The sequence below is a fragment of the Gymnogyps californianus genome, chromosome 7 (genome assembly GCF_018139145.2).
Source record: "Gymnogyps californianus isolate 813 chromosome 7, ASM1813914v2, whole genome shotgun sequence".
NCBI lineage: Eukaryota > Metazoa > Chordata > Aves > Accipitriformes > Cathartidae > Gymnogyps > Gymnogyps californianus.
The window spans coordinates 21,355,475-21,474,058 of record NC_059477.1 but is presented as its reverse complement, the minus strand read 5'-3'; the positions used below and the strand labels follow the sequence as shown (position 1 = coordinate 21,474,058).

Here is a 118,584-nt window from a genome sequence, read left to right as displayed (position 1 = left end):
AAGAAAGCAGATACTTACAGGCAGGGACTCGTTTGAGATACCGTAATGCTGAAGGAGAGGCCTGGGTAATATTTCCAACCTCTCAGTGATGTAAGTGCTGATTATGGAATTAAGTTGAAGGGGGCAGGATAAGGATCAGTGATGTTTGATCGTGGCGCCCTGTCTTCCTCAATTATACATAGGCTTTGTCTGTACTAGTCAAATAAATGTGTTCACAATCGCTCCCTACCATGGAGGCCCCACTGGCACCAAGCTTGGATTCTTTGGTTCATCACTTGGGCTTACTTAGACACCTAGAATTTGTCTCATTTTAGATTTGAATCCTGTAATGGTAGGCAAGAATCAGACTGCAAAAGTGTTTCTTCATATAAGCGTTCATAGTTCATAACTAACTCACGCTTTGTAGTCCTGCTCTGTACATTCTTCATGGTAGTGCCAATGGCACGTATTTGCACAGCCCAGCACACAGTGTCTTGCATTGTGCTGTGCCTTCTAGTAGTAACTTTGGCTCAGAAAGCAAAAATCTTCAGGCTGATTTGCCTGTAACATCTGTGGTAGAAACTTTTGTTTTAGCTGTGCTATAATGGGGAGCCAACACCTACCATAGCACAGTTTTAAAGTGAAATACTTACGGTACAAGAACCAATCTCAAAAAAACAAAACCAAACAACCCACCACCCCAATCAAACAGAAAACTTCATTTAGCTCAGGTGAATCTCCCAACAGTTCTCCCTGCAGCCCTGGTGAAAGAGTTAAAGCATAGTAATCTGCCATTTTACAGAATATCTAAGAGACTTGCAGATGGTGGCTAGAGAGCTAGTAAGCTGAGCGAGGAACAAATACATCCTTTTCCAGAGGCCTCAATTCATGTTTATCCTTAGGCCTTGTGAATACATTACGTTGCCAGGGTGCAGCTAGCAAATCAGAATTTCACTTAGGTGGATGACTGGTGTTTCTTAGGAACAGCCTTTGCACATTTTTTCAGTTGCAAGGTAGTACCAAAGTGCTGGGTTTGTGCTATGACATACTTGGCATGCTAAACTGCATCAAGACTTAGAGTTCAAAGGCGACAGACCTGGCATGTGGAGACCTGCTCTGGCTGAAAAGGGTTAGGTGGGGTGCATGGTTTTGTTACCTTACTCACAGCGGGAAAGTGCAGTCCTGTCTCTGTCCATCAGCCACGTGCCTGCCTCTCCACTGCCCTTCCTTGCACCTGGAAAGGCAGAATTTTGCCCTAAGAGGAGGCTGCAAACACTATTGCTCTGCACTGACAAGCAGACTACGGCCCTATCAAATAATCACATTCTCAGCCTTGGAACATTTATCCTATGTGATCAAAAGGATCCTATGTTTCATCCTTAGTTGTGCAATGTAGTATTTTTACTCTCTCTGAACCGTTTCCTGTGTCCAGGTTCACAGTTAATCCATCTTAAAAGCTGCATTCCAGCATTGCTCAGCTCACCCACAAGAGAGAGCTTCAGAGACCACAGCAGTCAGGCTCACCTTGGGCAACCCATAGCAACAGTGAAAGCCACTTCTGCCAACAAAACAACTCATTTTAATAACAGTCCTCTTGTCTGAGAGCTGTTTACTCTGCCAGCAAGTGGTTGCATATTCACATACTTTGTTCATGGCCCTCGCAGCTTAGGTGAGCTATGAAACCCCAACAGAAGCTAAAAAAAGGACACGAGTGCTGAACTCAAGCCACAAAGCCTATAGTCAACATAGGATTGCTAGTTATGTAAGAAAATCCTGCAATGGAAGATTATAATATTAGCAAAAGCAGTGTAGAGCTATGAGCTTTACATTTGACAAGGGGCGCTGGATGTAATGGGGGTCACTGAGGGTCGACTTGTCTGGACCTTCTGATGTGCAGAAAGGACATTATAGCACTGCCTGGATCCTGCTCCCTGAAGACATCTCTTCCCAGCCCTCGCAATTTATTAGCTAACATCCTCTTGCTGGCAGCTTTCATGAACAAACGGCTCATTTCAGCGTTCTTGCTCCTAAATGAACAATAGTCACAAATAACAAATCTTCAGCCGACACCACTACATTCTCACCTGGTATAAGAGAAACAGCTTCCAGTTCTTTGCACTGGAGAGAGAGAGGAAAAGCATACAGACAGTTCAGTAGCTAGGATTTAGCGGTGGCCATCTTGCTACCGTCTCACCCTTATCCTTCAAACTGATTTCCCCTGAAATTCTGGTTTTTGAGTCTTCAAAATAGTCGTCTTTAAAAACAAACTGAAGATTTCAACCCCCACATCCTGGCGTTTCTAAGTACCCATTGTATGGGCTTGGAGCTGTGCACATCCCATGTACTTGGATTGGCACATACCATCAGGCAGAGCTTAAACAATTTAAAGAAAGAATCTGGGAACTGAAGCTAGCTTAGAGAAATAGTACAACTTATTTTAAAAAAACTTAGAACTTGGAAACAAAAGTTGAAATTTGTATAAAGAGCAGCTCAGTATTAACAGTTACTAGGCATCAGTCAAGTTTTATCAACTATGATGCTAAAAACTAGAACTGTAAGAAAAGATATGAGAAGCTATTTCACAACACTGTGCCCTCAGGTGAGTTTGTGTTCCCATGAAACAGGGAACAGAACAAGCGTGGTCCCAGGCACGCTTAGTGGTGACACTACTTTACTAAGGCTCAAAAGTCTGACAATAGGAGATGGTTTTGTACATATAAACAGTACTTGGGTAAAATCCTTTTAGAGAGCAACTGCAACTGCTAAGAAAATAGAAACCAACTGGAAGTCTCTGTATTGCCAAATAACATGCTGGGCACTGGAAATGGCTGAATTTGTAAAACAATTACCTTTTGTTTCAAGGTTACATTTTTATTTGAAACAGATTTCTTACCCATCTTACCAGTAACACCTATTCAGAGAGAAGAATAAACCCCCCAAAACCACACTTGCTCTCTGGACACTAGCTGTTTAATAATGAAAAGGAACTTACTGTTCCTAACTCACTTCTTGACCGTTTTCATTCCTAACTACAAAAAAAGGTAACAAAAATAACGTTCTTCTGGATTGTACTGTGCTTCTGAATATTTTTAGCCTAAAAGTACACATCATAAAGGAGTAGGAAGACTTTGAGGAATTCGGGGTGAACTATCGAGAACTTTGAGGAACTGAACCAAATATTTTTCAAATGCTCCTTGGAAACTGCCATACATCACTCATACGGAGGCATGCTCATCCATCCTTACCTGGCAGATTCACATTGCTGGAGTTCAGTGTAAGCATAGTCGGCTCCAGAGTCTCTCACCAACTTGCAGAAGTACTTGCTTCAGTGTTGAATCCTGTCCTCGCAATGCCTACCTGTCAGCCTACAAACTTCTGCCTCTGACAGCTCAACGGCATTTCTCAATAAGGCCCCTTCTCTAAAGGACTTGCTGCCTCGGTGGCTGCTGCCATATCCCGTACTACAGAGGTAATATTTCAGGATAAGGCCTGAAGGCATCTCAGATTCTTGTCCACTATATCATCTTCCTCCCCTTTTTCTCTCTTCGCCTTACTCCCCATGTCATTTCTAGATGAGGCCTTGTAGTATCATTCAGAAAAGCTAGAAAGGGTTGCTAAAAACACAGGGAGATGCTGAAAGAGAGCTGTTAAAGGACAGAAGCCAGATGGCTTTCTCCTTACTAATCACTGCATTTGGCACTCTGCTTGGCTACTCCACAGAGCAGACAGGTCCTACTGTCACCTCTTGCCTAGGACTCCTCGTTTGCCATCCTCTCACGGGGAGTGCCCGTGCTTTTTGAACTACTTCTTCCTGAACCTTCCAAGAAAGGAGCGGAAGTCGGCACCCACATCCACTGCCTGGTGTGTGCTCTGCACACCCTGGTCACCCCGCCTCAGCCACAGCCTGTGCTCCACCTCAGAGCTCTGTGGCTTCGGTGGAAGACATGGGCTGGCCTGAGGGAGGATCATGAGTTAGCCGGTGGGAGAGAACGCCTGCAGACATTGCCCTGCGCCTGACACCCAAGACACCGCATCCCGTCACTGTGAAGGCACAGCAGCAGTTTTCAAGAGGCAGGTTAGCAACAAGCAGCTCCCTTGCACTCACACCTGTTGCCTGCTGGAGGAGAGGCACCATGCTCTCTTCAAGGAGAACTCTTCAAAAGGATTAAGAGTAATCTAAAGCTGCTGTTATCGCACATGGGGCTGAACTTGAACATACTCTACGACTGATTGTGATGCTGAGAACAGCTCATGAGCACAGTGCAGTTTCAAGTGCAAGGTCTTTGCTTCTAGCCCCGTGTGCCGTGCAAGGGGGATATTGGCTGTTTAAGCAGCAGGTGCACTTCACTAGAGGAGGGTGTTTGATGAGTCCTGTACATATCTTCTTATAAAGACTAGAAATGTGCTTTCTGAAAGAAAGACAGTATTTAAATTGATTAGGCAAATAATAAATAATGCCCTCAGCCTCCCGTCTGCAGCAGTCTCCAAGCGCCAGGCATATGGTGCCTTTCCAGACCACATGGCAGCCAATGAGGCAGAGCTGGTGATTATTGTTTCACCCACCTTTGGCAGGAAACAAAACATCTGTTTAATTCTGACAGTGGGACTCCCCAGCAGTTAAGCTAAGATTCTTAAAAAGGAATATAATTGAAAATTATGTTTAAGGCAGCAAAAGGCAGTGGTAGACTTTTCAAATTTGATAAGACTCAGTCACTGATACTTTGAGAGCCATGGGATTTTTCACGGCCATAGCTAGTCAGGACTTCTGTTTCACAGCTCAGTCAGAGAGAAGTCTTGCTTTTGAAAAAGGGCATCTTTTCAGCTGAGCTCAAGGGACAAGTGGTTGTGGCTCTGGACTACTCACAAGTGGAGCAGCTGTACTTGCTGCTGCTCTCAGTTCTGGTTACCAATGGTATTTCTCATTGCCGTTCAACCACAAGGCAGTGTTAAGTGCTTGAACACTTGGACTATCAATGTGAAAAAGCAGCATGAGCAGACATGCCATTCTGTGAAACAGATAAGCAGATGAAGATATTTTTGGGGGTGCAGAACAACTTCTAAAATGATCTGTTCCCCTGGAAAGTTAAAATCAGTATTATTGACAATGAATGAGTAGCCAGTGGGCTGACTGAATAGCTCAGCTAGGCAGTGATGAAGGGGAAGGACAGCTGCAAGTCTCACCTCCTAGAACAGCAACAGAGCCCTAAGTGGTCAAAAGAGGCAGCCTCAAAAAGAGGGAGGGGTATTTACTGCGGGTGATATAGTCAGAGTGGTCCAGTGAAACTGAGCAAAGGGAACTTTAGACCAAATGCTTGTAATAATTCCTATGTCTCAGATTAATCTGCATAACAGTCTTAGCAGGGAAGTGTTCAAATCCCCTTCCAGAAAAGGACAAAACAAAGTCTTGGGTTCAGCAACCCAAAGAATAAGCCTGTGCTGAATTACTGGAGCAAGATGAAAAACATTTGCTGTTTTGTGGGATTCATCTCGCTCTACCCTCTTCGTATCCAGCAGAGCCTGCTCACAGACACTGTAGTGCTCCTCTTTGAACGGGTTTGGCTCAGTGGGTGGACGGGCATTTAGTTAGCGGTGGTCACTTTGGAGGGAGGAGGGTTTGAAGAATCTTTATTCTACAGGCAATCACTGAGAACAGATTCCAGCTGGCTGCAAGCACTCCCACTAGGATGTGAAGCACAGCGAAGTCTTAAGTGGATGATGCTTCTGAGCACCCTTGTCAGCCTGTAAGCACCCTGGCACGCATGGCAGCACTGAAATGTACAGAGTCATAGTCGTTATTGTGCCACCTCTTAGGAAACAGCTGATTTTGCTGCAGTTTGCAGCAACAAATGTGGACTAAACCCTCCAAAAATTTGTATCCATTTGAGGCAGTAGTACATAATAAAAAGGAGCCTGAGTCCAACCAAATACACAACTGAAAAGCAAAATGAGACTTTGGTAAACTCGACTTTGCCTGTTGTACCCACTTCTCTACTGGCTTTGACTAGGTCAAAAAAAATGTCCAGCCCCTACTGCTGCAGGTAGCTGTTGTCCTTTGCTCAGCAATAAAATCAGCTATTGGAGCAGAGCTGTAACAGAGGCTGATGCTCTGGTTATGGGCTCAGAGCTACTAAGGCTGGGCAAGATCATTACCATCTTCCACCCTGACCTGCCGCAGTATGCCCACCACAAGATGCCACCAAGAGTTCCTGTGCAAGCTTCACATTCCTGGATGAGTTGGAGCACATTTTGAGAAGGAATTCAAACCTCAGTTGATAGTGGTGGATTATATACCTACAACTATTAGAACTCTTACGGTGTTTTGTTTCCCTCAGTGGAAGTAAGGGGCAAGCTTTTCTTCCCCATTATGGTCTTTGTAACACTGTGTGAAATGGCATTTTTTTAAGGATACACTGCAAAAAGAGTGCCTTGCTTGACTGTTGGCTACACATTCACAGGTGTCTTTGCTGTCAGTTATTGATGCTATCAAGAAAGCTGCATCCCTTAAAAGGCTTCCAGCTGAATTTAAGCTCCAGGCCAGATACTTTCGCTCTGCAGGGTAACTTTTACCACCAAATCTCATTGGAACAAGAAGGCTTTAAAACTAGGAAAAAATGAATGAGGAAATCAGTGATACCAATTATACGCCAAATGAAGATAAGTCCCTCTGTCTCATTAGCACTGTTTAATTATGCTTGGATTTAAATTCTAAATATAGTTCATAAGAATTCACAAGGGCAAGTGTTTGCTTCCACCGTTGTAAACCTCTCCATATCTAATACTTCTCTCTCCTATAAGATCAACAGTTTTAAGGACCTGTCTGCCTGAGTCATAAATAAAGAAGATGCTGACACTTCACCCCTTAGAAGTGAAAAATGTTCGTTAAGCAATGGCTTATGTTTGATATTTGCATTGCTGTGAGAGTCCAGAGGTCTCAGCTGACTTCTCAGCTTCCTGTGCTGGATCTGTGTGAACATGTGGAGAGAGTCCCTGCTACAGGGTCCTATACTCTTAACAAGGCAGAGGCAGTATATTTTCAGTATGCATGTGTGTATGTATTAATGTATGTATGTGTCTGTCTGTCTGTCTATCTATTTGTCTATCTCTTTAAATGCAAAGCATCAAGGTTTGCAGGAATTTGAGTCTTATCTCCCCAGTCTTGGTCAAGCACTTGATCCAATCCATCCCTCTTTGGGATTAACTTTAACCTCTTTATGAGTTTATCACTACAAACCTGGTAACAAATGTTATAACTACTTGACTCAGTCCAGTTACTAGTAGATTTCAGCAGGACTCTAGAAAGCCCCCCTAAATCTGGGTCTTCTACCAAGGGGTTCAGCTGAGAAAGAGACCCACTCCCTCACTCCCTGGAGAGAATGCCCCCAGAGCCAGTTCTCTGCTCACTGAGAGGAAGCCTACTGTTAGACCATCATCAATGAGGTCCAAAACATCAATGAGGGAATCTCTCCAGTTTGAGAATGGTGGGGTTTAAACAAGCATTTCTGCACCAGCCACTGCTAAAAGGAGGGAATGGGGCAGTTCAGTGGGGAGGAGAGAAGCAAACACCCTTTTTCCCTTCCAAGTCTGGTTAGAAATTCAGTGTTAAGAAGTCCCATCTAAGAAGACAAAGATTTCCAAAACATCATCAGCATTTCTAAAAGTACAGTGAGTGCAAACATGCTGCCTAGCATGGCACCAGTCTTTGCTAATCCTTTATCAGTGGTTTTGTTTGACTCAGAAATACTGTTAATTAATCTAACCACATAGAAAGACTATTGATTGAGTGAGAACTTTACTGCCTTCAAAACTACGAGTTTACTGCACTTATGAAAACATTTTACATTTCCATCCTGGATTAGTACGTATCTGCCAAGAACAGATGTAATTGCTTGGTCACAGTGCACAAAGGCATCTGATGCTCAGTGTAGGCTCAGCTTTGTGTGTCCAAAGGATAGTGAACATAGATGCAGTATTAGATATGAGCTTCAGATGCTTGAATTCATGCAGGACCTACAGGAATAATCACTTTTGTGCCCATGGGATATGGGATAATTAGAACACCATGTTTTTCCTACATTAGTTTAGTCAGGGAACGCTTAAAAAAGATGGTGGGTTTTTGTAACTCCTACTCTCTAGAGATAATTATGCAGAAATGGCACTGAGTGCTTAAATGCTGGTAGCACCCAGATCACTGTGGCGGCTGCTGTGATTGTTGTTGCTTCTTGGAAATTTTGGTTCTTCGTAATCCCTCAGCAGACAGCACAGCCCATGCTGGGCTGTGTGCTAGGTCTCTCTCATATGCTAAAAAAACATTGTCTTGGTCAAGTATTTGTGTGGTGGCACAACAGAAACACTAAACTAACCAGCTATCTGAGGGCCCCGTGGGAAGTGGTGTTGACTCTCAGGGGGATGTTTCCTACACCTCCTGCTGGTGGCTTTGCCAGCTGCTGCAGAACATCTCTGCTGTTTTCTGTCTGTCGGGTGAGAGAGAATCTGTCCTCACCCCCTTGCCCTCCTCTTAACACGACTGATCTTGGTCAGTGGATGAAGCTAGTATGCTGCCCACAAGGGTAGGATTAATAGCTGTCGTGTGGAGGAACGCTCTTTGTTCCAAGCCCTGGCTGAAAAGTTTCCTCCCTGTCAAACCGAGCAGAGACCCACAGACAACACTGAAAGCAGACTCTAATCTCTGGCAGTTTAGAGGGGTGTAATGCAAACATGAAAGAACATAACTGCTGGATACAACTCGTTGCTTTAATGAGAACATGCCCTTGGGATTTATGACAAACAAATTCCAGTTGCTTTATTGCATTGTGTCTGAATTTCCCCGTTGTTTCAGCTGGATACAGCACACTGTTGGATCATGCCTGGAGAAGGAAGTTATTTGTGCAACTGTGGAGGGATGGAGGAAATCTCTGGCAAGATGTCCACACAATGAAAATTTGAGAATACTGGTAGGGTAGCCAGCCGATTGCCCCCATTAAGGGAGGTGCTCCTCCTGAGGGAAAGCCAGCGCACCAAAGCCCAGCTGTGAGGGTAAGCCTGCCTCTGGGGAAGCCCCTCTTCCTCCAGGGGCTCTAGAAGGAGCACAGCCAGGCAGCGGGGCAGCCTGAGCTGAAAGTAAAGACCTGTCCTGCATCAACCTAAGATGCTGCCATTTCCAGAAGTGTCTCTCCCCCTGCTCTCCATGCCCACTGGTGCTCACATCCGCTTCCCAGCACTGGTGCCTGCACCCATGTGGCTGCTCGGGGCCTTGGGTCAGCTCTCAGTCCTGGCTGAGAAGTAACCCAGCCAAAAAGAGCGCTGAATTTTCCTCCAGGCCAGCCAGCTGATGAGATCTAGCACACAGCTGCGTGGTCGTTGGTCTGGAGGCAAGGGAGGCTGTGGGTGCGAAGGGCTTGGGGGTGAGCCCTGGGCTAGCTTACATTGACGGCAAAACCCACCTCTCCAGCTAGGAGTGTAAAACTGAGTGGTATTAAACCCTGGACCAAGACCAAGAGCATCATAGCTCTCACACCTCTTGTGACTTTAGTCCAGTAGCTATAAAATAGCATTGTTCCCTTCACACACACAAATGAGTGCAAAACAACATTTTTAATTACTAAGATAGAAACTCCTAATGTACAACCACACCCTAATGGAATCAACTTATGTGAAGCACTCAGATAATTTTCATATTAAATATTTGTCTTGGGTCAAAAATACAACAAAATCTTTAATGGTAAAAGGATATTTAATTGCCCTAAAACACAACAGCCATGCTATTGGAATTAGTAACTACTACATTGTATTTTTTTAAGTGAAAAACTCTCTTGCAGATTATATATTGTAGTAGCTATCACTATTTCTTTCACTGTATTAGAAATTCGTTTACAACTACCTCCTATCATTAATTCACCTTTATCAGTACAATGTCCTAGGAATAACATATTAGAAATCGTAAGCAGTGACCATCTCAAGGAAATGTGTGACTTGAAAATGATAAAATGATACTTCAAAAGGCTTCTGAGGTATGACTGTGTCATTTCAAATGACAAGAATGGCAGTAATAAGAGTAAAGTCCAGAGCAGAGAGAAGAGCTGAATTACAGTATTTCCAGCCATTTTCAATTATAAATATATTCTGTGAATCTTGCTTCAAAGTCTTAGGTATCAATCAATGCATTTTATAGATTCATCATTATAGTATTTGAGCACCTAAAAGTCTGAAGTTTCTTAATAACAGGCTAGGGCTTAACATAAAAATTGAGGAGACAAAATTCAGAATTGTTAGAGTTAAGTTCTTTTACAGATCCTTTTCCCAAACACTACAACTCAATACTGCCATGAACTCCAAACAGTCAAGCTTCACTCTGAAGCTTTGATTCTTATTTCAAGACTCTTGCGCCAAGCCAGATGGATTGTATAAACTGGTGTCTTCCTCCACCCTTTGTTACAAGCTATTCCTCCTTGCTTTACATAAGCTATAAAAGAAACAGTTTTCTCTTAGTATTTGTTGAATCGATAGCTAGCCAAGTACAGCCAAATGCTAGCAAATACTGACATTCCATGCCAATTTCTGGGAAAATTAGTGTCATTAGTATTTAAATCCTCTGCCTGCAGGAGACAGAGAAGCCCTGGTCCAAAATCCAAGAGGGATGAGCAGTCCTGACCACTCAGTCACAGCATCCACTGCTCCGATATTGCCATGCCCCAGCTCGGTGTCCCGCCAGTGTGAGGTCCAGACAGGTGAAGTAGATGTTTAGCAGTCTGAATACAGCACCTTGCTTTGCCATCTAGTGGGCGCTGGGAAGCCGTGTGCTTCCTTCTGCCCTGGCCTGCTGGCAAGCATGTCTGACGGAGATCTCCAGTGGCAAGCAGAGTTTTGCCCTACCTCCCTGATTTTGGGCCAAGGCTGGTTTATGAGCAGCAAAGTGCTGCTTATAAAGTTGTGATCGTTCAGGCACCACTACCTTTCCCCTTGTGCTCTGGGCTTGCTTTCCGTTATCTGAATATGAAACACAATGTAAAACTTTGCCACTAGCTATTATAGCAATTCACCTTATATTCACCCAGGCCAGAGTGGCCGAGTCTGAAAGTGTTCTGGACATACAGCAAGTTATCCAAGTGAGCACAGGTGAAGTGTCATTTCAGTCACACCATCCATCTGGACCCTTGCCTAGCCGACTCCTGCTTGCTCTTCCCCAATTTCAGATAGGAATGGCTCACATATTGGCTTTTCTCCATAACCTCTGTGCCCCATCTGTGTTGCTCCTTAGCATCAAACTAGCAAAATCATTGCAACCCAAGTAATCCTTTGCAAAACCTGTAAGGAGAAAAATGTGACCTGTCTCACTGAATAAAAAAAAAAAAGAGGCCTTCACATTGCTCCCTGATGTTAACAGAGCACATCAAAATAGAAAAGCTGTCTCAACGTAATTCAGCTGAATTCCTCTCAGTGGTCTCCGAGTGTTAAGGGAGAAGCTCCTGCCTGAGCATTCACACACCAATCAAGGAGTCACACACACACCACCAGAGACCGTAACTGCTAGGACCGGAGTCCCTTCGCAGCCAGTGACTCTGGTGAGCCGATGGGTGCCCCTTTCGACTCCTCACACACACACACTCACCCTTGGGCACTTCTTCCCTCGGGCTCGACCCTACGTTCCCCAAAGCAGAATCTCTAATCAAGGCCTTCAAAATAAAAGGTGTAATTCTATCTATGGTGCACAAATTTAGACATTTCAAGCTGGGTGCCTCTGGACAGGGACCCCAAACACTCAACTCCCTGGGCAATTATACCCTTACGATCTAAATTCCCACCCCTCACACCGTAGTCTGGTCCAATAGTAATATTCAGGTCTGGGGTCGTGTTCTCTCTCACTGGGTCCTTTTTCTCATCTCCAGGCCGGTTCTTTCTCTTTCCTGTTTTTTAGGCTAGTCATTACTCTGTCTCCTTTTCCTGGCTCAAACTGGCTCTGGGGCTTTCTGAATCTCCTTATTCCTCCAGTCAGAGAATAGGTCAACATTGAGCAAAAGCATTAAGGAAGCTATGAGTTCTGCTTTATCATGAATGACTACTTTTAAGCAGCTAAACAAAATCCTTAAAGCCTCCAAAACATATTAACAGCCTCTATAACTTACATACATTTCTGTGCTATTATAGCCTCACAATCTTATCCCATTATTGCCACGTGCTGTTTACATCTCATTCAGGTGTGGTCCGCATGCTCATGTACCTCAGCTTTGCCACCTTCCACAACACTGAGATAAGGAGAAAAAAACCCAATCTTTACAGTTTTCACCATTAGGACCATGTTTTGTTTAACATTCTACCTATATATTAAGGTTTTCATTTTACCAATGGTATTAATATAAGTGGAAAGGAGGAGATTCATTAAAAACACAGGAATTCTGACAGATGATAAAGGATGAGAGAGGAATAATTCTTCTATTTTATCTGTACGGGTTTTGTTAATTGGGTGATAGGACAATAACCTTTACGATATTTGTTAGATTGGAATGTGTTTGAGCTCAGTAATAAAACTGTTCTGACATCTGACAGCTCTAAGAAGACAATTTATGAGATTAGGCTCAGCATCTGATACATCCTTATGTAACCCTACAAGCAACATGAGGATTTCGTGGTATCATATAAATGTACGTGAATTGACATTTAACCAATGGAATAAGATGCTCCAAATTCACTGTGGGCAAGTGCTCATATGTACTTTGCCAACTAATATGTTACTTACCTGGCTTTGCAATAGAAGGGCATGCAGGGAAGGTATTCCAGTGCTTGAATCAGTGATGAGAGCTCTGCCAGCTGCCAATGAGCCACAGCTGCAAGCCTGAAAAGAACCATTTGTGCACTAGTTAGGGTGATTATTTTTGTCATGAAGAAAGTTTTCCTAATGGAAATGCAAATGTACAAAGCTGTGCAATAACTCTTCATGTGGCTGTTTAGAGGGACAAACCTAGGAGAAAGAAAGAAACTGCACCTTCTTGCTAAGTCAGCCCCATGTATTCAACCATTTGGGAGGTCCTGTTCCTCTGTCATGCTCAGCCCAAGGGCAGATGAGGTAGAAGGTAGAAATCTGGGAGCATGGGGGAACATGTTTTACTTTCAATCCTTTAAGTCCTTGCTAGTCCCATCAGTTTTAGTGGAAACTGCTGTTCTACCAATGAAGGCAAGCGAAGATCTACTGGATCTGCTCACACATGCACAAAGCAGCGCAGTTCTTGGTGCTCTGTCCTGCAAAGCTCTCACCAATGCTAACAGGGAGTCGGTTCCCTTTTCCAGCTTTCCTTCCAGGCCTGCTAAAGTCATGAGCATGTCCCAACAGGTTAAGACACAAGAAACCATCTCTCCTGTCTTGGTCTTGCATTCACACCATTGAGAACTCTTTTCTGGAAGCATTAGTGGGATATGAATACGAAAGAGCTCATGCTACAAAATACATTCCTGTGTATTCAAATAGTATTTCTCAAGGCCCTGCACACATCACCCCACTATTACACTGACACTTACAGGAATCTTTGCTATCCATCCAATTGCTAACCATTGCATGTTTCAGGAATGCATTCTCCACACATCATGGACTATGGCTGCATGGTGACATACTGGAGCACTCGTGGACACAGCCCCAGCCCAGCTGTCCTAGAAGTTGCAAGACCAATGCCTGAGGGCTGGAAGATGCATATTTAAGCATCACAGGGTCTCCTTCTCTACAAGCCCTAGTTCCAGTTATTCCATTGCAGCGAAAGGTGTGCAGATAATACATAAATGTAGGTTAAAAGGCATTTGGGCAATAGGAGACACATATTTCCAGATCCTACCTAGGAGTACTACAATCTGAAATATCATCTTTGCATATATTATGTACAAGCCATGGACTTGTAGATATGTGTGGCACTTTTATCCCTTCAACTAGAATCATCAAAAAAATAAACCCTATGCTTGTACATACAGCCAATGTATTTAACATAATATACTGCCTTTCATAAAGCGGCATAAAATTGATTTTTTAAACTATCATATTTCTCTACTAGTGAACAATATTGAGAAGAAGCTGGTTTGACAGTGCATAAAGACTCCTTTCCTTCTGTCCTGAACTATAAATATTTCAGAATTTCAACATAAAAAATAAACTAGGATATTGATTCAGCAAGGTACTGACAGGAACTTCTAAGTGCTGAAGCACTGGATCATGCTTATGCCTCTTTGAGCTATAGCTGCTCCCAGACCTTACTGAAGTCAAGGACTCTGCTAAGGACCGTCCTTCCAGTCTCGGTAAAGGGAGCAATTACACAACTCCCATGTGCATCGATACTAAAAATAACAGGAAGTCACAACCCCAGGCCACCTGCAAAACTGATTCGAACCCTGCGTATGGGTAAACAGGTTTCCCAAGAGTAACAGCAAACACAAGGGTGATGTCCAGGGACTGCTTATGTTTTTTACACTGAAAGCACAACTGCCAAACTACAGAAACAGTACCGGGCTCGGGGCTCGGGGCTGGAGCCTTGGCATTCTCTTCCTAGGAAACGCTTGTTTCACTGGGCTGCAGAGTTGTGCTCTGCTGAATACCATGGCATAGCTTCCACACAAGAACAAGAAAACACCTTACTTTGCTAGCTGACCTGCTGGTGTGATGGCAGCACTTCCTCTGAGGGTACAGCAAATGTGGTTTTGATCTCTTTTTAAACAGAAAGTCCCTGTGCATGTTTTAATGATGCACAAAATAAGATACCCACAGATTTGCACAAGGGGATTCTGAAATTCAAACATCATGTAATTTCTTAATGATATCTGATTACCTCTAGAGACACTAGATACAAAATGAGATTTCTAGGGAAAGCGTTTTCCTTTGATTTATGCACAGAATTTTACTGGCTTGGGAAACATAGCACAATGAAAAGATCGCAAGATGACTCAGTTACTTAGAGCAAAACAGAAAAAACTGATTTCTTCAATAGCAAGAGTTTCCCTAACATTCTGTTAGGAGTTGAATATCTGAAATAAATAATGCAAGAACCTCACTTGTTCAGAGGATAATAATCTTAGCTCCAAAGGATACTCAAGAAGCATGCATGAAATTCAAAATGAAATACATGGAGGCTGCACAGAAAGAAAGGCTCATGTACTACACATGGCAGGGAACTGTTCTTCATGCCATAGTGCATAGGACTGGAAATAATAGGCTTAATAAGCAGCAAGAAAGACAGGACGCTAGGAAAAACTGGAGTAGATTGCTTGGATAAGAAATGCAGCCTCCATTGATGGGCATCTTTAAGAATGGAGAAATTTGTCAGAATATAAGTAAACTTGAGCCAAACTGGGGTACTGGAAGAGACTAGAAGCTTTTTCAGGTACCCTTGCCTAGTAAGCATTGAGGACCAAGTAAAATCTGCTTTGTTTGTGAAAAGGGCACCTGGAAAAACATCATCCTCAGGTGGCAGGTATGTAACACCGGGCCCCCAGGTTGGTGACTCAGGGGGAGCTCTGTTTATCTTACTAGACTCCTTTAATCAATCTGTGGTCACAGAGACATGAAATTGCTGGATTATTCATTATCTTTGTGAAAACGTTTGCAGTCTTACCTTTCCTACAAACACAACACAGTCCTCAACTCTACAATCCATGGCTGCCTGCAGCTGGGTATGCTCCAGGCCTCAGGAGAGGTATTTACACCCTGAAGCCCATGGCAGGATCATGCTGGAACTGTGGAAATGACAGTGTCCTGGCCCTGGTGACATGGCGGCAGATAGATGTGGTGGGCTGGTGGGCACACAGAGCGTGAGACCACAATGGTGAAACACTGTCAGTCCGTGCTGCCAGGCACCCCTCACCTGTGAAACCAGGGTCCTCCCTCTGACAGCAGTTGATAGGTAGAAAAAATATTTAAAAAAAATACAACAGCAATTCTGAGACTGAAGTGTTTTAGACACCGAAATTGGAACACTCTCTTACCACTCTGCCTCCAAATTTTGAGGTCGTCCCTGCCCCAACACCCTGCCCAGGACTCCCCACCGGGCTGGGCTCCCCAGTCCCCCTTCCCAACACAATGTCCCGCTTCTGGAGAAGACCAGCAAGTCCTGGGGGCTCTTTCAAGAGAAGTCAATGTCCCAGAGACACCTCTCACCCTTCCTGGTGGCCCCCTTCCACCTAGCAGTGTTCCTCACTGTTCCAGCCCTCTGTAGAAAACATGGTGGCAGGTGAGGAGAGGGTGGCTGCCACCACCTGCCCAGCCGGGGCCCCTCAGCTGCTGCAGCTCCTCTGTGCTGTGACAGGAGCAGCTTCAGCCCCAGCAGAGCTGAAACCCAGAGCAAGACTGGAGGAGCAGTGCTGTCGGGGACCTGCATCCGCTCCCCAAACTGGACGTGCTGTGTGCTGCCTGACCGGGAGAGCTGTGGGATGGGGAAGACCGGCCTGGCCGGGCTGGTGGCCCCGCCTCAGACCTGTGGTTTCCTCACGTTTGGGAAGATGTCAAAGCTGGAGCAGGAGCACCCGGGATGCTTCAGATCCCAGGGTATGTTTTCCTTTCCAGGGCTTGCTTGTTTTAAAACACACCTTAGCCAGTCACCTGCTTCGGCCATCATCGGCAGCCCCTGGCTCCTGCACGGGGTCCCACCGGTGCAGAGCACCCCTCAGCACTGGCTCGGCACCTCGCGCACCCGTGACTCGCATACTGAGAGGGCTCACGGCTTTGTGGGCTTTTGAAAGCCTAATTATGCAGCGGTTTGCTCATAGCCATAGTGTGTGCAGTCAATAGCACTTGGGCAGCCGGCCAGCAATGCGATGCCCTTCCAGTCTTCTTGCAAGTGTTAAAAGCACTTTTTAGAAAATTAAAATATTAACTAGCCTCCATGAAAACAGTATCTATCAACTAGTGCAGACCAAGTTAAGGTTGAATAATGTTCCACACTGAAATCTGAACAACTTCAGTGCAAACATAAATAAAATAAAATCGTGCCAAAACATGGCTGTTTTCCAGAAACAAGCCAACCATTGTTAACTCTGGCTGCAATGACCTGTAGCACTACAATCATAGTTAAAAGTGCAGAACTTCTCTTACAGTCACCTGTTTCATTCACAGGTTTTTTTTATTATACAGCAATGTAGTATTTTAGCATCTTCCAGTAAATGCAGAAAATTTAAAGTATTTATGAATTTAAAGGAAGCCTTTTATTTCCAGGGTTCATTAAACACTGCCTGATGAAGTTTAACTTCATTCTTTTTGTCTACCTGCTGCTAAATCAGAAGAGAGCTTAGGAAATCTAGCGACGGATGAAATGTGATGAAATTAGTAAAATATGCATGAAATACAGACTGAACAGCCAATGCATGAATTACCTAGGAGTGGATCAGCATTCCTCCATGAGCAGCAGTAATTCGGGCTTCTAGACTCAGCCTCAACGGCACTTCTGTCCCGAGCACAAATTGCTGACTACTGGCACCAAACACACGAACTCAGATGTCTTCTTGTGACTGCAGAATGATTAACAGTACTGTAAGATGCTAACACAAACACAACTGTGTGTATTGGAGGTAAAAACCTTGCAACTTTGATTCAAAAGATGAGATGGCAACTCCTTTTCTTTCATGTATTTCTACATAAAACTTTGTTTCAAGTGAGTGTTTACATTTCAGAAATATCTATTTGTAAAGCTGGAGTAAGTGCCGTGTATTCAGCCACAACAGCCTATTCCCAGATGCTAACAACAGGAAAAACAAGTCTGTGCATAATTAGTGCAATGCATAAACCTCCTTATTTTTAGGTAGCTGTAAAATTTCCAGTTACTTAAGTAGTTCTCTAATATATTGCCAAACTTCCCTTTACTAGGGGTAACCATAATACGTTCCAGATAAATAAAAATACAGTTAACACAATCCTACATTTTTTCCTTAGGCAAAACATTCCTTGATTTAACTTCTGATATTGACACATGTAGAATAAGAAGGAATGAAATCTAATGGGAGTCTACAGCTATGGCACGTTCTCCTTGAACCCTGCACTCGGTCTCGTGCTGTAGGGGATGAAAAGGATGCAGTCCCAGTACTCTGGTGTAATTAAGGCAGAAAGAATCACTATTTGAGTCTAATTTTAGTCTATGAGGTAATTTTATTCCACTGTTAAAAGAATTCTAGAAGGACCTGTTGAAATACTTAAAGTTGTTTCTGTGAGGTCTATTCAGTTAAATGATGTTTTGGTTACTTCATTATGACAGGTGTTTTAAGTTTCATGGAATCCTCCCCTTTCACCTCCAATGTTACTTAAATTAATTATTCTATTATTGCCCTTTTGTTTGTAATTAAAGAGAGTTTGCTTTAAATAGCTAAGTGTAGCTCAGTGATATGGTTAGCTGATTTGACCTTCCTTGAAATGCAAAAACATGCAATGAAAACCTTGAAATTTCAACTGTCATTGTTTATTACTGTTTTGGCTACATTCTCTACAATTTCAGCAGCATCTTAAAGAGACAGTTAATGTTTCTTTATATACAATGAAAACAAAATGGCTTGCAACATCAGAAACAAGAGCAACAGTTTAACTGTACAATACTAAATGAAAACCTGTGGTAATACAGCCTCCTTTTTCTGCAACATGGACAAAATTACATATAGGTATTCAGCATCAAGAATGGGATAGTAAACAGAATGGTGAACAGGAGAGAGATACACTGTTCTGAAAAGTAAGTTTCTACCATACAAGGCAGTTAGAAAATGTTTCACATTTTAAAATATCTGTACAAGCCACAAGAAACATTTCCTTGTTGATAGGAACTTCCAGAAACAGAGAATAACCATGAGCAACTTCTACATCTAGTATCAATGCGCTCTACAGGTTGAGAACGCAATAAACTGGCTTAAAGAACTGTACTGTATATTGCCAACACAGATCTGGTTTACATGCCTTGATTGTTAATGAATTACCTACTCTTAATCTCTCTATAACGTACAGTTGACTTGCACCTTAAGGAGGTCATTTGATTCTTTTGCAAAAGTAAAAGCAACGTCATTTAGCAGCAATTAAAAGCGCCTTGAGGGAGACTTAAAAAAAATACAATATCCAATTAGAAAAAGCCATACTTTAAACATTTGTACAGGAGTAAGTTGCTGAAATTTAACTGAAAATGTGACATCTGTACAACAATTTACAATAGAGCTAGAAGGGAATTTATCATTATTCCTGCATAGAACATTATACATGACCTGTTTGCATTTGGTTTCATACTGTTGCTTGTTTTTATCAGAAGTCTGGAAAGTTTCACAAGTTTCAATACCACAGCAAGTATAGTATTTTTACAAAATTGAGCAGATTTCAAAATTAGCAATCTATTTAAGTACCAGGAATTCCATATCACCCTTCCAACCTAAACTCAGTGAAACACCGCATTTTGGGAGGTACAAGCCCGAGTTGCCAAATAAAATACAATTTTATCTGAGGAATCTGATACAGAACATATCTTTGACCGTCTCACACTCCTTACTTTGGTTTCAAAAGATCAGTGTCTTGGAAAGATGGCAGTTTGTTTAGTTTATAACCAGGCACGGAATTTTTCCTGTGTTTTCAAATTTGCTCACTACCCTTTTTTATGTAAATAATGAAAAACTACCCTTCATGTTAGAACTTTCCAGTATCAACCAAATGTACTTTAAGTATTAAAAAGATTATTTACAATGTTCCCCAGAAAAAACTAAAAACCTTTTCTTCAGTCTTAAACACAGTATACCTGTTAGTGTGTAACAGGCAGTGTCATCCTTCAATGTTTAAAGGTATTTCTCAGAAGGGTACATTTATTCACAGTCCATGATCCATTCCAATCATACAAATGACACTATGTAGGAGGACTTCAGTCTGAAAACACAGTTATCAAACTTGTCCTGTGTAAAAACACTCAAATGCTTTCAAGCTCAAGTCTGCATCTGGAAACTACACAAAGGTATCATGCCATTCCTCGGCTGGAGAAATTTCAGTACGAAATAATGCTTGAAGTAGGTGGTGTAGGGGATGCTGCTAGCCCAGTCATATGCAAGTTTCCTGAAGAATTTGATCTCCTCATATGAGGGAGAAGGTAAGGATCATTAGCCAGCTGGTGGACATCAAATCTATCCTCTTTTCGGTATGCTAAACAGCGTCTGATAAAGGCCTAGAAAAGAAACGTAAAAAGTTACAATACCATTCCACATAATTACCTCTGCTTACAAGCAAATATGCATGTCCTCCTGCATAAACTAGTTTCTGAACAAATTCTTGTTCTTATGTACAATTCAAATGACAGTGTAACATTTTACTACTGAGTCCAATAAAAAAAAGTAACATCACAGCAGGAAAAAAAAATCAGCAAATTAATTGGCTTCAAATAATCACACTTCAAATATGTATTTCCATGTTTAGGAACTATATTTACAAGTAAAACATTAGCATCTCGCACAATTAGAATTCTGCATGTGTTATCCCTGAACAGTTTAGTAAAAACCAGAAGCAAATGTCAGAGGATTGAAAAAGTAGGAGTTCCACGGAGCTTCTAAAACCATTCAGTTGTGCGGTAGATGAAGAGTAGATGGAAGATGCAGGGACAGAATTTCAGCACTTCAGATGACCTTTGAAAGCAGGCATTACCACATGTGCTATGACAGCACAGAGCAAAATGTGAAATTTGATGATGGTGTTTGCCATGTTCCATAGGCATTCAGTAACTAATAAACTATTTAAGAAACCACTACCTAGCTGGAACTCCTTTCCCAGAAAAAACTCAATTCCATCCACTTAAAAATATCTAATCAATTGAAAAATTCTGTAGCTAGCTTCAGGACTGTTCTTGAGACACTATGTTATCCTACATTTAGGTCCATACAATGTATGCCAATCATTTTGTGCTGAAAGTTTCTGTCAAGTCTTATGTCTAGCATACACAGAACATTTGGTCTCCTGAGAGCTTGGGCTTCAACATTTAATAATAGAAAATCCTTATTATTGCTACAGAACTGATTAGCACATCATTACTTAATTTAGAACTTAATTTAAAAGAATTACATATCTTTTCTTTGATAAATCTGTTCAGCTGTTTGTTCTTTGCTCCAATTAAATACTGGAGAATAAAGGAAAAAATCTGCGATACAAGTTCCAAAGAACCCTGCTAGAATTTACTTCTATCATTTACATATCCAGCATGAACAACGTACAAAATAAAAATCATGCACATGTGTTAATATATATTCACATGTTCTTGAACATTATAGATTTTAACCAAATTTTTCACAATGAATCGTTCATAACGAATTATTAGGAGTTGTTTGCAACATCCTCAGAGTTTGTAAAATGTTTGTAAAATATTTCATGCTTCTGTGGTACTGTAGACACATTACTGCGATGCAAAGGAGAACATTGCACAAAACAGGAAAAAGTGAGGAGGATCAAAGGACAGTTACAGTCTGAAAACTAACTAACAATGTCATTTCAGGTTCCATATTTATTTCATTTCCGTGTTTTTCAAATCAGCATTTCAGTTTACAAGCTGTTCCCTTCCAACTTGCCAGGCCTATAAATCTGAAAGACAATTTGAATTCTACACAGTCATTATAAATGGTCTGAATTTACAAGTTAGTCTGAAATTGTTTCATAGCATTTCCACCAGAGAATAATTTCTCCCTCTCTCTTACAGCTATCGTGACAATGTTAATAAGAGTGGAGAACACTGAAAGTTTATTTTATTCAAACAAACAAACAGAACATGGAATACACAGAGAATGTAAAATAAGTTGCCAGTTCTCCATGCTGAACTCTTTCCTGACATCCTCTATATAAAAAATACTAATGACTAAGAAATGCAAAGTTAAAAGACAGGGATATAAACTATTAACATGTAATGTTATCAGTTATATGATGCGTATTTGTCAACTGCATTCAAGGGACACAATTTTTCCAAATGAGGGTGAAAAAACAAAAACAGCAAACAAAAAACCAAACAAAAAACGCAGGACAAACTACAATTCTTCAACCAAATTTTCATAACCTTAACTGCAACTCGCTCACTAACACTACTTTTAGAAAATATAACCAATGGAAATATACCACAAATTTTAACAGCAGGTTTATGTACCCAAAAGACTTATTTTCTTGGGAAGTGACAGCCTCTAGAAATAGGCATCCTTTCCTTTTCATCTTTAGAAGCTAAATCTTAACATTGCCGAATTTTTTGCAGCTTGTGTCCCAAATCTAAGTATGTTTAATTAGTTGCTGAAACTTGACTAGGCATGCTACTATCTTGGCATTTTTTTCAACGAGCACATCTCTACTGCATCTGGCCATGAATATGTCTTCCAAGAATTGGGACAGTTTTACGAACAAGTTACACATATATAATGTCTTCTTCCATATTCACAGAATTGGATTTGTGTTACGGATGCTCACAGCAGCAATCATTTGGGAAACCACCTTAATCTGTTTCTGAATAGCTACTCTGTGGAGATGAGTTTGATACTACAGATGTTTCAAAATACACGTTGTTTTAAATACAGGAAGCATTGCCATCCACACCTTTGTGGCAGATCAACTACTTTGGCAGTCTTGCTTCCTGAATGAGCATCAACATATCTTATAGATTCTTAATCTTAAGAATTTATGTTTCTAAACTCAGCTTTGAGTTAATACACACATACCACGACCTTTCAAGGGGAAAGAGTGGTAGCAGGCATATCCTCCAGATATGTGGTAGTCAAATAGTTCTTCAAGCCAATAAGGCTACAGAGAATAATATTCACTATTTTCAAAAAGAGCTTGTTACTGTTAGCAGAAGTATTTCACAAGAACTTCTGGTGAGACAGTCTGAGTGAGACACATAAGGTCCTCTGGGAAAAAGCAAAGCAGACAATTTTTGAGGCGGCCTACTTTAAAACCACTTGCATATTTCTGGAATATATATATAGTCTCGCTTTGAAGTACATGATTTTGAGAAGTCCCAGAGTAAGTTTGCTTAAATAAAAACATCAAAATACTAGTTCTCCATTCTGTTTTCCTATACGTTTAGTTACTACATCCCAACAGCATTCTTAAGTTAACAGCAATTTTACAGCTGAATCCTTTATGATGAATGTTTTAACTGTTACTCAGAGATCATACGAAAAGTTACCTTGGCTTCATTGCTTACAACAGGTTTGACAGGGAACTGAACTTCAGTGGCTTTTAATATTGTATTTTCTTGTAAGATATCTTGCTGTGATTGATTGTGGCCAAATGGCTGAAAAATAAGCACATGATTTTCTTCATGAGAGTTATCCAGCTACTTTGATTTCATAAATATTTATGCTGCAGTAAGTCATTGCAGTGTTAATACAAACTGCTAACCATTCTGTAAATACAAAAGTTTCAGTCAAAATTTTCTACATTTCTTGCAGTATCAATGCACACCACCAAAAAGTAACACAAATAATTTTCCACGTAGATTCATGTCTTTATGACTATAATTCACACTCTACTGGAAACAGGCTGTCATGGTTTAAGCCCAGCAGGCAACAAAGCACCACGCAGCCACTTGCTCACTCCTCTCCCCCAGCGGGATGGGGAGGAGAAAATACAACAAAAAGCTCTTGGGTTGAGACAAGGACAGGGAGGGATCGCTCACCACTTATGGTCCCAGGCAAAACAGACTCGATTTTGGGGAAAAATAAACCAATTTAATTTGTTAACAACCAAATGAGAGTAGGATAATGAGAAACAGAACCATATCTTAGAAACACACCTTCCCCCCACCCCTCCTTTATTCCTGGGCTCAGCTTTGCTCCCGATTCCTCTACCTCCTCCCCCCAGCAGCACAGGGGGATGGGAATGGGGGCTGTGGTCAGTTCGTCAGACATTGTCTCTGCCACTCCTTCCTCCTCGGGGGGAGTCCTCCTCACACTCTTCCCCTGCTCCAGCATGGGGTCCCTGTCACGGGGGTCAGCCCTCCATGAGTTTCTCCAACTCGAGTCCCTTCCACGCACTGCAGTCCTCTGCAAACTGCTCCAGTGTGGGCTTTCCCACGGAGTCACGGCCTTTTCCGGGCCCAGCCACCTGCTCCGGCGTGGGGTCCTCCACGGGCTGCAGGGGAATCTCTGCTCTGGCGCACCTCCTCCCTCTTCTTCTTCACTGACCTCGGCATCTGCATGGCTGTTTCTCCCACAACCCACTCCTCTCCTCGCTGGAGGTCCTCTTCTTCTTCTTCCATCTTCTTCCTCTCTTTTTACTGTAGCTCCTCTTCTTCTTGCTCCTCCTCCTCCCCCCTCTTACTCACTCTCTTTTTACTCTCCCCCTCAGCAGTCTTTTCCCCTTCTTAAATACGCTATCACAGAGGTGGCACCGCCATTGCTGATTGGCTCGGCCTTGGCCAGAGGCGGGTCCGAGTTTGGAGCCAGGGAAGCTTCTAGCAGCTTCTCACAGGAGCAACCTCTGTAGCACCTCCCCCGCTACACAAACCCAACACACAGGCATTTACACTAAAACTCTTGAGGTTTTCAAACATTTTCCTTACCTTTCTACCATAAAGGCATTGGAAAAAGATTACTCCAACTGACCATACGTCAACCTTATTAGAAATCTTTGGTGGCTCTTTGCCAACTACAAAACACTCTGGAGGCAAGTACCTGGAAAACAAAACATGCATCTCAGTGTCTGCAAGTAGATGTATGGCATCACTAGAACTTGTTCAAATATCAAATTATACAAACCCTTCACGTACACATCTCTGATCCTTTGACAACTGTACAGCTGCCTTACGATCTGCATTCCAACACCTTGCACACCCATCAAAACTGACATTACAGTTTTTTGTGTAGTCAGTCATGGAAATAGAGGGTCTATTTCATACAAGCAAGCACAAATACTAACATTCTTTACCTAAATCGCTAATTATCACTTTTTTTTAAATTGAGATCCTAGGTTAAATATGAACCTTCTCCATCTATCAGAGCAAGAAAAGATGAAAGTCATACAGGGCATTTTACAGTAAGGCCTGGTTAGGAATCAAAGATAATGTAGATATGGCTTAAAGACCCTTTACCTAGGTTTTTAGTAAGAATGATGACATTAACCAGAGGGGTGTATGAGAGACAAAGGTGATTGCTATTTCCACTCCTATAATCTGCAGGAAGCCATACTTAGAGAGATGAAAGTTGAGGAAGTTCCTGTGCCATTCCTGAATTACAAAAGAACTGGTGAAATGGAACCTCCTTTAAAAAAGCCAAACAAAATCTCCCAAACATATCAATATGAGGGCAGTTAAGTATTATTGACTGTAATATCTAAAATTGAAAAAGGCATAAAACTATTAGAGCAACTACAGACCAGACATTCTTTCATCAACAGCACATAAGGCTTTAAAAGAAATTTTGAAGAAATATTTGTGGAAATGGAAATAAGCAGAAAAATGAGATAAAAATGCAACACAAATATGAATTTCACACAGTATCACAAAATCTCTTCTGGAATACTTGTGTACAATTCTGATTACAACAATCAAGAAAAATGAGCTTAAAGTGATGCAAGTGCAAAGAAAGCCACTAAAATGATCTGAAGAATGGAGAGCCTACAATTCAGGGAAAAAAACTGAAGGCTATAAAACCACGAAGGAGCAAGTACTAAGAAGGGAAACAACCTACTTCAGGGAGGACAGTGTTGGCACAGGAACAAACAAGTATAAACTGGCCACAAATAAACACAGTCTGTAAATTAGAGGATTAGGTTTCTAATGATCAGAGAACTGAGGTTATGGAACACACTTCAAATCAGATTACTGGGGACAAAACACTAACTAAATTTAATACAAAATGTCTGTAAGTTTACAAAAGAGATTATGTGACCTAACTGCCTGGAAAGGCAGGTAACCAGACCCAGTGACTGAGGAAATCCCTTCCAGGACTATGCTGCTGACAGTTTGTGCAATCTGCTCTAAACAGACTCACCCCCCACCTCAAACTCACTCAAAATACTTCCCTTCTTAATGAAGATTCTGGGCTCAGAGAAAGTGTGAATTAGAAATGCAGAGATTCATCATGAAGCTATAATGGTCACAGACCTTTTTTGATCTCTTAGTTTACAGCACCACTACTGCCTGTGGCATTTTAGATGAAATCCAAAGGCCAAAGTTTTTTGACATACATTCCTACAATAAAATATTTAAATTGGTGTTTAAATAGGTAAAGCATTAAAAAAAGCAGCAAAAGCCTAACACTTCTAAAATGCTTCAACTTGAGTAATCGTCTTTTCACAGCACGTGCGCATTGGCATTTGTGCAAGAGTATGTGTGTTTTCTTCTCTAAAAAATCTGAAGGAAAAGGCAAAAAACTTTATTACGTGCAACTTCTGAATATGGTAAAAGTTGCAGAGCAAATGGGCATGACACTGGCTTCTCCATTTAGAGTTACATTTCAGCTCCTGACTCTGATCTTGCTACAGGCAGAATGAGGAGAGAAAGAGCAAATGAATTCACAAGTAATAACTTGGCCAGTATAGGCTATTCCACCCACCCTGACACAGCTACCATGCATCCAGGCTCAAAGAACTACTGTGCCATGAAGAAGCTGCATCTTTAGAGAGCACATTCCAGACTAAACAGCTCTTCTGTAAGCAATGAAATACTTATTGTCATTCCTGTTCTGTAGGCAGCTCTAAAACTTGAGGTTTTTGGACAAGCATGCAAGTGCACACAGAAAAAAAATCACAGCTGCTGAGCTGTCATTAACCTTTAGGATGGAAGAGTAAATACTCTTTTGTCCTAAGGACATTACCTGATGGTAATCCCTGCTCTAAGATTTCCAAGGACTAAGCACCCACACTTAATCATCATAGGTCTGTCAAACGTCTTCAACCACCTGCAGCCGAAGATTAAACACCTGCTTCTTCAGGGAAACCATGTTTCTAAATCATAGTGATCATTTCCACATTTTTTTTTTTATATATATATATATATATATAAAAAAAATAAACAACACACACACACACACTCTCTTATCTTACTTGTTATGTTACCATTCTAACATTTGGGAATATCAACATTCACAGTACTGCACAAAAATCTTTGTTTATATTTTTAATTCTAGCTCTCTCTCCAAATTGGCTTTATAAGAGAACATTTATGAAATCTGAACAATAGCGCAGAGTCTAAACAGCAAAATCAAACAAGGCATTACCAGTAAGTTCCTGCTCCCTGTGAAGTTAAATCCATTCCATCCACACCATAGCTATCATCATCCATTATTTTGGACAGGCCAAAATCAGTGATTTTTATTTCTCCACATGCTGTTCCATCTACAAGAAGGATATTACCTATCCAGGGGAAAAAAGAAATTACCTCAAAAAAGCTAACAGAATGCTTTATTTTCAAAACCAGGTTCAATTTTCAGGAACATCTAACTTTATGAGGGGTGACAACTTTACATCATCTTTATATCCTCAAGTAACTTGACTATGACACATTTCAGTGCAGTCTCAGGAACTCTCTAGGTTATCATCACCATCTGAAATGGCGCTCTCAGCTGGGAGCTGGCTGGACAGCAAGGAAACACCAAAACGTAGCAGTATACCAAAATGTAGCAGTATACCAGTTACAATGAAGTTTCATATTTTTCTGCCCAAAACAAATCCTACACTACAGGATTCAGGGCTTGCATATGCCACAAAATTGTGGGAAGAAATTGCTGCAATACTACAAATCTTACTCCATGTGTTAAAAGTTGTACAATAATTTCTTGATATAAAAGTTATTTGATGAAGTTCCTCTGAGAATAAAAACTACTGAGACTAAGAATACATTCTGTACAATTCCATAATATGAGAGAAATCTGTATGAACAATTTATTACACAGCAGCAAGCAAACAGGCTGGAACTAAGAGTTACATTACAAACCCCACACTTGGAAGTGTAGCAGATTAAAGTACATGAAGAATACAAGCATCATTCATGCAAGGTGGTAAAACAAAGGCCATGGAATCAAGACAGAATACATCGTTTATGACAGTGCTTATTATTCATTGTGAAGAAAACTTCTGTAAAGTCCTGTTTTGAAGTGCTTGTGCTGGCATGCTGAAAGTGATTACCTATTTCAATCCTTTACAGGCTAAGAAATACATAAGGGAAAAATTATTTACACATCAGCATTCCACAATGATCAGGCAGGACTGAGCCAACTAATGATCTTATCTGTTTATATCACTAAATACCAATGTATGTATCTATGTGCTATATGATTTTTCTTCTACAAATTCAAATCAAAATAATACAAAGTAGAAAAGTTATGACAAACATTTTTCCAAAGAAAAGACAGATGATTTGGCCAATAAAACTAGAAAGAAAAGTACACCTTTTTTTCAGTTGTTTACAATAAGCCTGACATACAGAAGATAATTTTGTTATTTTCAGGCATGAATTACAAACAAAATAAAGGATTTAAAAAAAAAAAAAAAAAGAGACATTTTCAATTGTAACATTCCTCATTTACCTGGTTTAAGATCATAGTGTATAATAGGGGGCTTGATCTCATTGAGATACCGTAGTGCATTTACTATTTGCATTACAATGGACCTAGCTTCCTTCTCTGACATCAATTTATGTTGCTTGAGATAGAAATCCAAGTCATTGCCTTCACAGTATTCTAACACCGTGCAAAACCTAGGGTATAATTCAGAGAGACAAAATTAAATAAAGTATCAAACTGCACAATCAGAAATGGAGATATGACAACCTAGTTTGATACTGGCAAGTTTAAGCATGGCTGCCTGAATATTAAACTATATGAATGAAATTGTTAATAGAACACATGGCATAACCATTAGCTTATGAAAACTGACACCAATCAGAACATTAATACTCACCAAAACAGAAAATGCATCCATATTGACGAGAGGTTAAGTTAAAACAACCCCTTATTTATGTAGGCACGTTTCTCAATAGAAAAATATATTCATTATCCCTTAAGATGTGACACAATTTCATGCAAATAGGTGCAGCCCAGTGACCATGGGCTACACTTAGGCTAATAACACTCCTGATGTCATTTAGTGTTGGAAACTTGTCTAAGCTACAGCAGCCTTTTGGAGCTGCCCTGCAGCAGCCCTTGCTCTGCCCAAAAACATTATAGCACTGCATGTCCCTTTCACCCTCAGGACATCCTGTAGGGCTTGCTAGTCAGGTGTTGCAAAATACTGTTTTCATCACTTTATAGAAGGCCTGCAATATTTAGCCGAGACAAAATTCTGCAACTAGTGTGTTTTGGTTTTAAGTCCCCTTAAGGAAACCCTAAATGCTTTGGCTCAAAGCAAGAACATATTATTTTTGTTCAAATACTCTTCATTTCTGCTTATTTAATATACAGCACTAAAATCCTTGCCAAGTTCTAGAACATGTATCATTTTATGTACTTACGTATCTGTATCCAGGGAGAAGTAGTCATATAGCTTAACTATCCGTGGGTGATCCAGTTCTTTGTGTATTCTATACTCTCTGCAGGCATGTCTAAAAGAAGATGGATACATTAACCTTCGACAATCAATAAAATGCTATTTAATTTAACATATGAAGCGTAAGTCATTAATATTTACTTGTGGTAGTTTTCTTTCTTTTCATCCCTCCAGCTTTTGTTAAGCTGGTGAATCTTCACAGCAGCATATCTTTGTTCATAAAGATCAAAAGCCTAAAAAAGAAACCCACAAATATGGGAAAGTTATAACCAAAGATGATAAAAATAACACCCAATAAAGAGAGGAAAAAAATTGGCATGTAATTCACAAGTCTATTGACAAGTCTATTGTAATGCTACCTCCCTCCACAGGTTAATCGAAGTTTGCTCAACCAGTGTTTAAAGAGTATACCACATTACAATCCTTCTGCTTATTTGGATCCCCTTCCTCCCCCCGAAAATTAAATATACAAGTGTACGTGGCTCAAACATGAGATTTCGCAGACCCAACACACTCTACCTTGTATACTTCACTGAAGCCACCACGGCCAAGTAAATGGAGTAACAAATACCGTTCATTCAACGTGGGGTGATCTTTAAATCTCGAAAGAAAAAAAAATTCATTTAATTCTATTTGAGGTATACAAATAGAGTCTAAAATGTAAACCTCTTAGTATTACTTCTCAAATGGAGCTTTCTTTTTACTAGCAATATATAATATGCTGAACAATATTACACCATGTGTAGCCTTATGGCACAACTGTACATCATGGCCAATTTCAGTACCTTTTGACTATTTAGTGTACAAATGCTATCACAACACCATTGTCAAACCAGTAAATTCTGGCAAACTTTTTGTTATTTTTCTCTATTTTTGTGAGGATAAGAAAAGCACTCTTAAATTTAAACGTGCGATACAAGAGCTCTCTCTTCATTGTGCCAAATTTCAGAGAAGTCTCAAACTTCAGTTTTCTGGAACAGACGAGGAGGGTATCTTCCAATTTCACATGAAACATGACCAGAGCCGTTGTACATACCTGCCTCTTTTTAACAAACTGGATTTTACTAAGAAGTTAACAAACAACAAACAGCAATATGGGGAAAACACACCAAAGGACTGAATATCTGCTGGTACTCTAATCAAAAGCAAGAAGAAAACACTCCTTCCAAACACAAAATGATGCTGCAGGACAGAGAAAAGGACCATAGTCTCTCCTGAAATGTGCAGAAGACAAAATACATCCTTCCATCCAACTAGGGGGAAGGGAGGTGAATACTCATCACATTTCTAGTGCAATGATGAGACAACTACGCTCATGAATCTAGGGCCAGCTGCCAATTATACTGCATAGAAAACTTTAAGGAAGGGTTTAGGGCTAGTCTGCCAATAGGTCATCCCATCCTTCCATGTTCTCTACAGTTTTGGAGGTATGGTCATAGATAGTCAAGTATTTGAGGAAAGATGCATATTCTTGCTTACTGTGCCCCTTTTAAACATAAAACTTCCCTTTTCCTCACTATGAAAATACATATTTCAATGCTAAAGACATTTAAAAAAAATCATAAACAATAAGTAATGCACTCAGTGTAGAAGAAGTAACAAATATAGAGGCAGCATCATTAGGCGATTGATGTCATGTGACCAGTAGCCCAATTCTTTAAAACCACACTCAACAAATTTAGATTCGTATTTTCTTGGTCCTTCTATTACATGTATGCTTCTAGTAGGGCCAATCTTGTGAACCTTACCACCTTCCCTCTCCACTGCTGCTTTTGCTATTCTGTGTGGCTCTGTGGCTCAGAACCTGCACCTTGCAGGTAGCCTCAGCATCACGTGGGCTCTAAACCCAGACAGGGAAGCCCTAACCCACACTCTCAACTTGTCCTGTTATACCAGTGCAGTTGTAAAGAACACATGCAGACATACAAGTTTACCCATCTCTAAACTGGGCAATATTTCCTACTCTTCATTGTCAAGGCTGGAACCCTGAACAGGTGAGTTTGCTGCCTACTTTATATTTGGGATGCTTGGAGAGGGCATACATTGGTAAAGGGATATAGAAGGGAATGTTGCTAGAACAAGAAAGAGGGCTCAACTTTGCACCACAGCTGGAAGCTGAAAACCCAACAGGGTTTGAGTCCAGACCCAACAGCTGCTTCACTTCAGAACCCTCTCCCTTATCAAATGGCCAAGTTGCCAAGACGTGTTAGGAAAGACAGCAGGGGCTACAGACCTAAATTACTTCTCCATTGCTTCTGTCTTCTATATTATGAGTCTAAGCTGCAGCTTGGCCACTTGGTAAATACTCAAGTCTAAACTCCCACAAAAACATGAACACACAGTTTAAAGCTTTTCATTCTGTACCATAAAATGTGTCAACATTGACTGCAGAAAATGAGCAGTGAAGCTGCAGTATTCTCCTTGTCCATGTCCTGTAACTCCCTTTTCCACTGGGACTGTAATTTGGACATTCTTTGCCCCACATATGCAATATTTACACAGTCAAAGCCTGTCATTTTTCTGTGGCATTTATTCCTTCTTATTGAAGGATCCTTTTTTTTTAAAAAAAAAAAAAAAAAAACCTCTTCTAATGCAAACACTGAAGATTAAAAAAGGTTATCATTTAACCTGCAAAGAACTGCTTGTTTATTTGTTGTAGGACATTTATTTTTAAAAGAAAATATTCTGCCATCGAATTGTAAGCATCAACACCCATTATTTTCCATATCCAAAACACAACTCCAATTTCGCTACCAATTAGCACTATAGCCTCATGGTAACAAAAATTTTCTGTATTCCTGCAGGGTAGGTATGGGGACCATTAAAACAGTTAAGTACAATTTCACATCTTGTTGCTTTAATGTTTAAAAGTCTTAGTTTATATATAATTCTATTGTGTCTAAAAAGTAAAAAATAAAATAAAATCCTGAAGTCTTAAGGCTACTGCTTCATAAACATTTACTAGTGCAGAAAGAAAGAAGCCCAGTCCCATCATCTCCTTCTTCCTGGCTGTTCATTCCACCCTTGCACTGCCCTCTCTCCTCATGGCAGCATAAGCATCTTTGCAATTGGGGCAAAGAACTAGGCCAGGAAATTGATCCGGGGTTAAAATTAACCCAGAAAAAGAAACCACAGGAACTGGTTTTAACTTGGATCAATTTCCAGTGTCTGTTCAGTAAAGAAATGCCATTGCAAGCATGTGAAAGGAAACAGGGCAAGGGCATGATGAAGGAGTCAGGGATAGGCAGAACCAGTTTCTTTCAAGCAACAGTGCCAGCTTAAAGTGCTGGTGAAACTGTAGTGTTAGTATTTACCATCATGGAAAACAGACTAATTTTTTTAGTTATGTAATTATTACTTTCAAATCTGCATAGTAATAGCTAATATTAAATAACAATTTAACATTATGATATATTGCCATGCAAGCTGAAGTACAGAATAACATTTAACATAATACAAAAGACTTTGCATTTTTTTTTTTTTTTCCTACTAGGTACCTGTACCTAGTAGGAATGAGATTACAGTGCAATAAAACCAAAACTAATTTTAACTGCATCACAAAATTGCTGCTATTGCATCAAGCCTCCCCACCATTCTCTTGCATTGTCGTCAGCTAAGTGAATTGCATTAGGTTCCCTTACAAGTATTGTTTTTAGCCTAGTAATATGGTCTAGCAAGTTTTAGCTCTCCTGCACTATAAGCTGTGTATGTGTTATTTCTTGCGTACTCAATAAAACCATTAATAAGTTTACCAAATTATAAGTAAAGCCATTTTTTTAAGTTTAAATAAGTTGGTGTTTAAAATATATACATAAACAAAGAGAACCAAAGAAAAATTTATGAACGAGCCTCTCCTCTATAGGTAAAATGTGATTTTAGAGCATAATTTTAAAAATAGACTTGTAAAATTAAGACAGTAAGTCTCTTACTGTGAATTATCTTCATTATTTATTCTTTTCAGTTCTCTTATGTGAAGATTTCTAACTCTTTCCAAACGTTCAAGTTCTGCTTGTATTTCAGCTTCCTCCTGAAAATGAAAAGAATGGAATATAAAAGCTCATTTACTCCCCATTTGAAAAGGATATTTTTACCCCTGCATCAATACTAGTGGTGATGGAGGAACATTACATTACAAAACCCTGCTGAACTAGAAGAAAGCACTGCTTTTCTCTTAGAGCCAGAAAAATTCAGAAAGATAAGGCAAAAGCCTGTTTCAAGGAACCTTTCTGTCCATGAACCCACAGGTAATGGGACGTGCACAGTTTTGTTCTGCACTGTAGGGATGCTATTTGAAATGAGAGGCAGCTAGGTTTTGTACCTCAGCCAAGGAGAGAAATTATCTGGAAGCAGTCTGAAATTGATGTACAAAGAAGAAAAAACTGAGATATGTGCAGTTATAGATTTTGTACAACCGACAAATTAAGAAAAAACATTTAAAATATTTTGAGGCTGAAGTGCAAATCAAAAAAAGAATAAGTCATTACAGCAGAAACGTTCTTAAGGTGTTGATACAAGACACCAAAACCAAGTTAATTTAAAAAGATTTTTCCATTTGTATCTTATTAAAATTACAAATGCAGAATGTGTATTGCCTAAGATTTTGAGTGCAATTTCAAAAGAAGCATGGCAGGTATGAGCACATTCCCTAACTAACTTCAGCACTTAAAATTATCTCATCTTTATGCTACATATTAGAGAACACTGAAATAGTTGTTTATTCAGATTGTCTAAAAAAGTAAAGAATTCACGATGCCTAATTTGTGGAAACCTATGTATCTATACTCGAAGTGAAAAACGTACATTCGTTGAAAGACACTGTAGAAAGGGTTATATCTATTTCAGAGTTAGTACCTGTGGAACTTGAAAGTTTGAATAAAAGGGTGACAAAATTAGTCCATACCAGAAAGCTCGTAATTATGGAATTATTCTAGCTGAAAAGGAAAAAGAAGGTCTGGCATCTGATACGTATTTTTTTAGTAGCAGTGCCAGTGGAAGCAGTGCCCCACATCTCTTGTTATTTTGGTGCAGCCTCTTGTACAGCCACATGGTGAACTAAACTGGAAACTAATCTATCTTTTCTTTAAAAAAAAAAACAAAACAAAACCCGAAACAACAAAAAAAGCAAGCCTCACAAAAAGATACATATTTGGTTTTTGAAAGAAGCTAGATCAGTTCTCCAATCCAATTTATACTGTGACTGCACAACCTGGTGGTGCTGGTAAAAGCAACAGGGCAACAAGTCACGGCACAAGGGGATGGAGGCAGAAGTCAGCAGAGGGGAGAGAAAATGCTGTAAAGCTGGTATTTCCAAACATTGTATATCATAAAACCACATCCTGAAACATGAACTGTATTTATATAATCTAAAACACACACTAAATGACCACATTTCCAACGAGTTGAGGAGTCCGGACCAGATGATTTCAGTGGGTGTCCTGAAGCCCTCCCCATAAGCTAAGGAAAAAACTCTCTTCCCAAAACAAGACACTAGATGAACCTCCATTCAGAAAAAGAAAATCAAATTCCTAATAATTTAAAAGCTGGACTAAGTAACACTAATCTGCTAGCAGATCTGGGTGGACCATTTGTTTTTCCTAACATACAATGTCAAGGGTTTGTTTTTTCTTTTCCTGTTTATACAATCTTAAACTCTTTTTATATTTAGATTAATCCTTGCAGTTCTCTGTTAAATACCCTGAAGTGATATACAGTTCCTCATAACCCAGTAGTCCTTTATAAAGAATTCTAGCCCTTCTCCCCATGCAAAAGGCCACACACTTATACACACACAATTGTCTATGTACTTCCCAAAGGCTGACAAAAAAAAAAAAAAAAAAAAAAAATCCATCAGTTATGCCTCTTCTAGGCTTTTTTGTTCATATATTATGCAATTCAGTGGTTCTGAAAATGTGGTTCATAGGCCAATGTTAGTCCAAAGAGAACTGGCTGGTTGCATTGTTTCCAGCTGTTATTTAGGACACTCAGGCTGTGAATACCTTTAAGCAAGAATGAACCAGCTTAGCTGCCTCAGGTCACTGCTATATAAAAGGAAGTGAGAAAACAAGAGCCTCTCTCCAGGACCAAAGCTGCTAGCTGGAAAAGAATTTCCTGGGGAGCAGAAGGAAAAGAAAACTGGTGGTGGCAGCATGTACAGGGCACCAAAAATAAGAGCACCAGGAAAGCATCTGGAGAGTGAAAAGGAAGAGGAGCAGACAGCAAAACAGCATATGCAGAAGGAAAGAAGAAAAAAATGTAACCAGCAAAGAAGCACTAGGGAAGAAATATAGCCACGTAAAAAGAAGATAACAAAATTGTTTTTATTAGTTAACAACAAAATCTGTATCGCACGTAAGAATTAAAATGCAAATATGTATTTTTATTATTATTTTCAGATACATTCAAACATGATTTGCTAAGAAATAACATTTGTTTCCCCTCTGGCATTTAGTCAAGGAACTTCCTTCTTATACAGAGTACCTCAGCATTGATGCTCAAAGTGAAAACAAAATTCGGGTATTAAACAACTTTGTAACAGCTTCCTTCATATGTCACTTGAAATTTCCATTAGACTTCAAAAAAGTTAAAGCATGGGAAAAAACCTACAGAATTTCATAACAGAACTTCATGTGAAGTTGGTGCTATTTCTAAAGCATTAACAATGAAGAATTATGCAGGCAGTCTACTTCACTAGTGCCAACAAGTTTATATGCAGATTCCCTACCACAGATTCAAGTACTTTCTTGTCATATTCTTTAAAAACAGCATCAGTGTTCTCAAGGGGCCCAGTTCAGTTTATTATAGTAGGATTTATAACAGGTGACTTGTACATTTGAAGAGAACAGGCGTGAAACAGACTCTTGCAACATTTCAGGGAAAAAACACTATGACCTGTTTTGACTGAACATCTCAAAAACTACTGCTCAGCAGATAAAGGTACTTTCATTTCACACTTGTTGAGATATTTCTGCCTGCTTCAACTGTCATTCCTTTTCACAGGTTATTCCGCAAAAGCTTTGCTTAAATAAGCAATAATTTGTTAATATCATGATTATCTCATTACACAGATTTATTAGAATGATGAGCTTCAAGAAAAAAGTACTGTTTTTTTTCATAAGTCAAAAACTAGAGTAAAATATCTGACTGCAAAAATAATTTAAGATACAGAGAAAAGATTTTCCATAACAGCAGGAAAACTATATTCTCTCTTGCAACAGGTAGTATGCTGACTGATAACAACTGAAGTGGATACTGTAGATGATTAAAACATGCTAGTCATTCAGAAATGGAACGGTTTGTAAATTGGACCTTTTAAAGGTCAAAAACTAACGTAAAAAGCCCATATATCAAACTTGGCTGACTGCACTTCCTCAGCTCTGAAACAAGAGCAGTATTGGTGGCATCATCACTATTACCACTGTTAGAAGGATTCAAGGAAGCAGTACAGTGTTACACTGGATGGACTCAATACTACTCCCCTCTACTCCCAGTGTTTATGGTAAGTTGCACAAAAAAAAAAAAGCCACTATTAGGCATAAAATTGTACAGCACTTTTAGTATTATGTTTTCTAATCAGATAGCTCTCAACAAGCCCTCTCCTTATTTTGATAGTACTAGTTTTTATGGGTTTGGGCATGGTCAAAAAAAAAATCTTAGAATAACAGACCATATACATACCTTTTTGAGATGTCCTAATCGAAGTTTGAAAATTTCTTCCTGTTCGTGATACTCTGCTAGAGTCAAACTGAAAAAACAAACCAAACCAAACATGTAACTATAGCTGTTATATGATGGTAAACAAAACAATAGCATTCTTACTTAAATACTACAGTAAATACAGTATCTTACATTAATTATTTACTACCACAATACTAGGACTACATTTTTGAACCATCTGAACATCTTGGTTTGTAATTTCAGGGTCAAAACATACTTACAGAATACCTCTGTGTCTGGTATTCTGGAATATTAACTGCCTCTCCCACTGGACCATTTCTGTCCTCTCAGATAGCCTGTTAGATTATCTGGGTGCATCCTAAATCATATCACCATCCCAGTATTTTAGCTGATGCTACTCCACTGCTTGGTTCTCAACCCTAACACTTAATGAACCAAAGGATGGAGATCCAGAAACCAACTAGACAAGACTGATAACACTGGATTTTTGAGCTGTGATTTCAAGAACATAGTGCAAAACCATACATTCCAAGTTCATTATCACTACATTTTGCATGAGACCACAAATTCAGTTTTGAATTGGCATGCGACTCTCTTGCTTGTTCTCTTTTCATCTTCTGTTGAGAAAAGATTCCTGGCTACAATTAATTCAGTGGTCTCTCACTGTCTGTAGACTTGCTAGAACCCAAAGTCAGTTATCACCCAGAGGATCTAGACTGCTCATTCGGATTAGTAACTAAGAAACCCATGAACTGACTGCATGCAGTATCCATCTGACAAATGAACAAAAAAAGACACAGAAGACAAACTACCAAAGAAAAGAAACCAAAGAGACTTCACGTTCCAGAGAAGAAACCATACGCGTATGATGAAGGGGAACAGGGGATGGGGAAGGAGAAAGAGGTATGGCCTCCTTGAGAGGATTCACACAAATCTCTACAAATAAATTAAAATTAAACTTTTTATTGTTTTGCCTAGATCTACTATTTCTTGCATGATGCAAAGCTAAAATAGCATAATACGTTTTCACAAAATCCATATTTTAGCAGGTTCAATTATCAACTGTCCTGGGAAGATTAAGTTACACAAAGCATTTAGAAGGCTATACACGCTGTTCGTATTGCAAGTCTAAGGAACTAGAGTGTCTTGAGAATCACCAGTAGTTTCCCCAGAGGTGAGGCACACCAATTCAGATTTTGCTTACAGCAAATGCCAACTTCGATAAAATTTGCAGAAATCTAATAAACTGTAAGACTTCTTCCTCCCTTTTAAATTTGGATGAAGTTCGCCATAGTTTTCAGAATTCTAAACCCTGCATTTATTGGGTCACAAAAGTTAATAAAGGAGTGCATCTTTTCAGGATAAAACCTGGTGGTTTTGAAGCTTTCATAGAGACCTTTCCTATTCCTGATTTCATAAATACTCAATTTCGCTGCCCCTTTTCTGACTTGGCCAGGACAGAAAATTGAGTTGACCAGATATTCTCCATGAGGATTAGTGAAATTGCTGGATTCTTTTTTGACCACAGCACCTAAATTTCCAAGAGCCTGGAAACAGCTTCACAAGACTGTAGTTATTTCATCAACCTTCTGGTCTTTAATGTATAGAAAACACTCAGATCAGGTGACAAAAGCACCCATGACCTCGTCCTGTCAGAATGTGAGAAAGCAATGCTTTCTTTTAAGAAGCATCATACAAAGTTACCCTGCGTCTTTTTTCCCTATTGGAATGAAAAGCAGCCTTGTATTCCAGTCAACAGACATTCCCAAACACTCTGAAGGCAAGAGAGTGAGGAAATTTGCCTCCAAGAAAGGCAATAGGTCCCTTAGTACCAGATTTTGGGACCAAACGTTTATGTTCTTTTCCTGGGAGCATCTCCTCTGGTTTTAGACAATTTATGCTACATCTTAAAAGAAGAGGCGTTAAAGCAAATGTGAAATGGGGTGTCTCAAAAGCTAGGGAAAGCTGGCAATGCATTCTCTGTACAGTCCAAACAACAGCAAGAAACCTAAGAAAACAATGCTTTAATTCCTGCTCTAACACATCTGCTAGACCTATCAAAGAGAGCATCAAGGCCACACTAGACAACTCACAGCAGCATCCCTGACATTTTTTCAGTACTTCTATTCAAACAGCGAACTACTCTAACATGGATTAAGTTCTCAATTAAAAAAGGCAAAGGATCAATGCCAATGTGTATGAGGTTGAATATTATTCTTCCCAGATTCTTGTCTGCAGTATAAAGTACAGGTTTGTGCATTTCCAGAAACACAGATAGTAAAGTTTCTCTTTCTCAGGAAGAAGAGTATTTAGGTGGCTTAGCAAAGCTGAACCACAAGTAAAACACACTGAAAATACGAAGTTTATGACATGACCTTCCCAAATTTTCATTGAACACTGAGAGCCCTAAAACGATAGATCCCCTGAAAAACTAACATAATATAGGAAATCTGGTCCTTTTTATAAAACCTCAGCTATCTATGCAGAGTTATGACAAAGTGCCTAGACAGCTCTAGCAAGTATTGCCTTCCAAAATGTTCTTAAATAGCCCTCTTCAGCACAGAGCACAAGTTAGAGGTCATATTGAAAACATTAAGATTCAAAGTCACTCTTTCCATGTTTCCATGCTATATCCCAATAAATGACTGTTTTCCATTTTTCTATTTCCTTACAAATCTAACTCTCTTAGAGGCACAGCATGATTCACAGCAATTTGAAACTCGTTACTGACCACCACATTTTGGAGAAAGGCATATAAAATGCTGAACTGTACACAGACAGAGTCACTTTGGATTTTGTTCGTTTACTTATGAAAAACAAAACTTTATTCCCTCATATTCAGAAACATTTACTTTTTTTTTTTAGAAGTAGGAGTTTATTACTTTTTATCTATAAATATACTGTACTTCATATTCGTATTAAAATAGCACATGACAAATAGCAGTAAAACAATGACAGTGTGCATGCTGTCTGTTTTCTGGCTATAAGCCACCACCCGGCTCTGCACAGGCTGAAAACACCCAGCCTAGAGACTGCTTCCCATCAGCCCATTGCCTCCCACCTGCATCCACCCGCCACCTTTTGCAGGGCAGTGGCATGCTGGAGGCATCTTCTGAAAACAGAAGTCACCTACGAGACACAATCATTCCCGCAGAAGGGGCTACTCCTCCATCACCTGAGGCACACAGGTCTCATCAGATGCGGAGGAAGAAACGTTGAGGAGCACAGGGGAGGGACATCGGCCAGAAACAGGCTGCTGCCATCCCCTAAATGAACTTAAGTTGGATAGTCAGGCTTGAGGCTAATCTGAGGAGCATTGGGGAAGAAGGGCAGCTGGGAGTAGGTTGCAGGAATTACTCTGGTAACAGTCTGGTCCTGACCGTGATCTTTTCCGCTCAAAACTACTGTGCAATAAATGCTGTATTTTAACTGTCTACAGCCAAATGAACTATCATACACATGCAATGAATTCCTGAAATTTCCAAAAAAGCACTGGGCATATTCTGTGCATGTAGCATAATTTTCCTGTGATGTGTAGGGCCATCGTGTGCCACCTTTACTTGTCGCTGGAAGAAAGTGGACAGCTTACCTGGCCTGAAAGGCTTGATTATCACCAATTTAAACATTTTTTTAAATTAGCAAAAATAGGCCTTCCAAGTTGTTTAACAATGTTTTCGCAGCCAAATTTCAAAGGCTTTGACACAGTATGCATGGGTAGACATAACCAATCCTCTCTGCACTTCTTCCTCACAAGTTCAGACAAAACCTTCTTCTATGATCAACACACTCTTACTAATGGGTACAGACAAGACAAAAAAACAAAATGGCCACGTACTCCTCGGTTTTTATGATGATCAAGCCTGGCACATTCACAACCCTCTCTCCTCCCATCTTTTCCCAGTTGAAAAATCATCCTGCATACATAGGCACAGCAGAATGCGGCCATGCCCCCAAACAGCCATACACACATCCAATACAAGTTTTTGGCTACAATTTGTGAAGCGCTCCTTTTTTGGTCCAGCCTTATTCTCACTCTAGTTCCTTGAATTTCTACAAGGACGGGCAGACGCTGACCAAGTCAAAGCCTTCCATGAGGTCTTTTTGCCATTGTTTCCATGTTTGCCTGAGAAAGAGACTGCCTCAGGAAAGGAGCTGTCTTTACTTGTCCTGTAAAGCCCAGACACATTGTTGGCACTTCAGCCTGAAAAAGTTTCTGAAAATATTTTTATTTGTTCCATACAGAACAGAATGCTCCCTCTAAATCATGCATTCGTTCAGCTACAGTAACAAACTCTGCCAGCTCCCTCTGCTCTCCTACTCCAAATTGCATGCAGGGACAAGGATGCATGCAGACTCCCATGGAGGAACGGGGAAGCAGAGGAAGAGGTGACTGGGAAGTGAATACAACTGACACGGCTGAAGCTGCACAGGAAGGACTACGCCACCTGAACTAAGCAAAACGTTGCTCCTAGAAATAATTGTCTAGTGAAATAAGAGCTGCTTCCAAGAAGTGGGGACTAGCATTATAATCTCTCAAGTCTCCAAAGAATTTGGAATAGAGTTTTCGAACAGATTTTTCCAGGGCTAAGAAGGCAACCTCCACTTCAAATAAATGTTTTTTCTTTAAATAAATTTCAATTTATTCCTTTCATGTAAGACTAATGAAATGACTGCTCAGTAGAAAAGAGATCTCTCAAAATTGAAACTACTTTTTCGTTTTGGTTTGGGCCACAAAAAGGGAAAGAATGATGGAAAACCAGGACAGTGTTTAGACTCATCTGTTGCATCTTATTTAAACACCAAACCCACCATTCACTCACAGGACTCTGGCAGATAGTCACTTTTATACTAATAACTTCAGTGCTAAAATTTTGCTTTTAAAGTCATATCAGACACCACAGTATATACAGCTAAACTAAAACAATATCCTTATTAAGAATGCCTCAGGCAACACCTTCAATCCCTTTCAAAACAGTTAATACCTGTTTTCAGAAAGGGCTTCAATAATACTGCTTGTTACAAAGCTATAGATCATTCTGTCTTGCCAATACCTGCAGCTGGAGACATTTTCTAAAGCAAACAACACAGTGGTAGAAACACTTGTTGCTAACATCTGCTAGCAAGTTGTTTGTTTGTTTAAAAAAGATCTGCCTAATCACTTGCATATATATTGTACTGATTTACTACTGCTTTAGTTCATTAATCTCAAGCAGCTCTGCATTTCCCCATGCCTCTCATAAACAGAACCTCTTCCATTTGGCTATACTAATTAAGATCATTACTTTTGAAGTAACACAGGAACAGTGATAAGCACAATGTAATAGGAGGGAATCACATACAGCAGATGACAAATTTACTCTAAAATGGAAGTGCACAATTAATAATTGTTTTACCAAGATACACAAAAAATTTAATTCTGTACTGAGAAGCAGAGAGGAGTCAACACGTAATACTACTACACAAAATTATAATGAATCTTAAACACAAACATTTTAAAAACCCTTTCAAGTAAAGGCCTAAGAGCATGATGCAGCTTAATGATTCTGTGATCTCAGGACACATTACAGACCTTCTCAGAGGTCTGAAACAAAATTTATAAGCGTATTGTATAGGCAAGCAACCTCATATCTAGATTACATAATGACCAAATTAGTATACTTAAAGGCAAAACAGTTTTGATTCAATAACAGCTTACATTTATGCTAGCATTAGATACAAAAGGGCAATTCTGATTGTTCTCTTGGCAATTCCATAACCAGCAAGCATTTTCATGTGCCACTTAACTTGTAACTGGTTAAGCCAAATGAAATGAAAATTTCAGAAGTTTTTAGTAATTTGGAAATTATTTAAAACCGCATAACACCAGAAAATATTCAGAAGTCTATTACCAGGAATTCACTTGTCCTACTTAATAAATAGAACATGTCTTCTGCGTTTTTTCCCAAATGTATATTTTATCACCTCCTAAAGCAGCAATAAGATTATAGAAATTTAACATGAATGAAGACACGACCAAAAGCTGGCAAATTAAAAGTTCTGTAATTTTCCAGGTCTTTTCCATTACTTAAATGTTACTTTTAATAACAAGAGGTATTACATTCAAACAAAAAGGTATTTTTAACATGACGGTACTCTTTATGGTACTATTCAGAAGTATTAATTATGTTCTAAGAAGAAGAAACGTAGGCACTAAGTATTACTAAAGAATCAATTTGAGCAATGACTCTTTAGCTCTCTACCAAAATGCATGAGTAACACTCATCAAGATTTGCTTACATCGCCAGCCTTACTATTGTATTTTCACGATATTTTTATCACAGCCAAACAATTTCACAATGTGAACTTTAAGAATGATGCACTATGCAAAACATATGCAGCTGTCTTCAAACTGATGGCCCAAACGTATGTATTTTGCAGATCTAACCAGAGTAATTTATTTACCCCCCACCCCCAGAGCTATAAATTACTACCTCCACAAGTGAGAGGTGACAGGTGACCATGTTCAACACATGTAGCCTATTTCTGCAAAGCAACACAGATTAATTTGTTAGTGTTTTTAACCCTAGTTATTTACTTTTTATTTAAGCTGACTAGGAACAGATACACTATCAGCTGCAGCCTCTTAGCATCAAGGGCAATAACTAGTATCTCCAAGCAGCAACTTCTTAAAATACTCAAATTAAATGTCAAGAACACATCTGTCTGTGCCTTGAATTATACCATTTCTGTCTGCAGGAAAAAATGTCACTTGAAAAATGGAGAATTCTTTGATAGCTCTCAATCTTTATGTTTAAATGACAAAAAATTTCAACATTGTCAATATGTAAAATGGGATCAGTAACTTCTGACAGTTGCTCTCAGGATCTAGCATTTGGGGCGGGGGGGGGAGATTTTTTCTGCTTGTTTTTAGACATGTCTTCAAATACTAAAGGCTGAAAAAAGCTTTTCCTGTCAGCTAAAGACTGTTATATGAAAAATGAAATGATCTCTAACTGAAGGAGAGGCTCCTAAACCAATGTGTATCAAGAAAAATTCAGGAGGTATCAGTGACATCACAAGAGTAGGAAATCAGAATAAGGACTCCTCTAGATCAGGAAAACAGAAGGAACGTTGCATAAACACAGAATGGGCCTTTCTCTGGTGACTTTACCAAAAGTAAATTGGGCAATTGTACGACATCTTCATAGGCAGTGGTGCAAATTTCCCTAACATCAGCAAGTCATCAGTGAGAATATAGCTGCTGAATATACTGAGTGTCTTTTTATGCTGTTATTTGAATAGAACTCATACAGACAATATCTGAGAATTTATGTAAAAGACTGATTGAAATGTTAAACTTACAGCTGTGGTAAATTGGGTCTAACAAAGGGATCGTTTTCTGCCCCATTCACAGCTTTATTTTTCCTCTGCTTGGGTTCAGAATTGGCAGATGGTGCCTGAGAATTATTTGTAGTTGGAGGCTTTCGCTTGGCCAGGAGCTTTCTTTGCCTTTCAATGTCTTCCCTTTGTTGATTCACCCATTCTTGCTGCCTGTAAACCCCAAAAAAAGCTTTATTAAAGTTTCATCATTTTGCATTTTTTAAAGAACTATCTTTTTAACTGATAAAGCATTAAGAAATTTTAAAAAAAACTTACTGTACATGTGAAAATTTTTCCTAAGAAAAAGAACACCAATGTTCTTCATGCGGTGGAAAAATTTTGCTAAAGTTTTAGTACAATTTACTTTTGAAATATGTGGTGTTTTTTTTTTTTGTTTTGGGGTTGTTTTGTTTTTGAAAGTGTTACACATGATTTCTGCACTAGAAAAAGAAAAAAAAAAAGTATCTGAGCTGGTGGATACCTTCTTTTATACCGTCAAAAGAAATGTTAGAGAGTCAATAGAGAGTACTTAATTTTTATAGGCCAAATACTGAATTTGATCTGACCATTCCCAAATAAATCATCGGTTTGGTTGTATGGCAAACAATTACAGCTTTTATGCAAAACACATATACAGATTGTTTTTAAGACTGTCTTAAAAAACCAATGCCCTAGGCAATCACATAATGCTAAGACTATATATTGCCCTTCAAAAACTAAAATCTTGGTGAATTACTTTTTTTTATCTCTCTCTCCCCAAAGATTGAATCAGACTTGTTACCGAAGAACACCTTTTGAGGCGTTGCATAATTATTTTACCACCATCTCTGATGGTCTCCCAGAGCCCTTTTCCTTGGCCCCGTCTCTGCTGAAACACCTGTTGCAGCAGCTCTTTTCCAGGTGGCTGCTTTCCCCCATCCACTTGCATTAGACCCTATCTGAGGCTGACAGATTTGTCACTCCTCCTTCATGGCACTGAGGAGCTGGATGCCTGAAAAAGCTGCTACAGTGAAGGGTGCACAGGCAGCACCTATGTGACCAATGAGAGCTCCACAGACCTCATCTGCCCCAATGATCACTAGTGATACATGGTTAGCTGCTTGAAAAAAATCACTGATTTAGTTTTATAGCTCTTTCTACCAGCTGAGCTGAATAATTACGTGCTGCTCATTTAGTACATTCATGCTTTTCTAAGGATAGTTAAAATCAAGTGAAACCAAACTGTCTTTCAAAGACACCCAGCCTTTGTATTCTCTCAGTTGATTAAGGGAGTTCTGTATTGTATTCTCAGTCTTCAAAAGGCAAAGCAAAATACAACGTATGAAAAGCCGCTCCAATCCTAGAACCTTAGTAATAAAAAAATCCACTAGAGGGAACTAACAATTAGTGAGAATTTTAAGAACATAGCATTGACTAACTTCACAAGATTTTGAAATGCAAAGCCATCTGTCCACTGTTCAGTAAATGAAGCACCATGACGAACTGTTGTAAAATGCCCCAGGCGTAATCTGTCTTGCATGCTCTTCTCTCTGCTTGCCAGCTTTTCCTGTGTGCTCTAAGAAAACAAAAAAATATTCATATTTAGTAATACTAAAGTGTTCAAAAAGTCAGTAAAACATTCAGGTTTTTTTCCTCCAACAATTTTCTCAGGGAGGGATAAGAGGAGAGTAGGTGAAAATATCTTTTATTACTTTACTCCATTTATTCGAATTTCTGCAGAACTGAAACATCTGCAGTTGTCAGAATTGGTACTAATAACGATTTGTGCACAAAAAAAAAAATCTGAGTTTGACTCAGTTTTCCTATTAAGTTCGCTGTTCTTTCATAATTAACAGAACATTTTATTTGTAAATACAGCAAAACTGATAGAGTATCAGCATCATACAGGCATATAATTAAGATTATGTCTGTACATGTCTATTATACTAAATGAGCCTGCTTAGGTATCAGGAAGAGTGCACCTAACTATACTTAGCCTGGAAACTCCCTTGACAGAGCATCTATGTTACTACTTGTACCAAACTGACTGAGCTCAGGAATCTGTACGTGGGAATGCACTGCAGGTAGACTTAACTGCAATCAGATATTCACTTGCAGTAATAGAAGCAGATACCCTTCTCAGAACCAGTCACTACTACCACAAAGAATCCTTGGGATGTGATAAATGACTGAGTCTGTCTAGTCTGCTTCAGCACAAGAAGAAAGAGCACTGTGAATACCGCTGATGGACAGAAACTTTTTTAATTGTTACAAATGCTTGCTTCTCAAGAAATGCCTATGGCCCAAAATCACACACACACATGCACAAAAGCGAGAAGCTAACAGAATTAAGGATCTTTGTGCAAACAGACTTCTAGACTGAAGAGAAGGCCTGCATGGCCTTTCATGAAAAACGGTCTACGTGATATTCTCAGTCTGAAGGCGCTCACCTAGCATCATGCTGAACAGATCTGATGCATCTTTTCCCTGCATTCCCCTCATGATGGAACTTAAAAAGGACTGCAATATTTTATTTATGGCATGCTAGCAAGGAAACTCTCCCTAATCTTCTAACAGATCAGTTTGTGCCCTTGTATCTGATAGCAGCATCTAGTGGTTAGTGTTAGGGAAGAGACTTGCCTGTTTACCTTAAACTTTTTTGTATCCCAATTTGTAATAAGCTGATTTTCTATTCACTTTTTATTAGATTTTTTTTTTTAAATAGGACTATTTTAGAGAAGAAGGAGAGAAACAAGGTATCCTTGTCTTTTAAGAAATTGCTGCTAGTTTAAATATAGTTGGCATTAAATTTGCAATAAATATTTCTTTCATAGTAGTATCAAGGTAGATGGTCACCTCCATTTCCTTGTTTCCATTAATTCTGAGCTAACACAGCATTTTATCATTTTACATCAAAAATTATCTCAGCCACTTAAGTGTCTCACAAAGACATTTTATCTGTGTCCTCTCCACAACAGATTATGTTCAGAAATTTTTTCATCCGCTGTAATCTTCTTCTTAAAGTTTGTCCAGAAAATTTGCTACATACTAAATTCTTATCTTTAATGCTTTGCTATATCTGAATTACTCACAATGGGAAACCCCTCCTTAAATTAAAAAAGGCACATTTTCCATGATATTAAAAAGGCTCAACATTTTATTTTGCCTATTTGGGCTTATAAAAACATTTAGTGCCAGATAGAGACCATGCATATGAAGTTTCAGTCTCAGAGACTAATGTGAAAAAGTTAAAGTGAAAATGAAGGAATCATAATGGAGTTCTACAGCACCCTCACAGTTTTTATCACACAGATTTTAAAAGCAGTAAACTTACCTTTTCAATTAGAAGCTTCTTGCTCATTGAAATACATTTGTTTAGCCTTTCTTTATATTTTTCAAGTAGCTTTTGTTGTTCATCTATTTGTCTTCTAAGATCACAGTTAGCCTAATAAATATATACAAAATATGAAAAGATATATCGAAACACTACTTTTTTAATCAGCTGTCACAGAAAATAAAGGCATGTACCTTCACATGACTAAAGTGAGGAACATGCATAAACATATATATAGGCAAAAATCTCATTTCACAGATCTATCTCAATCTGTAGAAGGATGTCTTGCTTCCTTTTTTATTTCCTTTACACTGAGCTGCATTCTGCATTACAGAGTATTCAGCATATAAATAATATATAAAAGCATTGTATCAATCACTTTTCCAGTTGTCCAGTGTTAAACTGGAAGTTTAATTTTAGCTCCAGATCCTTTACATCTGATTGCTGAAGTCATGTGAAATCCTAATGTTTTTAATTTAAAAGGAAATAAAAAATTCACAATGATAAAAGTTTCAATTATCTGAGTAGGAAGTTTAACAAGTTCCCTATGTTCCAATTACATTTAACTTATTACCTTAAAAAAACCACAGCAATATTATTTTGTTTAAAACTAAATGTTTAAAAAAAAAAAAAAAAAAGGGTTAGGTTTGTCTATCCCACACTGTTGAACATGTGCTATAACAGTCTACATGTACAATTTTATAATGTATGATTGCACAGGTTAATATGTACTTGTACACATATAAACACTAACGAGACTACAACTCGTGAATACAGGGTTTTTTGTTTCATATTTCTATATATCACCTCTCCAACACTTCTTTCAAGAGCACAAGCATTAAGATTTTTTTTCTGAAAACAGGTCTTAGAGCACAGTATCGCATAGGTTTCTTATTAAAAGTAGTTATTTATTGCCCATAATAATTTCTGTCACAATAACCTCCATTCTAAAACTGCCAGCAGTTGTCCCACTGATAACTGCTATTCACAATTAGAACAACAAAAAACCCACCTGTTACCTGAAATTATATTATGAACTTAAGGAATTAATCAACTGGCTGCAAAACAGCATCAGCTTTCTTTGTACCTTCAGAAAGCTATAAACATATTTAATCATTAACAAGCCGTAGCACAGAAGCAGAAAAAAAACCCTTACGCATTTCATTTTATAGACTTGGATTTTCAGGAAAAAAAAAATTACAAAAATTAAAAACTCGTTTCACCTTTTAATTTAGGTAACTAGGGTAATTTTTAAAAACAAGGATTATTCAAGCATTTAAAATATTTGCCTCAGATTCACTGTGTCTTGTTCTGAATAAACATCTTTACCCCATATCTAACACTTACCCTGAGTAAGTCATCTATACGACCTTCTTTCTTTTCCAAGTCTTGATTTTTATTACTTTCTAGTGCAGCTAATTTCAGCATTGTGAGATCGGTCTAAAAAGAACATTTTGAAATATTTATCCTTTCCTTTAACAATTACAGCATTATTTTTCTCATGTTTGCTATGTAGAGAAATAAACTACGTCAAAACATTCAACAAGACCAGCACATCTGATTTTCATGTGTTTTGAAAGTGACATGGAAGGTTCTTATTCAAAACTGCTTTCCCTCTTCATGAGGACGACTAAACAGTTGGGAGAAACCACTAATAGTGTTAAAAGACTTCATCACTAATTGAAAAGTTATTGTTCACAAAAAAGCATATAAAATAGGGCAAGAATGTAAATGTCAGCTAATTACTTTAAATTCTCTGTATTTGGTCAACAGGTGAAGTAGCCTTGTTCTGACTAACTTGTGAAAGAACAGAACACGTCAGAAATGACAGAGAGGATAAAACAGTTGCTTTCGGCTTTTAAAAGTCATGACAGAACTATATCTTGATCATTTTGATTACCATCTCATTTTCTTTCTTCAATGTCATATTTTAAATGCAATATGACAACAGCAGCTGTCACTTCAAATATAGCCTGAAAGAGCAGCCTCTACTTCTAAGATCACGCAACAGCTAAAATCTTGAGCAAAAGCCCACCAACGACACGGTCATCTAACTACTCATGAAGTGCAACGTTGGCAGCACAGCAAGTGCAGAATACAAAACTAATCAGAGAGATTTAAATTATGAGCTGCTGAACTTAACAGAAAAATGCTTTGGCGGACTGTAAAAAGCAAAGCTTTTGAAAGCCTTTAAGAGTTGAGAAGTCGTTGAAAGACAAAGAAATAAACATATCAGTTTTTTCTACAGTCTGAAGTGATATAGGATAGCTCTACTCAAAAATAGTTACCTGAGTAATTTTAAAAGATAACTGCTTTGGTTGCGTGATAGGGTGGTCCCCAAAAGCTAATGAAGTAGGAGAAGGACTATTCTGTCGAACCTGGAATACATGAAAACAAAGGACTTTAGACACAACTGTAATATTCAATTATGAACATAGCCTTGTTTACAACTGTTGGCAGGAAAATCATATAGAATAGAGAAATAAGGTATCTTTATTACAGAAGATACTACTTGGAGCACTGCATTGAGAGCTATCACTATGCTGTTATATATCACTTGCAGTTTAGAAAGGATGCAATATATTCTCTGAGAAAACTAAGATTGTCACTTTTGGGAAACAGACTGAAAGATTTAAGACAATACAAGACTGACATAAGGTGATGTTAGTCTTACACAGACTTATTTTTTTTTATTCTAAGCTTTCACAATTCAAAAATAATGTGAGTCATTTTTGGACTGGTTATTTCCAATGGGAGAACCAGAAAGGGGAAGCTAGTGCAGATCAGAACACAAATCCCGTTAATGAAACTTCCCCAAACCCACTAGTTTGTGTGAACGAGACTGTTTTCAAGCCAAATTCCACAATCTGTATTACACTCCATACTGTTAGCCAGAATAAGAGGATGCCTGAAGTTGAAAGTACATGGAATAAAAGCTGAGGTCTACCAGCAGAAAAAACAAATCCTTTCTGTAACTGGCAGAATCTGTTTGGCCATTTAGAATCACATGTGGGTATGCTTAACACTGAAATTGTGCATATGAGGAGGAAAAAATTAATTAGCAAGACCAATGAAGAGAATTTTAAAAGGATACAGGCAAATTAGGTTTCAATTATTTAAAACCTTATGATTTATCAAAAACTGAGCTTTTAAAGTCCTGAGTTAGGGGTTCAGTTTTCTCATAAGTAACAAAAATCCTCCCCTTTTTTGGGAGAGGCTTGTGAATAGGTGTCATTAGAATGCTTTAACATTTATTCAACATTTTACATAATTACTTTGTATTTAAAAATTATGTTTTAGAAAAAAAAGTCCCAGCATTAACAAAAAAATTTTAGTTTTAATATTTAACTTGATGCTTTTTTTTTTTTTTGCTGTTGAAAGAATGAACTCCTTCCCAGGATTCCTTCCTTTGAAAAGTCTTCCCTTGAATATAGATTCTTTTCAATTAAGCTACTTTCAGGCTATGCAAGTATCTCCAGCAGTTATGAACTTTCCAAACTTACAGAAGAAGGAGCGGAATGTGAATTTTGAGGAGATCGGATTGCAGGAGGTACACCTCGCACTGGACTAGAGCCGTTTCCACCTTGGTACTGTAAAGAAGATATGGCCCTCCAATTAGTCAGTCTTCTTATCAAAATACATTATACAGCTCATCTGTACACAGAATTTGTAAATAGAATTGTATTACTTTTATTAGTGTAGCCTTTGGCCATTTAAAGAAAAGCGTGAAAGAAAATGGTTTTTGTATTTTAACTCAGGCTGCAACAAGAGATCACTGCATCTCTACTTCAAGGTTTAATACTCGTAAACTTACACAAAGAAAAAAAAGTATCCTCTCAAGAGGCCTGTCCATTACAAGCAAAAATTCTGTAACATCCAAAAAAACCTAAAAGTAAATTCTACAGCTAAAGTAAATTTTACAAACACACAGAAACCTTACCTCAAAATAGTCACTAATCTTGTGACCACGTCCCCCAATATTCTTTCCTGAAACAAACACATTAGAATTGATTAAATAAATTACTTATAGATGCCTCTTACATTTCTACCTATAGAGTCATTATAGCAAAGTCTTACCACTTGTTAATTGGTTTTCTTTGATGTGCTAATATGTGATCTCCCTACGTAGATAATTAAGGGATTGGCCACAACAAAGAGATTTGCATATTCCATTCATTGAGAAATCAGAAATCAAGTCACACTTCAATTCCTAAACCAGACTAGTGCAGACTTAGCAGTAAGCCTAGACCTCTTCTAGATAACAGGAAACTCATCTCTCATCCTACAGATCAAACCTTTAGCTCTAAGTCCCTGCCCTTTTCAAGCACTATCTCAAAGTTCACCCACTTCCAAAATACCAAATTAACCAAGTGTATTAACGTTACATGCTTCAGGTGAGTTATTGTACCCAAATGTTCAGCCCAAGGACTTCCCTAAGTGCCAATAACAGCGTGGGCATGGAGGATGACAAGTTTTTCCATTCCTCCCAACCTGATTATGAACTGGCTAACTCACAGGATTAACTAGGGAGATAAATAGAGCAGAATGAGAGAGTAGAATTTCTTTTATCATCAGCATTGAGACTTCAGGAGCACCAATGTGAATGAATCTTTCTTCAATATGAGGACCTGACCTGTACGTGGCATTCCAGAGATCTCACCAATGCCTCACCCAATGGCATAAATGCTTTCTTCTATTTGGCCCTAAGATGACTGATAAATCTTAAGACTGTATTTGTCTCTTGTACAGGTCAGACTACCTGTTAGGAGACATCTTGAAAACGGAGCATTGTTCAAAGCTTTTTTCTTTATAGAAAGAAATTTTTGCAATAAATTAGGAGGTCATTACTCATAGGTCCAAAAACGTAATTTTGGACTTTTTAGCAAAGATTTTCAAGCTTTTCTATTGCTTTAGCCCTGAAGAATTCTTTCTAGTCCAATATGCCTCTGTATTGGCACTGCTGCATAACTTTGTGTCACTAAGAAATACCACAAAGAAACAGAAACATTTGGCAGCTCTTTTTATGTCAAGACTTTTAACAGAAATATTTAGATAAAATAATTCAAAGACCTAGAACAGCACACAGCTAACTCCTCCAGTAGTTACCCAGTTAGTGTACATATCACTGCTACTGCGCTCTAGCCAGTTCTTTACCTACCCTATAATTCTGCTAGTGATTTCTGTCTTCATGCTTAATTCTCATATATTGCTTTATCAAATTAAAATTTGCTTTCATCCAGATAAATGAGACAGACTGCATTCCTTTTCAGTATAGAAAAATCTATTCTATGTCACATTACAGAACTCTGCACTGAAGAAATACATCAAATTATTTTGGCACAGCCAATTATGAATAGATTTACACTGATTTTATCCCACTTTCCAATTACATCCATGTTCTAAACAATACTTTTCTTCAACATTTATGGATGATTTTGCACATTACAAAGTCAAAATCCTAGGTATGCAATATACAAGAGATGGATCTCTTGTTCGTTTTTTCAATACAATAGCAGTATTTGCTGTGCTTCAACTGTATTGTACCATTCCAATATGCTGCAGTTTCCTAGGCCAGTTCCTTGAGAATATTGCAGTGCAGACTATTCAGTTTCACTGCTGCTGACAGTAAAATAATAAGACATTATAATCATGTTGTCTATGCCAAAAAGTTCCTAAAATTTCTATCATCTCTAATTTCAACTCCCATTGGTAGCAGGAAGTATAGGCTACTAGAACAATGGAAATAGGAAATTTCATTCAAGTTCTTTGAACAAAGCAGGTCTCTCTGAAGCAACACTTACAAAGAAATTAATTTTAGTCAAACTATATAATTCTGCTACTAATAGTATGTTGCATCATGAAGACTTCCAGATATGGAGCCCATTGATATATATCTGAAGGGACATTTCCTAGCTCAGTTAGAAACCAAAAAAAGCTAATACAGATGTTATCAAAACTATTTCCTCTCCCCTTTTGATGAATTTTTGTCTTGAGGTTAAATTTCCACCATTCCTCCCCTAAAAGTCACATTAAGGAGAGGAACGACAAAAACTATGCTTCGTAAATATTAAATTGGAAGTCGGGTCTCATCCTGATTTCCTCATCCGTCTAGACAACTACACTGTACAATAATCCACAGAAAAGGAAGAATAAAATTCAATTTTTAAATATACCTGAAAAACAAGCAATCAGATATTATAATCTGTAATCCCTTTTCCCTCTTACCTACTGAAAAGAAATACAAACCACAAAGGTACTTTGGATGAGAACAGCTGCTACAATTCTTAAAAAGTATACAGAGTTGTATCATAGCTGCAAGTTAAACACACAGTAGCACACGATTATGGGCAATTACCAGCCCAGTTCAGATTTTACTTGCCCATCCCTTCCAGTGACAAGGCGGGGGGTGGGGTGGGGGGTGTGTGAGGATACATAATTTATCTTCCAAAACTCATCACCTGTCTTATGCAAGCAAAAATACAGAATTTTTAAGGCTAACAGTCAAAACTTTGTGCATTATAATTTGATTAAATACATGCAATAACTATCTAATTCATTTACATTTTAGTTTACCTTGGCTGCTTTCACTCTGAGTGTCTGCTTTTCTTTTTCTTCCTCTGGAAGGTTCGGACTGTTTCTTCTCTGGAGTCTACAAACAACAAAAAGAACAGGATCCAACAGCAGTTCTATTTATTTATATTATTGCTATATTATTGTGAAATACATTTAAATCCTCATTCTTAAAACATGATTTCACAATTCAACAGGGATGTAATTTCAGATCATAGTTAAAGTAGATAATATGATCCTTGGTCAATCAGATAAATACAAGCAATAAAAGATATTTAAGAAAGTGAGAAATAATTCCTAAATCATTTCCAAAAAGGCAATTCTACACATTAATTGTTAAGCAATTATACTTTTTCATGAAGTTCATACCTTTATGAACACCCAATTTGGTTTCACTTATGGCTACATTTTACCAAGATCTTAATATTATAGTTGTGGGTGTTTTAAAGCTTAATACTTAGTAAAATAAGCTGATTCTTGATGGTGTTTTCTACACATTGCCACAGTATAAACACAAAGTTCTAGTGCTTCAATAGGAAGCCAATAATATTATGCATTTTTGGAAGTGCAGACGTCATCTCCAAACTAATATAAACTGTAGAATTCTAGAAACTGCTTAGGATTAAAAAAAAAGAAAGAGAGAGCAATTGCTCAAAATTTGAATATCTATCCACTTGGAAAGTGTCGTCATCCCCTCCCCATTATATCTGTATCTCAAGAAAGTCAAAGAAAAACATAAATGATAAGTGAAAAAATACAGACCTGTTAAAAATTTATTCCAGAAATATTATATATAGTTGCCTAGAAACTACCATCAGCATGTACAACACAGATAACAAGAAAGGGCTGTGATCAGAAGCATCTCTAAATTATATTTGCTCTCCCTTGATCTGAGGATTCAAATCAGTCAGTCTCCCCAGTGTAAGTTAAATTCTACAAGCTGCTTTGGTTCAAGGAAAAGATACTGCAGCTGTGTGTGTATTCAGCCTCCAAGCAGTCTCACAGCAGTAACTGGAGAAAGCATAGAAGCCATCACATGAACTCTGTTTTACAATCAAGAAATCAATGGTCCCTAATATCTCGGACTAAATTTGAGATCAGTGATAAGATGCTTCATTTTTTTTATGATACCATAATTTTATCATTTCACTGTATTTGTCACATTGTGCTCCAAATATTCTTTCTCAACACAGCAAATGATATCAAAATTCAAATTTCAACCTATGACTAAAAGCATTTCAAGTATGTTTCAGTTCCAAAATCTTCACGTGGATATCTTCAAATATAAATTTACTACAAATATCCTAAAACATTTATTTTGGCAAAGAACCACTTTAAGTTACGTGTAATCTGTAGAAAATTATCAGTCTACAAAAGAACAGTCAGGACAAGAAAGGTCTTTCTTATCTATACCATGTATTTTTTAGAAGTTTTAGCTCTATGGATAGCTTCAGAAACACACATAAACATACATTTCATTTTAAATAAACTCTTCCAACCAAAATCTGCATTTTTTACAGTGCTATCATACATTAGCAAACTGTACAACACAGACTGCTGCAAATGAAGTTATCTTAAGACCGTACAATTCTAAAAGCAGAAAGCATAACTTAGAAATATTACTTTAATAATTTGCAATTACTGCCAGGTAAATAGGTAACATTAAGCTATCTTTCCACAAAACTAAATTGAAACTATTTAACCAAGCATTTCCCTGTTATTCCTGCTTTCCAGCCTTCAATTTTGCAGTTATCATTCTAATGTAGTCAGTTTTACCTACCATATCAAGCAAAAAAAATAAGTTGTTTAAAAGCTAATTAATGACTAAACATTTAAGATTTCCCCCACCAAGTTTCCAACTGCAGTGACTGATGTCTTCTATTTAAAAAACAGACATTTCTATTTAAAAAACAGACATTTAAAGAGGTTTATAGTTTTAAAACTGAAACTCAAATAATTCATAAACATCTATTTCCTTAAGCTCTTCTGATTTCTTTCAGTGTTTAATTTAACTTTCCAAACTAAAAAGTATTAGCACACTAATGAGATTATTAATAAGGTTACCCAACAAGGTCATGTTCACCTTTTCTAAGTACAAAATTCACATGGTAATGTACAGTGTACATCAATCACTAGAAAATGTTCTCCAAAATCCTTTCTAATGAATGGAATCACACGAATTACAAGAAACTGAAGACTAATGGGGCTGAGGAGTATCCTCCTGATAAATGAAGACTGAAGCTGCTTTCAGTCACTTCAGAAGGATTTACATACAGCCAAGATTTAGACTAAAATCCCACTATTTCATAAGCAAGACAAAATAGTTTTCAAGTTATCCAAAGTTAGATTGTAAAGTTATGTTAAAGTTACCGACAGCTTGGCATATTAGCAGAGCCTCATACATCATGGTCTTGAGCCTAGTTTACCCCTCAATTTTAATGTGCTTCCTCTGAGTCTTCTCTTCACATTTATAGTTTTAAATCTTGGCTTTTCACATCCTCTTTTATGAAATAAACATTTCTAAGTACCAATTCTCAATTAGTTAATCTCCTTTAAAAAAAATACTCAGATAAGTATTTTTATATATTTTTTTATAGTTAAATATTTTCTACCATTATTGTAGAAATGGTAACAGCATAACTCAGGAAGTTATTTTTGTAGAGGAAAAAAAAATTAAAATCATGTGTAAAAAAATCAAAATTTTTATTTTGTCATCTCTCAACACTTAAATCTCCAGTATGCCTAATAGTTATGATTTTTTAGTTGTTAATATTTTTCATATGCATAATGAATTAGTTGATAGTTTTCCACAATTATTTTCTTCTAAATCCTATCCTCCCCCCAAAGCTTTACAACTACAGCAAACAAATACAGCAGTGCTGTTTTCCTCTGCAACACATTATAAATTCCAATTAGATCAAACCTTTAGTTACTTCTGAAATTACATTTATAATGAGGGTTCTGTATTCTTGGGAACCGCAGCAACTAAACAGCTACAAGCAAGCAGAGCAAAACATTTAAATAACTAATCAAACTGGACAAATCAAGCCACAGACAAAGCTGTCCTCCTTTAAATAATTCATTATCTACAGAGATAGAAAATACTAGTTATAAATAAAAGAATGTATTTGTAACCAAAACAAGGAGGAGTAATCTACTTTAATAAGGAATGGTGGGGAAGGCCAAAATACTGGAAGACTACCAGAAGCACTTGTTCACAACCTGAGGTAGCCAATTTAGGATTTATCTTAACTACAAGTAGCTAATACACACTCAAATTAAGACCTATGTACCACAGCAACAAAGCATTTAATAAAATAAAAATAACGTACACATTTAAAAAGAAACTGGAATACAGGTCTGGATATTAAGATCAAACAAATTAATGTTTATTGCTCACAATGCTGAACTGAATCCAGAATAAAGCCTGGTTTCAAGTTATTTTGCAGATGAAAGTTTACTTCTGTGAAGTATCTCAATTAAAACTATTATTCAGATAAATTGCCCCTCTTCATACATCCATCAGACGGGGGGGGGGGAGACTACAGTTCTAATAGTTGTATTTTCTACAATCCCGTCCGCAAAAAGTAAAAAAGAAAAAATTCACACCAGAAAAACAAAAAGGGGGTGTGGGGGGTGTGGGAAGCCTGCCTTGTTTTGAAAACTAAGTGTGAAAGACTAACTTTCTTTTAATGTGCCACTTAGTGATGAAAGCACAAAATGCTGACATGAATGTACCATCACAATTTGATCAGAAATTGACATTCTTGCTAGAAATTAATTTCAACAATTCTGAGATTTGCATTTCTACTTTTTGTTCCTCCCAAAATCTATTGTAATACAACAGTTCTCTCTCAACATCAAATGATGGCACTGCTTCCTGTATGAGTAAGTCTTTGTATTTCTACACCACCTTCCACATGAGGAATTCCCTATTATTATGAAACCTTCATTGTCACACCATTAAAAAAAAAAACGACCCCACAAAAAAAATCCCACCACCTATTTGCAATATTAAGAACTAAAGTGTATTTTTTATAGGATTACAGCATATAAGTAACCAGATGTTATTTTAAGAACAAAACTCTAAAAACTTCTTAACATATTTGGTATTACAATTATAATTTAATTTAAGTGACTACAACTGACAACTTCTGAAAATGGGTCAAGAAATCATATTTCATTATTCAATGTCATTAAGACTCATCTTTCAGAAAACACAGAAGAAACCTGCAGCACTGTGCACAGGAGCCCTGGAGATCTGTGCAGGGACTTTTTAGGAAAAAAGTCTATTTCTATTTTAGAATCCAAGTTTTAGAATATTTTTTAGAAAAATAATAAATTATCGCTACCCAGAAGCACGGTTTGAGGTTAAAAGACTGTGCAGAGACTGAAGATACGTGTTGAACTTTCAAACTTACATGCCTTGGAAAAACCCTGCCTCCGTATCTCATGTATGCAACTGTAAAATAACATTGTTCTACACCAAAAAGTTATTACATGTATAGTCAGCATTCTGAGATCACTCAACTACTCACAGACACGTTTTCCTGTCAAGGAATTGCAAAAATGCATCGTAACCTTCAGGCTACTGTAGCACATTTCCATTCTCACACCTACATCAGAACTCCATCACTGCAACACTGCCCAAAGTATTTCTAGGAAAAGCCATGAAGAAAAACAAAAGGCAGACAGACTCTTCTGGGTAAGAAAACAGTCTACATACAATTGAAATGAAAATCCAGCTGGGAAAGGCAAGGGGGAAAAAAACACAGCAGAGCCTTTTTCAAAGAGGAAAACATCAAATCACACATACAGAACATTTATTTATAAGATATCGGTCTTGGGAACCAACTAAATTCACTTGCTGGTCAGCCCAGTATAAAAGCAAACACCAGACAGTGTCTCGAAGTGACTGAGTGAATGAACAATTAGGCCCCAAAATAAAGCTTCAGCATGCGAGAATAACGTTGAAAGCACATTCCAAACAACTCTCCCTCCAGCACGACACTTACTCAAACACAGCTAGAAATACACTCTTGCTTACAATGGGTATAATCTTATCGATGCAATCTGTGATGTACACAGGCAACACCGTCAGAGGGGCTCACTGACCCCAAAATAGGTAAATTGTAAGAGCTGTATTAGTGCAACTATATCAATGCTAGTCACTAAGAGGAAAATCTTCTACTCCAGGGACATCTGCACTCCGCACATTAAAACCTAGTAAGAGTATGAATCCTTTTTTGGATTATGAAGTGGTACTAGGTAAGAAAACACACAGTGACAACTGTAGCTTTTACAAATGCAGATGATAGCTACTGTCTGACCTTGGAGTAAACCCATATTTTTAAAGAAAACATAGCAAACTAGTTTCTAGAGTACTTTCAAAGATGCAGCCAAAGACTAGTCAAAGTTTATCTGTGCTGATGAAAACCTTATTACTTATTAAATAAAAGACAGCAAACTTTTTAAGCATTTTCAGCTCCAAAAGCTGTATGTATCCTCACAGCATGACTACATAGATAATAAAGAAGCAGAAGCAGCTAGTTTCATGGCCAAAAATCCAAAGAAACTTTTATGAAGTCATGTCTCCTTCTCCAAGACATGGTATCTTTTAGCAATGTATGTTTTTTCCTATCTAGCTGTGTATTTTGCATTTTACTTTAAAAGCTTCTATATAAAATAAGGCATCAAAGCAGAATATAAAATTATGACTTGTTAGCATTAAAATTTTGAGGTAATAATGAATCTGCCCCATATACTTACCTCTGACTCCTTATCACTTAAAGATCCCAAGCTTCCAAAACTGTGATTTGAACTTTCGTTATTTGTTGAGGCCTACCAAGAGAAATAAAATACTAAACATTATATACAGATTTATAAAACAGCTAATCCACTATTATCACCCACAGTTATAAAAAGTAACAGTAATAAAATTTCACACTTGCAAGGAAAAATTGATTAACTATAGAGCACTTGTGACTTGCAAGGGCATAAGAAGTTTGACAGGTGGATGTTTTGACAGGGCACAGTAAATTCTATATTTTGATTGCTTTTACGCCAAATAAAACCCTAGAACATTCAAAAACATTTCAGTCTTATTTGGGAATAGCAAAACATCCAATGAAAAACCCTACCAAACGATTCCACAGAATGGGCTTAAAAAGCCAATACTGCTGAAAGAGCTGGAGACTGCTAAAAATTTTCATTTTTCAAAGAAAAAGAGGGTTTAATTTTCTCCAAGACAGATATTAGGCTATTGCAGAGATTATTTTTTTAATCCATTCAATGACAGAAAATTACAACCTATTGACAACATTATTCTATATTCTTAAAACAAACCATTTACCCAAAGCAACAAACTTAGACTAGTGAGAAAAAAAAAAAAAAGATAAAAACTGTGAAATAGTCTCAGGTTACAATATTTATTCAGAAATTTTCTAAGGCTGATTTATTCAAAGATCTTTTGAACAAAGAATGGCAACAAGGACATTTTATTGAAAAAGTCTGTTCCACGTTCACATAACAAAAAATGCCAACATCAGTTGAGCTTCTTTTTATTAAAAGAAAAAAAAAAAATCTTATACTGCTGGATTATTCTCTTCCATATAGGAAGGCAGAACGAATATTTTGAAGTGAAACAACAACTAGTTCCAAGGCAAACACTCAGCTTCCTTCAAAGCATTAAATTCCAGCACTGCATCAGTTTGCAGGACAACACTGATCTGTGACGTCTTCTGAATAACTAGATCATCTCTGAATTAAAATTTCTGGAGAAGTGTTAACTAAACCCACAAAATCTCCCTGTGTGTTCCCCCCCCACAGCAGTATCTAGTATAGAAATGCCTGTATGTAGTTCTTCCTTACAATGTCTCAGTATCTGGTCATAGAAGTCAGCTAAGACAATAATCTTAGTAACCTACATTCATATCTCCACCCTTGCTTACTGAAAAAGCTTGAAGATGATGGGCTTTTTTTCCCCCCAACAATTCCAAAACTCTTCAGCAAAACAGTAGATAAGGGTAGGTCTTCAAAATAACAGTCCCAATATATAAGAGTTCATCTCAATTTAATTACTATAAGAATAATGACCTAGAATGTTTCCAAAAATAACCAGCAAGTGCAGCTACCACCTCTGTATTGTCTCGCTAGGTTAGGAAAATGAGAATTTGGTATGCGTGCATTTGGGTATGTATGTGAAGAGGAATTTTTGTCATTTTTGCTTTCAAAGTGAACACAGACCAATGGAGATTATATTTATACATCACATTTTCCCAGTTACCTCTGCACATCAGATCAAAAAGGTTTTACCAGGTTTTTTAATAAAAATCAGATAAGCCTCTCTCAACATTCCCCACCAAGACTAAAGATTGTATTTAAAAAAAAAAAAAAAAAAGAGGCATATTCCAAATACAGCCCAGATCACCTACTACACTTCATGTTATCTGCTTGGATACACTCAATGGTCAGAAATAAATACAAACAAAACTGATATAATTACCATTTTACTGATGGTGGGATAAATCACAGGACTAGATATTGGTATTCCCCTCTACCTCCCTGCCTCCCAAAACCAAGCAAAAAGTAAGCAGGAAAAAGAAGATATATTGCACTGTATACTGAAGATCATTTGTGGAATACTTCTGGTCAAAGGTAAGAAGAACAGTGTCTTAGGTGAGGATCTGCATCAATCAGAAGACAGTGGTAGTAGTATCTTCTGCAAACAATTATCAAAGCATTTGATAGTATTAAAAAACCCACTTTATCCAGCCATCCATTTGGAAACCGACTGGATGATACACAATTATCTATTCAAACAGATCTTGGAATGTGTCAGGCACAAGAAATTTATGTTTTACATGGTAGAGCAAAAAAGGAAATTAGCTCTTTTAAATTTCTTTTTTTTCCTGGCTAATTTGGATGAACAAACTGAGAACCTGAAAGTGGAATGTAATTTGGCTAAAAGTGAAATCAGCTGAACAACAGACAACAAAAAAAGACTTGAACAGATTTATGGAAATGGTAAGCAGCGACTCACAGGGGATCAAAGTTTAAAGAAAAGGAACCCCAAGAAACTTGGTAATTACTTTTAAAGAAAACGTATTACACGCATAGCAGTAGACAGATTCTGAGGAGGAAAGACTGGCAATAAAGCAAGGGACCAACACAGGTATCTCAAAAACTAATAGAAGGGTTTATAAATACACTAAAAGTTAAATGAAGTTAAAAGACGGTACAGATCTAGTCATGAAAAAGGACAAGTAGTCATTTGAATTATGAGCAATTACCTGAGGAATTATAATGAGCTAATAAATTAGGGGAGTAAGTTGTACTAGAGAACCCAAGAAGAAAAAAACAAAGATGGGCCACAATTACTGGGTTTGTCTCTAACTAATCTTAAGATATGGGAACCATACATTTTTGCAGTCATAATTAGAAGGCAATTAAATAAAAAGAGAAAACAACAGTGCATCAACCACACTGTGTCAATCCAACCTGATTCCTTCCCCTGACCATTTAACTCGCTTCTTGGTTAAGATGGTAGTAATAGAAGTGATATGTCACCTTTTTTACAGCTTTGCGACAGTTACCTTCATGTCACTCTCAAAAACAAATTAAGAAGATACGATGCAAGATCACTATGCACTGATTTCAGTTCTTTATAGTTTGTTAATAGTCATCAATACATCACACGTCTGCAGAAATTTCATCAACGACTGCTATCAGGTAGTATTTTGTTCTGTAATCTAGACTGATAATTAAAATGTGGAACAGGAAGTGAAAAATACTAACCAAGTTTGTGTCAAATACTTAAAATATGAGGACACTGCACTTTGGAAACAGAATTCAAAAGTACTTTGGTCATGGGAGAGATGTGCCTAAAAAATTAGTATTATATCTTTTTAACATCAGCTTATTAAGTACTACACTTGGTGAAGAACATTCAAATGCACAAATACAAAACTGGGTACCTCTGGCTAGGCAACAGTATTGCAAAAATCAGTCTTGGAAGTTGAAGCTAGTCACTTGAACAGAATTCATAATAAAGGCAAATTTATTTTGCAGATGTATCAACTGAAGGGTAATATATGACATATGGAAGGTAATTAAGCCCCACTATTCAATGTTCATAAGGTTTTTCCTCAAGCGTTGCATCCTGGTTTAGATACTAACGGACAGACTGCAGAGAGTCTACAATGAAAGGAGGTAAAATTGATATAAATGTCTGGAAAAGTTGAAAGAATTTGGCTTTGTTAATCTAGATATATTAGTCTTCAAACAAGTTTAATCTTAAACACAGAGGTCACACCAGACTCCCTGTGTCTATTTCAAGCCAAACTGTAAGTAGTTGGCCACTTGCAGAAGGGACAACTCCACTTAAATACTGGGAAAAACTTCCACCTCTGATCACATGTGCACTAGAGCACAACCACAAAAGAGCCTGTACAAGCCCATTCTTTGGTGTTTTTAAGAACAATTCGATGTCCATGTCATAGATAGGTTCAGGATAAACAATCCTATCTCAAAGCAAAATAACAGACTAACAAGGATTTTCCTGAGCGCCTCTTCCAACCCAGTACTTCTGCAAGTAAATCACATGGGCAATATACAAGTGAGACAGTGTGAGATAAATCAGTATTTCAAAGATGGCAGATCTAGATGACTGCTCTTAGAACTTACTTTAGCTCCAACACTGCAACTTCCAGTACTCCCAGTGCTGCCACTTACTACTCCTGTAAATCTTGCCTCTAGTAATTCTTGCCTTCTTGGGTCCAGGCTATGAAGCTCATCCATTGCTCCTAAAAAAGATAAATAAATTCATTGTATTCCCTAATATTTGCAGTGGAATATTTTACAAACAAGCCAAACATACCACTGGCCTATGCAAAGAAAGGATTTATACCCTCAACTTGACAATGATTCACCATCTGTTACCTAATAATGAATGCACTCGATGAATTCCAGAAATTTTGGGGCAAGTGCTGTGTATCAGAATAGCCTTGTCAACTTTGGTGAAAACTGTAACTAGTCAGAGGTGTGTAAGAGATATGGAGTCTCCAGTGTGCGATACGCCAACCAGGCAATTATTTATCAATTAAAAACTAGCTAACAGGAGCAAAATACTTTCCAGCAAAAAAACTCCCAATTCTGCAATCCCCTTCTTTTCCATATTATTTAAATTGTTTAGGCTATCAACGTATCAATGTCCAAGACAAACAAGTAAGAATCATAGGGAAAAAAGGAAAATCAGAAGGTAGACCACAGTCCCCAACACTTGCAAGGGAATGCAGGGTTGTATGGAGGTTCAAAGGGCAGAGAAGCAAGGAGCATGATCAGCAATACGAAAGGAGCCAAGAGTAACAGAGACCCTTGCACAGGTGGTACCTCCAACAGAGCCCTGCTAAACAGGGTAAAGCAGTGCTGCTGGCATCGGCAGGGAAAGTAAGGTGGAAGGAAATGGAGGAACAAAAGGAGTTTCTGATGAGCTCAGCCTACATCAGTAGGCTGCAACATGATGTGCAGCTTTCTAATTTGTATTTAAATCACTTACGGCTGTTTAATGAGTCTGAAAGATGATCTAGACAAATAGTCTTCCGTATTTATACAAACTGGGTTCTTTGTTTTTATCTTTTCAACTACTTGAACGTTGTTTATCTTCAATTGGAAACATTTCAGTTGCTTTATTTTAAATAAGATACTTAATGCCAAAGTCTTTATGCACTATTTTAATAGCATATCCCTCAAGTATCATATAAAGTGATATAGCCTCATTTTTTTCAACTAAGACACAACTTAGCAAGTTTGTGCTTTTCAGTCCCACAGGACAACACAGCAGTTCAGAAAGGACTGCAAGTAATAACTATGTATATCCAAATGCTATGAAAAAAAGCTTTTGGAATTCTCTTTTAATGAAAACTACAGTTTGCAAAGGTTAAGTGCTCCTATGAACTTCTACCCATCAGCTAAGCATCCTGACAACGAAGGCATCAGCATAGCTTCCCTCACCATTAATAAGACACGAGACACTTTCTTATATGACTCTTGGGTATTTCACAAACATTGAACATTCAAGAACTACACAGACCTTTCTGTACCACATATTTTGGCCACTCCTGGCCATGCAGCTAACCCTCCTGGTAGGGAAAGCACTGGCTCTGCTATTTGGCTAATTCAAGTTGCCCTTGCTCCCACAGGAAGGCAGATGACGGCAAGTGTGGTGTCAGTGCTCCTTTGCCACAGAGCCTGGTACCCAGACCTCCTCTGATGGAAGAAAACCACACCAAGAGAAAAACGGTTGGGAAGGAGACATTCGGGAAATGTGTTGCTGGCAGAGTCTTCTTTTGAAAAATCAAACCGCAAGTGGCAGGCTGAGGATACTGCGTTATGTTTCTGGAGGTGCGGGAGTTTACCCAAACACAGCCACATATGGAGCTGGAGGTCTCTTTTCCAGCAATGCAGGGGAATTACCCAGTTTGAAACTGCAGCTGGCTTATTATCAGCAGTTGTAACGCTGCTTCTGAACTTGCCTTGTAAAAATTCCTCCAATTTCTACATATTTTAGACTGGAAGCTCTCTGGGTAAAGACTGTTTTACTACGTGTATGTGCACTGCAGAACAATCAGGAACCCTCTTTAAACTCTTGCTTCCTAAAATGTGCTTGGGTACTGCTTCCAAGAGTTTAAAAAACAAATTGTACACTTCTTATATGCACAAAAAATAGTTCTTACATTTACACATTGTGCAATAAGGCTTTGGAGGTTTTTTTTTTGTGGGTTTGTTTTTTTTTTTTTTAAAAAGCAGATGTGTACAGCATACCATTCCTAGTATGTACATAATCCATACCTTAATGCGAAAGTATTGCTCTGAAAAAGCATAAGAAACTAATCACACCAGATTTGTCAGGTGAGTTTAAATGATTATTGTTTTGCTTCATAACAGTAAAAGTGTTCAAGTGTATGCCACTCTGAAATAACCAGTATTACCAAAGTAACCCATCTAATGAAGCAGGACTAGCAATATTTTGATTTACTAGCCTGCTTGATAGTCACTTCCCACAAAAGTTCAGAGCTTATTTAAAATTACTGACATAATTCTAGCAATTACAAACCATGCACATATTACAGAAACAGATACTACCGTATCTTCTATTGTTTATTTTATGAACTATGGGAAAGCAATAATCACTGTGGATAGCTAAGGCTCATTCGAAGTGCTGCAGGGTAAAATTGCTACTGCAGGTCTCATGTACTGTATCTAGATACTAATGCACTAAATACATCAGCACCCTTGGGTTACCTTACCAGTCAGAATGGTAATTCAGCAGGTAGAGGGTTAGTCCACAGCACAGATGAAATACAATCCTTCATTTTTTTTCTGCTCAGATTTTAGAGCCTACACATGCTAATGAATGCACTGTATTCTCTTCATTATTTCTGCTGGAGTGGTTTTTTTGTTATGTTTGGGGTTTTTGTTTTGGTTTGGTTTTTGTTATTGTTGTTAAATATCCAGAACCAAAAAGCAATACACACTCCTTGTGATCTGAAGGACAAGGCAGAAAAGCTGAATTCAAGCTTTCCTTCAACACAGAGGAAATCCTAGGAAGATCTATTAAACTGCCTTCCTCGTTCATGCTGTAATTTAAAATACACCATTCACTCCCAGACACACAGCTGTTTTTTCAAGAACATGCAGTTCTGTACAATCCTTCAGTTCTCAGCACAAGTTACCTATTTTTAAAGGTACCGTAAGCTTTAAGGCACTTATTGTAAGGGACAAAAATATAATAAACACCAGACTATAAATTCTCCTGCTCACAGAACACCTTGCTGCCCACAAGACATAACTTACAGTTTTGAAAATATACCCAGACTTTTTACTTAAACTAACTTCATTCCTACCCCTGAAAGCCAACTCACTAACTCAAAGGACACACAATCATGTTACACAAGTACTTACAGCATATTTACAATGACGCTAAATGAAAGACTATCACTGTTACCACCCTCTGCCATTCAAACTTCTACTATCTTCCGAAGAGAACACCTGGAAGATTACCCAAAACTCACAGAAGAGCCCTAAAAAATTACTTTTCTTTATTTCTTGTAACCGCTACAGATTTTGGAATGCTTCTTCTAGTAATTTTTTTAAAAAGTTACCAACACTACCTAGCTGTTATATTTTTCAGGAGTGGTGGTATCTTCCATATTAATTTATCTTTCAGAACCACATACAGCCTCTCCTCTAAAAACTAATGTAAAATATACAGATTTCTTCTCCTGAAAAGGACACTTTTTGCAAGAACTCTTTTCAAAAGAACTCCAAACTCCGCTGAGAATTTGTTAAGCAATGGGTTATGTCAAAAGTCAAAGTTATAAATTCAGAGAAGCAATTTATAAGCTTTTTCATGGCATTCGGTATAATCAATTATACCATATTCTACCTTAGCAACACAGAGATGTAAGGAATCAGAGGATTCTCCGTGGTAGTTTGAATTTTTCAGAACTGGTGACCAGAAAATAATAAAGTGCAACTACACCTGTACCCCAAGGCCCCACACCTCCAAATATACAAATACTTGCAAAAGATCCAGTTATTTAACCAAATACTTGCTCATACTTCAGTAAAATTGACATTTTAGGAGAAAAAGTTTAGCAGAGAGTTGCAACTGCAAATGTTCACCTCCTAAAACCGGATCTTTTGGGATACACATGTACTACGATTTCTTATCTCGAACACGGCTAGACTACAGAGCAGCATTGCAGACCCAAACACAAAGGCTTGACAGATCAGACATATTTTTCTTTTCCACTAAATATGAAATCAAGCTCCAAGACTCAATCTTTATCTTCAACTCTCTTATTACGCTGAATGGACTCTTGTTATCTGGCAATCAATTACAGCTTCGAGATGAAGAAAGATCAACAGCTTCACACATTGTCAGCTTTCTACAATGAAGATAAAGTTCATTATGCAGAAGCCACATTCTTCTTAGAACAACCCTCCAGATTAGATTGAGGCCCCCTTCTCCTGAATTCAAGGCCTGCACAAACCACCTTTCACTTAAGTGAAAGGCATACTGGTTTGGTCTGGTTTCTTTAACAGACTTACATGCATATAGCTTTTAATGCCAAAGCAAAATACTTCAACACGGAGACCTATCTATTGAAGAGAAGACGACAGTTCAACAATAGCCCAAATGTAAATTGAATTTCCTGATGTGCTCCTAGTAGGCATGCAGATTTTATGGTAACACACATGGTATGAGAATTATGTCCAACATATTTTTAGGAACACTTCACATTAACATTGATAATATTACCACCACATAGTCTCTTCACTGACAGTAGCATCCTTTAGATCAGTAAATCTAACTAATATCGAGCTAAAAGGGTGAGGGGTGGGGGGGGAAAAGGTACACATTTCAAATGGCAAGAAAAGCAGCCTGGAAAGCAGCTTTTTTTTTTTTTTTTTTAAAATCAAAATTCCTTTAAAGGTATCAACCAATCTTTGAAGTTATGAACACCAGACTTTAAGCATGGTAACCATTCCAAGTATAGAAACCACTGTTTAACAGCATTGCAATGCAATCCCTAAAGTCCTTAAAGTAACTGTTTATTTCAATTTGGAATATCCTAAATATGCATTTATCCCATTATGTTGATGCTAATAATTTAACTTCATAACAATTGAGTATGACAGCTCTTGTCATTCCAGAATACACGTGTACCAGCCGATAAAAGGAAAGCTTTAAAATATCAAATGCAAAACAGACTACAGAAAATTACTAAAAATACAGATTTTAAAATCCTTAAGCAGTTTCCTAAAAAGAAGCTCACACAACTACTTTTCTTTTCTTCTTTCACCAACATGAAGATGCATCTTGTCTCTGCATCCATGTATATTTCCTTTTAAGCGAGCTACTCTCTTGTCTCATTTGGAAAAACAAAACAAACAAAACCAAACCATGCACTCAACTTCATTCTTCTCTCTTATCTTTCTGAAACTTTGGACTTTCCTTATTGCAGAACCAACCAGAAAGGACTTTTTCATTCTCCAGAAAAATACGGTAATGAAGCTAACATTTCTGCCTCCAAGAAAACAAACTATTTGGTAACAAACTATTTTGTAGTTAGGTAAATGCTAGCAAGTCATCATCATGTTGATCAAGGTCTCTTCCTATCAATAGTAAAACTTTCTATTTATTACAGCTTATACTTCAGTTCCTTATAAAGCCAATGGGCAATAAAGCAACCCAGAACAAGTTGTCAGTGAAGGAACATACACGGCTCTAAAACACAAGTCTCATCAAGTGAAAAAGCACGGCAAACCAAAATACAGTAAGACATCAAATTGTATGGAGTGAATGCAAATTTCTTGATTTTTAAATTGGAAAAAATGACACCTGTTCCATTTAAAATAGAACATTTGGGCTGTGAGATTGAGAAATGAATCCAAAAAAAAGCACAAAGTCGACCTGTGCTGCTAAACCATGTCTTGAATAGTCTTTCTTCCACAGCATGTTTTGGGGAATCACAGAAAACAGAATTGGAAACAGCCTTGAAAACTACTAATGTGCTAAGAAAACAAGTTGAGATGATAGTATGATGGCATAAAGCCAAGCAGCAGTAATTTGAGAAGAGTTCAATTCCAAGATAACAGCAAAAACACAGCCTGCCCTTAGCAGAAGGCTTTGAAGTGCATCACCATCGAACGTGAATCACAGTCCCGAGGCCACAGTCATTCAATACTGTGGCCTCAGAAGTCAAGAAGGTCCCACTCAACCTAAATCAGCAGTCAATAGGGCAGACAGCAAGATACAATCTCTGAGATTTAAAGTAAAACAAACAAAAAAATCCCCAAACTATATTTACCTCCTAACAACAGCTACATAACCAAAGCCTAGAGGACACTGTTTACCAAGGCCCCAGGGTTCCAGCTCTTCCAAAAAACTTAACAGAGTAACAATATCTACAGATTACCTGTGAGAGTTTAACCTGGAAATTCAGAAATGCTTAAAATCACTGGCTTTCCAACTGAGATTAACAACTTCTTTTACAGAGGACTATGTAGCTACTATAACCTCCAAACAACAGGTAACATGAAAAAGTTCAGGGTACTACATTTGAATTGAAAACCTTCACTGTGGCTGAAGTCAAACAGCAGCAGTAGATGCAATAGAGAAAGGGAAAAATACATCTTGACGTTCAAGTGAAACTAGCTGTTGAAAAAAGTGGTAAGAAATTCCTAATGAGAGACACACATATCTAAGCCCAGGGTCAGGAAAGAACAGAATCCTTTTAATTAATCAAGAGTTGTTTTAAATGCACAGTGAAAAATGCAACATTTCTCAGCACCTGAGCCAGTAACACTGAAGCACACAACACAGAAAAAGAAGTATAAAAATAGTATTTCTCACTGAAGTTACCTTCTCTATTTAGGCACTTCTGTTTCCTAATAAACACACCCTCTACCACTGCTAAGGTGCCTAGATGAACTTAAAATGCTTTTCTTAACAATCTAAAGAGAGTTTTTATTCCACAAACTGATCCTCTTAAATGAGAAAGACCGTGTCCAAAAGAATGGGCAGAGGGATGCAGGCAAGCGAAAGGTGACTACTGCTTACGGGAGGCTGGGCGGTGAAAGAAAGGAGGGAAAAAGCTGGATAATTAGCAGGCAGACAGATCAGGCTTTAGTCTACATAAAACCTGTGGGAGGGAAATAATGTCTGGCAAATTTTGGCCTAAAAAAGCACAACTATGGTAAATCTAACAAATTATAAGAAAAAAAATCTTCCCTATAAACATCAGAAGACAGCAGTTTTTGACAAATATAAAATTTGTGTCTGCTGATTACAGTTGTATGATTGTTGGATGCAAACTTGTTAAAATACAAAGTAGATAAAATAAGGTTTTTCTGATGGGGAGGAAAAAAAACCCAAACACAACAACTTCTGACCAATTTCCCATGAACTAAAGAGTTGACGAGGAAGTGCATTTTGGATAGGTTGTTGGGTTACCTGGACTCTACAATTCAACATTAATTCTTCTGGTGCTGAAAGAACAGGAAAATATTCCCTGTGTCCCTTCACTCCCCAAGATGCAGTCTATTTGTTTTTGGAAGTCTTTTTTGAAGGTTTTCTAAAATGACCATAGCTCACTTTTTTAAAATGCTGTTTGAACGTTGTTTATTTCACTTTTCCCAACAGTGCAGAAATTTGATCTAAAACAAAGAAAACTTTGGCTGCCGGATAGATAAGTAATTTTCTGCAAATCATTCTACAAGAGAAATCAATTCTTTAACGCTAAAAAAATTGTAATGATCTTTAGACTTCATCTCTGTGCTGCCTGTTTTTGGATTTCAATTGTCTGGCCAACAACCTGGAAAGGAAAAGTGAATTACAGAGAAATATGTTGCTGAGGGAACCTCTGCTAATGCCTTGAAGAAAGACTTCTGAATAAACCACTTGGACCAACTCCAGATCAGCTAGGAGACATTTGTGGGTAACAATTTAAGAATGTTTAATTCTCCCTGCCTTTCAGCTAGGCACCCTAGTCTAAGGATCCCTTGGCCATTATGTGTCTCATCATATGGCTGTAGGCAGCGGACGCAAAGATGACTTTACAAGTTGCCTACCAATGCCTTTATCTGGCCACAAACCAACAACATATACTCATGTGTGTGGGTATATACCACAAGGATGGCAACTCAGAATGGCTCATTCAGAGCTCAGGGAGTGATTCATACAACAGAGAGGACAATACCTCCCCAAGGGTCTATTCTATTTTAACTGGGGCTGAACCAGGCATGCAACTATGCCCAAGGCAAGCCAGTGATGCCTCATTTCTGACAAGACCCTCTACCAATCCTAGCCCTTAGAAGTACAACTGAATTGCCTGAAAGCCACACATGGCTCAAGAGCAATGCACGAGCCTCCTGAAGCAACAAAGAGCTCTTATTTCTGAGTGACAGCATTTTCTGTACATATTACACATAAGTAATTGCACTTTCCTTCAATACCACAGACAACAAATGTATTGCACAGATGTAAAAACAACCTGTTTGAGGTGCAGCACATTACTTAAGAAAGATAAGTACTAACATAGGCAACAGAAAGACTTGAAAATAAAGAAAAAACCCAACTGACTGACCACCTTTAAAAATTACATCCCAAACCTGAAAAATGATAATGTGCATGTGTATGACAGCTTTCAAGACTGAAGTCTGTCTAACAATTAATGGTGCTGATGGGTCTGAAAGCTACTGAAGCTTTTTTGCAATATTCAATGAAACAATGGCATGCTGTGTCTCATTCCAATCCTGTTCATTATCCAGAAAATGAGTCAACATTTAGTTTTATGTGGCATGTGAATCCTTATAACAGGTCAGGTTTTAGCCAGACTTTTCTTTATGCTAGCTTTTCCTGAAGGAATTCTTAACAGATCAAATTTTTCCCATCTTGCCCCAGAAATTATTACGCCATTATTTTTGCAGTGTTTTTTTCCATGTTAATGATAGGAGTTGGCAAGTATAGAATAATTAATAAAGAGAAGATAAGATATAGCATAGAACATTCAACTTGGTATCTACCTATCCATTTCCCAAACTTCTAATATAATTCCATGTGCACCATGTACAGGAAGCGTTAGCATAGCAAATACTGCTATGAGCAACAGAACCACGACAAGGTCCTTCCTGAGTCTGTTGAATAATGTTCAGCCTGATGAAGGGAAAAAGGACAACTGAAAGAACATGCAGTATATTACTAGTATCTTGAAAGCTGTTTATCTTGGAATTGCTACCCCTCAACAGCAGTAAGGCTACATTTAGAACACTGGTATCACTGTATTTTCTCCTCTCCTCCGCACACCTTAACTAGACAAAAACTGAATTTAACAGATCAGTTCGTGGGCATAGTAACAGCAGTATCTGCTGTGCCCAACAGCAGAACAGTCCACTTGGGAAGAAGAATTCCCCACATCCAAAATCCCTCTCCATGTCCAGCAATCCCTTCTAGGCTCTTGAAAACAATATTGAGTTAGGTAAGATCAGAGTGTATTTCCTACGTCAAAATCCCAAACTGCAAGATCTTTCTCCATCATGAGAGCCCTCCTATATCAAACAAACAGAAAAGCCGCTACAAAAAAACACTCCACAGAAAAGTGCTGGTTTTGGCTGGGGTAGAGTTAATTTTCTTCATAGTAGCTAGTATGGGCTATGTTTTGGATTTGTGCTGGAAACAGTGTTGATAACACAGGGATGTTTCAGTTACTGCTGAGCAGCGCTTACACAGAGTCAAGGCCTTTTCTGCTCCTCACCCCACCCCACCAGCGAGTGGGCTGGGGGTGCACGAGAAGCTGGGAGGGGACACAGCCAGGACAGCTGACCCCAACTGACCAAAGGGATATTCCATACCATATGACGTCATGTTCAGCATATAAAGCTGGGGGAAGAAGGAGGAAGGGGGGGACATTCGGAGTGATGGCATTTGTCTTCCCAAGTAACCGTTACACATGATGGAGCCCTGCTTTCCTGGAGATGGCTGAACACCTGCCTGTCGATGGGAAATAGTGAATGAATTCCTTGTTTTGCTTTGCTCGCGAGCGCAGCTTTTGCTTTACCTATTAAACTGTCTTGATCTCAACTCATGAGTTTTCTCACTTTTACCCTTCTGATTCTCTCCCCCATCCCACCGAGAGGGGGAGTGGGTGAGCGGTGTGTGGTGCTTAGTTGCCAGCTGGGGTTAAATCACAACAGCAGCATCAGTGAATAATATCCGTTCTGGAAATGTCCTACTTAAAAGGACTTATTCTGAACTCACACAACTAAGAGCTTAAATAACAAAAAATTTGCTAAAAACAGATTTCCCGAGTTGTTGGCTACAATACTATATGCAGAATGAGCCCAGCAAAGGAGTCAACACTCTGAACATATACAAACTAGATGGGTGATATCCTGAACATGTTCGCTATAAGGAATTGTAGCCATTCCTTCGAAACTTGTTGCGATGTAATCCCAAGTGTTATATTTTCCTGCTTTTTTAAAAACCTGGATTACTCACTTGCAATTCTCTAGATTATTCTGAACTGCCAAGAGTGATCAAAGAGCAGGTTCTGATTTGGCAGAAGGCTTTTGGTGGCTTTTCAACACCACCAACTTCTACCATTTAACAGCGAACTGGCAGAGCCGGAGTGTTTCAAAGAAACAGGTAGGTTTGTTAACATAGTCTTCACTGATCATTTTGCACTCTTCACAGCTAAAGACACTGATACCTGAGAGCAGGTTTATTGACTAGTTGACTCTCACTGTCTAAAGTACTGCTCTAAGTATTTAGTCCATTTAGAACAAACGTATAGATACTGAAAAACAAATGCATCTTCAGTAAAACTCTTTTTTAAGGACAGCATCTGATTTGAACATCTGCTACAGTGACAGAATAATCATAGATACAAAGCACTCATTTAAAGTGCTTTTAATAAAGTTTTGTTCAAGATAACTGTCAGTTTTGGCAGCAACTGGGTAGCCAACTAATACATCCTCCTGATGTTTCTTGTCATCTCTGACCACTATAGTCTGTGCCTGCATAAATGTGATACTAAACTCTCTAAAGTCTCCTGTAAAGCCTTAAACAATCACACCTAGGTTCCATGCAGCTTCCTCCTGGAAAGGGAAGATTCATTACACAGTTGTAAGGTCAAAAGCAGTAACTTTTCTTTCTTCAGAGTAAGAACAATGTTCTGGTTAAGGAAAAACTACACTGAATGCATTGCTTTATGATTGTATGCTACCAAGTTAGAAGAAAGATTAGAAGAAAATATGATGGCACCCCTTTGGGGGTTGGTTTATGCTACTGGAGATTCTTGGTCAATCAGAAGTAAAAAAGTCCTTGTTAGTGTCCCATAGGGCATTATCAGTGTTGCTGTATTGCACTGTACTACTACTACAATCGATAAACAAATATACAGTACACAGACAAGAAGTTTATGCTTACAGTCCCCCTATAAGGTAAGAAAAGCCTATTTATATTTTACAGAAAGCACCTAGCATCTTGGCCAAAGTTACGCAAGACACCTGTGGCAGGAACACTAGAAGACTGTCTTCCTAGGTAGCAAACATCTGCCTTGACCACAACATTATGTCAAGAGAGATAAAAACTAATACAGCCTGGGCTGCACACATGCAGGTGAAGTGCTGCCTGCCTATCTCTACCAGCTCCCTTTTCACCTGTACGTAGAGGAATCTGAAGCAATTACTGTTGCTTCCAGACAGCTCTGTAAAACGTATCCAAACAGAAAGAGAGAAGCAGAATTTGTCCTTTTCAGCTTCATTTGCTGCAAAACCAGACGCTCCCTGTCCCCTTGGGGAAGCGGCAGCAAGCAGGGAGAAGCACACTGCAAGTTCATGGGTCACTTGTTGGCGATGCAGACTAACAGGTCACAAGATAACACCAGTTTTGTGATACTCTCAAGAAGTGCATCACACTGAACAAAAGCTTACTACTTTCCATCCCTCTATCTATTTCTATGCTGAAAAGGACTAAAAGCCTGGAGCAGTCTTGAAGAAGAAACATCTACCTAGAGAAATACCAGAAAGTACAGCAAATTTCATTTGCTGCATTCAGTTATAAGGAAACAAACCGGGAGCTCTAAACGCTCGAGTCCACGAAATGGCTGTTCTGCAAGAATTTAAAATGGCACAGGCCTTTTGCACATATCAAAAATAAACAGTAGTTTCTGCTATCTAAGGAAGGAGTGAAAAGGAAGTTAAAAGCACAGGTCATCTATGGAGCAGGAAGACAGCGAGCAATGCCCCTTCCCACAGGGTTTTTGGTTCTCACCCTCATTCCTCAGAAAAAGTAAACCATGAAGCAACAAATATAAATTGTGCACCTTTTCGCCAAATAAATTTGTCTGGAAGTTACCGATAGGGTAGAAAGGCAGTCCAAAAACCCCCAACAATTTCATAGAATAAATTTATCTTATTTTTCTGAGTTATAATACCAGTCATTTGGTATTTGAAAGCTGTATTTGTGTCAATAGGAGTGTGTTTCAGTTGTTAACTCCCTGAACTTCCTAATCTCCTTACTTCTGTAGCTCCTACTGCCATTTCTGCCCTCTTGATCTTCAAAATCTCCCCAGTGCAGACAGCACTGACCCTCGAGACTGAGGCAAGTGCTCTGCTCCCTGCAGCACACAGCACATAATGAACTGCCCATCACCATACGTAAGTCTTAAGCTATATTGTTCTTGCCATTAGATTGCGAGGAACGTGCTACAAGTAAGAAATTAAACAAAAAATCCTAAGTCTTTGCAAATACATTAATCTATTTCATCATAACATTGTGATCGACTAGAACTTCAACCCCCATATACTTATATAAGAGGCCACAGTTTAACATAAAACACGCAAAAAGCTTATTACACCCCTGAGATTAAACTGGGACAGTAAATTCACCTCTAACTGTAACCACAAGACCCATGAACTATTTTGGCTTTTGAACTACACCATTTTAAGAAAAAAGGTAGTAACCTCAAATAACACTGTCAATTTCCTCCTTTCACAATACCTGTATGGCACACACAGCATAGAAAATACTAAAAATTCAAACAAAAAAATTTACATTAAGAGATTTAGACTGCAGAATCACAAGCTTCCTGAGAAACCACCACACCGCCAGGCAGCTCATGCAACAGGGACCCTGCCCCCCATGCTCAGTAGGGCCATGCCACCTGCGAGAGAGCTCACTATTTTTCTCTTGTAGGCACCCTGTCTAGAGGCTAGGCAATGCTCAAAGAATCAGGCAACTAGATACTGTTCCTTAAGTTTTTGTGGGTTTTCTGTTTGGTTGTTTTTTTTTTTAAATCTACAACTCAACCAGCAGCCTCTGAACTGATGAGACAATCCAAGCTTTGCTGAATAGGGGAAGAAACTCATCTCCTCAAAGTCCCTTGTAGGGAGAAGCCTCTCAGAATACCGCTCTAACTACATAAATTACACACACACAAAGCTGACATGTTAATGACTACACCTACATTTTCCTAGCACCTTGCAGCATTGCTCCCATTCTACAGATAGCGAGAAAATGAGACTTGTATGAAATCACACATAAACCAGTGAAAAATCAAGTTTAAGGCTAAGGGGAAAAAATATTTTAAACTTTGTACTCATCCTTCTCACAGCACAGCTACAAAGCCTGTTGATACCACCAGTATACATTAAATTCAGTTGCAACTTTGTGTATTGAATATTTTTAAAAATTCAGCACCCACCCAGTTCACAGACAAAGAAACATCCTATGTAATCATCTGTTAAAAATTCGTTTTTAGTGTTGCTCAGCTTTATCATTAAAGAAATCTGCATTACAGCCGTTTCTCCTATCCAGCGCTCACTGCCTAATTTTAAACCAGCTTTCTTTTCTGCTATACTATCACTTTCATTCAAGTTTTAGAAGGAAGAAAGAAGAGATTCTCATTCCTTTCAACGCAGTCCCTTCCTGAGAACTGCCCGTCTCGCAGGCTGAGTGAAGGACAGACTTCATGGAACAAAGTCTGTGATCACATGAATAAAATTTCATAACAGAAATGCAGTTAAAGCCCTGAGGGCAACCAGAAATTAGTAAAGGGCTGAGTTAGAAGTCTTTGACATTGCAAATCGGGGGGGGGGGGGGGGGGGGGGGGGGGAGAAATCAGGTATATATTCAAAACATATTTTAAGATACCAGTAAAAATACTTATGTGCATTTAACATCATCCACCATGTAGAAGCACCTGAACACTCAGCTGCATAGTACTTGTTGCCCTGCAAAACTAACCACATTTCTTCTTAGTTAAAGGATAAGGATGCTACAACTTGCTTCTGTGGACCACTGGGGCCACAATTTAAGCAAAACCAAGTGTGATCCACGTTCTCTTCCCCAACTGAGAGGAGATAAAGCAGGACTTCTCCTTAAAATAGCTCACACCAGAGGCAGGGGAGGACCATGAAATTCCTTGGATGGCTGAAGCGGGCTTCCCGGGGGCTACTTCCTACAGCTGACTTGACAGACAGAACAGCCAGTGCTACGGGGAGGTAGCAGCACACCTTACCAACAGTTGACAAATCGGGATGTGTTTCACCTGGTGTACATTTAACATGACTGCTTCCACACTCCTGACTTTGGGTATAACTAAACACCAAGCTAACCACACAGGAGATTTTTTAAAACTGAATAAATCTATCAACAAATCCACGATGGACTTAGAGAGGATCCAGAACTGAGCCAGGCTTACCTCCATCAATTAGAAAAGGCAGACAGTCCATGTAAGACCAGTGTCTGTACAGTCAGACAAGGCTAAAGCCCTCACGAGTCTCCAGATGCACGGGGGTACCTGCCACACGTGCCACACTCCCTCCCCCAGCCCACTGCTTTAGCAGGCTATCTCAGTGATGAAAAGACAACTGAAATTTAAGAACTAGTAAAAGCAACTGAACAAAAACACATTAGGAAGGAGAAAATGTCACCAACAGCAGTTCCCAGGGAGAAAAAAAAAAGGTCGAGTTGGAGGCCGCCCTCCTTGCCCTGCCCGTGCCCAGGGGGAGCCGCCACCACCGGCAGGGCCGATGCACTACGCGCCCCCAGAGGCGGCAGCCACGGCTGCTGCAGATACCGCATTGCCACGGTTAATACGCACACATGATAAAGTCCACACAGAGGAAAACTTCTAAATATAAAGTGGAAAATTCAAACACAAATGACTGAGTACACCATGCAGGTTTTGGTATAACTGGTAGGAAAAAAACTCAGTTTAGTCTCTAATGAAACCCTTTTACAACCGTAACAGCTAGTCATACTAGCTATTTTGGTAGTTACCTGAATCACTAATTCACTATTTTCATTTACTGCCTTCACATAACAAAATACTGTCCTGCGAGTACTACATGCTAACATGATTATTTACCAAATGAGAGAACTCGTAGTAAAAACGTCTTACGTTGCCCAAAATAAACTCTTCCGCTCAGTATCTTTGGATCATTCGTACAACAAACCCAATAGATTCAATGACTCAATGGATGTAACAAAAAAGCAATTGTAATGACCTATCTTGACTTAAACCTAAAAAACGTGAGGAATTTCCATTATTAAAGACTGAAAAAATACTAACAAAATGTTATTTCCCCGAAATCCCTCATTTGGACCTTTATCCACAACAATCTTAAAACTGGATTTCACGTTTTCTCAAGTGGTAGCTGGTGGTCAGGCAGAATTTTGACACCCAAGATAAATCAAAATACCTCTCCAGTCTTTCTAGACACAGGCACCTGCAGCTGCGAACTCCTAACTGCACAAAACACTCGCCATTGCTGCCAGCACTACAGCAGGAGAGCTCCTGCGCGGTGACGCGCCGCAGGACATGAGAGGAGACACCCCCGGCTACATCCCTGCAATACCATGTCACCGAGCGCACCTCCAGCTGAGCGTGGGCGGTCGATGCTTGAACGTCCAGGAGGTTCCTGCTTCTACCGCGTCGACCCGCTCCCTTTATCAAAGACTACCCTCCCTCCAGCAAAATCAACAGCATGCGCAGCTGAAAGCTGAGCAGGTGGACCACGATTTGAGGAGGAAAATGACAGTTTAGAGAAGCACAGGGGAAGCAGAGGAGCAGGACGAGACTGGAGGTCACCCTTGTGGCCCAGCACCGGTCAGGAAGGGAAACTGGCAGTAGGAGGAGGCAGGCCGAGGGACCTGGTCTAGGAGAGAGCAAACATCCCACCCGGAGAGCCATAAGGATTGTGGTGGACCACCAAATTCTGCAACTTCTGACAGTCACTGGTACTGCTGCCTCATTGCTCGCTTCCCTTAGAAAGATGGGATTTCAAAGCCACAAGAACAACAAAAAAAAGTGAAAATAGCAGGCTCGCTCTCCTTTTTTTGTATGAACAAACTTGAAGAAAAAGAGAGATTTAAGGAAAACAGCAGGAAGGTGGTGTCAGACACTGGCAGAGGCTGGTGCCTGTTGTTTGCACTTCTCTAGAAGAGAAAAACAAGTGAAAGGCTCAGAGAGAACAGCACGTTGCGATTTAGCCAGGGGAACAAATCAGGTCAACTTTCAATCACACGACACGTGGGTTGGGGGGAAATCACTATTAAGGTCATTTACTGGAAATTACTTTGTTGTCACAGCTTCAATATTTCATTCTCAAATTATGATGTATGTTGCAAATATAACAAATAGGGAGAAAAATACAAGAAACATAATATTAATATATAATCTAATACACAACCAGACTCTGCTTTTTTGTGAACTCTACGTTTCTATTCTTCTGTTTAAAAGCAAACAGCAATATAAAAAGCTAAAACTCAAGACAGGGCAAAACTAGCACGATTAATCTAGCAGCCAAATTTTGTATCATCTGCAATACTCATCAGCAGGTTTAATAAAATTACATATTTGAAAAAATGAAACAAGTTTTTAAGAAGTATGTAATAAGAGACAACAGGAATTTAGACCATTTTTACTAAAAAGCAGCTGAAGTTTTTGTGTAAGCTTAGCTTGTTTATGAGACTGCTATGGGGGATGGGGGGTCCTAACAACAACATTAGTATTCCTAATGACTAAACAGACAGCTCATCAAGACTTCATACACACATTTTGTGTATATATGAAAGTGTGTACATGCATGATATATAAAATTGCCTCTTCCTTAATACTAACCACTTGGATGTTCTGGACGTGACAGCATGTATCAAGCAAGGGACTGGGGTGGGGGGAAATCTATGGATGCAGAATACAAAATACCGTCTAACAAGGAAGCAAAGACCATGATATTTGCCTCTCACAGTTTGAATACTGGTGTTACCCCTCTTAGACATTATTAGTATCACAATCATTTAATAATACAATTTAATTAGAAAGAGGTAATATACAATCTGATTATATAAGTAGAGGTAAATTAAATAGGCAATGAACTTCACAAAAAGCAATCACATACTGAGGCAATAACATGCACAGCAAAAAGTGCTTTTTGTATCTCATTTAAAAATTCTAAACCTGTATCTTCAGGAATTACTTCTACTTTTATCCTACGGTAACTTTAAAATATGAAAATCCCACTCCTCATAATGGCCCTTCATAACACTAAACACAAAGGTACTGTAACAAGAATTACTCTACTTTATTCACAGTTAAAGCTTGTAGAAAACTTGCAAGATAGCCTTTTACCATAGTTCAGTACTGCGAATAAAACTACTGAAACTAAAATGCAACACTAATAATCAGAAAGTTTCTAAAACATGTATCAAAGACACAGCAACCACTCCCAAACAACAGCCAGCTCAAGGAATAACTGACTTGCAAAAGAAACAAAAAACAAACAAAAAAACCTAGTGACTAATACCGATAAACCTACTCTTAATAATCTATAATCACCACTACCACAACTAAAACAAAAAAAAATTACTTTATGAAGATAATCACACCACCTAGACCACCACCACTCTTCTCACCACAGTGTAAGTTCTCACCTGGCTGGTGAAGGGAACACACCGCGGGGGCAAAAGAGCTGGGAAAGGGAAGCAGGACACTTTCCTGGATATACCTTTAGCAATAACAAAGGACTTCACTTTGAAAAGTTTCAAAACTTCTGATACATCTTTTAATACAACTTTTAACAGAACTGTTAAAAACAGATCATTACCCATCAAGACTAAAAGAATTTGCCAATAAAGACCTCCAGCATAATACCTGCAAAATGTTTTCCTACCTAAACTAACATAATATTTGTAAAAGATAAAAAAACAAAGCTATTTCAAAGTTACTCTATTTTTCACCATACAAACAACATATTTATCAAGAGAACTGGTTTCATTACAATCTTGTACATGCAAATACGGTTGGTCTTTACAGTGATACCACTTAGAAAAATATAAAGCTTGCTGTAAGTCACCAGTGTCAACCAAAAAAAGTTTGTCCTAACAAATAAATATATTTTAAATTACAATTCTATACATATTCATTTAAAAATACATGTTTCTACTGTTGTTAAGGAGAATATTATTAATAATGTGTGGATTTTATTTTTAAGTGCTTTATAATGAAAATATCAACTTATCAAAGTACACTACTTCTCTCATCCCTTTTACTAGGAATAAGCTGAGAAATACCAAAGACCACAACCTCCCTGAGGACCAAAATAGCTAGAAAGAGGGTATTAGGGCACCAAAAAAAAAAAAAAAAAAAAAAAAAAAAAAGGCATTGGTTGAAGTACAGCTGCAAAATTTAGGACAAAACTGTGGAGCCTATGAGAACGCAGCATTAACTAGAAAAAACAATACCTAACAAATACAGCTATGCAGTGTACAGGCCTGATTAGCCTAAGCCACAGGAGTGAAAAAAAGTACTAGAAATCCTACTTGTAGCATCATCTGTTTGTCTCCATAAAATCAAGACGTCCAAGAGTTCAGTGGTAGAGAAGAGAAATGGGAAACACCTCTGCTGTTAAAGCTGCATGATCCCAAGGGCATCAGAGACCCACCGAGTGAAGATCAGGATCTAAATTATATTCTTTCAGACTTACAAGAATTATAAAAAGCAACTTAAATATTTATTTGTATATTTAACATTGCTTTCCAATTTGTTGCCCTTACGCATATAGTTTAGAGGTTCTATTACTTAACAAAAAATTAAAAATTTGCAATCCACCAGAAGCTACAGCTGCAGGACACAGTGCTTGAAGCTTCTATATGCTTTGAGCTCAAGGTACAGTCATAAAATTAAATATCTAAAAGGTTGTGTGTATGTGACATCATACAATGGATTTTTCTAAAAGCATGGAGATTTCCTGTTATTCCTCAAAAAAAGATATTTTTCTTCTGTTTCTCTTATAGGTATAGCTGTATTAGAAGTCCAAAGAAAGGGAATCCAGTACTTGCCAATCTCCAAGTAATTATTATCGGGCTTCATTTCCTGTAAAAGGCACTCTGGAGTTTCTTACCACCATCCTCATCTCTTAAAATCTGAAGTGCAGAGTGCTTTGTTCTTAAGGATGTTATAAAGAAAGCACCGCAGTCTTTAAGTTTCCACCCACTTAAAACTGTTCAGATATGATCAGGCAAGATACATTGCTTAATGCTCCTGCTGCCACCTCTCAGCAAGTGGAGGCGGTCCCAGGGAATACCAACCTTCTCCATGACGTTCAGTTTCACATAAAAGCTCCAGTAAATTAAGTTTCCCATTCCAAAGTGACCAGACTCCCATCACAGTTATGTAATCATCCAACAACCCCTAGCTGTCCCTCTAAATCCTTGGAGGACACGTGTCGGCCTCAGAGCCTCTCCAGCTAAAGCTAAAAAGGCCTTTTGAGCACAGGGTGGATAATTTTTCTTATTTGCTTATTTTAAAAATACGCTCCAGCGTCAAACGTTTAAGCTAAACTTGGAGCGATAAGAATCTATGGCGAGGTTTAAAGTTTATGATCTATTAAATTCATACAAGGGAAAAATACATTCAAACGATATAAACTTTAATGCTCTGCTGGCAGCCATACCGTCACATCGCTGGAAGCCACCAGCGAGTCGCCCAAATAGGAGCTCTGAAGCACTCGACCGGCTTTCGCCAGCAACCACTTCTGCCATTTTCGTTTGTTCAACCACTTCAACAGTTGGTTCACTCAAACTGCTAAAGAGCAACTGACAACTCAGAAAGCAGGAAAGCCTGGCTTTCTTTTCCAAATGATGAACAAGAGGAATGGTGACTGGATTTGATCTATTAACTCCGAATCTCGCAAGGTGCGGTGACCAGAAATAACTGACTCGTTTCATCAACTACAGACAATTCTACTTAATCTGGTTTAAATGTAAAACACATTTGGATATATTTGTTTCTTCTCATGTATCTAGCACAATTAGGATTCATTTTATTTAGCTAATGAAGTTAGCTAAAAGCTGTCTAAAGCATGGGGAATTATGTTTCTTAAACATTAAGAATCTAAGCTGCATAACTACTTAAATAAATGCATATAGATGCGTACCCTCCTGCCTAGCAAGAGGTATGATCAAATTAGACCAATTAGAATCAACTTTTCTTTAGGAAAAATAATTAAGCACAAATGCAAAATAAAATTAAAAACAATTATTTAATCAGGATTTCCTGCTCACTGATTTAAGTCATGATTAAAATTAGTAATATAATCACTCTGATTTCAGTCAACCCCTCCAGCATGGACCCACCCTCGAAGGCTCGTACAGCCCCAGCCTTCCCCTGTCAATCTTCAGCACACCCAACCTCACTTAAGCCCTTCTGCTCCCCTCTTCTGGGACTAAGTTTGACTGAGGTTGATTAAAGCTTACAAGCATTCATGTTCCCACCAGCTACCACATCCTCCCCAGGGAAAGGCTGGTTGCCAGGATTTTTCTGCTGGCATATCCCAGCGCTCTGCTCAGGAACGAAAGAAAGGAGTAAGACTCCACAAAGAAAAGGTGCTGGGAACTAAGCAGACCCTTAGTTTCTATCCCAAACAGAGCATCTCAATACGAATGGAGTCAAGATGAAGGGAAATGTAGGATCCAAAATACCTTCTGATGCTCACTAACCCTTCTCTACTGCTACCAAACTCGATCCTCAAGTACGGAACATGAAGTGCAGTACTCATCCCTTGCTATCTTGAGCAACCATTAGAAGTTTTCCTCTTGCAAGCCCACCTGAGAAACTGGATTATATTATGGTGGCCAGCTTCTGTTTAACTGCTCTCCAGCGATCACAACTGGAGCACCGGCATTCTCAACAGAAACCCTGACCACTCTTCTTCCTCTACTCACCTTCACCTCCACTCAGAGCAACTTGCCAAACCAAATTTCCCTTTTCCTCTTTTACAGCTGAAATACATCAAACCACACAGAAAGAAGTTCATAAAGTTCATAAGGACAAAGCTTTTCTTCCCGCTCCTTGTGTGCTTTTATGTTTTAGGGGAGCTACAGTTCAGGAAATACTCTACTGCATAAACACAATTTACTAACTTCAACATTTTCTTCTGTAAAAAAACTCAGCATGGGGGCAAGAAGTTTAGTACAGGAGTAATCTGGATTGGGAGCAAGTACTACTTCAAAACACATCTTCATATCAAGAACACAGAAAGCACAAAGGATTACTTAAGCCTGTCATATTTCTATAATCTCCATTCTTCAGGTAGCAAAATTCTATAGACCTAACTGTGACTGTGATGCACATATGTACAGTAGTCTTTCCCAGGAGTCCCAACAGTATTTGGCAATCATTTAAGATTACCAGGCTCTAAGAAAATCCAAAGAAATGTCAAGACTAATTGCAGACCAGAGTTATTGCTAATACGCAAGTTTACTTCAGCTTGCTGAAGAAAAAAAATTTACTTGCTGAAAGAAAAAGCAAACAAGAAAAAAAATGTATGGGGAAAAACAAATGAGAGAAATAACAAGCTTTTTATTTGAATGGCGATAATAATAAATAAATACAGCCTGTCCTTAAAGATATTGATTCTCTCTCCATTTAAAATTGAATAGGTTAATGGCAAATTCCATTCTAGGCAAGTTAAAACAGAATTAAAACAAAACAATCACCCAACTACTAGTTTGCTCTATTCTCTGCAGCACTTGCCTTTCAGAAAATCAGATTCAAACAAGGGCCCATATTAAAAAAAAAAAAAAAAAAAAGGTCATATTTTCCCGTTTCTCATTTGGGTACACCATGAAGTCTCATATGAATTTGGCATAAGCATCAGCTCACTATGAGAAACACATCTGCAACAAAACCAGCAATATCACAAGCTAGAATCTGTGCATATCAGTGGAACAACATAAAGCCTTACACAACACCTGCTCATGCTACAGCCAGCCTAAATAATCTTTTATGATTGCTGTGCTCATCCTAACTAAAAATATATCATCATCTTTAAACGCTAAGTGCTCCCATTCTTCTCTGCTCCCACATAAACTGGCCAAATCCATAAAATTCTCAATCTACAGTCCAATGATAAAAAAACAACAAACTTACTGAGAACTTACTGGTTAAGCAAATAAAGCAGCTGAGGTTTTAGACTACAAGCAAGCAACAGAAAAAAACAACCCTGGAAGTTTTAATAAGATCAGGTAGCTTTCATGTTCATGGACTAATATACTTTATGTAGCATATGTGACACAACCTGGTATCTAGAAACATTTTCTAGACTGTAAACTTAAGGAGGAAATAAACTGTACCTTCATGCTCAGATGGACAACTACCATCACATTTTAGGTAAAAATAAATACAAATAATATACATTTATCAAATTAAAAAAAAAAAAGGTCACCAACAAAATTTGCTACACCTACAACATTAGTTCTTCAAAGAGTATCAAATACATGTCATGAGTTTCTTTACCATTTTGTCATCATATGTTAATTTGGGCTCAAATCGGAAAACTGAAATTCACATTCCTGTCATGGTAATTCAAAAATTGTATTTGGCATTCTATTTTGCTTTTCGCAAAGTGTTCAAAGCCAACAGCATACACAAAAAACAACTTGCAAAGCATCATGCTTGACTACCAGACACTGTGGCACTGCCCCCAAACTCAAAAGAGAAGCTGTTCCAAGACAGTCATATGTATCTTCCCAAATCTCTCTGTCTCTCTGCCTTGTCAGCAATGGCCTGAACATCCCCCATTTACAAAACAGCACCTTCCAGCTATGCGCTTTGGTCTTTTTAGTTACACGGATAAAACAGTCAAAAGTCAAGAAACTTCAAACATGAAGTTGCATGACTGCAATTATGTGAGCTGTGGCACAAGATTTAGCCACACAATCACATACTGTATGTAAAATAATACTGCCTAACAGTCCTCCTAAAGTTCTGATAGCATCTACTGCAGGGCTCTTGAATAAGTGACCACATATCCCACACATAAGTTATTGGCGTATAAAACAACTGACAGAACTACAGACATTTACAAACTATACCGAAATGCAAACAAGAGACAGTTCTGGTACAATAAAAGTGTACAGATGCAATTGTATTCAAGTCCACCCTAGTCCTTTCATTTTAAAACCTTAAAACATAAATTGAAATCTATACAGCTAAGCCATGATGCCCCGTAAGTAAAGATACAGAAGATAACATCCAATGAAAAATGTTGCTGCAATGTGGTAGTGCATTTCAAAAAAGATTAATTATTTTCTTTAATTTCACCTGTATTTCCCAAGTAGTCCCTTTTTGATACTGACAAGGCATTGCATGTTTTTAAAAAAATAACTTTGTGCAACAGTTATATATGCCAGAGCTTTTCTTTTTGCTTTCTCCATATTAGAGCTTCAGAGAATATTTTTAGGACTTCCTAAATCAGGGTGCTGAGGTTTCTGCTCTTAAGAAATCAGAGCCTTTAAAAGCCCATAGGAGAGATATGCCTCATGCCAAACTTCCACAGTGAATCACAGGTAAGGTCGGATAAACCACAGCAGACGTGGTGCACTCAGTGAAGGCCTGCATCCGAAAGCAACGTGGGCATAACTGTCACAGAAGCCAATCAACGGGATTTGAATCCAGAAACGAGAAGGCAAGGCCAGGCCAGGCCAGGCCACAAGCTCAGCCCAAGTGGCGAATGCACTGTATCTGGAAATATTACCCACTCAAAACCATCACAGGCATTAGCAGCGATGCAGCTCTGATCCAGTATAGGCCGGGAGCCTCGTGCACCGCTCCAAAGCTCACAACCTCCATTAACATCACAAGGTATCACAAGTTCAGAATCGATGAGAGCACAAACTCCTATAAATACACTGAAAATATTGTACGCTTATTAGTTTGATCTGACATCATTCTTTCACATATATAAGCCAATATCTATAAACATACTGACACATTTGTATTTCAGGGCCTACTGCTTTCAGCCCCATACTTCATTGTAAAATGTACATACATAAAGTAAGGTGTGCTGATAACATCCCACGAGCATGAATGCAAAATATAAACCCAATCATGGCTGGCAGCTTATGCTGATTTTCAAACAGAACTACCTAGTGAGGACGCACAATTATCATGACCCAGGAACACCGTGCAAATACAGTACATTACAGTACCAAGCAAACACCAGGGTTTTGATGACTCTGTAACCCCTGAATCTGTATTAGAGGATGTAAATTATAGTACCCAGAAAAATCCAACAGCATGAGTCGTAAGAAAGAAAAAAGTAAAAGCATCATCATCATCACGTTAAAAATTAATTTCACAAAAATGTTTTCCCTTGTCTAAATAGAGGTACTCAAGGAACACCATTTTTCTTTAAAATAAATAAATATATAAGTTGTGCTGCAATAATCATGTCAGGCTTGTATGCCAGGTATCTGAAATACATCCAAAACTACCTCACGTATACACTCTGTGAATATTATATGCATGCATATTCATAACAAGTGTTGCAACACTGAAGAAACCTACTCTTGATAAACTTAAACTACATATTTGGCCGGTGGTTGTTGTTTTTCTGAGAGCTTCAGTTTCCCAGAGAAGACGAGCACAAAATGCCTGCCACTTTACTCAGCATCCTTAACATATACCACAATTCCTTTCCAGGTATTTTCTAGAGCATTTCATGTCAATCTACCTGCAGGAGCGTGTGCAAAAGTGACAGAGTGATACAAGTCTGACAACTACTGGTGTGGAAAAATGGAGAAACACAGACTGCATTACACGTTTTCAGGATGTCGAATCCCTGTTACCAAGTCCTTACATTGCTTATCAACCACAAAAAAAAAAAAAAAAAAAAAAAAAAAAAGGCAAGCAAGCAAGCAGCTACAGGAAGACCTGAAAAACAGACTCCCTGTTTTCACTATTATTTCTATTTTAAGTTAGCAAGTTTCCTGCTTGGGTGATGACGTTTTGCAGACGCTACAAGAAACGCTACATGGTATTCATTAAACTGGGGCAAATCAAGTACAATTATACAACTGCTCAGTATGCAAGTATCTGTGTATAAAAGTTCTCCTCCGCCACTAACCAGCGTTCAGCAGGTAGTTATTTTAGCTAAAAACACCGAGCAATTCACTAGCTGTATAACTGCTACATCTTGTGGCAATACATTTCAATGCAAGGAGGAAAACCAGACAATACCCGAAAGGGAACAGCGAAGAGACTTGTTTGCTCATAACCTTCATACAGATATTCCCTGCAAACACCCACAACACCCTGCTGTCGCTGTCGGTGTAACACAAGAGGGGAGGAGCAGGGGAGGGAGGAGAAAAATATTATCATCTAAGGCGTGATGGAGGACAGGAGAAAGTTGCAGTCATTCCGTGGTGGCCGTAAGGCGCCCTGTCACTTCGGGCCGTAAAACCGGCCGCCCCCGAGGGCGCCTTCCCCACGGGGACGAACCCTCCGGTGTCGGCCCCTCTCTCCTCCCCACCTCCATGATGCCAAAAGTGCCCGACTCCCTCCATCCAGCAACAACGGCCGCATCCTCCGGCGCAGCACTTTTACTTTGCCGCTGGCGGAGGAGAACCGATTTCGGGGAGGACGCGGCGAGCGGCCGCCCGAGGAGAGCCGCCGCGGGAGGAGACGCGAGCGGCGGCGGCGGGCGGACGGCCCGGGAGCGGAGGGAGCGCGGCCGATCCCCCCCCCCCCCCCCGCGGCCCGGCGGCAGGGGGGAACAAGGAGGCGCAGCCGCGCTGACGAGCGGCGGCGGGAGGCGCGGGCGGCGGGAGGCGCGGGCGGGGGCGGCGGGGCCCCCCTCGCGCAGCGCCCGAGGCTCCCCTCGCCGCCACCGGGCCCAGCGCTGACCCCGCACCGCCGCCACCGCCGGGGGCACCAGCCTCTCCCTCCGCCGCTCCCCGCCAGCCCGGGACCGGCCTCCGGCGGCGGCTGCCGGGCCCCTCCCCGAGGGCCGGGCCCCCCGCGCAGCCCCGCGGCGCGCTGGTTACCTTCCTTGGGCGGCTTGCCTGGCGGCGCGCCGTGGAGCTGGGAGGCCGCCGCCGCGGAGCAGCCCTGCAGGCTCGGTGGGGACGTGGAGAGCCGGGACCAAGATGGCGGCCCCTCCAAACTTCCACTGCTACTTTGGACACTCATCAAGCTACTTTCCTGGAGCCCGGCAGCCGCCGGGGGCGGCGGGGGAGGCGGCGCGGCGGGGGGACACCCAGCGCCGCGCTCATGGCCGGGGGGCCGGCCCGACACCGGCGCGGGGAGGCCGCCGGCGGGGAGCAGGCTCCGGAGGCAGGCGGGGCGCGGGAGAGACGGGGCGCGGGGCCAGCGCAACCTGCCCGCACCTCTGCACTGCGTCGCCGCGGCCGCCGCCGCCGCCGAGCAGCCGCCTGTGTCTGAGGCTAACCTTCCCCGCCGCCGCCGCCGCTGCCGCCGGGGAGGGGAGGGGAGGGCGCAGGCGGGGAGGGGTCATGCGCAAACACGATCGCGAGCCGAGCGAGCGCCGCGCTCCGCCGGCGCCGAGTCGAGCCCAGCCGCGCCGTAGCCGCTCACGGGCGGCGGGCGGGGAGCGGCGCCTCCCGCGCACGCACCTGCCCCGCGGCCCCGCCGCCCGGCGCGGCCTGAGCACGCCGGCCGGCTCCTGCCTCCATGGCCGCTCCCGGCCCCTGCCCTAGGCCGGCCCGCAGCCGCTCGCCGGCTGACATCCCTCCCCCACCCCCCGCACGCCCGTCCCGCAGCGGGGACCTCCCTTCCCGCCCCCGCGCGCACCTTCCGCGCCGCCAGCAGCGCTCCGCCGGCCGCCGCGGCGGGGCTGGAGGTGGCTCCCCCGAGGCCGCGGCGCTTGCCTCCCTCCAGGTCTCTTGGGCGGCCCGGTCCGCCCGTGCCGGGGCTCCCGCGCCTTCCCCCGCGGCCCGCCACCATGGTGGCGGGGCGCGGGGGAAGGCGCAGCGGCCGGCGTGGGAGCGGAGCCCGTACGCGCCGCTGCCGGGGCCGCGCCACTCGGCACCACCCCGCCGTGGGACCGCGCGGGGCGAGTCCAGCCCGCCGCTGCGGTAAGTACGGGCAGTAACAGCGGGGCTGAGTGGGGCACTCCGGCACGGTTCCGGCGAACGTTGTTTTTGCAGCTTTTCCTCCAGAGGCTGACAGGGGTGTGCCGGATTTCAGGGGTTTTTCTTTTCCCGAACAGGACGGTGTGGCGGTAGAGACTCGGGGGGACTGGAGAGAAGCTGTTGTCCTGAGGGAGAAGGTGTTGCTCGCCTGTAACCTGCCTTGCTGCAAAGCAGCAGCTCCCGCCAGATGAGCTGAAATTCGGGAAGGAGCCATGTGCCAGGCCCCACCACCTCTCACCTGCCTCACCCAACAGGCTGAGGCTCCCACCTGGGCACCAACCCTGACTTGTGCATCTTTCAAAACGTACCTCTCCACCTTGAGTTAGACTGAAGTGCAGACATAGCGGAATTTTAATGCAATTTTCAGTTTTTCCTTCCTTAAAACTAACACAGTCTTCAGTGAGAATGTGACATACATGACAAAGTCAGTTCTGGAACAAAGCCTTTTAATTTATGAGTGCAACTTGGGTATGACCATGACTTTGATTACTTAAAAAAAATCATGGTTTGCAGATATATTGCATTCTGCATCTATAAAGAAGTATATTCATCAGCCAGGCATGGTGCTTATTTTGTGGTTGCTGTGTGAGACATCCTGGCCATCTACTAACCTACTTTCCCCTCTACTTGAGAATGGCAGGAATAGATTACTAATGTTGGGTTGCAGATCTGTGCACAACACAGATATTACCAATTCTGTCTCTTCCTTTTAAAGTGATATCTGTCAAATTATCTAAGATCTTCACCTCCCACAAGTATACGGCATAGCTGCAAGTTTCTTAGCCATTCGGTATTAACTGGAAGTAAAAATTAGTATGTTTACTTGCTAAATAACTCTGTTCTAGCACGTTCAGTAACAGCTATACATTTTTTTGACAGAGAGAAGTGATCTGATACTTCAACCAAGACTTACTTGTTTTTAAGGACTTGATCCTAGAGAACACTTCTCAGGCTTTACCAAAGCAAATTACACTAGGAAATTGCTAGTACTTAGCCATGAAGTAAAACAGTGCTCGTTCACTCTGACTGCATTATTAATATTTAGCAGCTGGCATAGAAACTTCTTGCAAGGTTAAAACCAAAACATACTCATAATCCCACAACCCATACGATAGCATAAGAGAATGTGCACCTCATTTCCTGATGAGTATATCCTGGCAGCATGCTGCTTTTAAAATTTGCCAAGAAAGAAGCAATAAGTTAAAGAAATTCAGTCTGTTTATACTCATTTGCATCCACTTAATACAAACCCCTGCTACTTTTACAAAAACATACATAAAAAAGCATTCTTTCTGCCACTTTTGCTTACAAACTGTTGCCTACAAGTCATTCCACTGATATGGCTGGGACTCCTTGTTTAAATAAAGCATCAGTCGCTTTGACTAGGGGAACAGGATATGAAGAAGAAGATCCCGTTCATTACTTCTTCTATCAGACATGCAGTTTAAATATTATAAAAACGCTGAGATCTCTTTTAAACTGTCATAAATTAACACTATGAAAAATAATCAGATCTTTGCAATATCTTGTCATGTGTTAGAAGGCACCTCACTGAGGGACCAGGAGTGGGCATGTACTGCAGGACTCCCCACCAGAGCACTCATTAAATGCAGCACCTGCTGCTTGGCAGAAATGGCTACCTGCTGCAAAATACAGGTTGGGGTCTACTTTTCATAATACAGTAGAGCTATGTCTTTTGTTTTTGTGAGCTGTTGATGTAGATTGAAAGCAGAGTGTGAATTATATAGATCATCTCCAGATGACACAATCTGTATAACTTTAAAAATACATGGAGCTGGTATATTTCCCTTCTGTAGTTCATAGAAAACCTACTTTCTTAATGTGTTAGAGCTGACACTGATTTTAAGGTATCCCTTTATTTGTAAAGCCACATTGCTTCAGTGTTACCAGTAATAGTATCACGGCAGGAGACAAGAAATTTCCAAACATATTCCAAAAGACTTCCCTTATTACATAGCATCATAAATGTACATAATGCTTTTCCTTGAATGCCCTGCCTTCATTTTGCAATAAAACTTTATGGTCCAGTGGCCAGATGGATAACCCCTCTCACAGTGGTGAGCAGTCAGTTCAGTGTCACCCACCCAAAATGTTAAAAACTAAATCCAGCTCAAATAGTACTGAATAAGTATTAGTCATTCTTTTTAAAAAAATATAATAAATATTAGATCTTTTTCTTTGCCTTCTAGTTTTCAGGAGCAGAATAGTCTGTTATCAAGGTCTCCTATGTAAACACTGCATATCATCAACATCAGGCATAATTTGAGGTAGTAGATATGGGGAAATCCACTTTCAGTGGGATTGCACTGGATAATAATGAAGAAGGTGCCACATACCTACCTACAAGGGAGAGCTTGACTCCAGGCAAAGCCCAAGAAAGCTCACTTAGTTTTGCTAACTGCTAAGGAAGAGGACCTCAAAATTCAGATCAGAATAGAGAGGAGTGAAATGCCTATGTGCTATTTTTCTCATGAGAATGTGTCAAATGGAAGTTGGCAAGGTTAATCACAGTAGTAACCCTCAAATCAAGGACACCTGAAGAACAGAAAAGCATCATGAAATTTCATTATTCCAAAGATGATAAAGCAAAGCAACAAATCCTGAAAAACATTAAAATTGAGAGCTTTCAACTTTGCCACTGGAATTGTTTGTGCAAGAGACTTTTATCACAGTAAGTTCACAATCTACCCCTAAATCTTTAGAAAAGTAAGAGAAGTTAACTGGCAGATAGCGAAGGAAAGGGCTTAAAGAAAAGAATTGATGGGCTGCATAGTGAAAATAAGGAAGATTACAGCAGGAGCAAGTTTCTGGAGACATCTGCATTGCATCTATAAAGATAACTACACTCAGGTCAAATGTCAATTTCAAAACTTTTACATACATCCTTTACAGAACAAAGAGACATCATTTCAAACATTACATGTGGTAAAATAGAGTTTATCCCAGATATTCTTGAGGAAGAATATGCTATGATTGTGGGACCAATTACAGAGAGATTATAGTTTCTTCCCTATTCTGAGACCTTCACCTTCACTGCTCACAGGCACCAAATACATTTTGGTGCCCTCATGAAAAATATGTACTCTATTAACATCAAATAATACATGTTCTTAATAACTGGCTATGTCTTATCTCTCTTTTTCCCACCAAAATCAATTTGATATTCACCGGCTTAGGTTTCATGGAAGCAGCAGATACTGCAATACCTGGAAGTAGTGACTGATCAGGTCAGGTAACCAATTATATGAATAACATATGTTTACATATAGGTTCTAAATAAGACCATTTTTTAATTATGTCAATAATTAGAAGGAAGGCCTCAAATTCACAGGACAATTGGAAGAAGTAGAAGAGGAGCTTGATTTAGTAGGCTTGTACTTCTAGGAATGAAAGTCAAGAGTTTCCAGAATTACGATAAATGAAAACATCCCTGGAAAAGTGTTAAACTATATGCTTCCAAACTTAAATCAGTCTCTATCAGCTAGAGATCAGGAAAATGTCAGGAATCAGAGATCATTAGATCTTTACTTCGGATGCTTTTGTTATCTATTTACTTCACCTGCTTCTTCTGATTAAGAGTTCTAAAATAGACCCAACAAGGGTATTACGTCTCTTTTTAACTTTTCATATATTTAATCAGAAATATTTAATATGTAGCCTTCTTCCGTCTTCTTGGACTTGGAGCAAGTTACCTTCTTCGACAGACAGTAGAGCAACCCAGCCTTGTTTCTATCCATTTCTCAAATAAGCAATTCTCTTCTGTAGGCAATATTCAAGTCCTTTGATTTAGCCCATCAATTATTTGCAATGCCAGTGAAACTGAGGTTTTGTTTGTTAAGAAGGCTTCAAATTCTTTGTTAGTTCCCTGTCATCCTAGCACTTTGGATAATAGACCTGTAGCGGTATTTTCTTAAAGCATAAGCTATTACAGTATGCCACACTGTATATTTGCCAGTATATTTGCCAATAGGTATGAATTTTATACACAGATACATGTATACACACATGTACACATGCACTCACCTACCCCATATATAGAAGGACACAGACACACCCTGTAACTATGCCAACACCAGCAGCCAATCTGATTTAACTATCACAGTAGAAAACTATTCTTGTAACTAAATAGACATACTGGTACAGCAGCTTGAGTAGAAAATGCCTAAATTATTTCATCACCAAAATGATGTATTTATGACATTTGTAGGTTAGATGGAATGTAGTATGCTGGGAAAACATAACTTGGGAGAAGAAAATATTGTTCTCTGTCTTGGCGAATGCTGGAAGTTTGCGGCTCAAACACTCTGTCCTTCCTTCTCTTGACACAGCTGAGCACATGTATGGACCCTCCCTGTATCAGACCAATGTGCTCCTGGCCAGTCTGGGCTGGAATGACGACTAGAATCTTCCAGTCTGTCTCCTGTAGCTCAGAAGATTCAAAATGCAGTTTTGGCACCAGTACAAGGTAAAATGCCAAGTGACTGTGACAGCAAATACATTGGTGTGATAGAACACCATCTCAGATTGTAACAGCTTCTGCACCTGATTCTCACATAGCATTTCTATTTATGAGCAAACAGGAATGTTGCAATTGTACTAACATTAATTTTCAAGTTTAGTTAAAGTTTTCTAAAACTGATTTAGATTAATAATATTTTTATAGGAAAAAGTTATTTAGATCTTGATTAAATCAATTTTGAGGCTCACTGAATTAGAGCTGTCTCCCTGAGCCATATACTGCACTACATGCTTTATAATTTTTTTAATATAGCACTTGTAGCAACTCTGAGTTGCAAGGTAACAAAAACATACATAAATAATATACTAGCAAAAATATCTTCCCTAAATATACCAGCATATCAAGATGCAGAGAAGCCAAAATGAAAAAAATGGTACCACATTAAGCCTACATTCGAGAAATAAGACACAAACACCATGTAAGCACAGATCTATTTTTATCATCCATGTAATTGTCATAAACTGCATTTATCATACCTTTGATATCATTACCATCAGTCAGATCCAGTGATCCACCTCTGCTATGATTATTTGTACTCCACATCTCTAATAAGCCTGCAAACAGGTTCCCTTCAAACCAAACACAAAAATTAAATGGTGGGGTTTTTTTACCATAGAAATGTCCTCTTGACTGCAGTCTCCCTGCTCTAGCTACTAAGATTATTAGCTACATTCCAGTCAGAATCAAGGACAGCTTTACAATCCCTTCTTGTGTATGTCATTTTAATAAAAAACAATCTGGTTTTAAATGTTCCCTGGTGAAGAAATGAAAAACACCATCCTGATGGATGCTACATTCACTTTCTTTTTCCCCACCTGTTTTCATTTTATTCTATTGCTTTTCTTCCCGTGTCCCTTGCGATCTACTTGTCTGCTATTCCCTGCAATTTTTTCCTACACTCGGACTAGTCCTTTTATAACGCTGCTCTCAGGTAAACAGGCCCCTCTTATCTGTGAGGCTTCCTCTCCATCTTTTTTTAAGCTCATGCTTTTCCACACATCTTTCATATTTCTGTCTCACTCTTTACACCTTATATCTTCTTTCCTGAAGTATCTGTCTTGCCTGGAGCTTATTTTGTTGCCTTTGATTTTAAGCCATTAGAGACGGACAGTGTTTGCAGAGCGCCATGTCTGTATGTGGTTTCTAATAGCAATGGGGCATGTCTTGATGCTTTTTTCAGGCAAAAGTCATACCAGTTTAGGGTTGTTGGGTTTTTTTGTCATTGTTGAATAAGGCCTTCAAGTTTTGGCCAAATAGCATCAACAATAAGCCTGACAGATGATGAAATATTAGACATCAAAATGTCAGTATTATAACTTACAGGTTCCCCACCTCTGTTCCCTTCCAGCTCCAGGTGAGCTGGTCTGCTGCCTAACTCCGCAATGCCCCCAGTTCTGGGAATAGGGGAGCTGCTTTGCTCCATCTGATCTGACACCCACCTAGTCCAGTGTCCTATCCCTGGTTCTGTCCAGACACCTTGTATTCCTCCAAGAAAAAGATAACAGCCCCATACTCAGCAGATTTGGCACCACACCCCCACACACACCCCGACACCCCCCCCCCCCAAAAAAAGGTTCTGGAAAATAGCCATACAGGAGACAAGCTGCCCAGCACATTCCTGAAGGGTACTGAGAACAACTACTTGTGATTTCAGACAGTTGAGGACATAAGAAAGGAAAGACTGTTTTGCATATTATTTAGGTTATCAGTTAATACTTCCTGATTAAGACAAAGGTGGAAGGTACACATATAAAACTGATCACAAAACAATAAAATTAATGATGCCAAAGAAAGCAGAAAGAGTGGCAGAAAGAGAATGGGCTTCCAAAAGCAGATTTTAGTTGGCTTAGGGAATGAATGGGTGGGTAGATCTTTTGGAAGAAATTCAGAAGGAAATGGGAGCATAGGAGAGCCGACAGTTACTGAAAGAATTGTATTAAAGGCACAACAGCAGACTTCCCTGATGCAAAGAAAGCACTGAAAGAGAGCAGCAAGGCTTCATCAGGAGCTATTTGATTAACTAAAAACCAAGAAGGAATCACACAAAAAAGTGGAAACAAGAACAGATGACTAAAAATTAGTTTAGAAGAATAGCACGCTCACACGGGGAACAAATTGGGAAGGCTAAGAGGCAAAATGAGTTAAACTAGGAAGGGACCTAAAGGCCAATAAAAGGTTACACACACACACACACACACACAAAAGCAAATAATGTGACGTGGAGAAGACTAAAATATTCAATGCTCTTTTTTGCCTAATGTGTCTATAAAAATCTTAGCATCAGATATGCAAAGCAATTAATTTTAACAAAGGTCCAAGAAGCATAGACCAGAAAAGGGAGGGAATGGGTTAAGTGATATTAAGACATGCCAGTTTCCGATCCTGCTGACTTAAAAGTGTAGTTCAGAAAGCAGTGGATAAAGCCTGCCTCCCTGTAGCCTTGTGTCTCCTGTTTGGATTAGCCCAGAGTGAAAGCTCTGACTGAAATTTATGGCTGGAATATTCATAACGTTCTTCTGTGAGTTTTCCAATGCCTGATATCGTGGTTTCATTTACACTGAATTCCTTGTTGCCATGGAGGACTCTACTTACCCGCTCATTTTCACAAAAACTGTAGAAATGTGGTACCTTTGAGACCACGACTACTCAGTCCAGTTTGGTTGGAAAGTGAGCAACAAGTTCAAAAGGCATGGTGTGGTCTGACTGGTCATACAGTGTGATCATATAAACTGTGTTTCCATAGGAAAATGTGCTAAAAATTTCCCTGGAGCACTTAAAAAGATAAAATAATCTGCATGATGATTCTGGGGGTTTTTTTTTGCGGTTTGGGGTTTTTTTTTGAGAATTTGTGGAGTACAAGGGAGGTTCTAGCAGACTAGAAAGGATGAAAATACTGCCTGTCTTAGGAATTAGAGTTCAATTGACCTAACTTTCATAAATACTTCATCCACCTCTGAGGGGTACTATCATAGGTTATTAGGCAGTTAGTGTACAGGCATGAAGATAACAATATGATAGAAAACAATTAAGCAATAAGATGTTAAAATGTAACCTTATGATCATTATTGTGTCAAACCTCTCTAATTTCCTTCTTAGAAAGGGCAACAGGCCTATTGAATAAGGAAGCAGTAAATGTGATATCCGCACTTTAACAAAGCTTTTAGTTGGGTCCTCTCTAATTTTGCCTGCAATACAAAAAATGGTATAGATGAAATCACATAACAGTTGACACACAAGTAGTTAAATATTTCTCCCAAACAGTATTTATCAAGTTTCCTGACAAAGCAGGATGGCACTGCAGTAACATCCTTCAGGGATTTCTCATCCATCCTATTCTATTCAATTTTTCATTGAACAGCTTGGATAATAGAACAGGGAGTAAACTTGTAAAATTTGCAAAAAATCTGGAAGGGGGTTGCAAACACATAGGAAAACAGATCAGAATTCAAACTATCTAGATAACATGAGAAACAGTATAACTGCAGCAAGCTCATATTATATAGAGAGAAACTAAGTACGACTCATGACAAAAATAAAACAGTATATCAATATAATATGATGACACTTTAACAAGGCAAAAGGATTGCAGAAAAGGATAGCAAGGTTCGAGTGGATTTCAAACGAAATATGAGTCAACAACATGATGATGTTGCAGAAAGGCATTTCTCATTCCAGGATGTATTAGGAAGTGTGCAGTATGTGAGATACAGGACCTAATTATTTTGCAATCTTCAGTGCCACTGAGGCCTCAGCTGGAGCATTCTGTGCAATTTTGGGCAATGCACTCCAAGAACAATTTCAACAATTTGGATGGAGTTGAAATGAAATCAACAAGAATGATAAGTTATTTTGAAAATATGACTTACAGGGAAAGGTTGAAGGAATGGGGCTTGGCTTCCTCAGAAAAAGACAACTGGGGAGAAAATGCATATTTTAAAAGGCAGCATACAGAGAGCCATGATCAACCGTTCTTTGTACCCACCTGAATTATAACAAGTCATTGCTTAATTTGCAGCAAAGAAGAGTAGACTAGATGACAAAAAAAAAAAAAAACCAACAAAAAAATCCTTTCAACTTAAAGTCTAGATTAAATGGAATAGGTTTATGGAGGTTGTTGAATCCCCTTCATTTGTGGTTTTTAACAGCAGCCTACACAAACATCTGTCAAGGATGACCTAGTTACCCATTTCCTGCCTCAGAACAGGGATGGACTGGATGACCTTTTAAGGTCTTTTTCTGTCCGTCTCCTTTTTTTTTCCCTGTAATGACTTCAGTACTGGAGAACCTGTTTCCTTTAACTTGGCTGCTATAGGTTAGGCAGTGTAACTGTTGTAGGCAGCCAAGGCCTTAGTAAAATAAAACAAACCTCCATGTAAAATAAGAAATAATTTGGAAAATGAAAAAATAAAGAACACTAACTTCAGCAATTTTTAATCAAACAAACAAAAAGAAACAGATAAATAAACGCCAGATTTTTATAATGACAAATGTTATTAACATTTTTTTAGCCAGCTTGCACATACCTATCTTTGCAAAAGCTTCATTCAATACTCACTGTATTCTGTTAATAACGATGATAGAGTTGACTGTCATATTGAGTGATATGATCAACCACATGGCAAAAATCATAGCGCTGTGTTAAATTTAACTAAAAAAATATTATTTTTTATTAATTACATTATTTCTTAAAATACAGTTCTATTGTCCAAAACATCCATTTTATAACCATTAAGAAGTCAAATTGAGATTTTTAATTCTTTTAAAATAACCAGGGTAGTAAAAGGTATTTTGATTTTAATTCTTAATTTTAATCTGGGTTTATTTAAAGAGAAAAAATATCTATGATTTTCAACAAGAAACAAAAGTGATATATGAAATACAGAAAAACAACTCACAGAAAAACTGTGAATGAAGCTCTGTCAGCACCTCAGGGTTATGATGGTATCATAAACCACACGAGAGCTTTTCTCCTGTGCTTAAGATGCTGTCATCAGAAACCTTCTGTGTTTATCCACAGTAGCCTTAGGTATCACTGTTACCAGTACTTAGATAATATCAAGCTATGCACATGCACAGAGGCATGAAGTGTCAAGCTATAGTTACAGCTGATCTGAGCTACTGCAATCCCTTTTAAAGAAACAAAAGCATCATGTGCGTTGAAGTCTTCATGAATACTATTAAACTTATACATTATTTCTAAGAGTTAATTTTAAAAAATACATATTTATTTTTCCATTTTTCATAACTACGAAGAAGGCCTCTTCCAATTATCCATGCATGAAAAAAATTCTGTTCCAGAATAACATTTTAAAATATTTATTTAAAATTACTTTCCTAGAACTCTAAAATGGTTATGTAAACTACAAGCTTGGTCTGAAAACAAAACATACATAGCATAAGAGGGTTTTCATGTGTTCCAACCAACCAATCAAGAAAAGAATCCAATTCCTACTACTGGCCTGCAGTGGCATAAAAGGAAACAAGTTGGTAAACCACAGACATCTCGTTCAAAACATGGGGTGGGTGGCCAAAGGCCATAACGTGTTCTATATTACCAAGATGCCCATCAAAAAATCTGATCAACCTTTCCAAAATAGCGTGAATTATTAGAACTACACTAAATGGTAATTTATCCAAGATCAATGTAATTCTTATGTTTGGCTCTCCCATTTCTGTAGACAGACGTGTTTAATTCTGTGTGTGTTTCCCAGATGCTGCTAGGTGACAAGGACCTTAGAAGGAATTTACTGAAGTAGCAAGACAAGAAAGCAAAAATCCCATGACCAATGACTCCCTTTTCATTTTCTGGATTAGATTTTTTGATTGTCCTGCATGCCAAAATGTAGGCCTTTCTCCCCTTTCCCAGCCTTGTTTAAAGCACACAGAAGAGATATGAACTATATAATGTAAGAATTAGTGTAACTGTTTGGGAAATATTGAGAAGAAAGTACAACGGTTGTGCCTGTAAAAGTAAGTTCTTATGCATGCAAAAACCCAAATGTATACAACCAGCTGTGCAGTTTCTACCTACAAAGTGAAAGTTTGAGCCTATAAATACATGGTTTTGTGGGTGCAATGTATGTAGAATTGCTTCTTTTTAAACTATGTCAAATTGAAATTGAATTTTAGGCCTTCCCATCTTTCCACCCCTCTGGTATAATACTGCATATAGAATGAATGGCATCATAAGGGAATTTGTTTGTATCTCATCTCTTTTTTTCACCAAATTGTATTCCCAGACTGTTCCCAGCAGCTGTTCATCTAATTCATCAGCAAGAACCATAGAATATATTCAACAAGATTATAGTGCTTTCATTCGGCGCCTTTGGAGAAGCAGAGGAAAAGTAGAGAAGTAGGAGAGGTAAGAATGCAATACATGAGTGTATAGGAAAACAAAAAATTCCCAGAGTCCTGCAACTCAGTTAGACCTTAGTTATAGGCAAAACCTCACAAACTGCCCTTTGATGTGTTAATTGAAATCTAGCTTTCCACATGGTCCCATTTTCTTCTCAACACAAGGGACACTAGCTGCTCTTGAGAAAGAAAAAAATTAAATGCCTGTCATATAGTTTTTCCTTGCTTACTTCAAGAACAAAGGGTTAAGACAGGCATTGAAAAAGCATCCAGGAGATTAGATAAACAAATAAAAATGCTTATGTGTGTGTATATGTGCATATGATGATAAGACAATTCCTAGACATCTTTCCCTCTCCCCTTGCTGCAACACAGACAAAAGATGGCGTCAAGCCTGTTAGGCCTCCTCCCTTTCTCTTCTGCGGCAGCTTTCAGTAGGCACAACGCTTACTACTACCACAACAAACAGGGATTTTGTAGTTCAAGTGAATCACATCTTCTGGGGTGTAATCAATGGCTAAATCAAAACCAAAAAGGTCATAAGTTACGAACTCAAACTGCAAACCAACCCAAAAAGTAACAGCAGATACTAAAACATGCCACAGGATGCAGAGATGACATTGACTCTTACCTGCACCTAATCAAAGAAGCTCGAAGATCAAACCAGACACATTCATCTCGTGCTTGTAATTTGCTCTATGGCAGTCCAGCAGTGTTTCATAGAAGTATTAACAATCAGAAAAACTACAGATGAAAAAGAATTCTGCATGTCCTTCAGTCAATGCAGGATTTTTAATTTTGTATTTTTCACTCCTTGGTTCAGTATCAAGCACTGGTGGTTTTTAGTGGTGGATCTGCAGCGCAGTAGCTCTCAGTACACTGGAGTATTCTTCATTATGGTCTGGCAATGTTAGCTTTGCTGATTTTTCTAGAAGGCAGAAGAGAGGTTTGTGCTGCACTCTCTCATTAGTTTCCTAATTCTCCAATAAATATTAAGAGGGTTGGATTCATCATTCTTGCCAATTTTAGTAGGAAGCAGTTACTGTCCACTAATAATAAATATTTATATTTGCAGAGTTGTTTTCTCTGTTATGTTACATCTTGACCCATAGCTGTTCTTTTCACAAACAATCCATATTTGTTGCATATTTGTAAAAGTCAGTATCAGTATGCAGATACTGTAGCGTATTTTGAGGATGTCCTGTTGCTGTCTGGATAGATGTGCAATTTAAGTCCTTCATTATGACCTTATTTTGAGATATCCTCTATTTCCCATCTATGTTATATTTCAATCCCCCTTTTTTAGATTGTCTCCAATTTGTTGGCCCCATTCTGGTAATTAAGTGTCTCTAACTGAATGCTTTCAGTCTGGCCTGACAGATGTATGCCAGGATGAATCTAGTATCATAGTTCATGTATTAGAGAAAAAGATCAAAACTGCATCCTCCGCAACATTGATTAAGGGACAGCTTGAATCCATAAGGCATTTCAGGACATACTGCTAAAGATATTGCCTGTAAGAATAGGAAAATTGAATCTACTGCACGTAGTATAAAAAGCTAAATACTGGAGATACTCAGCACATAGCCAGAAACACACTAGCATTAAATGAGGCAATGAAGTGGTCTCACTGTGCCAAGCTGAATTATCTCAGGATGGTGACATCTAATACCACAATGCAGAACTTTGCCCAGTCTTGAGTAAAACTTCCAGTACTTTCAGACTCTAAAAGGACTCTGTCACCCCACACTGCTGTTCTACTTCCTTCTGGTTTGATATACATCATTTTTTTTCACTTCATTTTTTGAAATTATTCAATAAAATCCTTTTCTTCCCTTCTTAAGTTCTCTCTACGATGTGCACACACTCCTTCAAGAGTTTTCCTACTTGCAATCAAGAAAACTCAAGTTTCTCAGGGAGGATCATTGCAAAGAAATTCCAGGGCCAGCTTTAGTATGAGTCTTGTTTTACCATTTACAGTGACAGAAGAATTCCCTAACATAGACAACAGCCACTGCTGAGCTTAAAGCTACAAGGCACCACTTGATCTAAGAGTCAGCTGATTTTAAGTGTGCAATCAAATACAGGCAGGAAAAAACTGACTGATGTGTCAGAGCCTCCTTAATTTGGAAGAAGATACTACACAGTGCACTGAAGCACCCATTATGGCTGCTATTGCTGCATATATGTATAAGCTCAGCAGAAGGTGATCTCCATTGCTCTGGCAGGAGGCACCCAGACACTATTCAGAGAAAGAACAAGTGCTTCCATGTCATTAATCGAGCTGAGAGAAGCAATCAGAAGTACAAAGTAGAGATTCAATTTCATAGGGAGAGGCTGAATTAAATTTTGGACTATTCTAACAAGTATCTGGGGAGCTGCAGGAAACTATTATGCAATGTAATTTTATCTACAGGATTCATTCTCATGCAAGCACATCAAGGAGTTATTTTCTTAGCTGACATCTAAACAACCCTGTCAAAAAGAGTATGTTAGTCTTACCTGGAAGACATGGAGCAACAGTCTTCAATCCATGACTTGTAGGCAACATACTGGCCAAAGACCCTCTGTAATGTTGTTGATGTCCACAGCACACTACCTACTGAGCAGTGGGTCCGTGAAGACCGGGATCCCAATCCAGTCTTCTTCCTTCTTTCATGAGGTGCAAGATACCTCCCAGAAATGCATGCATGACAATATCTGCTTTACAAAAGGCAAGACCTGAGGATAGGAAGCTAATACAGAACTAGATAGAACCAAAAAATAGAGCTGAAAAATTAAACAGTGCCTTGAAGGGCTTTTAAAACTTACTTAGTTATAAATGGTGTGCTTTAATAAAAATCAAAGAAGCTTTACCACATCTGACATTCTTTGATGAGTTTCAAAAAAATTACAAAAAACAAATGCTAACCACAGTTCCACAAAGAATCCCAACTCATCCTGAGTCTACCTCATTCAGGTACAAAGAAAATAATCTTATACAACCCTGGAAAGCTGGTGACTAATGTTAATACACTGCTCGACAGGATGCTCGTAGCAGCTATTATTGGCTATGGATGTCATTCAATGTTACCCTCTTTCTATGCTATTGCATTGATGATGTGCTGGCAGAGGCTGTATTTTATACATTAGCTTTCCTAGGAAAGCACAACTGCACCTTAGGGGTAAAATTGTGATCCTACTGAAGTCAGTGGCAAAGCTTTCATTGTTATAAATAGGGCTAGGATTTCACATTAGGAGTTATTGTATGGAGAGATGTACTAATCCTTTATTCCTCATCTGTCTCTCTAGGGAAAACTTATTCTCACTTTTGCAAAATCTTACATAAGACTCAATGCCAACACATAAAAAAGCATATTTATCAGACCTGACCACTGAAAGACAATGCATCTCATTTTCTGCCTTCCAAAGATAGATTCACCATTCATATTCAACTGTCATAGAAACAACAGTGAAAAAAGCAATGCCTGTCTCAGATGATGGGATTCAGCCAAGGTTTAAAGATCCTAGGGATGCAAAGGGAACATAGTTTGTCCCTTCAGATATATCAAGTGTATTTGTTATTCATGTACTTAATAAAGCTCACAGACCTCAGGAACTGCCAAAATATTTGTTTCATTGCCAACAAAACTTAATCTTAAAACACTAAAATCAGTCATAAGACTTATACAGACAACTTTGTATACAATTTGCATTTTTTTCACAGAAAGTCCTACCCAATTTTCCTATCAGACAATTCCACTTCAGGTAGTAAGGGTAAGTGCCTAATAACACACAGGGCTCCTTTAGCTGCTTGCATGCTAACAACTAATATAATTGTGCCTAGCTTTTTATTTTAAATGGAGATTACCTGCTTCCTATAATAATGGTCCTTCGTTAGAGGACATATTCCATCACGATTTGTATGATACCTACCCAAGTTCCCAATGGGAGTTGTACTTTGGATAATAAATGTAACTTCTTTGTTCCATACAGATTTTGGGCCAGTTCTATCTCCTTTTCACTTATTCTAGTCACTATTTTGATTTTCTTTTTGATGATAGTACCACAGTACACTCATAAATTCATATGCCAAGTTATTAAAAAGTAAAAAAAAAATCCAAAGAAATCCTGTAAAACTTGTTCCAAATCAAGTTTTTAGATCCTCAGGGGTAAAGGATAATCCATGGTCAACTGCACATACTCATTTATTTATAACATTATTTAGAGGCAAACAAAATAGCAGCAAGACATTTCTGCACATTAGTTTCTATTTTCTATTCTATTTTTTATGTATTTCTGTATTGTTTCCTCACCACGTCTCAGGCATGCATAAAGCAACACAACTGCTGTCTGTGCAGTTCTAAGATTTTGTATGCATGGAGTCGGGAAGGAGCAAGTCAGCTTGCTTTGTTTTGGAATTTTTATTTTGTTTTACACACATGTGCACACAAATATGCGTACTTATGTTGGAGCACACAACATTAAAAGAAACGTTCCTTTTCTGTAGCTTCTGAGACAGAGTTGAACCATTTCCAAAGAAAACTCTGTTCTCACACAGTCAAGCTTTGCTATTACTGCGGAAAGATCCGTTGTTGTAGATGACCCATGTTTTATTTCTGAGCTTTAGTAGATCCCTTAAATACCCCAAAGCTCATTCTTGGAGTGCCTAGAGAAAATAGAGCAGGATACTGATGCTGATTTTTTATTCTTTGAACAGGCAGAGCAAGGAACAGAAGACAAATGAGCAGTATCCTCCACCTCTGAGAATACACAGCATTGTTCTACGCTAGCTGCGAGTCTTAAGTACCAAAGTTACTGCTACGCATGTTGTCATATCACCCTGACTCTAACCCGACCATCAGCTAACAATGACTGAGATGAGATTATTATTCACCCGTATGGGACAATTTCTTAGACAGCCTCACAACCAATTACAGTTAAGCAGCTGTACTGAACTCCAGGATTGCAGCCAGGCCCTTTTTGCTGATGTGACAGATACAAAATATCCAGGTTGTCTGAGAATCCTTTGTTTATATATGGCGTTAGTGGCCCTTTATGATGGTGGTTATCCATGGCTCTTGTTATTTGGTCCTGATGCTCAGCAATGACAAACTGTTTACTGGATAGCTTCTTGGGGTGGGATTCAACAATCTGAAAGCAAAGTCTACATAGGTTTTTTGGAGAAAAAAGTTACGAATTCTCTTTTATAGAAGCTTTCACTTTTCAGTACTGTCATTCCAAACTCTAGCCCTTCTACCCTCACGTGGTAAAGGGTAAGAGTAAGCCTTTTGGCAAGGAATGCTGCAGGGCAGTGGAAGAAATAGTCCATCTGGGGACCAGGATGCCAATAACTGAGGCTAGAACACATTCAGAGTAACTCAGGAGATCCCAGACTCTGGCTCAAAAGAGCAATTGCACTGTTATTGCAAAGTTCCCATAAAGAGACTGTGAGTGCAGAGTTCACAAAGACATTAGCTTTTTCCTCCTTTTCAGGATCAGAACTAAACTGTCGCCCTGCCTTAATACAAGCAAGTAGTTATTGCTAAGAATAAACTCAGAAATGCTACTTAAAATCTTATGTGTCTAATGCTGGGTATATTGAGTATTAAATACCTAATCCCTGTTAGTGATTATGGGTATTTTTCCACACAGCACTTCCCGAATGTAATTCACAAACTAGATTAATGTCTGATTTCAATATGATTTTGCTTTTGCATAAAAATCACAAACAAATCCCAAAACATTACAGGTCTCAAAAACCTTGTTAAATACTCCTTGTCCATAAAGACTTTGTACAAGATACCTGAAAGATCTACACAAAAATGCTGAAACAAAAAGGGACTGAAACAGGCGTATTATATAGAGGTCCCACATACACAGCGAGATTTCTCTTACACTTCTGATACAGTTTTCTGTCTGACCCTCAGGGCAAAACTTCTCATGACCACTATCTGCAGGAAGAATTTACTGTCAACATATACTGTACACTAGAGGAAAAAAAATGAGCTCAGATCACATTCACACCAACCCCACAGCTCCTTAAGACACTAATTTTAAAAATATTTTTGTTCAGTAACATGAGCTTTGTTTCCAGTTTCTTTATGGCAGGTCAGTAGAATCAAAATGAAGGCAGGCTTGCTAACCACTCAAAGCACTTGCCTTCTTTTTAATTTCTCCTGGGAATGGAAAGTATATTCAGCTTTTCCTCCTTTGGCACCACACTGCCCTCATGGAAGATTACTGAAACATGAATTTGTGAAGGCTGTTTCAAGCAGAAGCATGTTCCTATGTATAGGAATGATGTTAATTCCTGTCACTGTGAACATCCAAGCAAGATTGTTGTTAAAGCTGCTTCTAAAGGACCAAGGGAATTTGTGCCATTCAGTTCAATGACTTTCATCACCTCTATTAGACTAAACATAAATGTAATATAGCCAAGCCAGATTCCAAAGGTTAGTCTTTCATTTAGGCAAAGTACTGGAGATGCAAAAGCTGTGCAGCATTTACAGGAATCTAACATGGATTCAATAAACCAATTGAACACAAAAGGAACATCCTTTCTAAATGCAAATTATTCAGGTGCGATTTGAGTTCCTTAAAGGTTACTCTTCAGTTCCCTCTCTCTGTCTAATAAATGAGAACACAGAACAGCTTAGTTTCGTTTTTCAAAATTCTTTGTATTAAGTCATCCTGCTGCTTCTATTACAGGCCTTTTCTATACAGACTCTGAACTGCTTCTGTCCTGTGATTGCTGAACACCAACATTAATCTTTTACTAAAGCACTTCTGAGAAGAACTGAGAAACTAATTTTAAAAAGCGAGTCTGACAATGCAGCAATGTACAGACATACTCAAGCTGCAGGATTTTCTCTTCCCTTTTCATTTTGCCAAAAGATTCCACATTTTCCTATCTGGAAGAGTAAAACCATAAATATCAAGAAGGTCCTAGAAAAAGCAGCCCAACAATACTTGATCTTAAACTGATCAAAGTGTCAACAGATCTATCTGAACAGGTATGCGCAATAGCTGCAGATCTGACTATGAAATTTCTTTATGATGAGATCTTGTCTTGAGTGAAGTTGGTGGCAAAACTTTTACTTGGTTCCTGTGGGTCAGAACAATATTTGTTATATCAATTTTGAGCTAGGGTCTTAGGAATCATGGGAAAGAAAACTATTATATTAAAAATGTCATATTAGAGATGCTCTCTACAAGAGGGACTATAATTGTGCATAAATTCAACACTGCATAATAGTAGCCACTGACTAGGAAGCTGTTGTGGGCCCTTCGTGGCATTGGCACATTCATTAGAGAAATCCACAAGTATATTTTATATACAAAATTTGCATTTTGTATGGAAATTTAATTTCACCACAACTCATGTAGCAGCATCTTCAGAATTAACAGGGATGATTGAAACTTCAGGGCCTTCAGATGAAGAAAAAGACTGAATGAAAATGGCATTAAATTCCACAAGAAAACAAAAAACAAATGATACTACTGGGAATTACTGCTACCTAACTGGGTATATCTCACTGTTAAAGACACAGGGACGTCACTTCCACTGGAGAAAAGAAGCACTAGCAGTTTTGTGGATACAGGAAATATTTTGCATTTTCCATGTTTCTTTTCATATAAGATTCAAATGAAATGTAGCAACTGGTCACACATTGTTAGACTTTATGCTGGAATCATGGCTATATTTTAGATAATCACTAAGTCGGATTTCGTATCTCTGTCTCATCTCAGCTGCATTCTGTATTTTTGATTTGTACCAAGGTCTCATCCATTATATATTAATGGTAGCACACATGAAATAGCTAGTGTTTTGAATGTTGTAGGTATAAAATAGACAAATAACAGTAAGAAGTTCAATTAAGAAAAACAGACACATTCTGGTTTTGATACTGTGTAAAGACAGCACCCAAAATAAAGAGAATTATAATAAAGACTGGTAATAAAGTTGCAAATCAATACCTTCAGCATACCATGCATAATTGAAAGCAGGATTCAGTCCTCTCCAAAGAACATGTTAGAACATTCCACATAAAGGGCTGGATAATATAACATCTACTGATTTTCCTCCTAGTGGAATAAAACAGGACTTTCTTGCTTTCTTTGTATCTATCACAGGCAGCAGAAATACACTTGTAGGTCACATATTAGGCATTTATCTTCTGGACCCCAGAGATCTTGACTCCATCTACATGCTGCTGAGAAACTCCAAGAATTTAGCAGGTGTTGCAGAGCAACAGACAAGAAGTCTACGGCTAGGGGCAGGCTAGTAACAGTACCTTTTAAGACAAGTGTCAGTGCAGTCCACCCTAGTTTAATCAGGAACAGATTCTTCTCATCATCCTGCTGTAATATTGTCAAGAAATCCCCTTTTGTTGTAAAATTGCCTGTCTTAGTCTTACAACAGTTGGAAGGAAACTGATAAAACTGGTTTTGAGCTAGAAGCAAATAAAAAAATACTCATTTCAAATTTTAACGCAAGTTGCTAACTCGTTGTGGTTTTGTAACTCACACATGGCTGACTAACTTTTAAAACCTCAAACTTTGCATGTTTTAAGTTCTCATAGAAAATGAGGGCACAGTCTCATTTTGAAGCTCATATTTTATAGTAAGGTAATGACTTTTTTTTTTTTTTGACTAACCAATCAGCTGCACATGAACTGCCACTGTAAAAAAGCACTGCATGTTGGATGCAATGGCTAGTACTCTGTCGCTTAACATAGCTACAGGTTTTTTGCATCCTGTTAAGAAGTTCTGTTCCCAGCTATTTCACCTACAAAAAATAGCTCTTGAAACACACTGTAGGTACTCAGGATGAAAGTTTGATACAAAGTTTATAGAAAAAACTATTTTCCCTCAAAACAGTCTTTCCTCTGCTGCTATCCGCTTGCTAGGTATCCTTCCCTTAAATCAAAAATCATCAAGAGTTTTGCCTACCTGGACTGTAATCAATCTAAATAACGAAGCATTTGCTTCACTGAAAGCAGAGCCAGGCACTGGCGCGCCCCTGGGCCATACCTGGCCTGCCAGAACAATACCCATCAGACCTCACAGCTCGTTCAAGGACTCACTTTCCTGGAAGACCTTGGTAGCTGGGTGGGGCGATGGCATCTATGCTGCACATGCTCTGCAGCAGCAGATCCTTGCAGAGAGAACCAGGAGTGAGTCACGGCACCTCGGTGGCACCCAGCAGGCGCAATGGCTGAGGCCTGCCCTGGCAGAGAGGCGCATCGCCATTGGCGGCAGCGTACGCGTTTAGCCAAACTGACATAATTGTTGACCAGACAGGATTTCTCCCTCCTCGCCCCACATTTTCAGCTGGCGAAGCACTCAGCATGCATTTCTTCAGCTATGATCTATGCAGAAGGTGCAGAATGCTGTCAAAATAAAGCACTGAATCACCAATGTAAAACCTCGCTTTTTTAAAAAGGAGCTCCTACTATATTATACTGGATTATACAAATTTATCTACAGTGAAAGTGAAAACGCCTTTTTGTAATTCTGATTCTGTCACAGCATTTTGAATGTCAAAGGTCCTATTTTAGCAAAGTTCCCAAACAAACAAACCAAAGTGTGCAGAAGTTCATCAGAAATAAAAAAAAACACCAACCCATGTACTGAATGTTGGTATAATATACCAACTGCAAAGGTAAAGTTAGTACAAATCTTCTCTGATAATATTTATTCAGAGAACTGACAATTTCCAGGCAGACTCCCACAAACTCACACTCCTTACCCCCTGAACAAAATAGCTAAAACCCAATTGAAGAGTCAAAATTCACCCCTTCTAATGCTTAACCTAAGCTTCCTTCCTTTAGTTAGGTTGCTCTTCTGTTCCCCCCCCGCGAAGTCTACTTGTTCCACCTCCTCTGCATAGAGTGAGAGCACACGAGCTATCCTGAGAGAGTTTTGATGCTTAGCAGAGACTGAAACTTGCCAGTCTTCTATATTTCTTTTAATAATTTTTTAATTTTAATTAATTATTTTTTGTTTGTCATAGGAGCTACGATTTTCAGCAGTATGTGTAATACAGGCACAGCTTTGGTTCTGATACGAGCACTGTTAAGAATGAAATCATTCAGGTCACCAAAGCTGCATACGAGTGTCCACTGTTCCCAGATTAGGGCTTTAAATGTTCACCTCTATATTTAGAAGCCTAAAACCAAATGGCCAACTTTCCTGATGACTCAGCACCCATACTGACTGCAGAAGAATGTGGATCCCCAGCAGGCCCCTTGTATAAAAGTGCTTAGAAAGTCCACACGTGAAAGTTATGGCTTATACACTTTTCCAGACAAAAAACTGAAAGTCCATTAATAACTTTTCTTTTACTTCTCATCCCATGCTACCATTCGTTTTAGGAAGAACTTCTAAGCATACAACCTTTCTTTTTTACCTTATGTTAAATGCTTCTTTAAAGAATTTCTTTTTTCTCATGCCTGGACTTTCCTTTAATTGGATGCCAGCCAATTTCCATTTCTCTACCTCCCAGCCTGCTGATGTTCTCTATGCTCTCATTTTATTTTTATACACACACACACGCACATATATGTACGTATGTATGTATATATATAATCTAAGCCCTTCAGGCTTCTCTTTGGCAATAACTGTTTTGTTGTGTTTTTAAAAAAAAAAAAAAAAATCAGGGAGCACTGAAATACTTGGCAGCACTCTGAGAGAGATAAAAAAGGTCGCTCTAGGCTCCCCTGGGGAAAGTTTGCACGTTCATTGCTGATCTCGCCTAGTAAGCTGGGGATGAAAACCAAGAGGCCTGAAGCTGTCGCTGTTCATGTAGTTACACGTGGAGATTTATGTTAAACTTCGTATTTATTCACTTTATGACTACAAATAGTAATACTTAGATAATATACGTAATATGTAAGTAATACTTACTTACATTCCACTTGGGAATCTCCAAAAGCTTTATTAACATAAATCAGAAAGCAGGGTAGCTGTGAACAAGAACGTGAAAATTATATGAAGTATCACAAACATACATATAGTATACCACTACTAAAAAAAAATGCTGGTAACATAGCAGATAAAACTGTCCCATTCTTGATCTCACAGATGGCAGGAAAATCCACTGGAAACAACACTCAGTTAGTATTTGCCTGCATTATCATCAACAATTTGTGGTTTTCAAAGAGTGTTATTATGTTTGTTTTCTTTTTTAATCTGATGGACTGATTTAGGAAAAGGAGAATAAAAAAGTGTGGGAAAAAAAAAGGAAGCCCAAAGCTTAATGTAAGTTTAAATTATACTGCTTTACTGGTATTTCCTTAGAAACACATACCAATATGCAAAGTCTTTTGGTAATGGAATAACACAATTTCTATGAAGTCTAAAAAGATAGGGAAACATAAATATGCATTTTCACTTCCTGACAATGCGTTAAAAAAGCCATTTTTTCCCCTATTGTTTTTTTCAATCTTATCTTCACAAATTTTGATATTTTGGACTTCAAAGGACTGTTAAGTTTAAGAATAGGCATACTTTTTCACAGGTACTTTGTCAAGTATTTGAGAGAGAAACATAGCAAAAATGAACATGTCTTAAGCATTTTATTGTAAATCACTTATCTTAATCAACCATGCTTATCTGGTTGGTTGTCAAGTTTCATAATACTTACTACCCGTTAGAGAATGTTGTAGGATAAAAATTTCTGACTATCCTACACTAAAATATAAACACAGGTATGTGAGCATCTTAAACCCAAACCAAATTTCAGCCCTTAAACAAAGTAAGAGAAGTGAACAAAGCTATTGTCTCTGTGCAATTGATTTTGAATTCAATTTTTTAGTGATTAATGCAGATGTTCTTACTGACAGAATATTTTTGTACTTCTATGTTTGCATTTTTATTTTTACAAGGAATATTAGGCACCAGTTAATCTGGAGTCTAATTGCAAGCAACTAGTCTGTATCTTGAAGCGACTCCATAGACTTTAATAGTCTTCTGGACTTACATTGACATAAATGACACTGGGAATCTGGGTCAAAGATTCAAAGATTTTTTTTTTCTTTCAGATTTAACTCTGGGGCTTTTTATTAACATTAATTGTTTCAAAGTAAAATAAATATTTACTGTTTCTGATACTCTGCCTCAAGCCAATTGATGCAAGAAGATAAGAATGTGGTTGAGTAGTTTGTTAAATATCTTAAGTGTTATAATAATGCTTACATGCTTTGCAGACTGTGTGCTATGCAGTTTCCTTTTTCATCTGCTTTCATTTGTTATTAAAATAAGTACATGCAAAATAAAAAGAAACTAAAACCAAGGTTCTTGTCGATTATATTGATTACTTGTAAACTTCAGTAAAATAAAACGTAGACTTATTGCCAGTGTGATTTTGTTCTTCTCTCTTTGTATAAGCTAGCTCAGACTGTTTCCAATTTAAAAAATAGACCTTATTTCAGAGTTTGGTAACTATCACTGAGTATTTATTCAACTCATTAATATTTGCTCTTGAATAACAAGATGAAATGTTTATCTAAAATAAGATTATGAGTGTGTTTGTCATAATTTTTATCTCAAAGCAAGTCATGCTCAGTGACAATCACAGCTTTGTCACACCACCTTTTATTAACACAAACATCTTTGGTTGTTAGATCACAAAAATTTAAGAAGGATTAAATGATTGATTTTGAACAGCATTGTGTATCATCTTTGGGTTTAGCTCAGCCCCTGTGTAAACAGGCTTAGCGTTGTCATTGAGAATTACACCCATTTATGCCAGGGATTAACATGCCAGGGTCTCTCTCTGTGAAATCACAGCTCCATTCTAAAGATGCAGCTTCTTGCTACTGTTATTTTCTCTTCATTTTAAGTAAACGCACATTTAACTACAGGCTGCACTGGTAGTTTGCGGGGATGGAGATTAAACCTGAAGTGAGCGCAGAAGATTCAACTCTGCTCCACTTCAGGGTAACAACTGTTTCTCAGAGGGATTGTCACCCACACGCAAGTGCTGGAGCGCAAACCTCCTCCTTGAAATGCCTCACACTGCCTTTTCACTTCTCCACCCACCACTCTTTCTCATCCTCTCACTGTTGAGTGTAATCAATGTCATTGGAAACTAAGCTGCCCGATTCCTCAGAATGACATCTGAGTACTGTGCTTAATAGCGTATGTAGCAAACAGAGCCATTAAAAATGGCAAAGCTTTTCCTAGTGTAGAATAAAAGACTAGTGGTAGGTTCAGATTCTCTAAGCCCATCTGCTAAATCCTACACTGCACAACAACCCTTTTATTCAAGTTCAAAGATGCAGCTCCTCCATTTAAAGAGCACTTGTTATTTGGGAGGAAATGGAGGCTAGAGTGTGCCTGACACTAAAGAAAGAAAAAATGAATGTTGGCTCTGCAATGAAACCCTCCAATACAGCCAGTCTGACCCAAGCATAATTAATTAATTGTATGCTCTTCTAGCAAACCAATTACTTCTATTCTTTGGCTTTTGGCTTGTCCAAATGCCAGTTTACAATGATATTGTCGTGACAGGAAAGCGTGGTAAGACTGATGTCTCTCTCCCTCTCTCTCAGGCACTGTACTGAATTTGTCATTCTATATAAAATACTAACTGCTGTATGATTGCTACAGGACTACATGTTGTCATGCCAATTAGTATGTTCTCTTTTTTTCTGCTTTTTTCCCCTCTATCTTTTCTTAATTCAGTAAACTGTGCCTACTAGACCCATTTTGTATTCAGGTTTATTCTCCAGCTCTACTGCTGAGCAACGTTAGGATCTCACAAAAGGTAATGAGAAAGGTTGTAGGATTGTTTTTTTTTTTTTTTTTAATTGGAGGCACTTTAAAATCTTAAACAGCAAATATGCAGATTTTCCCTTTCACACATATAAAAATAAAAATGGAAAAATCTAATATAACCCATTTTTGGTAACTCACCAGTCTTTTAGCCTTGTGAACATTGTGATTCCTTGTGTTTTTATAGGGCACACTGTATATATTTATCAATGTAGGTTTGTTGCCTGCCAACTTGACTAATTTACCTTGCTTTTTGTATCATGTAAAGAGATAAACTAGACCTTCTAAATACTAAAACATAACATTATATGCCATCCTCACATTGTCTATCATTCATTTCCCTAACCTGCCTTCATATGAAGTTTTTTCATGTCTCTAGGAATTTTCACCATCTATTTCTACCACATCTTTTTTCTAGCCAAACAGGACACACTACAGAGAAGACTATACACTGGATTTATGCAGTAGCTATAGAGCATTCTATTTTTACATCACATTTATAAATTTTAACATTTTGGTTGTTTTTATAACTGGCAGCATACACCAAGTCTGTGTTTTTAATGAACTTAAAAGTTCATTTAGTATCAATACACAGGAATGCTCCAATTATTCTTTGAGCATTTATTAAATTGTATATGTCATCAGTGGGTTTTAGCCATCATTAAACTAATTCACTTGCTTTCTTAATCCTTCATGTTCCCTTCAAAATTGTAGTAACCTGATCAATAAAACATCCTCTGAAAATGGGACTATCTTGTTGCTAACTCCTTTTTCACAGTAACAATTGACAAGATACCTTTGGCTAATATTAAGTATATGAAGCTTCGTAACATGGATATTAGGTTTAATATTCATGATGATGTACACTATACCTCACATAACCTAAATTTTCAGCCTCTTGGATGACTGCTCCTCTGCAACTGTGAGAATGTTTTAAAATAATAAACATATTCCTTCTCTAAACTGTTGTAATCCCAGATAAAACCTAAAGATTATTCTGCTATATTCCTTTTAAGTTGTATTTCTAGTTTATACAAATTCATTTAAGTTCTGTCGAACAGATGCAAGTATAACAGAAACTGAGATTGGGAGGCACTTCAAGGTAATAATCTGCAGATATGGTCTTGATTTAAATGGGACAACATCAGCACATATGGAGTAAATTTAATTGTCCTACCTTGATTGAACATGATCAGGATGCAGACACTTTCGTTATTCTTTTGTATTTCCTTCCCAGGAGGTTAGGAGTGTAGCTTCTGTCACTATAGAGTTCTACTTGAAAGAAGGTAAAAAACATTGTTCCCTAAGGAAAAAGCAAAAGCAGGTGTATCATAAACCTGCCTGCACTGTTGCAAACATGCATAGCACATATAAACTACAACAAATGAAACATTCCATCTTTGTAATAAATGGAAATACATTGTGCACATATGGATAAAAGACAAAGCCTCTAATATTCCACTAAGATGTGAAAATACAGTACCACTTAGGAGAAAGAGACTTTGAAGGTAAGTCTTTCCACCTCCAATCCTTACCCCAATTTCTGTTTACCCAGGTTTCACCCTATTTCTGTGACAGATCAGTCCCCTTTTTCTTCTTGCCCCCTCCATTTCCTTTCACGTTTCTAGGCCCAATGTTCTCACCCTGCCACATTGCCTCCTGTTATACATCTTCTCCCTATATGGTGCCCATGGCGTTCTGTTCCTCAGTTCCCTGTTCAGTTCTGCATCTCATTCTTCTTGGTCAGTCCATCCAAGCTTCCTTCTTACCCCAGTTCCCAGAGGAACCACTCCTTCTCTTGTCTGCCTTTGAGCTGCATCTTCATATTCCTCCCCTCCTGCCTGTATGGCACTCTCTTTCACATCAGGGAAGTTCTTCTTCTAGTTGCTTAGTGCTAGCAAAGGGTGGAGGATGGTCACTGGACAGAGAAGTTCCTTTCTCAGCTCAAAGCCCAGTCCAGGCATGACCTATATGCCTGGACCAGCAGGAACAACAAAGAACCTGCTAAGATGCCCATGTCAACCCATGTAATTCCTACTGACTATATACTAACTTTAATTGTGTTTAGCAGACTTGGACTTGTCCAATTTCTGGCTGATTCTCAAGAGGGCAACTGGCACATAACTGATGTACAAAACTCCTCATGTCCAATCTTTGTTCCAAACATGGAGAGAAGTTTAATAATACAGGTCGCTTTGCCTATCAGTATCTGTAACAGCAGCAATGTTTAATATTTTTATAATGTGTATATATGGTTTATTTCCAAGGTTGTTCAGCCACCCATTATGAAGACACTCTATGAAGAAGAAATGGTTTATGTATGAACTGTCTACTATTATCACTGCCATTACAACCAGCATACCCTAAGGTATATTTGGCTTAAAATAATTTAAAAATACAGCCAATACCACTATATTAATTTAGCATCTATACAATTCATTGCATTCACACAAAAAGAAAAAGCAATCTGTTCTGTACAGAAGGAAATAAAACTCTCTTGCTTTGATCCTAGAAATAACCCAGTGTGCTGGTTTTGGCTAGGATAGAGTTAATTTTCTTCTTAATTTTCTTCTTAAACCACTACACCCAACTAGCAAACTCTACTGCAAATGTTTGTGTAT

General features: G+C 38.8%; 1 protein-coding gene across 2 annotated transcripts; it reads right to left on the bottom strand.

The window, feature by feature from the left end:
* Window positions 1–18,364: 18,364 nt before the first annotated feature.
* Window positions 18,365–90,385, bottom strand: TLK1 (tousled like kinase 1). 2 transcript variants are annotated; one of them, XM_050900015.1, is made up of 21 exons: window positions 90,202–90,385; window positions 63,990–64,108; window positions 60,075–60,146; window positions 54,309–54,384; window positions 51,676–51,722; window positions 51,239–51,325; window positions 50,024–50,113; window positions 49,083–49,175; window positions 47,736–47,846; window positions 45,841–45,977; window positions 44,405–44,593; window positions 37,064–37,130; window positions 33,319–33,416; window positions 29,909–29,990; window positions 29,531–29,622; window positions 29,355–29,444; window positions 28,432–28,601; window positions 27,124–27,259; window positions 24,468–24,579; window positions 23,091–23,198; window positions 18,365–20,108 (listed from the first exon to the last, which is right to left on the bottom strand). In XM_050900015.1, exons 1-21 carry the CDS (start codon window positions 90,344–90,346, stop codon window positions 19,932–19,934), a joined length of 2,298 nt encoding a protein of 765 aa, XP_050755972.1. In that variant the 5' UTR covers window positions 90,347–90,385; the 3' UTR covers window positions 18,365–19,931. The 2 variants fall into 2 exon arrangements, with proteins under 2 accessions (XP_050755972.1, XP_050755973.1); XM_050900016.1 differs by lacking the exon at window positions 90,202–90,385 and adding an exon at window positions 64,413–64,422.
* Window positions 90,386–118,584: the final 28,199 nt, after the last annotated feature.

Bases quoted from the DNA above. Each gene is read 5' to 3' on its own strand.
- TLK1 (XM_050900015.1), bottom strand. From the start codon at position 90,346: ATGAGTGTCCAAAGTAGCAGTGGAAGTTTGGAGGGGCCGCCATCTTGG. The intron at 29,991-33,318 runs GTAAGAGACTTA...TTTTCTTTCGAG, and splicing joins AATAATGAAGATAATTCACA to ATTTAAAGATCACCCCACGT. The intron at 28,602-29,354 runs GTAAGTACATAA...ATTATACCCTAG, and splicing joins TTCTCCCTGGATACAGATAC to GTTTTGCACGGTGTTAGAAT.